The sequence below is a fragment of the Oryx dammah genome, unplaced genomic scaffold, assembly GCF_014754425.2.
Source record: "Oryx dammah isolate SB20612 unplaced genomic scaffold, SCBI_Odam_1.1 HiC_scaffold_5, whole genome shotgun sequence".
Taxonomy (NCBI): domain Eukaryota; kingdom Metazoa; phylum Chordata; class Mammalia; order Artiodactyla; family Bovidae; genus Oryx; species Oryx dammah.
The window spans coordinates 38,620,784-38,729,050 of NW_024070189.1; the positions used below are offsets into that span (position 1 = coordinate 38,620,784).

Below are 108,267 nucleotides of genomic sequence, written 5' to 3' on the forward strand. Positions count from 1 at the left end.
GTTTAAGACACTAGCTGTAAAGGAAAACTAATACAAATCTATACACAAAAAAGCACATATGTGCACAGCTTGATGAATTTTTATAAGCTGAACATTCCTTATAACTAGTGAGTAGATGAAAAACAGAAAAATATCAGAGTTGCAGGAAACTCCATTCATATTCCCTTTTAGTCACTAGATGTACTGTCCCCTTTCTCCTGCTAAGAATAACCTCTATTTTGAGTTGTAACAGCATAAGTTTGTTTTCTTTGTTTTTGTACTTTATATAAATGTGATTACACAGTACATAAAACAACTTTTTAGCGGATTCTCAGAGATCCGTTAGTACATTGAGAACCGCTGAGACACATGGAGACCCAGCAACATGTCTGTCTGTAGTTATCATCACAGTCTTGGCCTGGGAGTGGGTGATCTGATTGTAGAAGAGAAATATTGGTAACTTGGACAGAAATAGGCCTAGAACAGGAGGAGCAATTTATTCAGCCACTGTGACTTCATGACCATGTGCTGACAGTTACTTCCTTTTGTCCTGAGTCTCCAGAACCCATGCTTTTGTCTGTCTGTAATTCGATTTCCCGAGAGACCAGGCCCAGGAAACAAAAACTACTAAAACATAATTAGCCATATTTATCCATCTTCATGAACCACCACCCCAGTGTTTGGGTTTTTACTTTATCTTCCCTGGGTAGGGAAGATCCTCTGGAGGAGGGTATGGCAACCCATTCCAGTATTCTTGGCCTGGAGAGTCCCATGGACAGAAGAGCCTGGCAAACTACAGTCTGTGGGTTCACAAAGAGTTGGACACAACTGAGCGACTGAACCCATACACAAACTGTAGTACTCTGGAGAACTCAGATCAAAGTCTGTTTGAGACAGTGAGAATCCGCTTGGTTAGTCAGCTGGATTTCTTATCCCTGCCATTCATCTCTCAATCCACCCATCCTTTCAACAATTTGTCCAACAAAACAACTATTCATCTGTTATGGTCTGAATGTTTGTGTCCCTCCAAAATTCACATGTTGAAATCTCAACCACCTAGGCAATGGTATTAGGAGGTGGGACTTTGGGGAGATGATTAGGTGACTAGGCTGGACTTCCCAGGTGGCACAGTGGTAAAGAATTTACCTGCCAGTGCAGGAGATATAGGTTCAATCCCTGGGTTGGGAAGATCCCCTGGAGTAGGAAATGGCAACCCACTCCAGTATTTTGCTTGGAACATTCCATGGACAGAGGAGCCTGGTGGGCTAGACTCCAGAGGGTTGCAAAAAGTCAGATGTGACTGAGCACTAGGTCGCCAAAACAAGGCCCTCATGAAAAGAGACTAATGCCTTTATGAAAGAGGCCCCAAAAACACTCTTGCCCCCTTCTGCCAGTGAGCACACAACGAGAATTATGCAAGCTGAAGTAGGGCCCTCACTGAACTGTCCTGGCACCTTGATCTTGTATTTCTAGGCTGTAGACCTATAAGAAACAACTTTCTGTTGTTTATAAGTCACCCTGTCTGTGGCATTTTGTTCTAGCAGCATAAATGGACCAACCTTTCAACCATTCATCAAAACCTCTCTCAATTCAGCAACAAATGCCATGTGGCTATCCATTCTATAGGGGCTTCCCTCATAGCTCAGTTGGTTAAGAATCCGCCTGCAATGCAGGATACCCTGGTTCAATTCCTGGGTCGGGAAGATCCGCTGGAGAAGGGATAGGCTACCCACTCCAGTATTCTTGGGCTTCCCTTGTGGATCCGCTGGCAAAGAATCCACCTGCTATGTGGGAGACCTGGGTTCAATCCCTGGTTTGGGAGGATCCCCTAGAGAAGGGAAAGGCTACTCACTCCAGTATTCTGGCCTGGAGAATTCCATGGACTATACAGTCCATGGGGTCACAAAGAGTTGGATACGACTGAGCGACTTTCACTTTCACTTCATCCATCCTACAAATACCTCCGCTATGCTGACCTTATGCCAGGAGAAGGCTGAAGGCAGTGGAGACTAGGATATAGCAGCACATGTAAAAGCTGGATTCCCAGTAGATCTGGAAACCCCTGAGGGCAGATCCTTTGTTTTGTATTTGAAGTACATAAAATATGACTTCTATTTCCCTTTCCAGCCTTATCTCCCTAGCTTATCTTCTTGCTTATTCCTCTTCAACCACATTGAATGAGAGAGATTTCTCAATCATTAGGGTCGACTCTTGTGACTTCATGGACTGTAGACCACCAGGCTCCTCTCTCCATGGGATTCTCCAGGCAAGAATACTGGAGTGGGTTGCCATTCCCTTTTCCAGGGGATCTTCCTGACCCAGGGATTGGACTGTGGTCTCCCGCATTGCAGACAGACTCTTAACCATTTGAACCACCAAGGAAGTCACACTGGTCTCTCTGGAGTAAACCAAGCCCTCTTTTGTCACAGGACTTGAGCAATTGCTGTTCCTTTTGACCCAAATGTTCCTTCAGCAATGTCAATAGCTGGCTCCTCCTCCTTTTTAAATATATTTATTTATTTAGCTGGCTCAGAGGGTAAAGCATCTGCCTGCAATGCAGGAGACCTGGGTTCGATCCCTGGGTCAGGAAGATCCCCTGGAGAAGGAAATGGCATCCCACTCCAGTACTCTTGCCTGGAAAATCCCATGGACAGAGAAGCCTGGTAGACTATGATCCATGGAATTGCAAAGAGTTGGACACGACTGAGCGACTTCACTTTCACTTTCATTTACTTAGCTGCATTGAGCCTTAGTTGTGATATATGGGATCTAGTTTCCTGACCAGGAACTGAACTCAGGCACCCTACATTAGGAGTATGGAGTCCCAGCCACTAGATCACCAGGGAAGTCCCTGGCTCCTTCTTAATCCTTTGCATTGGTTAAAATGTCTTGTCCTCAGAGAGGTCTTTTCTGACAACCTTATCTGAAAGAGACACTCTCTGCCTCTCCCCTAGCTATACCCTATCACCTCGCCCTGTTTATTTCTTGTATGGCATTGCTCACAATTGGTAATCATGTTATTTATTCATTGCTTATTTTCTAGCTCCCTAAGTAGAAAAATAAGTCCCAGGAGGCTTACGTGTTCTTTCTGCATGCCTTTTGACTGCTAGCCCGGTAACTGACATATGGTGTGTGTGTGCTCAGTTGCTCAGTCATGTCCAACTCTTTGCGACCCCACAGACTGTAGCCTGCTATGCTCCTCTGTCCATGCGATTTTTCCAGGCAAGAATACTGGAGTGGGTTGCCATTTCCTTCTCCTGGGGATCTTTCCGACCCAGGGAACCAACCCGGGTCTCCTACATTTTAGGTGGATTCTTTACCACTGAGCCACTTGGGAATCCCCAACTGACATATAGTAGGCCTTGAATATTTATTTGTTGAATAAATGGATGAAAGATCTCCCCAGTATTAGAAATCTTGAAGAGCAAGGGAGAGCAGACCCCAAAAGATAAAGTAGGAACAGAGAGAGACTTGAAGGACAAGCAGAAGAGGCTAGGAAGCCAGTAGAGAATCTTGAGTTGCAGGCTGAAAATGGTGATTTAGAAGGGTTACTTGGTATGCCACTACCTGCTATAAATCCTTAATTTAAAGGATTTACTGCAGCATCTTGCAGTGAATTACTGCAAGAGGTAATCACATCCTAGGACCTGAACTGTATTTTTCTCCCTGTGGGATATTATGCAATACGGGAACTCAGTGTGGGTCTCCAAGTTTCACAGAACTATATGTTATGTTTAATTGATTATGTTGAAATATAGAAAAGCATTCATGGTAAAAACTCTGTAAGGTGGGATCCATGGCTGTTTCCTGCAAGAGATCTAGCCTGCAGGGGACAGATTATTTGTTCAATGAATGAGTGAAACAATCATGCTCTTGGAAGGACCTGCATTCTCTAGGATCTGTTGCTAGCCATCTGTGTGATGGATAAGAAGACCTGTAACCTGGCTAAGGATCGGTTTCCTCACCTGCAGAACAGGGAGAAGGTTTAACTCACAGGGTTTTAAATGAGAGCTTATGGCAGAAATCTCTGGTACAGAGTGGACCTTTATTTCCTTCTGTTAGTTTGGAGATGCTGAACCTGCCCTGATTGGGATTTCCTACTTGCCTTTCCTAAGAGCTCCAGGGCTTGAAATAGGGCCTATGGCGATTTTTCTTTCCCATTTTCAATCCTTTCAATGTAAAACTGCAGGGTTTTTTTTAAATTGAAATATAGTTGATTGATAATGTATTAGTTTTAGGTGTATAGTAAAGTGATTCACTCATATATATATGTATTCTTTATCAGGTTATTTTCCATTATAGGTTATTATAAACTATTGACTATAGTTTTCTGTGCTATACAGTAGGTCCTTGTTGTTTATTTTGTATATAGTAGTGTGTATTTGTTAATCCCAAACTCCTAATGTATCTACCCCCACCCCCACCCCCCAAAAAAACATACAAAACCTTGGAATTCTGACTCTGCAATTTACTATATGACCTTGGGCACCCCTTTTGTGCCTCAATTTCTTTATTTATAAAACAGGTGTAATAACAGTTGGGCTTCCCTGGTGGTTCAGTAGTAAAGAATCTGCCTGCAATGCAGGAAATGTGGCAGGAGCCATGGTCCCATCCCTGGGTTGGGAAGCTCCCCTGAAGGAAATGGCAACCCATTCCGGTATTCTTGCCTGGGAAAGCCTATGGACAGAGGAGCCTGGTGCACTTAACAGTCTATGGGGTGGAAAAAGAGTTGGATGCAACTTAGCAACTAAATAACATTACCAGTAACTGCCTTATAGAAGTATTTTAAGGATTACATGAGGTGTTATACCAAGGGCTTGTACTAGTGCCTGGCACATAGGGGATGCTTAGTAAGTATTGGCTGTGATGAGTCTTTATGATTCCCTTTTTCACTCCTAATTTTGGTAACCTTTCTTCCTTTCTTCCTGTAGGCATTCTCAGTGCCTATGATCTCTTCTGGAGAAAAGGCTCACTCTGAGGTACACTTTGAGAGAAATGGATTCAGCAGAGTCTTCCAAACAAACAAATCAAGAAACTTAAAGTGGGAATAGACAAGTCGGGGCATTAGGACACTGAAGAGAGAGGCTTTTTGCACCTGTAGCATACACGAGGCAACGATAAAGGCTGAAGCAAGAAACCAGGTGCTACCACTTCCCAGTGAATTTGGGTTGAAAAATTGCTGTTCATGTGGAAGTCCAGCAATGCCTCAAAACTGGTCTCTGAAACATTCATCAGCTTAATCCAGTGTGTGTGATGTTCTTCCTGTTTTCATTAGCATTTTCCTACTTTGAAATAAGCAGATGCACTCTTCCTAGAAAGTGGAGTGTACTCAAGGAGACACTCCTTGTGTGGGAGCTGAAGTGGCTGCCATGAGGTTATGGAGAATGTCTTTCACATCTTTCTATCCCTAGCACTAGCACAGTGCCTAGCATAGGAGGAGCTCAAAGAGTGTTTGTAGAATTATCTTCAAACTTTAGTTGTCCTTCCCAAAGAAGCTTCTCTTGCCCACACGCGGCCGCAAGCAGGTCCGCTCCTAGAAATAACATTTATTCTAAGGACCTCTGCGCAGAGATTCTTGGGAAGCGGTTCCCCTCCCTCATTACCTCGTTACTCCTCCCCTCTGTAGCCTTGAAAGAACAGGCACGCCACGTGATTCCCTCCTTTATCCCGCCTCCGAGAAAACCTGGTTGATAATGGGCAGGAGTGTAGGCCAACCATAAGACTCTACTTTCTCTTCCATCCAATAGAAAGAGGCGATAGGTACAAGGCTCAGCTTTTGTGACTTCCCCCGCCCCCTTTGAGCCCGCCCCCCCACTTCTCCTCTAAGATTCGACATTTGACAACTCGTCTGGCCAATGAGAAGTTCCTACTCTGTATGAGAAGGATGGACCGACTGAATGATAGACGTCCCCACCTGACCAATGAAATGTCACAAGTGCGGGAGGGGTGTAGGACAGGACCAATGGCGCGGTGCCAATAACGAGCATCGGGGTAAGGGCGGGACAAAACTGTTTGCTGGAGGGAGGGGAAGGCCTAGGGAACCAAACAGCGCTGCCGCCGCCGCCGCTACAGCCCGAGTTGGAGGAGGGAGAAGCCAGGAAGAAAATGGCGGCCGTGGCTGCAGAGGCGGCAGCGACTGCAGCGTCCCCCGGGGAGGGGGGCGCCGGCGAGGCCGAGCCGGAGATGGAGCCCATCCCTGGCAGCGAGGCCGGCACTGACCCCCTCCCGGTCACGGCTACTGAAGCATCTGTGCCGGACGGCGAGGCTGACGGGCAGCAGTCCTCTTCTCAGGCCGACGAACCGCCGCTCCCGCCGCCGCCGCCGCCGCCGCCGCCGGGGGAGCTCGCCCGCAGCCCGGAGGCGGCGGGGCTGGAGCTGGAGCCTGAGGAGAAGCTGCCCGCTCGAGTAGTGGAGCCGGCGGCAGCCGCGCCTCAGGAAGGGCCCAGCTTGCCACCTTCTCCTATACCGCCGCCGGAGGAGCCCCCGGCTCCCGAGGAGCGCCAGGAACCGCCGCTGCCCCAGCCAGCAGCCCCGGCTCTCGTGCCGCCGGCGGGCGGGGACTCCGCGGTGTCGCAACTGATCCCCGGCTCGGAGGTGCGGGTCACGCTGGACCACATCATTGAGGACGCGCTCGTCGTGTCGTTCCGCCTCGGGGAGAAGCTCTTCTCCGGCGTCCTCATGGATTTGTCCAAAAGGTACCGCGCCCGCCCCCAGCAGCCCCCCGGGACGCCCCGGCCCGCTTGGTCCCCGGGGAGGGAGCGAGCCCAGGCTGCCCCTTTACACCCGGCTCCCGCCTCTCAGGCGCCCCGCCGCCTGCGCCGCCCTCGGGTACCGCGCGGCGCGTGGCGCGCGCTCCGAGTGGGGCAGGCGCGCGGGGCCGCGAAAGGGCGATCCCTGCCCCAGGTGGGCTCCTGGAGGCAGGTGTGCCGCCAGGTGGGGGGCGCGAGTGCCAGAGGGGCTCCCGGGTCTCACCCTCCCCCCACCCCCAGTCCCAGCCTCCTTTCACACCTGACCCTGGCTCACCCACACTGAGTCGGGTGGGTTAATGCAAAACGCAGAAGGATTTTCGCAGAGTACGGGGTACAGGGTGGGGGAGATTGCTGTGTACCGAAATTAATCTTTAATGAGGTTGGAGAAAAGGGGTGTGTGCATTGGGGTTCCGGAAAGGTTAACTGTCACTCCTTATAAAGGGAAGAGCATTTATTCAAAATGAGCCCTTTGATTGTTATTCTTAATGTTAAAACTAATTCCCCCTATATAACTCTTCAGTACGGAAGCATATTTGGGTAATTACGATAAATTTTAAGAGAAGCTTAAAGAAGAGATGGGATTTTCGTTATTTAACTTTTAATATCAAGATGATGTGGTATAAAAGTGTTCAAATACTAACTTCTAAAACTGGATACAGTTTGAATGGTTGAGTTCACCCATAAACCTCTTTAGCACATTTTCATTTCTTACATTAAGTTGTTTTGGAGCTTTGGTTTAGACAGGTGAAGATACTGAGTTCCGAGTCTAGAATTAAGTTAACCTTTTTATTCTCTTCTTTTGCAGATATGAAGTGCAGAGACTCCCATTCACGGCTCTCCATTCTGTTTCTGCAACAGCACACACTCTGATGGTATCTCACCTGTTTAGAAATGGCTTATTTTAGTGTGTTTTACTTTTAACTGCTTGCCCTCCCATCAAGACACAAGAATCTTTCCTCTTTTGGGGAAGAAGTACGTAATAGAAGTATGGGAAAAGATGGGAGCCTTTACCATTACCACAAACACTTCTCGAAAAATTTTTTTAGTTTTTTATTTATAAAGAATTTTGGGTGAGGACTTTTGCACTTTTGTTTTCGTAAAACAGAAAGCAGAATAAGACCAGTGTGCTTTCTACTGATGTATTTATTAGCAAGAGAGAGACTGTATCATCAGTAATGTGTATGCTATTGAATCAAACAGAAGTGAAGGGCAGTGATTGTGTGAGAATCTGGATTTCAAATCTGCAAAAGGAAGGTGCAAAAAGGTAAGTTGTTTCTGGAAATGGAATCCATAGTGCTTTCCTGTTTTGAGGTGCTCATTGTCCAGGTGTTTTGTTTTTTAAAATTTTCTTTCATAGGAAATTGCAGTTCTGTTTTACCTACAGTACTTCTAGTGAACAGCAGCTTCTTTTGTAGCTTTTGTTATGAACCTTTTACATTTTAATGTTGTGAAATGAAAAGATTTATTCATTAAAGTATTTTTAAAAAAGCCATTAAGTGAACCATATTAACTTTTCATTCCACAAATATTTATTGAGCACATTTATGTAAGGCACCCTCCTAGCTATTCTGAATACTATATGTACGAGACACAATCTGACCCTCCTAGAAACTTATATGGGAGGCATACACATTATGGAAGTGGTGAGGAAATAAAATAGTTTAAAAAATTTAGCTCTTTGAGGAATTATTGGATCAGTGATTGATTAGTTGAATATCCTTTCATAATATAATATGGAAAAATAGATCTGCCAATATTTTGTAATCTGTGCTTACTTTGCATACTTTCATGCACAGTTTTGGGGTTGACTGATGATCCAGGAGAGAAATCTTTACAGATTTTATCAAGACTGTGAGTAGAATCATCAGTTGCTTTAAAAACAGTTTGTATCAGGAATTCTCTCGCTGTTCAGTGGATAGGATTCTGCACTTTTCACTGCCTGGACCCGGGTTCCATCCTTGGTCTGGGAACTAGGATTCACAAGGCCGCGTGACCAAGAGATAAATAAAAATAAGTTGTTTCCTATTTGAATTGGCCATTGAGTGAAACCTTTAGGTAGAAATAACAACAGCTTCCTCTATATGGGAAAAGAATATGAAAAAAATAGACGTGTATGTATAACTAAATCAATTTGCTGTACACCTGAAATGAACACAACACTGCAAATCAAGTGTACTCCAATATAAAAATTAAGACAAAAGCTTCCCTGTTTTTTTTTTTTTTTTTTTTTTTTTTGAGTACCTGTTAAGTAACAGGCTTTGAACCTCATGCTTTATTTCTGGGGGTATTTTTCATTTAGATGGGAGGAAATTCTGTCAAATTCGCCAGTTATTTAGATTGTAAATTGCAAAGATTCAGATGTAGTTGATCTGATTCTAAAGCCTGTGCATTTTCTAATTTCATATTCGAAAGGCAGTTGGGCTGGCAAATTTCCTGTTAAGTAGTAAGTAAAGAAGTGCATGCTTCTGAACTATATGCTTGTCCTTCTGTTAATAGGTATATGGGATAATACCGAGGTTGCACATGTGGAGCCAGGCAGGTATTTTTAGTCAGCTCATAGCCATAGAACCTGCTCTGGAGACTCCCCATTTTCTTAGCTGTACACTGGGAACGTAGTAAGCTCTGAGGCCTTGGTTCTTGCCTCTTCAGGGAGAGATCAGATTGGGAGGCTACTAGGCTCATCATTGTACGTGTACTTTTCTTCAGTCTTCCAATGGGCCACTTAATGCTTTTATTAATTTTTTTATTCTGACGTGTGGCACAGAAGTGTCTTTTAAAGTTGGAATAGTTGTTCATGTAGAAAGAGTGTCTGATCCTAGAGTACAGGATTTTATATATATATGTGGCTTGATCAAGAGTATGCTTTTTTGTAAGCATTTGTTTGACATTCTTTACCTTCCTGTCATTGAATTATTTTTTGCTTTATTTTTAGAATTATTTGATTGAAGAAGACATTTTTGAAGAGAATCTTTTTGTGGAAAAGGAGCAGGACACATATAATTAAAAAAAACCTAAAGAAAAGAAAGTGGTGCTGAGTGGTACATTGATCTGGACAGTTTCAGGGTACATGGGTGCTGACTTCCAGCTTCTGCCTCTCCAGTTAACACCTTGACTTTGGGCAAGTCTCTCTGCCTGTCTGGGATTCAGTCTCTAGTCTTTATGAGGCTAATTCATTTTGACTTAAGGCAGTTCACTTTAGACACAAATAAGCAAACAAACTTTACACCTCAGTTTATAGACCTAAATAGGGTGACCAAGTGATCTGGTTTTCCTGTACCATCCTATACAGGTACGTGGTTTCCTGTACCTGGTTTGATTGTTGATCTCCTTTCTTTATTCAAAGTAGCTTGCTTTGGCAAGTAAAAAACATGGTCACCCTAAAAATGAGGATATTTGAATATCTAGTTAAAACAGATTTTGTGTAGTGGAGTATTTATTTGAAACTGAATGGCTTTAAGTTGAGGCTTGCATTATTTAGTTTATTCTAGGCCTATCCACTATTTTATCCTCAGCCCTCTTAGGTAGTTTAAATTAACCCTGTCTACTTTAGCAAAGTCTAATGACAGTAGTCTAATGACTAGCAGATAAAGTAATCAAGTAACTCCCAGATTTAGTTTGATTTTCCTATTGTCTTTTCTTCCTTAACCTTATGCTTTTGAAATTTTGACTTTGGTATGTTTGTTTCTTCATTTAGCATTATATAGTACTATATAGTAAACATTTCCTTCAGGTTGCTAAACTGTCTTAATGCTTATTTTAGACAGAATAATCATTGGTTGTACAGTATTTGTTTAATTTTCTTATGGTAAATGAACATCCATGGTATTATGGTAAGTGGATGTTCCTTGCTCTGACATATGTCAACTGTTAGCCAGATTTGTTTTATCATATGCACACCTCCACTTGGTTATTTTGAAGCAAATCGTAAACATCATTTTACCATAAATATTTTGGTACAGATCTCTAAAAAGATAAGGACTTTAAAATTTTAACTGTACTACTGTTGTCACATCTAATACAATAGCAATTCCTTCACATCATCATATATGCAGTGTGTCTCAAAATTAACATCTAAGGGAAGTGACGTGAAGTTGCCTAGTCGTGTCAGACTCTTTGTGACCCCATGGACTGTAGCCTACCAGGCTCCTCCCTCCATGGGATTCTCCAGGCAAGAGTACCGGAGTGGGTTGCCATTCCCTTCTCCAGGGGATCTTCCTGACCCAGGGATCGAACCCTTGTCTCCCGCATTGCGGGTAGACGCTTTAACCTCTGCGCCACCAGGTAAGGTAAAGTTGCTCAGTCGTGTCCAACTCTTTGCGACCCCATGGGCTGTAGCCTACCAGGATCCTCTGTCCATGGGATTTCCAGGCAATAGTACTGGAGTGGATTGCCATTTCCTTCTCCAGGGGATCTTCCCGACCCAGGGATCGAAACCGGGTCTCCCACATTGTAGACAGACACTTAACCATCTGAGCCACCAGGGAAGCCCCCTAAAACATCTAAGTTTTGTTCAAATCAGAATTCAAGTAAAGATTATACGTTGCAATTGGTTAAGTTCCCTAAGGTTTTCATCTGTAGTTCTCCTGCCATTACTTTTATTCTCTTGCAGTTTATTTGTTAATCCATAGCCTTTTTGGTAGAATTTTCCACATTGTGAGTTTCTTCCAGTTGCATCCCCTTGGATGCATTTCCATAACATTTTAAAAATAGTTCTTTTCCCTCAGGAGTAAACAGATGGGACAACTGTATCCCCCTACAGGCCCCCAAGGGCCTTGTTTTGGGTCAGTAGAAATGATACGATATCTTTTGCCTGCCTGCAGACTTCTAGGCCTCTCCCTTAAACACACCTCCAACTTTAGTAATTCCAAACATAGAAAAGTTTAACCAGGCAAGATAACTTGCTGAGGGCAAAAGCCTTCAGCCGGAGCTTCTGAACATGTAGTTTCTCAGGCTTTTCAATCTATACTTGAAAGAAAATAAGTCTTTCTGTAAGTTGTGACTGACTCTCTGCCCCACCAGGCTTCTCTGTCCATGGGATTCTCCAGGCAAGAATACTGGAGTGGGTTGCTGGTTCCTTCCTTCTCTAGATCTTCCTGGTTCAGGGATCAAACTCAGGTCTCCTGCTTGGCAGGTAGATTCTTTACCACTGAGTCTTTTGAAGGGATATATGTATGAGACCTGTGGTTCCTTTCTATAAGAGGGATCTTTAAACTGTTTGTTACTATTTTCTTCACATCTTTAAAGTTAAAAAGCCACGTTGAAGTCCTAAAAAATCTTTCTGATCCCATATTTTGGGAACTGATAGGAATTAAGGGATCATGAAGTAAACGCTTATGCTTAAAAATCCTTGTGCATTTTAATTTTGTGGAATGTACTTAAAGATTGTAGCTAGTTGTATTTTGGAAACGATCTTTTACAAATATTGACTTTTGTTTGTGTGTGCAGGTTGCATTAATAAGAACTGAGGTGATTTCTTTAGACAACTTCAGATTTCACTAAATTCTTAAGACAATTTATAGATTTACTTGTTTTTTTAAGGAAATATAAACCAAGACAATGATTTTTTTTCTTTACAGACATCATGAAACGTATGGTGCAATAGCCCTACTTTTGGTGGGAAAAATATACAGCCATTCTGGTGAAGCAGTGAGTAGTGGTATGAGTAGCTTATATTAAGTGTCCAGGTTGAGAATTTAGGCCCTGAAGTAGTATGCTTGAATGATTGTGTTGAGTTGTGCATATTTAAAACACTTAAAAATATTTTTGATTATTCTCCTTGTATCTAAACATGTTGATAAAGAATTTCCACAGTAAAACAGCATAGAGTTGAGTGCCAATCACTTTGACCCAGGCAGCTTTAGGATAGCCAATGCTGTACTTGTATATATATTGTATTGAGAGTGAGCTCTTCATTGCTGGTTGGACTGCAGTGATTTTTTTTTGGAAGTGATTAGTTGAACATTAAAAGTCTAGTTTGAATGTAAAGAATCTTGTAATATCACAGTATTGAAAATGAATTTTGTAGACTAGATAACTAGATGTGTTAAACACAAATTATGCCAGGCATGTTTTATTGGAGTTAGGTCTCCAATAAAATGAGGTTAAATTTCAGCCTTTTATGTGTGAATAAGACCATACTTCACTGTGTACTGTCTTAAAGCAATGCTCTTGATGGAACTAAGTTTAATCTTCCTAAGATCAGCTTTTCTGTGGGGGGCCATTAAAGAATTTGTGTTCATCTTCTCTGTTATGGCTGAGTTAATTTCACATTGATTAAAAATGAAAGATATTTTTAGTAGTTAACTTGAGCCTCCGAAGTACATCCTTGTTTCTTGGTATTTATTGGTCCCATTCTGTCTTAATTCCCTCATTAGTTCAGGCACACCAGCAGAACAGAGCTTACTTTAGTGGCAGATCATGCAGGAAAGTGGAGGTTAAATTATACTCTGGATGGATTTAATAGAGAATGTTTTGGCTAAAATCTTTTGGGCAGTTTTTCTCAAAACAAATGTGCTTTAAGATTTCTGAGCTTCACTCCACCAATTTGTTTTTAACAAGCTGATTCTGATACAGGTGACTCTTAGAGCATATTTAGAGATAACTGACTTTTAGGGAGGGGTAGTTTTGCCAAGATAGTAGGACCAAAAATTTGTTAAACCTGTTCTTAAAGTTATTGGGTAATTTGATTGGAATGTAGTTACAAAGTAAGCAATACATGGGCCACTTGGGTGGCAGGTCAGATCCTTTGTGTAGAACTGGTAATTAGACTTGCAAATTGTTCCTTAAGTCTGGTTGCCCACTAGAAGTTTAAGAAGTCAATTTTTGTCTCTTTACCTTTGGACCAAGTGGCCTTAACAAAATGGTGGGGTTTTTTTAGCCTTTTTTAAAACACATAATTCCTATAATATTTGACTTCTCTTTTCTGCTTGTTCCCACCATCTAAGAAGGTTGCCAAGCTTTACTTTCTATAATTAACAATAGTTACTGTGTATTTCCCACTCCCATTCTAGGCACTGTGCCAGGTACTTTGTAGATATTATTTCATTTTACTCTAGGAAGTCCAATGAAGTTAAATTCTATTAATCCTCATTTCACAGATTAAGACACCAAGGCTCAGAGATTGAGTTAACTGCCTAAAACTATATAAGTGGTAGGAATTAGCAGGTGTATTGAAGACACCTTTTTGCTCATGGAATAAGATGAACAGCTGATAGTCACAGTGGTTTGTGAGAACTACATTTTGTGATTTGAATAGGAAAGCACTGAGGAACCATTTTTTTTTAAAGTCTTTATTGGATTTGTTACCATATTGCTTCTGTTTTAGATTTTGGTGTTTTGGCCAAGAAGCATGTGGGATCTTAACTTCCCAAGGAGAGATCGAACCTCCCTGCCCTGCATTGGAAGGTGAAATCTTAACCACTGGACCATCAGGGAAGTCCCCGAGGATGCATTTTTGAATGACATACAATTCTTTAAGATTTACAAACAGCCCTGTTCTAATTCTAATACATTTAACTATTTTTTCCCCATTACCATTTAGCTTACAGTTTTGTTGGGGAGTTAACCCTGGTAGGTAGAAATGGCAGAGCGCTCTGTTCTCAGGCCACCAAAAGTAGCTGCTTGACTTTAAAATGTGAACTGCTTTTCAGTTAGTTCGATTTAATGAACTCTTTGGGGCATTTTTGAAACTGGGGTTTCTTCTTCATATATGGTCCTAGGTCTTAAATGTTTTGCCTTGGTTGGCCTGGTCCTGGCAACAGTGGAGTCTACTTCATGGGAGGAATCACAAAGTGTGATTGGAAGCTTGTTGAGCACAAGATCACATTGATTAAGTGCTGGATGATTGAATTGGAAAAGACTTTAAAGACTAACCTATAGTAAGTTGTTGGACAACCTGTTTGGTAAAACAGAAATAGTGAAATTAAGTGAAGTAGTTGCTTTTTAAAAAGTCCATCCATTTAGAAATAACTTAGACCTCTGTGTGATAGATCCTATTGGATATAATACAGAAATATCAAAAGTACATAGAAATCATAATGGAAACATAGAGAACTTAAGACTATTTATTGGTATCTTAGAGCCAGGACCAAGGGAATTCTTTCCAAGTGTTTGAAAACTCTAATGAGAATTTATGTTGATAATTAAGATTCTTTTATTATACCAGTGTTAATTTTCAAGTATTTTTCTCTAAGTGATGTTGTACAAAAGTGAAGTCAAGATTTGTCAGCTCTTTAAATATTTTGCCACTTCATGGTCATTATCATTTTCTTGGATGGTTATTTTAAAAGAAGAATTTACTGTTAGGGAGTTAAATAATTTGAATACCATACAGATGTTCTGACCAGTTTGCTTTGAAAAAGATTGAGGTGTGTTTTCTCTATCGTTGTTTCCATATTTCCAAAATATCCAGGTAAGTAGTTGTTTTTAGAGCAGCAGTTACCAGCCTTTTGGCACCAGAGACTGGTTTCATGGAACACAGTTTTTCCACGGACTGGGGTAGGGGGGTGGTTGCAGGATGATTCAAGTGCATTACATTTCCTGTGCACTTGATTCTGTTGTTATTATATCAGCTTCACTGGAGATCATCAGGCATTAGATCCCGGAGGTTGGGGACCCCTATTTCAGAGGATTAGTTGAAGGTATATGAGTGGGAGCTTAAACTCTAAATTATTCATGATTAACCTTTTTCTTTTCCTCCAAAAACTATATTTATGAAAGGGAATTGCATAGACTTTTTGGAAGATGGAGTAGATTCTTAGGATTACAGAGATGTTCTTTTAAAACTTATGCAGCCTGTCCATGCTCCCCACCCCTAGTTAATTTTTCCTGGCATTCTTGTTCATAATATGTGGATGCTTTGTTTTTATGTTGCTAAAGTCATCTTCCCTCCCTCCTCACCCATTTGGGTAGACAGTCCCTGCAGATTGCCTTTATAATACTTGGGGCTTTTATTTTTATTTTTTTATTTTTTAAATTTATTTATTTATTTTTAATTTTTACTTTACAATTCTGTATTGGTTTTGGCATAGATTGACATGAATCCACCACAGGTGTACATGCGTTCCCAAACATGAACCCCCCTCCCACCCCCCTCCCCACAACATCTCTCTGGGTCATCCTACTTGGGGCTTTTAATTAAAAATATCCATTCACTCGGTTAACAAAATTGAATATATTTTATTTTTTAAATATTGATTTATTTATTTAGGCTAGGCTGCACTGATTCCCAACCAGGGATCTTAGTTCCCCAACCTGGGATCAAACCCATGCCCCCTTCAGTTAAATGCAGAGTCTTAACAACTAGACGACCAGGGAAGTCCCAGATATGTATTAATTTTACTATAATAATAATTACCATATATTATGACTGCTGCTGCTGCTGCTGCTGCTAAGTTGCTTCAGTCATGTCTGACTCTGTGCGACCCCACAGATGGCAGCCCACCAGGCCTAGTATACAGTAATTATGTATACTCTTAATTAATCTTGACAATTCTATCAAGTTACTTCAAGTCCAATATTGAAAAAGCTCTGAAACCAATTTTCTGTTAAATTTTTTGGTGGCAAAGCCTAACCTGACTGAAGTTATATGAAGGTATTAAATGTATTTATCCAATTTAGCGTGAAGTTGTTTCATTTTGCCCCTGAACTAGTAATATGCTTGATGAATCAGTACTTATTATCTTTAAAGCTGGGAAAACTCTGAGGCCTGTCCACCTCAATGGGGTTCAGAAAACAGTATGTGGGCCTGTTAGCTCCTCCACTCCCTTAGAGGTGCAGGAGAGGGGTTAAGTAGCTTGATGAACTGAGGGGAAGCAGTAGTAGTTGTGGTTAAGATTCTGATTTTGGGGGCAACTGCCTGGATTTGTATCTTGGCTGTATTGCTGCTCACTAGCTATGTGATCTTGGGAATGTCATTACACTCTGTGCTTTAGTTGTTCATCAGCTACAAATTGTGATGATTTGCTGTAAATAATTTAGAATAGTGCCTGGCACAAAGTATGTACTATAGAGTTGTTAACTATTCGTAGTTTTATGAAGTAGCTATTAAGTGGCAGAACTAAGATGCAGTGGCTATTAGTCATTTAAATAGGTTTGCTTGAATAGCCTCCCAGCCTAATGCATTGTGGCCTGCAGTATAATCTGCATCTTTAAAGAACTTGAAGTCTGTAAGCTTCAAGTAACACTGGTGAAGTATAACTTTCCCGTTTTAATAAGGAAGGATGATGTTTATCTTTTATGAAGGAGTGAGATAACTAGGAGTTTTCATGATGGATGGTGAGGGATGTGTCTCAATTTTTTCTTTCCAGTAACCCCTTGGAGCAGATGGATTTTGAGGGAATTATGGGCTTTGTCATGAAGAGAAAGTTACAGTGTCATTTGGGAAATTTAGTCCTGCTTCTTACTTGCTTCTAAAACATAATTGAAAGGGGCTCACTTTTGATGAAGACAAATTTCAAACTTAGGGAAAGGAAGATGTTTTGTGTTCTTTTTACTCATTAAATGGTGGGACCAGACTAAACAGCTGAACTTCTTAACAAGTGATTTGTACTTTTGGTCCCATCACTATGTAATCAGAAACCTTCACTGGCATTGTCTTTTTAGGAGACTAGTATTCTTCTTCCCTCACACTCTTAACCTGACCCTCCCTCATACACACGCTAGTCAACATGTCCTCTTTTCCCACCATATGGATTTTCTGTATTTTATCGCTTGTCTTGTAAGCCTCTGAACTGTCTCCTATGGAGGGGGTGTCAGTTTGCTGACGGGTAATTCCTGTACTGCATCTTATCACCTGTTGGCTTTTTATTTTTTGCTTTTTTATTTTTTTCTAAAAAACAAATGTGATTTTACTAAAATTTGCGAACTCCCAAGTTGTTAGCACTAGTTACAGTGAAGTTTAAAAAAAAACAACAGCACATCTTATTAAGTATTTCCCATTAAAATGCCTTGTAGCCATTTTCAGGGACCTTAATGACTTCAGTGTCTTTAAGGCTTGTAACATGGCTTTCCTACTGCCAGCATTTTCTAAATTTCTGCAGAAACACATTCAGGTAAGCAGATTCTTCGGCTGGCTTAAGTTTTTTTGCTTTTTTAAAACTAACTTTATGGAGAAGGAAATGGCAGCCCACTCCAGTACTCTTGCCTGGAAAATCCCATGGACGGAGGAGCCTGGTGGGCTGCAGTCCATGGGGTCACAAAGAGTCAGACACGGCTGAGTGACTTCATTTTCTTTCTTTCTTTCTTTCTTTCACTGAGATGACCATGTGGCTTTTATCTTTCATTTTGTTAAGATGACATGTCGTATTGATTGATTTGCCTCTCCTGTAATGGTGATATTCTGTATATTGGAGAATCCTTGCATCCCTGAGATAAAGTCTACTTTATCATGGGGAAAAAAAAAAAAACCTAACTTTAGTTGGTTACCAACATTCAAAAACAGGCAACCACTCACTCTGCCACTCCTGTTTTGCTCTTTACTTAATCTGCTTGGGCCCTTCCAGGTGTAGTCTATTGCAAGGCTCATTGCCTAGTCATTGATCCTCAGTGCTTTCTTTCCCTCTAGTCTAGAACCTTTTTTTAGCAGGGACTCTTGCATTCTGTCTCACCTACTGCAGTTGATCCTAGGGCTGGGAACTAGTTTTATACTATCTGACTAATTAGCATACTTGTATTTGAATAGATTTTGCACTTAGTGGTACTTGAGGTGAATTTATGGGCATTTATGCTTAAGCAGAACAGATCTTCTTTTTTATATACTTCCTTTGGAGGTTTTAATTTTTTTCCTCCTTGTCTTGTCTGTGCCACAGCATCCCTAGTTCTCCGACTAGGGATTGAACCTGTGTACCCTGCAGTGGATGCATGGAGTTTTAACCACTAGACTGCCAGGGAAGTCCCTGCTTGAAAGTTTTGATGGAACTGAGGTGTAAACTAAATTTAAGATTATACTTTTTAGAATAATTTTTAAACTTTGAAAAATAATTTCAAAATAGAGAATTTAAACTCTTATCTAGCTGCAGTGATCTTTAACATTTTGCCACATTTGCTTTATCATTCATTATATAAACATGTTTTTCTCTTGAACTGTTTGAGAGTAGGTTGCATGCATCATTGTCTCTTACCCCTTAATATGCGAACATTTATTTCCTAAGATCAAAGATATTTTCCTGCATAACCACAGCATAGTTTTCAAATTCAGCTCATGTTTTATTTGTCAATTTTCCCAAAAATGTCCTTTAAAACTTTTTTTCCTTGAGTAAATGCACTGCATTTAGTTGCAGTATAATGTAGAATGTATGAAATGGGGACTATTCCTCCCTTTAGTTGTCTGTTACTTACTCATCAGAGGCTCAGGATCTGCAGGCAGTGTTGTGTGCTCAGGGCACCATGGCTATGGTCATGTGGCCTCACTGGTGATGTTCCGTTTGAGTCTTCTCTCAGGTCAGGGTGTTGTCCTGTTATTCTCCACCATACTTATTATTTCCCCTGCAGTAATTTATCACCATGGAAATACACTGCTTCTCATCAAACTTGCCCCCCTTCATTAGACAATTTAAAAAAATTTAATTGTGGTAAAAACATAAAGTATACTCTTTAAGTGTATGTAGTTCAGCAGTGTTAAATACATTCATATTGTTGTGAAGCAGATCAGAACTTTTTATCTTAAAAAACTGAAGCTTTGTACCCATTAAGTAACTCTTGTGAGTCTGACTACTATAAGTGGAATCATACTGTCTTTTTGTGATAGGCTTGTTTCACTTAGCATAATGTTTTCAAGGATAATACATGTTGTAGCATGTGATAGGATTTCTTTAAGTCTGAGTAATAGTACATTGTACTTTATCCATTTGTCTGTAAATAGGCATTTGGGTTGTTTCCATCTTTCGCCTATGGTGAATGCTGCTGTGTGTGTGTGTGTGCGCAAATATCTCTTTGAGAAACCTTTTTTTTTTTTTTTTTCCAGTTATTGGCTAAATACTCAGAAGTGGATGTGTTTAATTTTTTGAGGCATATATGTACATTGTATTTTATTTTTATAAAATTTTCTATCTCACGTAGCTGACTATTGAACTAATTTCATTTGACCTAACCACCAATCTTGCAGAGATGCACTGTGAACCAAAATCAGCTTGCTTCAGTTTTCCCTCCCTCATGATTAAACCTATTGGTGATTTAAGGAGGGAGGTAGATGTTCTGAAAACATCTGCTTGAAATGAGTACATCTAGATATTTTAAAAAATGGGTTAATTGCGTATATTTTTTTCCTACTGTAGGTTTTTATAAGAGAAAAGAATTCTGAGAGAGAAAGGATTCCCTTTGTCTTTCCTTCATACACTTGATTGGAGGGAGGTTTGGTCCAAACGGAACACTGGCGTCTGTCTCAACTAACTTGCCTGAACTTCTTTTCTGAGCAATTGTTTCACATCTGCATTGGCTGAAGATTCTTTTTCATAGTGATTTTCTCTTGCTTTGACAGAATAACTATGAAGCCCCGGTATTTTCTCCCTCAGAATTTTGGTATTCATCACACCTAGATTATTAAGATGATCGCTAGTTTTAAACTAATTCTGAACTAGATTCACAGGAATCCGCAGAGGTAGGCAGGGAGGTCTCCTGTCTACTTTATATCCAAAAGCTATTTTTAATTAAGCCATAATACCTGAATAATTTTCTTTTAGAAGATTTGGGTACTAAAGATTGGAAATGGATAGGAGTTAGAATGAGTTGTTGCTAATGTGTTAATAAATACCCTCATGCTGCACAAAGAAGGGGAGGGGAAAGAGAGATGGTTTGAATCTTTCTACTCAAGGCTTGAAGTATTTGTAAAAAGTTCTTTTGGAAAAGCTTATGCAAGGGATACTAGTCTGCTTTCTCCCTCTCCACTGATCATTAAAATCTTCCTCTGCTGAGGTCACCCTTTGGTGAGCATTCACATGGGACATAAATATCTTCACCTTAGAAAAAGGTAAAGCAGATATACTTGGTAAAAATTTGGATCCTGTGTTCCACCCTAGGAGGGTCTTCACATTTAGTCTTGGGGCAGGGCTTAAGAATCTCCCTTTTCAAACACCATTGAGTGGTGGTGTGTTGTAGATTTCCCCAACTGTATTTGAGAAATTAGATTTTAGGGTTTTTAGGAGACCATAGTTTTATTGCTACTTTATATTCTTATTAAGGTTACAGTTTCATAAGTCATTGGCTTTCACACTTGAGCATAGTAACAAATATATTTTATCTGTGACCCCATATATACACAAATACATGAGACAGATGCACTGCAGTTACATATATTTACACATTAAAAAAAATTTAAATCATAGACATGACTCACAAAATTGATTTTGCAACCAGCCTTTCCACACTCAGTTTGAAAACAGCCATGGTATTGTGTTCTTCCTGGAACCATAACCAAAATGGTCACTAAGATGGAGTAGGACATTGATGCCCTTTTCCTCTTAAAGTAATTTATCGTTCTGGTTCTTTTTGGAAGTTTTGTTATCAGTTTAAAAATATTTGCCAATCCACTGGCCACAATTACTAGTTAGGCTTCTTTCATCTTTTTCTCTCTTTTTTGGCCTGCAATTTCCATTATCATTATACAATCAAGTGCCTCCCTATGTTATTAAACATATGTAATACTTGTATATGCATAAGAGGGAAAGGCAAAAGATCTAGTGGGGAAACTAATGTTCTTATTAAAAACTCGATGAAGGTGGACATACCAGATTGCACAGCTTATTTGACATAAACAGCTTTAAAGTAATTGGCCAGATGATACATAAGAGATATAGAAAGGATCTGAAACTCAGGTAAATTGTTAGTTGAAAGTAAGATTAAATTACTTGAAAAATGGTTAACATTTATTGATCTGTTAACCTCCCTGAATTCTCTAAGGTAGGAAATAGTGCTATTCTCTTTTATACAAGCAAAAACTGAATTTAGAGGGCTTTAGGACTGCCTGAGGATACAAAGTTGTTAAAAAAAGAAAACAAACTAAGATGATTGCAGTTTAGTTATCCCTAATGAAAGGAAGGAAATTTGTTCTTTTCTCAACTACGGAAATAAGTGAAAGTATAATGGGACAAAATGATGGCTTATACAAATTAGGGAATTCTGTTAATACAAATAGTGGTCTCACCTCATTAAGTTTTTTATGTAGCTCCAGAATAAAACACAGAAATACCTTTGCCTTCCTGTCATCTTGAAAAAGTGCTGAGCACTACGTATAAGGGCAAGGGCAAATACTCAAACAAAGTATGTTGCAATTAAGTAGTCAGGAAGCAAACACTTGGGTACAAAATGCTATACTGGAATAGAAAGCTACTTAAAAAAAATTTTTTTTTTTTGTATTGAAGTATACAGTTGAAAGTTAATTTTGCAGTCTGACATAGTGAGGAATTTGTCCTTCCTTTGTGGATTAGCACAGACCCAAACTTGTCCCATCCTAGGTAAAGAAGGCTTTCCTCTTCCTTTGTGGCTTATATTTGCTAAAAGTTGCTGGTTTGTGGTAGTCAAGCTAACAAAAGACTTCAGGAAGAAAACCACTCAGGCCTTGGAACCAAATATCCTGGTGTTGGCTCTTCCTGTATCCCTGCCGAAGTTTAGGTATCTGTAGCCTTAAGAACTCAATCTTAAGACTTCTTTCCAATGAAGAATTCAATACATTTTCAGGGACATAAGGATGGTTTAGAGAATGTGAGAACAAAGGCTCACCCATTCTCCAGAAAAACAGATCTATATAAAACATGTGCATCTAATAAGGTCAGGGGTTCCGCCTGACTATTTGAAGCCAGTTCTTGGGTTCTGTGCACTTTTGCTTTAGAGGATTGGCATTAGAACTGTATTGTGTTCAATACTGTTTTACTCAATTAATGCTTAAAATTAGCACGTTAACATGTACTTGATGAAACTGGTAGTGTGATTTTATTTTTATGTGCAGGATTCTGAGTATATAGCAAGTTTAGATTTAAGGGTTCTTGATGTTTAGCTCAGGCAGATTAAACCACAGTAAGTCCACCTGAGAAGCAAGGTTATTTGACCCCTGTTTTATTAGAAATTGATCATTGTAGAGATTTTTGTTCTCTACCATTGCTTCACAAACTGGGTTTGGATCTGTAAAGTTCTGAAATCCATTTAATGCATCTGACTAGCATCAAAACAAATGAAAATAGACCAGAGTAGAAAAAAATACAAGTATGTATAACATACTATACGGTTAAGTATTTAGTGATGCTTTTGCTCAGTTGTGTGCATTTACCTATGTATGCATTTATGTATACATGCATAGATACTTTATTGGATTGCAATGTGAAAATACTTCTTATTGTGTGATGTAATTTTAAAAAGCTCAAAAGCCATGGTTCTACAGCTATCTGCTTTTGAAGTTATCTGAATTTCTAATATTTCTGTGTTGTTTCCCCCCACCCCCACCCCCTTGGGGATAGGGCGGGGTGGATGAATGGGATGAGCTAGGGTAGAACAGTAGAGAAGCAAATACCTGTGAATCTTTAGGGTTTAAACAATAAAGTTGAGATAGGATTTTACTGATTCAATATTTTGGAGTAGGTAAGGCCAAATTTGCTTTGTGAAGCTTTTAAAAGCTATTATATAACCAGAGGAAGATCCATATACTACACATTTATAGTTGCATTTATTGGACATGTCTGTAGTTGAGAGAGTGTTACAGCAAATTAAATATTAAGCTATCTGACAGAACCTCCTTACTGATTCAAGACTGAAAAGATCTATTTAAAATAACAGCAGCTATCATGGCATTGCTTAGAGCAACTATTGAGTATTTCCTGTTGAGTGTATGCCAAAATGTGAGACAAAAAAAATGGAATGGTATGCTTTGGGACTTTTGTGGGGAGGTCCATCTGTAGGTTTTTAGAGTGAAATAGCTTTTTAAAGTGAAATAGCTTTCAAGAAAGGTCACATAAACAGTAGGTGGTCTTTCAAGAAATGGAATTGTAGATACTAACTTAATGGTTTCTTTTTTTCCTTCCATTTCTTTCAAAGGTTTGGGCCCCATGGGATCCCTGTGACAGTATTTCCCAAAAGGGAATATAAGGATAAACCCGAAGCCATGCAGCTCCAAAGTAATACATTCCAAGAAGGGACAGAAGTCAAGTGTGAAGTGAATGGTGCTGTTCCCAATGACCCTTCTCCTGTCCCGCCTCCTGAGCTCAGCTTGGCCGAAAGCCTGTGGACTTCCAAACCACCACCTCTCTTCCATGAAGGAGCACCTTATCCTCCCCCTTTGTTTATCAGGGACACATATAACCAATCAATACCTCAGCCGCCTCCTCGGAAAATTAAGCGACCCAAACGAAAAATGTACAGGGAAGAACCTACTTCAATAATGAATGCTATTAAACTACGACCCAGGCAAGTTTTGTGTGACAAGTGTAAAAACAGTGTTGTTGCTGAAAAAAAAGAAATTAGGAAAGGTGGTAGTGCAAGTGACTCTTCTAAATATGAAGATAAAAAACGGAGAAATGAAAGTGTAACTACTGTGAACAAGAAACTGAAAACTGACCATAAGGTGGACGGGAGAAGCCACAGTGAAAGCCAGAGAAGAAACGCCGTGGTCAGGGTTCCAAGTATCACCCACAGCAGAGGCCGAGCAGTCAAAGTGCCTACTCAGGCAAACACTTCAAAAGCTCAGCTAAGTACTAAAAAAGTGCTCCAGAATAAAAACATGGATCATGCAAAAGCTCGGGAAGTGCTGAAAATTGCCAAAGAAAAGGCACAGAAGAAGCAGAGTGAAACCTCTACATCCAGAAGTGCGCATTCAAAAGTCCATTTCACACGTCGGTATCAGAACTCTAGCTCAGGCTCCCTTCCACCCCGGGTTCGTTTAAAGCCCCAGAGGTACAGGAATGAAGAGAATGACTCTTCTCTGAAGACCGGACTGGAGAAGATGCGAAGCAGCAAGATGGCGCCCAAGCCCCAGTCCCGCTGCACCTCTACCCGCTCAGCAGGTGAGGCCCCTTCAGAAACTCAGAGTCCCTCCAGAGACCCTGGAGAGGCCGGCAGTGGGGTTCAGGACACAACTGAAGTGCTTGTGCCTGGTGAGCAGGAGGAGCCGCAGACGCTGGGCAGAAAGGGCAGCAAAAGCAGTATCTCTGTTTACATGACCCTAAATCAAAAGAAGTCTGACTCTTCCAGTGCTTCAGTGTGTAGCATTGATAGCACAGATGATTTGAAATCTTCCAACTCTGAGTGTAGTTCTTCTGAAAGTTTTGATTTTCCTCCAGGCTGTATGCATGCACCTTCCACCTCCACTTCCTCCTCTTCAAAGGAAGAGAAAAAGCTCAGTAATTCCTTGAAAATGAAAGTCTTTTCCAAAAACGTCTCTAAGTGCGTCACACCAGATGGCAGGACCATATGTGTAGGGGACATTGTCTGGGCCAAGATATATGGCTTCCCCTGGTGGCCAGCCCGTATTCTTACCATAACTGTGAGCCGGAAAGATAGCGGCATTTTAGTCCGACAGGAGGCCCGTATTTCATGGTTTGGGTCTCCAACAACATCTTTTCTGGCTCTTTCGCAACTCTCCCCCTTTTTAGAAAACTTCCAGTCACGCTTTAATAAGAAGAGAAAGGGCCTGTATCGCAAGGCTATCACAGAGGCAGCTAAGGCTGCCAAGCAGCTGACCCCTGAAGTGCGGGCTCTGCTGACACAGTTTGAAACGTGAACATGGACAGTAAGGTAGGCAAGAACCTTTGGGAGGTGCCCCAGGGTTTCTAGTCTAGTGAGGGGTAACTTCTATGAGACAGCTTGGCTATACCCGAGAGAGAAACTGCACTCAGTTGGCTGCTTTTTTATACTTAATCTTATAGCCATTTTTAGACAGAGAAGCTTAAACTGAACAAGTAATCAAATTTTGTCTTTAGGAAAGGAGATTTTAGCAGTATTTTTCAGTTTTGAAGTCTAAAACCATCCCAAGGCATAGGAGCCATAGCCTCAACTGAAAATGAATTTTTGCAGGGACTGTTAATTGCCATTTGTACCTAGTACTGTGTGTATGTGTATATGTATATACACACATGTACGTGTGTGTACATAGATGCATACATATATAAAATATCGCCTGTCACTGTGTGACACAGGTTGCATATCTGGGATCTTAAGGGCTGGTGAGCTGGGGGGGAATAGTGAGGATATTTAATGACTTTTGTTTTTTAATTATAATCAGTACTTTCTATGTGCATAATGGCACAGGAGTTTGATATTTGGATGTCTGACAAACTGAGATGCTTGCTGTTAAGTTGCAGACTGGGGAAGCAGCCCAGTCCTGAGGATTAAGACTGTCAAGGCTGGCTAGGTCTGAATCATCGCGCCCTCTCTTGTCCAGTGAGGACTTAACAAAAACTTTCAAACTTCTGGTTTGGGAGTTTAGATAGATTTGTCTTTGGATATGTAAATAGTTGATTGCTAAATTTGGTCAGATTTCTCCTGACTGACTGGCTGTTCCTAAATTCTTAGGATATGTCCTGGTAAATTACACTTTGTGAATTAATTGTCATATATGTAATTGTTGCATTCTGGATGTACCTAGTTTGATAATTTTTAAAAAAATATTTCCGTTTAAGGTTATCTGTTTGCAGGTCAGAAAATGAGAAACTGTAATTGTGTAATGCTTTGAAATGTAAAAAAAAAAAAAAAAAAAAAACAAAAAAACAAGCTGTAAATAAAATCGACTAAATCCAAATTATTTGTGTGTTTTTCTCAAAAAGCTTTGAAAAATTTCAGGATGGCAGAAAATTATTCTTTGTAATAGCATATAGAGAAGATGAAAAAAAAAATCACCTATATTTTCCTGTTTGCCCTATCAGGGAATATATAATCTGAGCATAGATAAAATTCAAATGAGGGACTAATCAATATAGTCTTAAAATGTGGTCTTGTAGTTTAGAGGTCTGATAAGCTTCTAGATTTGAGCCCATCTTCCAGCCAATTTCTCCTAAGTACATGGGTTTTAATTACTTCATATTTTAGCTTTAATATTTCATCACATGCTTCATTTTTTTTGGTTTGTTTTACATTTGGGTAATTACAAAGACTCTCTTTTCTGCTTGATCTTCTGCCTCAGGTATCATTGCTTTTGGGGCTTGTAACTTAGCTAACTATTTTCTACATGGTCCATCTGTCCCTAAGATTTGATCTCTTTATTTTCCGTTTTTAGATTTTGTATTCTTAGTGAAAAATCTGATGGCCTTTTGGAGGCAAGTTTCTCCCAATATTTGTAAGTTGGTTTCATATTGTATGCATCCAACTTAACCTTTAAGTATGATATAATGTCAATTTGACACTTCTGGAAACTTGGAACTTAGCAACTTTTTGTGGATTCCTAAGTAAACAGTTTGAAATACTGTAGTTCCTATGGAATTATGAAAAGAGTTTAATGGAGACTGAAATCAATAGTCTGTCAGCTTCCTTAAGGTAAGGTACTGATTTCTACAAGTAGAATTTCTTCTGGGGAACTCAGTCAATGCTTTTTGATTATAATAAACACACAATTTAAAAAAGATGTTTCACTTGAATAGAAACATATTCTTTCCTGCAAACAGAAATAAGTATTTTTTAAATTCTTTGATTATAATAGGCTGAAAGAAGTTCAGTGTGATTGAGGGGTTTTAAGGAAGTATCTTAAAGGTTTTCAGAGTATTTGTTTCAATTAGTGAATTTGTTCATTCAGTTATTTTCTGAAAGTTTCAAATCTAAGGTTTAGGAAGTTTTAAACATAGGCAGAGTCACCTAAGTTATGTCATTCTAACGTCTCATGAAATGATCCAGGTGAGTTTTATCCTAACAATGTTTTTGACAGTGGATATTGCTAATGTAGTCAAGTGCTTGGGCAAATGGGCTCTTGTGGGATAAACTAAATTTGTTTCAGAAGCCATGAGGAAGGAAGAAAAAATCATGATTGTTGAATATATAAAAGTAAAAATTTGATACAGTCCATACCTTTGAGGAAAAAGTGGAAGCATAATCACAATTGTGCTTGATCTCTAATCATGCAAGTAAGCCCTCAGTGTTAAACCAGCAGTCTGGTATATTTCATCTGAATTTTCAATAAGGAAACTAGTTCGAAAGAAATTCTGTTATCTTTAAGATGTACTGTATGTTCTAAACACTAATAGCTGCATACTAAACAGTGTTTTATTCAAAGAGAAATTTTTAAGCAGCTAAGGTCCAGGGTCCACTGTAGATGGAGACAGAATTGAACTGGGTAATTGTAGTCATTTTTCTCCTCAGTTTCTTTTTAATGACAAAAATGGAGACACTGACCTCTCTCTGTTGTGCATAGTCGCTCAGTTGTGTCTGACTCTTTGTGACCCCATGGACTGTAGCCTGCCAGGCTCCTCTGTTCATTGGATTTCCCAGACAGTACGTGGGTTGCCATGCCCTCCTTCAGGGGGTCTTTCCAACCCAGGGATTGAACCCAGGTCTCCCGCAGGTGGTTTCTTTACCGTCTGAACCACCAGGGGAGCAAGTCTATCTATGGAGACAACCAAGTGGGTATTTCCCCGAGCAGAGACTGCTAGGCTTAGGCCAAGTCTCTAGTGGTCCAAGAAGACTGTGAAGGCTAAAGATGTCTTTCTAGAAATCTTCAGAAATGTAAAGCATCAGAGTGTGTTTTAGTTTTCTAGAATTTATAGATCAGAAAGGGTCTGGTTTAAATTTGGAAGGAGCTCTTTATAGATGTGGATCTAAGTTATCAGTGAAACAGAGAAAGTAGAATTCACTCGTCTGAAGCCCATTTGCAGGACTTGACAGTGTCCCTACTTGGATTTTGAGTAAAGTTTATAGTAGTGAGTAGAAAAGACAGTAGGAATATACATATGAGGGTGGACTGCAGGCAAAGGAATATGAGACTTAACATCAACTAAATGAATATATACATTAACTCTGAATATCTAATGTGAAAATACTGAGTTGCACCCCCATTTGAGCCAGTGGTTATGCTGAAGAACACATTTCCATTCCTTTATATACATATACATTCTTAAGTACCTGAGTTGGGAACTGGAATACCTTAAGAAACCAATAATTTAGATCTAAAACATAAGATTTCCCCTTTTAAGTTGTGAATTTCTCTATACTTTGTGCCACATTGGTTCACATTTGTTACTACTCATAGCAGAGAAGAGACTGGTAAATGTCTAGAAAAGTAGGTAATATGTAAAGTCAGGACAGTGTTCTGATTTGTATCCAGTGGTGATCTCCAGTAGGGGATTTGCCAGAAAATTCTGAAGCCCCTATTTGTAAGTTGGGACAAATTTACTTTTTTCTTTGGGACTGTACCAAGTATGGTTGATATTAAAACAATTAAAATGCCTGATGGAATTCAGAAATAGAACAGGAGGCTGGTGCCATGCCAGTTGTCAGGAGAAATAAAACAGCTAAGCTGTCTCAATTACTTTTACCTCATTCTGACTTAGTTATAGGTTCTTTATACTCTATTTGCCTGTGTATGTTTACTGTATACCCTATTTCAACAAAGAGTGAACAGAAATGTTAACAGATGAAAGCTTTAGCAGTTAAAGTCCTGGGGATATAGATGATCTATGTATTTTTAGTTTTCCAGGATGTCTTGGTGTTTTTACCACGGAGAGTTGATGCTGAGATGAGAAGAGAAACAGCTCAGCTCTTTGTTTACTCAAGTAAGAGACTTAACCTTTATAGACTCAAACAGGGCCTTTTTCCTGTTTACTTTTTTTGTGACTGTAGGTGGAACTCATTTCTTCTCTTATATTAATAGATCATTGTAATTTGCTGGGATTTTATTTTTTTGGTATTTAAAAACTCATTTATACCTAACCCAGTTTACCATTTTAACCAGTTCTGTGGCACTAAGTGCATCCACATGGTTGACTAGTTGTCACTATTATCTATCTGTAATTTGGTTTTGGATAGAAGTCTTCTGAGTTTGGATGGTATTGTTCTGGCAGCCTGGTTTCCAGCATTTGTTCCTAACCAACCTACAGTCCTGCGCTGTGCTAGTGGTGCCCATTTTTAAGAACTATAACTACCTCTTGGTAAAATTTTTAAGTGTTAGTATGACTGTATTTACCAGAGTAGGTTTTGGGTTAAAACCATCACTTCCAAATGACAATTTTGTGAATATGAAAATAATTTAAATGATTTTAGTAATGGAATTAGTTTCCAAAACTTTGTTTACATGCCATCACACTCTTTACCATATTTTCATAATATGGGTACCGTTTTTCCACTTTTTATGTGAGTACTACTAATGAAAAAACAAATTCCTTGACATATGTAGATAATTCTGTTTGGAATTCTAAGATCATCTTGTTTATCACACTCTGGTAGGAAACACTGAATTTTATATTCTGTCTTAAAATCCATCTTGGATAGAGTCAGGTTTTAATGTATCTAATTAATCTTTGAAAAAACTAATTGCCAAACATGAATTTTTTCTTATACGATCCTATGTCATGCTAGCATAAATTAAAGACTGGTTGTGGGGATGTGTAAAGGAAATGAAACCAGACTCAGAAGTTACCAGGATTTATCAAACACAGTGAATTTAAGTCACATTCTCACTGTTCACTGAACAAATTAGATGGCTGTAGTATATGTAATCTAACTTGTGGGCCTTTTGTTTTAGACATTTTGGTTTGTGAAACAATTTCATAAAACTTTGATGTTGAAAACTGGCTAGTCCTAAAATTACTTTTCTTTAAGCTTATTAAGTTTTTGATATTTGTAAGATCTCATTAAAAAATAAGTTGAGAAAACAGCCATTATTTAAGTATGGAATTTTCCTTTTAAGAATGTGACAGTTAACTTCCTTTTATTGACTTAGAAATCTTAGAGCGCTTTTATTACCAGAACCATCATTTAAACCTCCTTATAATTTTTTTTCTATCTGGTGTAGCTATCTAGAAGTAAAGCTAGGTACCCCTAGTTATATAGCCAAAGTATTAACATCTATAATTTTTTTCATGTAAACTAAAAAACTTGTAATTTTAATGCACATCAAGTTTTAGCAAGGGCTTTTTGTTCTTTAAATATTTAAAATAATTTTGTAATCCTCAGTATCCCTCACTTAGTTGTCTGCAGCACAAAGGTTAAAAAAGCTACCAAAAAAGCTTGATAAATGTGCTGCCGAGGTGAGCACAAAAGCTATTGAAACAGCTTGGGAGGAGGACATGCCCATCCCCTGCCCCGTTGCCCAGGCACTTTACCTATTGTACTTTATAATAGGGTTCCTCCCCCCACCCCCGCAACTTGCCTGGGGAGACTTTTTTTTAAGAAATGTGACAGAATTATCCTGTTGAGTGTAAATGATAGAAATGTATACTTATGAGGCTGTAACTTGCCAGATGCAGGTGAGCTAGAGAGTTAACATTTTTGCGCTAATAGTACTCGGTATCAGTCTTTTAATTGAGCAAAGGATCGTTCTTTTTCACTTTTCAGGCACATGGTGGAAGGTACAGGCTCTTGAGCTAGACTTCCTAGGCAAAGCCTGACTTGAATCTGCCACTTCCAAGCTGTGTGATCCTAGGCAGGTTACTTCAGTGTCATGATCTGTGAAACGGGGAGAAAAATAGTACCTCTTCAAAAGGTAATTGTGAGAATTTAAATGTTCAATGCAATAAAGTGCCTGGCCATAAGACTTAACATAAATACTCGCTGTCATAACTACCACTTTCAGTATGTGGCATAGAAATTTCATTCTGGTAGCCTCAGATAGTATCTTTCTGCAACATACATGCAGTATAAACTTTTAAAAAAACCTTAATTTTCTTGTCTGAAACTGAAGTCGCTCAGTCACTGACTCTTTGCGACCCCATGGACTGTAGCCCACCAGGCTCCTCCATCCATGCAATTTTCCAGGCAAGAGTACTGGAGTGGGTTGCCATTTTTTAAATCTGAAAATCCCACTAATCATAGTATGATCAGATACCTAAAAGTGGTATGATCTGAGTAGTCTCAACAGTCACCTGTGGAGAGCAACTGGGTTGGAGGTCATGGAGGTTATAGTAAGAAGTCCATGAACATTGCAGCTCTTGAATGAGGAAGAGTAATTGTGCTTCAGACACTTGTGTACTAATGACCAGTCACCATCTCAGAAGGCCTTCAAAGGCATGAGCAGCGTGTGAGCTGGTGGGGCTCAGTCGGGCAGAGGTCCTCTTATGAAGACTTTCCAAAGGCATTAGAACCACAGAGGTATACTTGTCAGCTTTTAAGTAGCATAAATTAGCGTTTTTTGGTTTTCTTATTTTCCTGGAACCTCAGTGTTTATTATTTTAATATTTTGCCAATTGGTGGAAAAGTGGACATTAATTTGAACATTCTTTCTTAGTGCCACTGGTGTGATTGAGTAGGAGATTGTTTCCCATTTCTAGCAGGGAAATACCTCACATTCCAAGGCCTTGATCTGTGTGTGTTGTGGCTGTATTTTCCAGAGGGTAGTCATTTCTATCTGCGGCTCATTTTTGAGGTGCTGTTGTTTACCAACCTGTGATTTCCCCTCACCATTTAGTTTTTAGCAGGGAGTCCAGCTGGGAGTGGCACATCTTGGTGGGAGTCCTGGAATGCTGGGAAGAACTATGCAGTTTGTCTAAAACCCTAAAAAAGAACTGGTTAGAAAAACAGCATTGAGGCTGAAAAACCAGAATGTCTATTGTAAAATGTTTTTCCTGGTGGTTCATGTTGCATCATGCTACACTGTATTAAGAGAGGCGGCAGGATGTATGTAATCTTAGTTCGTTGGTTTTTAATTCTGGGCTTTGCTCTAAGAGTGTGACCTCCTCTACTTCATTCCTTCATGTGCTCTAAAGAAGGAAAATTCTTACCCTGTTCTCGTTTGCCCCTTTATGTCTTTGCTTGCATCCCAAGCAGTAGTTGCCATTGTTGCATGTAAGCTTTTCTCTTAAAAAGGACAAAAATAAGTAATTTCCAGTGAAATCCCTACCTTTCATGAGGTTCTCCTATTTACTACCTCACTGTCAGGGTTTCCTGGTCCTTCCTAATGAATCCTGTGTGGTCAGTTCTAAAGAAAAACCTTGAGACCGTAAAAGCTTTGAGGGGAAACTCAGCATTAGCACAAAAGACTCACAGGCCAGGCTCTGTGGACTGGGGTCTTGCATGTTAATATTTTACACAGCACTTCTGGGCACTGGTGGGGTTAATGCATAGGGTAAGATTATTCTCTGATGCAGCTTTTTGGCCCTCCTCTTGCCTAAAAGTGAAAAGGAGATTCTTTAGAATGATTGTTGAAACTTAAGTTTTACCCATGGAGGGAGAGGTTCAAAAGATAATTCTTTGTGTATTCAAATTTCATATTGTGTGATTGCTGTTGGGTTATAGCTAATAGTATATTTTCCCATAAACAAAAGGGTAAATAACCTCATTATTGAACCTCATTTAAGAAATCTGTTCTCTTGAGTTAAAATTCAGTAAGTAATCATGTTTAAAGATTAGGTGTGTAAAGTTTCTTCTTTTTCAGTATTAGAAAAGTTTTTTTTAAGGTTTTGATTAGCTACTATTTCTGATTTAGAACTTAATATTATAGGGACTGGACATTATCTGAATCAGTGATCCCAGAGTTGCCTACACTGATATGATACATGAGTTGTTTCTTACTTAAACTGTACTTAAAGTAGAGAAAAAAGGAAACAAGCAAATAGGTTAATAAAAAATAAGGCTTAACAGTAACCCTTTTGCTTAGTGTTTGGTCTCTCTTCTGAAAGCCTCAGAGAAAGCTTACCTTGTCAAACCAATTTCAAGCAGGTTTGACCTCACAGTAAGTTCAGCTGTTGTATGGTACGCAGAGGTGCCACTGGCATTACAGTGAAAGGGATTCAGGCAGTTTTGGCGATTCTTCAAAGCGGAGTCTCTGAGCTCATTAATGAAGGTAGGGATGACAGCTTTGGCCCTTGTAGAATACTGAGACAATCAGGACTGTTTCACCACTAGGGTAGTGTTAGGCTAGTACAAGATTTTTGTCAGAATTAAACCATGAGTTAGCGGTGGCAGGCAACATTTTCATGAGCCTTAAGGCATTTTGCGGCTCAACTGACTTGGGCTGGCGAGTGCCCTCTCCTGGCCACGAGTGGTGTGTACACACCTCAAGTCTACAAGCGCTTCCCATTGTGTGAAGCCAGCAAGCTATCTAGAATAAACTCATTATGAAAATTCAACTGAATTTTAGTCTATTTTTATCTTTTTTTGGTAAATGGATGAAAAAGAACTCAAATGCTCTATTTTTGTTAACTTGGTTTTTTCTACCATAGGTCTCAACAAATGGCAGCTATTACATCAGACAGTGACGAGCGCTGCTGCTCCCTTACAGTGTCTGACAGACCACTGTGGATTCAGACTGGGAGCATTGACGTTAACAGTGAAACGGGCAGGTCTGTCTGGGCTAAGCCCTGCCACAAAGTGAAGAGGGCATCATGTCATCACTTATCATTCTCTAAGCAGATTAGGCTAGACATAAAAGAATGCACTGGTTCTTTTTCCTTTGTTTTCACTGACCGTGGTAGCTGGGTATACCTCATATTGGTGATAGTTTTTGTGAGTGAAAATAGCTTTCAGTCACTATTACTTGTTATGTTAAAAAAAAAAAAAAAAGGAGAGCCGCCTCCGGAGCCCTTCACCAATGGACAGGAGTTACCTCATAGGGTGGGAGAAGTTGGGTGTCCAGTTGCAGAATTATGTCAAGTAGTGACTGAGGCTCCACAGAAAGTCAACTAGTGGGCTCGTCTTTTCTCAGTCTTTCGTCTCTTTTATATTCATTAACTATTTAGTCATTACTTAATATATATATTAAGAATATATATCTATATGAATAGACAGTGAATTAAATCAACCTCAAAACCATTGTCATTTACATAAGGCAAGTCAAAATTCAGCATGGTGGCAAAAGATAATGCTGAAGTACAGCTGTAACCTATTTCTTCACATTTAGTAAAACCTCCTTGGATAACGCACAAAAAGCTTCTTTGGGGCTTTTGTATGGCAGGAAGGGCTTAGGGATTTTTGTTGTCATGCTGCTTTTGAATTTAGGATCTTTTTTTTTTTCTTCCTTGAATTAATGCTATTTAACTCTGCTGTTTGAAGCTAGTGACGAGCTGTAACTGGGCTGTATCATTGTGTATGAGCTGAAATTTGCAAACCAGGTCAGAATGGCACATTTTGGATCAGAGATTGTGGCTGGAATATTTTGGAGTCTTAGGTACTGGTGATCCCTTGAGAAAATAGCATTTTCAGTTTTCTTCATCTCCCATAGGAGGAATAGTAAGCTTCAATCCTTGGCTTTCCTGCCGACTTGAATAGGCCTCACTAAGGTTGAAGCCAAATATTGGGAGAGTCATAAATAGAAGTGTATATTTAATTGGCTCTTTACCTTTTTTTCTTTCAGTTTATAAAATGGGGATATTTACTTCCAAATTTCCATGAGTCTAAATTTATTAGTATTATATTAGTGTAATAGTCTTAGAAAATAAAAACTTTTCTTAGCTCAATGTCAGATTTTAAAATCATGTTAATGATTCCATTGCTTTAGTAAGCGTGGACTACTGTTGTTTTGATGTGTGCAGTATTTATGGCTAGAAGTAACTTTCTATTGCTGGAGAAGAAATGTGATAGAATGCCCTGTGAAATTTATAAGCCTTGATCCAGTAAGTGAATGACGCATGGCGGCACTGGGAAGTTTACGTAAGATCAAGAGTGCTATCAAAAAATGAGAACTACACCTACTCTGAAATGTTTGGAAGTCAAATACCGGGAAGGATGGGGATGGTTTTCCTTTTTCCCTTTTTTGCTTTGTCTGTTATTCCACTGAAGATACCATATCTTTGGTTTAAAAATACATTTGACAAAAAAATCATCATTCTTTCCACAGTTCACCTCTTTGGGAACTCAAACCCTTACTGGTACTTAGGCTTCTGAGTTGGAAGGGCAACTGTAGAGGGTTTCAATGGGATTGTACCACTTCTTGGGATCAAAGTGAGGTTGTAATGTTGGGCCTTCTGGTCATGCTCCTTAGCAGTGATTTTTGATAAGCCTTGTCCTACACATATTCTGTTCAGAGTCGGGCTTTCTGTTGGAGGTACAGTGCAGAGTGGCTCTGCTGGAAACCTGGTCTGCTGGTGTAACAAGGACACTGTGGTCAATGGCCAGTTGTCTTCTGGCTGCAAAGCAATACTGCTGATGCCTTGGATGTGCTGTGTCTACCCCGGGAGGTGTCCTCCACCCCTCTCTCTCTGTTTCGCTCTTACATGTGTGTAGACAGTGTCATCTGCACCAATTTTTACCTGGTTTTGTATATAAATTTGCTTCTTAATCCTGTAGGTAGTCTGTGCTAGAGGAAGACTGCTGGTGTTTCATGGTCCACAGCAGCAAAGCTGACTTGCAAACTTTTATATTGTTACTTATGAAATGGCAGCATAAAGAACAAAGCCAAAACCCCCCTTTTATTAGGCAAACATTCACAAATAAGTGTTGAAAAATACACTCAAGTGCAGATCGACTGTGTGACGGTGACAACCATTTTCTTTGTGGTGGAATTTGGCCAGATATACTTTAGAAAGAATAAGAATGCTTCTGCTGGTTTACAGTGGCAGTAAGTTGTTTTCTCAAAAAAATGCACACTGGTCAAATTTAGTTGATTTTAAGTAAAAAATCAGGTGTGATCCCACAATCTATATAGGGCTTAAAAAAACAAGGACATCATGTTTATCATAATTACTTGTGCTTAACTACATTTTCTTCCTTTTCTTTACTATATTTCAGCACAAAGACATTAGCAGGCTGCTGGTTTCATGGACCTGTACCACAATGACAGAGAACACCAGAGCATCAGGACTGAAAGAAATTGGAGACTCAGATTTTTAAAGCTGCACTAAGAAGTAAATGTTCAGGCAGTGGTTAAAACCAACAGTCCATAAAGAGGCACTTGCATATTGTGCTATATTAAACTGAAGAAAAAGGTATTAGGGGAATATTTTATTGAAAAAAAAACTATTGCAATAAATTATGCATGAGATGAGGAGGAAAGTGATGTGAAATACGCAAAGAACTCTTGAATTCTATGTGTGAAGAATCACTGACAGTACCTTCTTTTGAACGTGAAGTTCTCAGTACAGTTTGGACACGCCTAAAAGGCACGGGATGATGACAGAAATGCTGAATTATTTTTCATATTAAAACTGCTTTCTCCAAGGTTTACTGTTAATCAGCTCAGAAAAGATTATCTAACATCCTGCTAAAAGGATGGTAAAGTGTCCCTATACCCCACCAAGAAAATTTGGATTTTCTTTAATAAAGCAGGACTATACTATCTTAAATATACATTTGCTTGTTAGAACATATTAAGATGTATTTATTTGCCACCAGTATTTAATATTTTCTGCACATTTTCATACCTACATTCTTAACTTTCAAATTCTGACTCCAAGTGGATAGGCTACTGTCAATCTTGGAGTGAAAACATACTCTCTAGGAACTAGTTCTTACTCCTGCTGAGCTGGAAAGGCTTTATTCTTCCTGTCCTTACTGATTTTACAAGTTCACAAAAGGTGATATCTGAATTTTAATATTGACCTCTCTCCACAGAGAGCCCCTCTTTCTAAGTGCAAGAATTCCTCAGAGGTGTCCGGTGGGACTTGATCCTGGGGGACAAGCAGCAGGAACCATAAAGACAGTGAAAAAGTATGAATTCTTATTCACAGAGACTATAATGTTTTATCTATAAAAATTACACATTATAAAAAACCTTACTTTTTCTTTTTATGAATGGAGAAAACATTGAGAAAACCAGATGAACTTGTTAGTACTACATTTTTAAGGCATTTTATATTTGATGGTGCCGTACCTTTTAATAATATACCTGAAGTTTTTTAGTGGCAATACTGATTTATTTTTTAAACCAGAAAGATAATCCATAGTGATTACTTAATACAAAAGGAAAAAAATGCCAAAAATAAAAATACAAAATTCATTTGAAGCAACATAAATGATAACTGAGCATTTGGCTTCAGTGCTCAAACTTTGCATAATCTTACTATATGTGTTTGGAATTACTTATTAACCCCACACTCAGGATTAACACAAAGTTCTGGGTAAGTTTTAGAACATTTACTATACCAGCTAGGATCTGTTTTACAACTCTAGAAAAGGTAGGCAGTCTTGCTTCTAGCAAGTTTAATGCCAACCCTAATCACGCTGTAACTAAAAGTCTTGATTCCATTCTAAGATTGTCTTTATGGAAAATTTTTTATCATGAAGTCATTGTACATTTGATCAAGTCTGAAAGAGTCAGCTCAGGAACTGCAGCAGCAGGGAGCTCTAAACACAAGCGGCGCCCTGCTCTGGCCCAGAGCTTAGGCTGGGGTCCCTCTTGTTCTTTCAGATCCGTAACCTAGCAGTACCACTTCAGGCTCATTTCAAGAACCTGATAACTCCCAGGTCATAGCAGATTTTGCATAATCAAAACTTCTAATTGCAGAGTGATGGAAATGATGAGGAAGTAACATAAAGGCAAAAAGAACTGGGAGAGATCAGGTTTTAAGTATCTAAATATTTTTTATGACAATTCTCAGTGGTGTTTGTTATAAACCTGACTTTCATTTTTAAAAAAATGAAACTTGGTGGTATTTAAAATCTTGACATACCATGTTTGCGATTTCACCTTCACTGCTTTAGTTGCTTAATATTTAAGCTTTGCTTCATGCTACCTTCATCTGTATTTCAAACCTTCACAAGCCTATTTCATTTTGTAGACTTGAATGACAACAGTTGTTTCTCATCTAAACTATGCTGAGACCTAAATGTTAAAGAATGTTGTGTAACATATATTCAATAAAGTCTTGATTTTTTTAAAATTTAGTTAAAAACTATTTGTTTAAACTGTTAAGATTCAACCAGTTGTTCTCTAGGAAGCTGTTTTTAAGCAGCACTGCTTCCTTAGGAGAACAACCTATAGTTTTAATCACTGGGAGATTTTATGGGATGTCTTTATGACCAAGGATAGAAGAAGGGGAACTAGCTTAATAAGGAACTTGTGCACAAACATTACTGTTTTCTGATAGAAACAATCTACCATTCAGAGCTGGATGTAACTAAACATCTACTGTTGGGTTTGTCTTAATTTCAAGTAGTTCTACTCTTATGGATAAACGGTTGCTTCTTTAAAAGCTGAGTACCTCCAATCTGAGGTCAAGTGTTTGACCAGAAACACTCAGTTGTTAGGAAAAATTAGCCTCTGGACACCTACCAGACAGCTGAGATTTTTAAAGGCTGATCGAGAAACTAAAGTCAGGTACAATTTTTTTTTTTAAGTAAAGCAATCCTTTAGAAGGCTGCCTGTTATTCCAGAGTATATACACAGAGTCTTTAACCGCAAACATTCTCCCATTTCAGTTTACCTAAATGAGTGTAAGAAGGAAGCCACTGGAGTGTCTCCCTGGGAATGCTGGCATGTCACTGCACATAAAAGTAAGCCGTTTTCTTGCTTTTATACGTGACAGCTGATTTCCACTCCTTCAAGTAATGATTCTTCCCTCAGTGCTTTGAAGAGAGTATACTGTAAGTGTTTCTTAAGCATATTTTTCTCTGGTGAATAGCACCCTGCCAAATCTTGGCTTATTCACAAAGAAGGTTCATGGCCTTTGCTTTGATATCAAAGGGTGATGACCTTGGGATGGAAGAATACAACTCAGGCATTCTGTGCCAGAGGAAGAAAGAGCTGGCTAAACCAGTGGCTAGGTCACTGTCCTAAAGAGTTAATACTGCTAGGATTAGCCCTTCATTGCACTGTGGAGCACGGTTTTAGAAGCAACCTCACAGGAGGCAAAGTGAGTGGGTGATATTAGGATGATGCTTCTGTCTGAACAGGCACTTCCCTTGTCGGTAAAGAATCTGCCTGTAGTACAGAATAACCTGCTTTACTCAGCAGAGACATGGATTTTAATCTTAGTTCTATCAGTTACCTTATTGACAGAAGAATCACTTAGTGGCCACACTGGCCAAGATGAGGTATGGAAAATAGGTGTCTCACTCAACTAGCTCGAGTTCCTATTCAGCCAAGGCCAAAACACAGGTGACATCAGGAACTCTATAGAATAGTTCACTCAGGGAATAATCCTCCTTTTCTGAATTCTGCCTGTGCCCAGTGCCTGACGCCTGTGGATACTGAGCAGACCGCCCACACCTGTAATCTAATGGAGGCAAACGGATTCAGCAATGGGCAGTGCCCTGAGGTAAAGAGGAACCTGATGTGTCCCTGCCCTAGAAATGCAGGGCCAGGGGCTTCAGTGAGACACAAAGTGACCTTACAGAACGCGCTTCCACAGAGCTGCTTTCATGCCGATAGAAAGGGAGTGGCTGGAAAAGCTGCCTCCTGGCCTCGGAGCCGACTGAGCATCCAGTCAGTCACAGGGCTCTTGGAAATAAGACTTTGTTTCCCAGCTAACTCCCTGAGGTAGCGCTGCAGATAGCGTATCTGTTCTGGGCAGCCAAACTATCCCTACACAACAGTCCTGTGTCCTTGAGACCAAGTACCAGATAGTCCTCCAAAGCCTCCATCCTTTGAAATGTAAACATGTCCCCATCTCACACTGTTCCCTCGCTTCCCAACCCTGGCCTCCTCATCTTTAGTTTGCTTGATGACGTTCATGCTTGCTGGTTTTTGACTTGGGAGGGCAGTGTGCCTGCTGTGATGGGGTGGGGTGTCAGATGTGGACCTCCGCTGGCACAGCATTCCACCTGGTACTAGGAGGATCCACTGTCTACAGATCTGGCTCCTCACACCTGGAACTAAAGGCTTCCTGAAGAGCATCTGGGTTGATTCCCTTCACAGCTGTCCATCATGACATGTTTGGAGGAGCCCCAGTGCCTGACTTGGGGTTGCATCTGGGTAGGCTGTATTTTTTTTTTGTTTGTTTAAGCAAGGTAGAACTAGCAGCTGGGACTCGATCTCAACCACAGATTAGCAGCTGTGGGCTACCCTGGCAGTGGGGTGACAGGCTTTGCCGTGCTTCAGCTAAGGCGGGAGGAAATGTGAAAGGAAGTTGTAGGGAGTCTGATTCTAGTCTGGCCCATAGAAATTCTCAAGAGTTTATTCCTAGCTTGCAGCCCTCAGAGGGTTGAGAAATTAGAAGAAAATGGAGTATTTTTTAAAATCCCAGAACATTTCAAACATCTGTAAAGGCAGACTAGTATAAGAAATAAACCCCATGTATCCATCTTTACCTTAAAAAATTACTCACAGGAAGACTGAAATTTTTGATACTCTGAAATACAAGGACATCCTCACTAATTTTCATAAACTAACCTCATTAGTTTCCTTGATTGCCCTTTGGAAGTTCTTCAGCAGTCACCCAGATGCTCTATGGGCTGGCTGGTAGCAAGTACCCCATTTCTCATTCTCAGCAGTACTAATGCACTCGGTCTAGTGTGAGGTCAAGGCTGCTCTCCAGACAGATAGTGACTGGAAACTGCCATTCTCTGCCTTAGCTGTGCAGCTTCCCTGAAGAAAGAATTTCCAGCCACTTCTGGTGGAATGTTCACGTATCAATGCTTCCTTTTCTACAGGAAATCCAGATGATAGAAGGACTAAGCTGCTTACTACTGAAGTGCAGAGAGGGGTAGGCTGCAAAGGATGAGGAATATCTCACTGAAACTGCTTCCAGGAGATTTTTCCTAGGGTGTGGGAATGTGTTATCAGGTACACAGTATACACCCATAGGATTAGAGGGAGATTTCAGTGCCTTAATAAGTAAGGCAGAGTTAAAAGTGGAAGTGATCAGAGAGCACCATGGGCTGGCAGTGACCCCTGGGCTGCAGGCCCAGCGAGACTGAGCTCTGGCAGCCAAGGGCCCTCCTTTCCCACCAGGGAGCGCACACACAGAGCTGAGGAGGAAATGAGTTTAAGCTGCTGGCAGCTCCTGTCCGGTGTGGTGTCTCAGGTTTACACTCTAGTCTTGGAAGGTTATTGGATCCTGTGCTTATTGGGTCCTGTGCTTTAAAGATCCTTCTCAACATTAAAGCAGCTATTAACTTCTTTCCATCCTCCTTGGCCTCCTATCACAGCCTTCCCCTTTGACATTCCAGGTTTTGCTAAACCAGTTCTAAGGCAATTTGCAGGTCTGCTCATTAGCTCTTGGGAACAGATAACCTTCTGAATACACCTTCTAATCAGGCTTAGATTTAACAGCAAGCGCCAGCTCCCTGTTCCACGCCAGTCCCACCTGACAGTAACATGCCTCCATTAAGGCTCTGTGCCTCTTCCTGAAGCAGTCTGGATTGAGAGCTGAGAGAAACTCAGCAGAGATCAAGGAGCACCAGAAATAATCACCAGGCCCAGCCACATTTCCTCAAGCAGTTCTCTATCTTCAACTACACAAAGTGTTGTAGGACTAAACACTCACACCTTTGACTCTACTTGAGAAGCTCTGGAGGTCCAGTGTGTGAAGTCTTGTCATCTTCCTGCAGCTCAAACACGGGCCCAGTGCTGCAGCGTTCAGGTCATAACCGAGCAGGCTCGGCCACTCCCTGCCTCAGCATCTCAGCATGTGGTAACATTCTCTAGTCCAGTAAGCATGATAAGTTACGGTATCTGGGCAGTGGGTCAGACAAGGAGCAAAAGGATAGGGAAAAAACCCAGCTGCAGTGCTTGTGATGGAAGGGAAACGTAGAAAAGGAGTTCTTAGAAAAGAGTTGGATTTTAAGAATAGGCTTTAACCATACTTCAGATCCATGATGTGTGCGCAAAATGAACTAAATCCACAGTACACTGCACAGAAAAACTACCACCCAAGTGTGACTGTAACAGAGCCAGGCTCTGGGTAAGCCTACTGCAGAGGCTCCAATGTATGAAAAAGCTGCTCACGTGAGAACCAGGAGGTGGCTGAGACTGTGGACACACAAATAGAGAACATAAGGTGACCTGGAAGATGGAGGCGAGCATGAAACCAGAGGACCAGCTGGGGGTTTCTGAAAGTCTCAAGACAAAGCCTTGTAAATATCCAAGATGCAGAAGTGAAAATATAAAAATCGGGAGGCATTATGTTTACAGGCTAGGGTGAATGATCACCATCTGAGGATATTCTACGTGGCTGCACAACATGGGCTCGACTGGCCTTAAGGGACTCTACAAATGTCTTTTTAAGCTGCAAAAACAAAACCAACCAACCAACACAGGTACTAAAGAAAGAAAGGCCACAGAACCTAGAGACGTTTGGATAGAACGATTGTTTGCACTGAGGCCACTTCTTATGGAATATCCTTTAACACCAGTTTACTAAGTTTCTAGTAAAGCAGTAGGTGCTATTAAGAAGATAAATATGGCCCTTACCTTCCAGAAGCTCACGGTCTATTCATGGAGGCAGATAAGGAATAAGTGATACTTTTAAAAATGTGTTTGAGTCTTCAAGGAAATTCTAGAAGATCCAAAATTTTTGTGATCCACTGCAATGTCACTGGCATAAAAATAAATGTCACAGCGTGGATTACCTTAGAAGTCTATTTTGGTATACCTTTTTTGTGGGGTGACAAAAGCATCACAGACTTTTAAATCATACATCTTATATCACGAGGTAAATACAGGCCACCATAATCTGACAAAACAACTTTTAAGGTGGTCCAAGGCGCACCAAGGGTTCCTGGGACCCTTTCAGGTGTCTACGAGGTCAAAACTTTTCATAGTGGTTATGAAATAACTTACTAACAAAAAATAAATTTTATTTTAAGGGAATATTTTTAAAATTTCTATTTTAACTTCTATATAAATATTGATAAATATCAAGAGATTAGTCCATATAAAGTGCTCTTTGAAAAATTTTTTTCCTTTATTTTGGTGTGGCACGTGGGATCTTAGTTTCCTGACCAGGGATTGAACCCATGCCTCTTGCAGTGGAAGCGTGGAGTCTGAACCATAGGACTGCCAGGCAGGTCCCCTGCTCACACAGTCTGAGCGTGGAGTAGTGCTGAGATCAACAGGTCGGTGGAGTGCTGGCCAGCAGGGCACTGCTGCACGGGGAGCGCATGCCGCCGCCAGCCGGACCAGGCAGCTTTCAGCCAAGGTCTCTGTGCTACGTGTGTGATTTCTCACACCCCTTCTGGGAAAAATTGGACGCCAGATTTATCATAAAGACAGCAAAGCAAAATGAACCACATTCTTTTTCTTTCTCCCCTTCCCCCTTATAAACTGCACGAAGGATGTGATCTCCATCTAGAAGACAGGGCTTCCCTGGGGGTCCAGTGCTTCCACCTCAGGGGGCATGGGTTCAACCCCTGGTTGGGGAGCTAAGGTCTCTCATGCTGCCCCTGCCAGAAAACCTGGGAGCCACAGAGTGGATATAGCAGACCATCCCACTGCCTAACAGCACATGCTAAGAGGCTTTGAGGAACTGATCAAAACAACAGCACAGTTCTTAACACTGGGAGCATGCTTACTGCATGTCACAGAATTATATGTGTACTTCACTTCTAACATGAAACCTGCATGTCACCGCTTTTAACACTTAAACCATAACAATCAAAAGCTTCTTAACAGCCCTGAGGATTAGAAAAAGACTACCGTTGAAACTTCTGGGTTCATGGAATCTAAAAGAATACGGTTTTGTTCTGGGATTCACATACCAGCATTCCTAAACGAAGTTATTTTAAGTTGAAATCACTAAGACTGGTTACTTGGTCAAAAACACTGATTTCATAAGCATCTGTACAAACCTGGAGAGGCCCGAGACAGCTTGTGAAGTGGGATTTCTGAATCTTAGTACATGGTGGACGCTCAGCTCTTCCAGATTGTCTTCAAGGTGGCAGCTAAGGCTCTGGGAGGACTGGACTCCAGAAACACTGCTCAAAATCAACACTGCCTCCTACAGCCAGGACGCCTTCTGCTCTGTTATTTTGGGGACAAAATTCACAACCCAGCTCAGACTGTCACAGAAAGCATTTATTACCAGAGGAAACCAGGAGATGCTGGAGCCCACACAGGGCAGTGTGTGCAATCGGGGTGAGGGGACAGCAGGCGGGGACCCCATCACGCATGGCCGGGGGGGTCTCTGCCCGGTAGGTTTGCTCAGCCCAGGAGACTCCAGCTGGGTTTGTGTTTATGGAGCTCAGGGAGGCGAGTCTCAATAAGCAGGCTTTCTCCTGGACAAAACAAAGGACAGCCGGAACCAGGGCAACAGCAGCACAGACACCACCGTAAAATGGAAATCAAATTAGGCTCACTGTATCAGGAAGTGCGTTTCACCCTGATCGTAAAACAAGGGGGAGAAGGGAGTGCTGGGCTCTACGAGACAGCCTGTCTCTGAGATCAGATGCTTTTAGAAGTTAAACACTGGCAGGGCCTTTCCCCTTGCTAATCCAAGCAGCACACAATTTCCAAGCCAGCTTTAAAAGCTATTGTTGTTATCTGTTGTTATTTGGATTTTGAACAAAATTGATGGAGTAGGAGCCAGTAGAGGAATCCTGTTTGATCTGGAAATTCTCTGTGGAGAGTCCAAAAGGCCGGAGAACCAAGTTCCCAAGATCTTTTAGTTTACCTGCAACGTAAAAGCAAAAAGTCCAGTAAAAACAGGGAGTCGGCAGAAGCAGGAGATTCCAACTACCTTCCTATCTGACTACAAAAATAGAGTATTCCTCTGCAGTTAAAGAAACTCTTGCTTTTAAAATTATGAAACCCTCAGCCCCCAGTGTACTAACAGCAGAGCAGTCATCTCAGTGCTATCCACCTGAGCCACTGCTAGCACAGATGAGCACAAGGGGCCCCGCTGGGACAGCAAAACTTCTTGGCCACACTGGCCAGAATCCCTAGGGGACAGGCTCTCTGGGCTGAGTGATGAGCTGCTGCCCCGGGGACTGAAGGCCATGCCTGGCAGGGAGGGCCGAGGCGCCTCCAAGTCTGTTCTCCATGAAACAGCAGAGCCACTTGCTGAATCTAATTCCACTCAGCAGATTTCTACTGAACCTGAGGTTGAAACTCAAGAGCCTCCTGCTTTTCCAAGTCAAGTCTCAGCTTCCAAACCAAACTCATCATTTCTGGGGAAACGGGAGATCTTGCCCTCCTGCACAGCTCCATCAACCTCAACAGCCTAGTTTCCCTCCCTGAGTTTTGGGCTTTCTTTGTCAATCACAAGGTGAGTTCATGTCATAAAGTCAAATGAACACACACACAGCATAACCATGGATTTTTATGTTGATTCTCCATGTAAGGGGGACATGGAGCTTATACACAAGTAGGAGTTTCCAGGACATTTGGGAGACTGGGATTTGTGGGGCAACAGGATTAGTATTTGAAACGAGGGTGTTCTGGAAAATCTTGGCTAGGATGGGTAAATACGCATTTCAATCATTTCTAAACTGTTCTAATTTTTCTTGCAGGTTTGCTTCCAGTGGAGAGGAGGAGGAGGGTAAAAGAAAAAGAAACCCCTGCTCATCAGAGGTACAGGTTCCTTCTCACGTTGGCAGCTTTGTTGCTCTGAGATCTCCCACTTTGAAATAAATCTCAGGTAAAGAACTTAAAAGATGCATGCCTTTAAATGCCAAGGCCTTTCCTGGGAACTCTTGGAAAGAACTTTTGGACTCAGTCTGAGATTTAGCCCCAGGAAAAGCTCACCATATTCACAGAAACCCAGACTGACCACTCTCCAGACAGGCTTCCCAAATCCGAACACACGTGCTCAGTGCTGCTGATGGAGGGAGAGTCATTGCATAGGACTTGTGCCTGCGCGCCGGGGGCAGCACAGAGAGGCCCCGCGTGGGGCAGGAGACGGATGCGTAAATAGGAAGCCAGGAAAGACAGGGCCTCCCCAGGAGAGCGCGAGTCAGCCAGAACGCTGGCAGTCTGTCTGTCTTGGGACTGAAGAAAGAGGACAGGGAGGGAACCAAACATTTAAAGAAGCCCAATAAAATGTCACTGCTGGCACAATCCTTGGCTCCTCTGACACAGAGTGAGTGAAGCAAGGAGGTGCCTGTCCCAAGCCTGGGGCCACCACCCGGAGGAAGGGATCACGGCATGGCCGTGTCCACGGCCAGAACAACAGTCTCCAGGACAAATGCGTGTATTATCTGGTGTCCACTACAGGAGGCACTGGGATCTAAAAAGTACGAGTTACTCTGGTGTAACTTCTGAGATGCTCAGAGTCTAGCAGGCAGACACAGATTGGGGTGAGTGCAGAGGAGCCCCCAGGCCCGTGCAGGGGTGTGAGGCAGGCGTTTCAGGAGGGCAGAGGCTCTGAAGGATGGGAGCAGGTACCGAAGGTGGTGAGGAGGCCCCTGTACCTTGGAGATGGCAGTGAAGCCAGGGCACAAGTATTCACACTGAGGACAGCGCGGAGCAGGGGCCGTGCACTGGCCCTCGCTTTGCCCATCAGGCTGAAGCGCCTGTACCACAAGGAGCTGGGGACCTCGGCCTGGCTGATTCCACTGAATGGCAGCCAGAACACATACTTCTCTGGATGCAGGGAGCCTCCACGCCAAGGTCGCAGGTCCCACGGCTGTTCAGTCAGTGACCGAGCCCTGCAGGACAGAGCAGGGGCCTCTGTGACAGGCGGTGTTGGCTCCCCAGCGGCTTTGCTGAAGCGTCCCTGGGACTAACCTGCAGGGCAGGACTTCCCTGACCCAGGTCCCTACTCCTCTCAGGGACCTGATGGGATCCCAGTCACGTCCAGTTCCCTGTTTCTGCTCACTTCCCCTTGCAGGTGCTCCCTCCAATAAACCCCTCATATTTCTAATCCAATCTTTGCTTCTGTTTCTCCAAGGTCCCAGCCTAACACACGTGGCATCACTTTTTCCTTTTATTCTCGTGTCTCTGCCCTCATAACATTCCACAACAGCTTGACTATTACCACTGGAACAGCAGAACAGAAGATGGGAAGCCTGCCTGCCAAATAGATAACGCACATAAAGTCCTTGGCAGGTACTAGACACATAATAAAGACACATGGCTGAACAGTCTCCATGTAAGAGAAGACCTGAGGTTACCTGACTTGAATTAACCACCATGTACCAAGTACGGATGTGCAGTGGGGGATGCAAAGACACATGACCTTGTCTCTATACCCAAATCAGGTTAGGCCTGATGGAAAAGCACACACACACCCAAGCCAGTGCACATGGAGTCGAGATGTAAAATGCTATGAGAGTCAGTAAGCAGATGATCCCCTCCAGCTTGGGCAGGAAGTGGGGAGACCTGGCAGAGTGGTGTATGTGAATCTGCATTTCAGTCACCAAGGACAGGCAGGACTGCAATGGTCTGAGATGGAGTAGGCAGTGCAGGCGAAAATGCGAGACAGGTGGGCACGGGAGGGCGGCGAGTCCATAGGACTGAAAGGAAGGCGGGAGGGTGCGGCCAAGGCCACTGATAGTTGGAGAACAGCTTTCAGTGTTAATAATGCTGTGCGGCAAAGTGAAGACTAAACCCAAAGGTTCTGACAGAGAGCTAGTGCAACATTACAGGAAAGAGGCCATTTATTCACTGAACAAACAGCTGATGTCTATGCTGTCGGGTAAAGAAGCTCTGAAATTAGGGATATGGAAATAAAAGACACAAACTACTATATACACAATAGATAAGCAAAAAGATACACTGGGAATTATACCCGTTATCTTGTTAAAAACTTCAAATGGTGTATAATCTGCAAAAATACCGAATCACTACGCTGTATACCTGAAACTAACACAGTGGTGCTGATGGCTTGTTTAGTTGTCGTGTCCGACTCTTTGCGACCCCATGGACTATAGCCTGCCAGGCCCTTCTGTCCGTGGAATTCTCCAGGCAAGAATACTGGAGTGAGTTGCCATTTCCTTCTCCAGGGAATCTTCCCAACCCAGGGACGGAACCTGCCTCTTCTGCACTGCAGGTTTTTTTTTTCCTTCTGCTGAGCCACCTTTGTAAATCAACTACAGTTCAATTTGACGACGCTCTAAAATCAGCATAGGACCAATGGGGACATTAGGAAAACAGCCCAACATTAAGGTAGAACCAAGTTGTGGTGTCTGCCCAATTCACCCTGTTTACGATGGTGGTAGAGAAGCACCTTCAGCGAGAGCAAGCTTTCGGCTGTGTACACGATCACATGCTCACAGACTTCCTGCTGCTGCTCAGTCAGGCTGGACTCTCAGAGACTCAAGCAGCTTCTGCAGACCCCAGACAGGACCATCTGCCATCTGGCCCATCTCCCACACTCTCCACTGGCTGCCAGATTTCACCCGCCCCTTATCTGGGCAGTAATCAATCAGGTTCCCTTCTTTCCACTTGTAGCAAACTTGGTACCACCACTCAGCCTGAACGTGTCCACATGTCCTTAACTGTAAGGGTCTCATCTCAGACCAGATCCCATGGCAAAGAGAAGAGTCCAACAGTGCTTGGGCTCAGACAAGAACACTTAGGACTAGAGATCAAGGCTTGGCACTGGATCCAGTTCTGATAAATATTAAACTTCTGTGTCTGCAAGCAACACTGTATCATAATGAACCAACTGGCTTGTTATACACCACTTCTCTTTGGAGACAGTGACTGTGCAGTAGTCAGCTTACTGTCAGGAGAGGCAGGAGACTGTTTTCACCTTCTCAAGATCACTGAGTTCTGGGCCTCGTGGAATAGATCCTCTATTAGGAGAACCAGACTGCACACAAGTGAATCCTGACACTGCATTTCCTCTTCTGAGACAGGAAACTAGGCCGAGCAGCTGACTCCTAATGTCCTCTGAGCAAAAGGCAAATTAAGAGCACAGAATACAGAAAATAAAACTTACACCCAATTCAAATGCTTATATATCCTGGGTGAAGGTGGAAGTTAGTTCCCTACTAAGAACTATCAAAGCAGAAGGAGTGATTCTCTTGAGAGGAGAAGCTATGGGAATAGCAACCAGGAAATGAGGCAAAAGGCAGGGAGGGCACTGAAACCCCAAACTGGCCCTCCCTACTGAGGGGCAACAGCAACGTGAGCTGGCTGAGACTCTGCTGGCCAGACCCACTGCATGGCAAGTGCACAGTCTGAGCTAAGGACTAGGGAGTGCAGCAGGAAGAAAAATGTGGGAAAGGAGCATGGCTGCAGCAGCTTTCAGGGACAGTAACAGGCGAGGGAGCGACCAGATTCTAGGAACCTGAATCACTTAATGCAAAGGAAGAGTCAAAAGAACCCTTACAATGACATGAACAAGTTACCTCCAGCTCCACATCTCACTTTTTAACACGGACCATACAAGGTGGTGTTCTCCATTTAGTTCACAAATGCACACTCGTTAGGATGCTAGTGGACAGGAGAGAACACCTGAGTAACTTCAGGACTCAGGGGACTGGTAACATGTTCCAAGAAGGTGGAAGGAGGGGACGGTACGAGTGGAAAGCTGGACTGGATGACGAACAAGGCCCCATGTGTGCCGAGCAGCTGGAAGCTAGTGAAAGAAAGGCAGGGTCACTGGGGCAACACCTCGCCCACAGCTCTTGACCTTTGAGGGAGTCAATGAGTTTCATGTCCAGCTCTAGGTTTTCCAGGTCAGGACAGATTCTCAGCTGAGGTGGGAAGACAGATCATCTGGAATGGGTGGAACAGAAGCTAGATGCTCTGTCCAGGGCATCTTTCCCACCTCATCAAACCACTGACTATACCCTGCAGTCCTTTTAAACGTTATGTTCCCTGGCTACAACAAGGAGGCTGTCTTCCCAGGGAAGAGAAGAGGGCAAACAAGTAAACACTCCAGTGACTGACCCCTTTCCTCTAATCTAACGTCAGCACGATCATCCTCTCTGGCAAGGACTGTGGCACTATGACCAGTGGCCACTCCTGTTCTAAGGATGACATTTACAAATGACAGGCTAAGAAGAGAGGAACAAGTATGTTCTGCCCACTCATAGTTTCAATTAGAGTTTTTTTCCCAAGGAGGGGGGTACATTTCCAACAAAAAGGAAGTCAAGTTACAGAGAGAAAAGGAAAAGAAAATCAAGAGTACTGAACAAACTAAAAATCATGCAGTCCACTGCAAAAAGCCTGCACAGGACTTCTGAGTAAGTGATGTGGCTGTGCGCATCTGGAGAGACCAGCCTCCAAGGATCTCAAAGTGCACGAATCAAAACTAGTTCATCTGTAATGAGGAAGGAACACACCAGGAAGCTCATACAATGCTGAGAGTGACTTCTCCCTTTAAGGCTCCCCTATGGTAGATGATACCAAGCAGCAGTATTTTATTCACTATCATTATATTCATGAAGAAGAAAAAGGAGTCCGGTCATTCAGACTACTGATGTGTAACAACAAACTGATGTATGATTTACCAAGCGACTTATGTCCATGTTCATGAAAGGAACAACATAAGTAACTGCCAAAACCACAAGACAAGAAACATCAGCTTATGAGAACTGAGTGACAAGGACAGATGGAACTTAATTCCATCTGGAACCGACAATGGCAGTAAGATTCAGTTTATATCTATCCATTTATTGTTTCATGGTGATTAAAAAAAAGTGGACCCAGAGATCAGTGCCTAAGTGACCAGTACAGTCACTCACCAAGTCTTCTCTTTCAGCACAAAATCCAGCTCAGCTAAATGCAAACACCTTTTTCCTTTTTGCTAAAATAAATAATCATTGTGAATAGGTGAGGAACACTCCTTTTTTCCTTCTTTGAAGAAAAAGTACCTCCAAAATAAGTTTTTGGCTCAAACATGATGTCAAATTTGATTAAAAATGTAAACTAGAGAAAAAGCCAATTTTGGAAGAACTGAGGAAGGCTCCACAGATCTGCCCACGTCTGAAGCAGCTCTCCTAGGAGTCGGAGTCTGAGTCCACCCAGCAGGGCCCACACTTGGATTTAATAGGTCAGTAGTTTCTCCTCAATCAACTCTCTGTCAGTGATCTTTTGGGAAATTTGTCTCATTCTCTGATACTGATGCCTAAAGGCCATAAATGGCCAGGCTCAATATATTTTAAGTGATCTTTCCTTTTGGCCCATGTGACTGCAATTCATGATATAGATTCTTCATAAGGAAAACACACAGGAGGTCCTGAACAGACAACTATCACACAGGTTATAAGCAGATTATGCTGGGCAGGTCTCTGTCCAGGAACCTTTACTCCTCTTGGTCAAGCAGACTGTTTACAATGAAGAGCCCTCTAATCTCAACCATAAACACGGTTTGGCCAATGTAAGAACTAACTAAAACATGGGTCAAATGAAACCATTTTCCCTGACTCCACCCACACAGTTTTTTCCCCTCTTCCCATTTACTACTCATTCTTACCCTCTCATGTCTTCTCAAATACTAAAGGGCCTCTGAATGTTATTTTCAAAACAAAAATCCCCTTGGTTTTCACAGGGTACTGGCTTGTACTGATTGCATCCTAATGAACTTAAAAACTGAAGTTGTTTCCTCAGTGAACAAACTCAACTGTTTTTATGAAACTGATGATCGGAAAGAGAGGTTGGTGGCACCCCCAGGGTTGGACGTTGATTATGTTTGCATTTTGAAGGCAGGAAAACTTACCAAAAAAATAAAAGCAAAATGGAAGTTTAGTTTTTGAAAAGCTGATATCCACTCTAGACCACATTGGTCCTTTAGAGTCAAAACTGAGTAATAACTTACCAGCCCCAAGGTGCTGGTGCCCCATGATACTGGTACTGAACCACAGAAGGGCCTCAAAGCTGTTTCCCACTGTTGAGTTCTCCTCTAATGAATAAAAGGACGGATGGCCGCATCCCCCAGCTGAGCTGTTTATGGCAAAGAGAAGGTGAGGGAGGCAGACTTACCTAACATCTCTTCCTTCAGTCTTTCATTACGTTCTTCAATTTGCTTAGGTAATCTCTGAGGGAAAAAGCACCAAAACAAGGGCTGTGAAAATCTTTTGGCTTTCTTTTGAACTTGAGAAACATTTTTACAAACCTTGTGTGAAAATGAGACCAGGTTAAAGCACACATATATGATCCCACTAACTATAGAAAAATCCCAAATATTTCTCTGTGGGGGCACTACAGAGACAGGAGTTTTGTTTGGTTCAATGCTATACACAGTTCCTGGATCACTGGAGTGGACTCAGGAGGGCCTCGATAAAAATTTGGTGAAAAATACACATACACACACACAGAACATCTGAAAGGATAAACATCAGATGTTTACAGCGGTATATTCAGGTGGTGGGATAATGGCTGATATTTATATATATTTTCTGCTCACTTGTATTTTTTAATTTGAGGTCCTTTCTTTATGTAACTTAATAGTTGAGAAAGCATCAGATCGATATGAGATATTCCGAAACGATCATCCAGCTTAGGGCTTTTCAACCTGGCACTACTGAGTCTGGACGGGGCAGTTTGCTATTGGGGCTGCCCTGTGCACAGTGCGGTGGTCAAAGCACCCCCGGCCTTCAGAGATGCCAACAAGACCCTCCCCACCATGACAAAGTGCCCCCCCATGTAGCCAAATGTCCCCGGAACCAGACTGCCTCCAGCTGAGAGCCGCAGATCTGCTCACACACACTCTGCAATTACAGTATTAACTCTGTTGCAATAAAGATAAAATAAATTCTTTACGCCTATAACAACAAGCTTTAATAAAAGGCTCCCTTTGTTTTAACACTAATTTGACAAGGATAAAGGCCACCATGAATTTAGCCAAGATTTTAAGTACTCTATTTATTCCCTTTCCTCATGTCCAATTTAAGTTAATCCTAACACCATTCAGAGATACGTTAAAAGTCAGATAAAGGATTAAAACAGCTTTCAAATTACGTATGTATTTTAATTACCCAAATGAACTTTTCTCCGATTACTCCATTTCTAGGTAAATAAAAGACCTGTTGTGACCGAAGGAACTCACCTCAAGTGGGTATAAAAACAAAGTAAAACAAAACCCAAACTACCTAGGATATTGATATGAATGCAGGGAGATGAGTCAACATTTCTCAGGTCTGCCTGGTGGAAAAACACTCCCATGAACTAAATGGGAGATCCTGTGGAGTAGGGGCTCAGATGCCCTCGGGGGACTGACAGGAAACGTCAATAAGAAATGGACCGGGTGTAAGGCAATAGCACTGGTGTGCTCAGCCATGTAATCGGAGCACTCCAGCCCCATGCCAGCATGTGCGAGTTCAAGGAGGAGCCAGCATGTCCACATTTTCCAATTTTCAAAAGGAGCCTGACTTAGATTTTTACCCATTTAATTTTATCCACTTGAAATGGATAAAAGTTTATCCATTTAAAAATTCTTTCCATTTTAAAATGTTGGTAACTAGCCTCAATTAAAAAAGCAAAACCAAAAAGTCTGGCTAAATAAAAGACGCCTGTAGCTCTCTGGCTCCCGCCATCTCTGCTACACACTGGGTTCAGGACAGACCTCCCATTCTAATGCCCTCTGAAAAGTCCAGCAATCAAGAAACCTGCTTAGTTAAAGCCAGTGTCAGTCGAACTTATTTGAACACCTATTATTTTGGGGCAGTGAGAAACACATCCAATTTTGCAGCAAATCCTTAAGAGTACACATTACTCTATGCACTGGAGATAGAGAGTGATGATAAAGGTCAAAGCACAAACATACAGTTATTTTTAAAGAGAGGAAAACAAGTACTATTTAGTTTTAATTTACTACTGACATAAAAATATGACATTTAGAAGGAAAAGGATTTTTAGTGACATGGACAAGAACCAGAGTCATTTTAAGAGGGATAAAAAGATTAGGATATTTTCAACTAGAAATGTTCTGCACATATGACAATGAGTAGAACCTTGGTGACTGAGTAAGGAAAAGAAAGCCAGAAATTTATTATCTTTAATATTAAGGCTCACTCTCGACTAAACTGTACACCTATAAGCAGACAAGGTTTCCCTAGTCCAGCAACAAAATAAAGTTCTTGTTAACCCTAGAGGTCAGACAACAGTTTTAGCATGAAGATTAAACAGTACAGGGCGCAATGCGTTGCAGCCACCACTTCAAAGCTCTATCTCCTGCATATTCCTTCCAATAAGCTTCTCAAAAGCATAGAAATGGCTTGTAGTTGTGTCTCAAAAGATTATTTAAGATTCAATGACTAGTAACACAAGGAACAGAAAATATTTTTGTAAAAAATCAAGTTTACCATGCAAGCTTCTCTTGCTTGATGTACTGATGGGTCTTTTTCTAATATGGATTTATAGTCTTCCAGGGCTTCATCCAGCTTGTCAGTCTTCTCATACAACTCTGCTCTCCTCAGTATTGCCCTGATATAGCTGGGGTTTAACTGAATTGCTGTAAAAGGGGAAGAAGTAACTGTTACCATGAGGAAAAAGGGCCTACACACCCTCAGTTATATCAAGTTTCCTCAATAATCATTCTCCATGGCTCCGTAAGAAAAGTTATTTGTTAAAGGTTATACCTAGGGTCAGCAAACTTTTTCTATAAAGGGCAGGTAGTAAAGATGTCAGGCTTTGTGGGACAGACTGTTACAACTACTGAACTCTGCTATCGCAGCATGAAAGCAAGCACAGACAATGCATCAGCAGATAAGGGTGATGGCATCACAATAAACTTTTATTGATGGGTACTGAAACCTGAATCTCACATAATTTCCATGTGTCCTGAAATATTACTTCTTTTGATTTTATTTCCAATGATTTAGAAATGTAAAAACCATTCTTAGCTTGCAGGCTGTACAAAAGCAGGTGGCATGCAGGCTGCATTTGGCTTGTGGCTGTAGTTTACCCAACCCTGGTCTATACGCCAGGTCCTGGTTTCCACCTAGTGCACAGTGAAAAAGTGAGGGGAATTTGAAGGTGCATGTTACAGAACTGAGGCAGAACAGTGGCAGACTATCATTTACTCTCTCGTTTTCTAGGCCTCAACTACGGAGGTCACACAATGACAACTAAGGTTATATTTTTAGCTAAATCCTCACTGTTCCTTCAAACTCTTGCTCTAACACCCTTAGGTCACTAGTGTGTAATATCCTTTCTTGGATCTAACAACAAATGCCTTATAATAATCTGGTGCCCATATTTTGGTTCAAGTACACTACATTCTTCTATTCTTGTGTTTTTCCTTTTTCTGTTAAAAAGCAGTATCATGGCTCTAAAACTTTTTTCTTTTCAAATGATGTCCTCATTTTTAAATTCATTCATGCTTTCAGTAACTGTCTGTTTATACCTAATATATGCACTAGGGTAGTGACCCTCCAGAGTACAGTGGTGGCCAGGTCCAAGTCCTCATGAGGCTTTAAGCTATTCTAGGAGGCAACAGAAGATGGCATACAAATAATTTCAGAGAGCTATAGAGCTACAGAGAAAAATAAAACAAGGTGATGTAAATTCAAGAGAAGAGGGGAATAAGTGACTTTATAAAGAGTGGAAACAATATGAAAAGGGATTATTTGAGGGAAGCCAGCTATTTGAAAAGCTGAGGGAGACAGTATAGGAAAAAGAACTAAAAAGAGTAAAGGATCTAAAAGCAAGAATAACTTCGGCATCTTGGTGACAGGTAGAGGTGCAGAAGAGATGAGGTTGAACGTACACAACAAGCAGGTCATGGAGGCCTTGCTGGCCAGAGAAAGGAGCTTGGACTTTTTTCTATTTTGTATTTTTTAAAAAGCTTTTATATTGGAGTAATGTAGTTGATTCACAATGCTGTGTTAGTTTCAGGTGTAGAGCAAAGTGATTTAGTTATACACACACACACACATCTATTCTTTTTCAGATTCTTTGCCCATTTAGGTTAATACAGAGTACTGAGTAGAGTTTCCTGTGCTACAGAGTAAGTAGGTCCTTGCTGACTGTCTATTTTAGTTATTTATTATAATTTTTATTGGAATATAGTTCATTTACTAGACCTTTTAAGTGTGATGAGAAGCCACTGGAATCGTTTCAAGCAGATTAAGACATAATCTGATTTACAGTTTTAAAAGCTCACTTTGGCTACAGTGTGAAGGGTTATGGGGTGGAAGCGGTGAGACAGCTGGGAGGTCACTGCAATAGTCCAGATGACAGCCGGATGCTCACTAAGCTGCTAAACGTGGAGATGGAAAGGAGAGGCCAGATTAAGGAAATGTCTCTGAATCAGAGCCCAGTGGACTTGCTAATTAATTAAGCCATGTGGAATGAGAGAATAACTCAGGGATGACTCCAAAGGTTTTAGAGTTTCAGCAAGTGAATAGATAATAATGCCATTCACTAGTATGCCATTTACTAGTATGAAAAAAACTAACTGCAAGTTGTTTTCATGCATTCATGTATGCGTGGGACTGGGAGGCACCAGAATCTGTTCTGGGCACGTTCCATCTGCCACGCCATGGGACCAGACATCCCAGGGAGATGTCAAGTTTGCAGTGGGATACAGGGCTCCAGACTACAGGGCAGGGCCGAAGATATAAACTACACGGTATGGATGGGCTACTTAATGTGCAGACAGTCTTTCAATGAAGCGGATGACAGAAATGGTGCAGTGGCTGGAAGGGGATATTGGTTCAGAAGAAGGTTTTCTGAAAGAACCTAAACTGCAGGATTTCAACTTTACACACTGTCAACCTCCCCTTAGTCTAGCACACCATATTCTCTTAAAATACTCCAGTGACCTCTACTACATCATCTTTTAAAAAACTGAACCCCCTAGTTTACACTTTAACGCCTATACTGCCCCCTTCTCAACTAGTGGATAACTTGTAACAGTGCAAATACTGACTGAAGAGATGGAATCCTTCCAGGATTACTCTTCTTATTGGCTGCACAGCTGACAGGATCTTAGTTTCCCAACCAAGGACTGAACTCAGGCCCTGGCAGTGAAAGCACTGAGTCCCAACCACTGTACTAGGTAACTCCCTATGACTACTTTATAAAAACCTCTAACACCAACTTACCACTCTAACTTGTGACTTGCTTTCTCAATCCATATAGAGAATTAACTTAAACTTTATTTACATGCTAAGCTAAAAGCATAAAGGTGACTGGCATTAAATACTGTTCCACAGTTTTCATACAGTTTCTTATATAGTATTTCATAGTAAAGAGATCCAAATGAGTTAAGTCCTTTGCCAAAGTTTGTACACAGAGTGGGCATGTGTTTATTTGGGGGGCAGAGGAATGAAAGGTCCTGTATATCCAAATAATCTGTACTACTTAATCCAAATAAACTGTACTGCTGTTAATGTATTTTGTGCATGGATTCAATAAACCATACGTAGTCATAACAACTAAGTATAAGCACATGTATTTTGGTTTAACCAAAACCAAAAACAAATCTGGAAAACAAACACTTCCCCCCACTTCCTCTCATTCTCTTGGTTCCTAGACTGAGGGCGACAGCTAGAGATGTACTGTTTTCTAGTGTATTCCCCGCTAATCAGCTTACAAGCCATTTTCTCTCCATTTGGTTACCAAGGAAAGAACTCTGAAAACTGCAGCTTGTTCCTAACTTAAACTCGTCAAACCCACACATCTCACAAAGATTAAGGTTAAATATCTTCTTCCAAACAAAACAGTACATTTAGAATTAGTTCCAGTCCAAGATAGTAATAGATCAGAATAAGTTTGCTAGATCCTAATATGTTAAGTTTCATTCAGAGACTCTAATGAATTGCCAAGTATAAAGAAGAGAAGGTGACTAATTAATGTTATTAAAAAATCTCAAGAAATAAAACAGATGAGGGAATTCATGCTTGGTCTGAGAGTAGGATTCGATAACATATAAGGTTCTTCTTTTTTTAAAAATAAAGTTCTTTTAAACTCTGATTCTTTCAGAGAAAATATTATCCAAAGGAGAAAATATTATCCAAAATGGAGAAAATACAAATTTAAAAAACAATATTAGCTTGAAAGAACTCATGCGAGTAGCAAGATGCAAGGAACAAGATTATGTGTGTTCCCCACACCAAGCAGGTTATAAAGACAAGACAACCATCTGGCCTGTCAGGAAATTTTTCAGGAAAAAACCAAAAACAATAATGACCCCATGTCTGGAGCTGTCTCTATGAGGTGGTAGAATGAAAAGATCATTATGGAACTCAGACATCAGATGACAAAGACTGGATTCACTGTGTTGAACTTGATAAAAAAGGATGGCACTTGATAAAAAAGGATGGCAAGGAGATTTGGATTAAGTACAACATGTGAACGGAGTACCATTTCCCTAAGAGAAACCACCACTGCTATCCAAGTACACGGATTCAGAAGCCCCCAACAGCAGCTAAGATCTTCAATTTCAAAGGCAAGCACACAAGAAGTATATACTGTTTCTGTGGCCAAGGTAGGTTTGAATTTTCTCCACATATTTACCAATACAGTATAAACTGACTGAACTGTCCATTCAAAAAATGCTTTCACTAAGATGACTACTGTGCAGGACACCTCTGAGAAAGACCCAAAGCTTCTCATTTAGCAGCCCCAGAAGGGTGCATGTGTACAAGTACACATCTGACTGAGAGCCTCTGTATTTGTTGTCTAGCTGAAGTAACAGGCTTCCCAGGTGACTCAGTGGTAAAGAATCCACCTGCCAAAGCAGGAGACAAAGGTTTAATCCCTGGGTCAGGAAGAGTCCCTGGAGAATGAAATGGCAACCCACTTCAGTATTCTTTGCCTGGGAACCCCATGGTCGAAGGAGTCTGGTGGGCTACAGTCCATGGGGTCACAAAAGAGTTGGTCACAGCTCAGCAACTAAACAACTGCTGAGGTAATGCTCTTGTATGTTACCATGTACAAGACCAAAAAGCTGTACCTTTGCTGCAGTCACTGATGGCCATCTCTTTCTTGTCCTAAAAGGAAATAGATCATTAATATGTGTCACCCTAATTCTGTCTCAACAGCTCAAAGGCTCAATGACATAAACTGATCATTAATAATTGCTTACACAGATAGATGCATGCTTTTCAAGGAAATCACACCAAAACATGCATGCCACTTTCAAGCTAAAATTCAAACTATGCTGACAGCTGACTTGAAAGCCTCCTGGCAACAAATTATTCAAGGAGCTTCCTCCTGAAGTATCTTTATTTAAAGATTGCTGCCATTGGCCTGCGACATTTTACATTAGAATGTTGATAGTGAGAAAACTCTGTGATCAATAAACAGGACAAATGACTGACACGTGAATAACTGAATGAGTAACCTTCCTCGTTGGTGAACTGTTACATATCACACCCAAAGTGGTATTTTCCAGAAAGTACAGAGGTGGTCTACATACAGACAGGGCATGGCTTGTCATGTAGTCTCAGTTATGAACCTTAATTGATTCACTGACCAAACAAAAATACAAAAGAACCGGCCAAAAATCTAATTTAATTTGCTGAATTGAGAAGCACAGCACAGTGAAAAGAACACAGGATTTCAAAAGAACTAGATTCTAGCTCTGATATTCATCTGCTATTAATACTTCCATAATGGCTACTATGGCAAATGCCAAATACTTTGTAGAATATTTTAGAGCACTGTCTACCAAACTGAGTTTCAGGATTCAATCAAAGACAGTTCCAGGATGGGGAGAGACTACTTAATGGGTTTTTCTTAGGGTCATAAAAAATTTCTGGAACCGGACATGATGATCATTGCCTAATACTATGAATGTATCTAAAAATGGTTAAAATGGTCAATTTTATAGTATGTGTACTTTACCCACAATAAGCAAAAACAGGTTCCAGAGTCGTCTGGGAAACACTAACTACATTATCTCTTCCAATGTCCAAAATAGCAATTCACATACTAAAAACTCTAACAAGAAGTCCTGTAGTACAGAAAATTGGAAGTCAGTATTTCCCTAACTTTTAGATAACTGTTAAGTCTGAGACACACAATGTCATTTCTAAAGTTTCTGATACAGGAGTAAATCTCTATAACGTGTGTGTGCAGCTGATGTGGTGGTATTCTTTGTGCCCCCAAGTAACTATTCTTAGAGCCTATTTTTTGTGGGACTTTGTTTACTGTCGCGTAGCCAGGCCTAGAGCTGAAACCTGCCCTAACTCCAAGTTTGCCTTTTCCCCCTCCAGACGTGAAACATGAAGCTTGGCCAGGCATACCCCATCAGGGATGCTGAGCCTGCAAACTTGTCTTTCAGAAATTCTTCTTAAAATAGTTAACCCATCACTTCCTTAAACTCAGAATAGGCTCCTTAAATCACTTCAGTGCATTCCTATAAGTCTCTAAGTCTGTAATTTTAGAATCTTCTTAAAAATATTAAGAATGAAAGTTGAAAGAATAAAACAAAAAGAGCCCACCAGCAAACTTATCCCTTATAGAGGTCAGAGTTACAGAGCAAGTTTCTTCTGAGTTCCCCTTGGCTGTGACAGAAGACTAGCAAGGCCATCCATTTTCCTAACTCAGGAACGAGTTGCTCATACTGGCCTAATGCTAGCAATGTCACTAATTTTGGCAATTATGAGAACAAAGAATCCCAAATTCCAGGAGCCAAATGGGTATGGTGAGTTTTCTCTGACACTGAAGGTGGCCTCGATCTCAATTCACAATGACAATTTCCAGTCTATGAATGTGGCTTGATGTCTCCCAGAGGCAAAAGTGAAATCAGAATTTTCCAGCTAAGTGGAAAGACTGTTAGTTGTGAATTCTGATCGACGGTAGAATGTATTAATGAATGTTGTTTTAAATAAATCTAAAAATTGTTTTATTTCCCCTAATACAAAATGTCTGTTTGTACACTCTGTATGCTCTAGAATTATTCCCTCTCTTATGTCACATGAATCACTCTGAAAATATTAAAACTTCACCCTGGACACTGAATCCAGTAACAAAACACACAAGCCTGGATTAAAATAAAACTTTTTGAATGCCCAAACATTCAAGTGCAGCCCCCACTCTCCCCTTTAAACACCCTCATCAGTCAACATCAAAAAGAAAATGACATAGATACCTGATCAAAACAAACAGAAAACCACTTCACCCAATCTTACGCCTGCTTTGTGGTTGCTTAAAGGTAAAAAAAAAAAACCTCTACCCTTGTGCTCTGAATATAAGTAGTCTTTAACAAGTGGTACTGTTTGTTTTTTTCAAGCTCTCACCATTTCAATCCAGCAAGATTTACTATGCTGTCTAAACAGGAATATCAACAAATCACCAATCTAACTTTTAATACTGACATGATACCAAACAAATATCACGACACTCTCCTCTACTCTACATTCACCCTGCAACACCAGGTTCTCAATCCTTTGGAAACACAAAAATGCTTTTGAATTTCCCCTGACACCTATTTTGCATTTAAGGGTACTTTTCACCCCAACTCTTGGACGCTTCTCCCTATGTCCATACTTTCAACAGAAAATCAGAATCTCAGGGATAAGCACCTTGAAGTCCAGTTTCAAGCATGGCTTCCTGTCCCTTTGAGTCTTATCTAAAGTTCCAGAGGCCTGAAGTAAGCAGCTGGAGCTATTCTAGGACATGTCCTACTTGGCTGTTTGATTCATTAACCTACCCTGATTTGGTAGAAACTGTGTCAGGCTTCCTTCTGTGAAAATATTCACTCAGCCACTTTAATAAGGAATACGAACAGTAATCTGACTTAAGTTTTTCAAAATTATGTTTCTATCCTTCTCATGCCCTTTAAATCAGCGAAATACAAGCGTAGGAAAAGAGAGGCAGCAACTTTAAAGCCCCTATGCTTGTTTCCGGAGAGAAGCTATCCTACAAAAACAGTGCAAATTCATGTGCTTCTGAAAAAGACAGGGTCCAAGACATACCTGTTTCATCCTTGCTGCAGCTCTGTTGGAAAACAGAACAGACCGGTCTTTCTGGAAGCAGGAGGGACACATCTGCAGGGCGCGAGTATAAGAACTTTCGGCTTCTATGTAATCTGAGAATAAGGAAAAATATAAGAAGTTGTTATGATTTTATTTCTGATATTACTGTATTCCAAATGACCTCAGGATGTATAGCTTTCCATTCTATACATTCACCTTTCACTTGGCTTATCAATTTAGTAAAGAGTTTTGAAAGGGGATTAGGAAACTGGACAGATGAAAGAGACTAAAATCTGGAATTAACAGCCCAGGATGAAGAAAAAAACTCTATATTTTTCATTAAAGATATTCTGCTTTCATGGAGTCAACCAGGCTAAAAATGCTTCCATCAAGTGTCTGGAGAGACATTTTATAGAGCTAAAAGAAACTATGTTAAAAACCACTAGTTGACTAAACACCTTAGAGAGAAAATGGTGATAAACTCATACATTCATTGCCATATACAGAATTATAGTTAGGATACTAAAAGATAATTGCCTAGTCACTCCTTTCTCAGGTTTGAAATATTTAATACTAAAATATAAAGAGATAAAATTTTCAGAGAATCTTTAGTTCTCTTAAAAAAAAAGAAGTGATAAATCAGGATATATGAAAAAAAATTTTTTTTAACCTAAAAATAACAAAGGGAAGATGTTACTACTCCTAGATATCCAAAGCATACATACTTTGAGATGTGACAAATTTGATAATAAGATCAAATAGTTCTCCCAAATTATGAAAATGAACCTCAATTATCCCTAAGCAAATACAAGAAATGCATTAGGACCATCTCTCTAGTTAAGGCATCGACAGAAAAAGGAACTTGAAAGAGCAACTGAAGTGTAAGCAAAACCCTTCTCGAGGCAGCACAGGATGCACGGGGCCAGTATTCACAGCACTGTCACTAAGCGAGGAACTGAGTCCCTCTTTTTACAGCAATGCGGCAAACAGCCTTTTAACACTCTGGATTAGAGTTTCCCAAAGCAAAAACTCAGAGAGCTTTGTTCTTCAGTACTGTTAGCAGTTCAGATCTGCTAGCTGTTTCCAAACATTCTTCAGTGTTTCTTCACAGACTCTACAAAACAATGAGGAGTCAAGACAGCCAGCATCAGTGCTGAAAAACACATCTTACCTCCCTTCTTAAACTGCTCATTTCCCTCCTCCTTTAGTCTAGAGCTCTCTTCTCTCCTTCTCTGAAAAAGATCAGAGAATGACATAAATACAGTATTATGATAAGTGAACACAAAGGCCAGCTTTCATTACACATTAGGCTATTCAACGGCCAGCAGTTTGACTTTTGAGAACTAGGTCAGTTTTATCTAAATCTCAAACACACAGAAAAAAAACACATGACCATCTGGCTAAACATCAAGTGAATTCTTGACACTAAAAAGACAAAACCCAGGTTTTCTTTGTTTCTGGCTTTTGCATGGAACAGTAATTTCCATTTACTAAAAATGAAACTAACAGACCCACTGGTATGCTTACCTTTATAAATTAAAATTCTAGATCTGCTACTTATTAATTGCAGATGATCTTGGACAAGTTTCAGATCTTTCTGGGCATTAATTTCTTCATATAAAAATTAAAGCTAATAGATTTATGGGTTAACATGATATGTATGCAAAGCTTCCAATACACTGGTGAATAAGGGTTCAAAAATTAGCTATTATTTTTCTGTAAAATAAATAATGTAATACTTATTTAGCTACAACTGCACTCTGTGTCATAAGCAGGCATACAGAGGCTGGCAGAGTGCACTATGGGGGATGAGTCTTGTTTGCAGGGTCAGGCGGTATGCTGTTAGCAGGCTAACACAGGGAAATTTGAGGAAACCCAGAGAAATCTCTTTTCCTAGCCCATTCTATCAACAGAAATTCATGCAGATGGTAGGGCACTCATGGGACTCAAAGGCAGAGTGAATGTTAGTCTGTGGGGCAAAAAAGACATGTGCTGAGCCCCTATGTGCTCTCAGCCCTGAACACCTCGGCAAGTTGGCTGGCATAAGCAGAGCTAGCATGCCACCTTTGACAGCATTTTAAAAAAAAGATAATCTCCAAAAATCTCTTTCTTCATTCTTGAAGTTTCTGACTCAATAAAAACTCCAATGGGAGAACACAAAATTAGCAGACTTTTTCATCGACAGTACAAGCGACATTCTGAACCAAATTTTAAAAATATAATGCTTCTGGAGAAGATCTGTAAATGAGCTGCTGAGATCTGGGTGCTTTGCAAGTACCTTATTACTATACTCTGAAAGAAACAGAACACTTGATGAATCTCAATAAAGAAACTAAGAAGTAGATATAAACAGAATCTAATTTTTATGATATCTATTATAGGCCAGATGTTCAGCAGACAATAATAATTCATTTTAGGATATAACATATCTGAAGAAGGCCTATTCCAAGGGAATACAGGAAAAAATAAGATGGGTAGTGGTGATGACAATCAAAGTACAAAAATGTGGCCACATTTACCTACTGCCGCCCAGAGGAAGGTGCCTGAGCTGTAATATCCTCTATTGAACTGCTGAGGATTTTTGGTTGTTTAGTCACTAAGTCACATCTGACTCTTTTGTGAACCCAAGGACAGTAGCCCGCCAGGCTCCTCTGTCCGTGGTATTGCCCAGGCAAGGATACTGGGGTGAGTTGCCACTTTCTCCTCCAGGAAATCTTCCCGACCCAGGGATCAAATTCACGTCTCCCTGTACTGGCAGGCAGATTCTTTACCATTGAGCCATTTGGGAAGCCCGGTTAGGATTTCTGGAGGCAAGCAAAAGGACTGTCTATCTCAGGCAAAAAAGAAAAAAAAAAAATTTTTTTAAGGGCGTAAGTTTACTGGAAAGCTACCGTGGGGCTCACATGATCATGGGGAGGCCTAAAATATGGGTTTATAAAACAGACAGGACTCAAGGCAACTCTGAAATCAAAAAGCTAAAAAATATTGATGTGTCTTCTAGGAGAAGAGTTTCGCCAAGATAGGGCTGTAAAAACAGCCAATAGACCCTAACCATTCCCCTTTTTTTGTCCTAATTTATATTTAAAGTTTTGGTAAGAAGCATCCAATGAGCCAAGCATAGTCACATGCCTTGGCTGTCAAGAGAACAGAGTGAACAGGGGGACTGACCAGCACTCAACAAGGGGAATTTCCTCCACATAAGGGAATTCTACGCTGGAAGCAAAGAAAACCCCATAACGAATCCAGTTAAAAGTTATTTCAACCCCAAATAGACAAAGTGACCTGGAGAGACAAAGTTGGGAGCATCACGCTCCCTGATTTCAACCTATACTTACAAAGCTATAGTAATAAAAATGGTATGGTATTGGCATAAAAACAGACACATTGATCAGGGAAACAGAATAGAGAGCCCAGGAATAAACCCACACACATACGGTCAATTAATTTATGATAAAGGAGCCACTAATATATAATGGGGAAAGGACAGTCTCTTCAGTAAGTGGTGCTGGGAAAACTGGACAGCCACATGCAAAAGAATGAAAACAAACACTGTGTTACACCACATACAAAAGGTAACTCAAAATGGATTAGAGACTTGAATGTAAGACCTGAAACCATAATACTCCTAGAAGAAAACAGAGGTGGTAAGCCCCTTGAAGTAAGTCTTGGTGATGATTTTCTGAATCTGACACCAAAAGCAAAAATAACCAAGTGGGACCACATCAGACTGAAGAGCTTCTGCACAGTAAAGGAAACCATCAACAAAATGAATGGAAGATAATAGTTATAAATCATATACTTGATAAAGGGGTAATATCTAAAATACATAAAGAACTCACATAACTTAAAAGCAAAAACTCCCCAACCTTATTAAAAAGTGGGTCAAGATCTGAATGGACATTTTTCCAAAGATGACATACATGGTGAACAGGAAAAGATGTTCAACATCATTAATCAGCAGGGAAATGCAAATCAAAACTACAATGAGATATCATTCCACACCTGTTAGCATAACTATTATCAAAAGACAAGAAATAACCGGTGTTGGCAAGAATGTGGAGAAAAGAAAACCCTTGTGCACTGCTGGTAGGATTGTGAAGCCACTATGGAAAGCAGTATGGACATTTTTTAAAAACTTAAAAATAGAACTACCATATGATTCTGCAAGTCCACTTTTGGGTGTTTATCTGAAGAAAATAAAAGCACTAACTCAAAAAGATAGTGCATCCCCATGTTCAACTGCAATATTACATACAATAGCCAAGATATGGAAACAACTGAAATGGCCATCAGTGAACAAATGGATAGGGAATTCCCTGGCTTTCCAGTGGTTAAGAATCCGCCAGCCAATCCAGGGAACACAGGTTCAATCCCTGGTCCAGGAAGATCCCATACACCATAGAGCAACTAAGCCCACGTGCTGCAACTACAGCGGGTGGGCCTACGTGCCTAGATCCTGTGCTCTGCATCAAGGGACGCCACTGCAATGAGAAGCCCGCCCACCACAACAAAGAGCAGCCCCTGCTCACCACAATGAGAGAAAGCCTGCACACGGCAAAGACCCAACACAGCCAAAAACAGAAGAGTCATATCTCAAAAAAAAAAAAAAAGGACGAATGAATAAAAAAACTGTGGTTATACACACACAAAGGAATATTATTTAGCCATAAAAAGAATGACATCTTAGAAAAAAAAGACAAAAAGGAATGACATCTTGCTATCTGCCACAACATGGATAGACCTCGAGGGCATTATGCTAAGTGAAATAAATCAGCGAAAGACAAGCACCATACGGTCTCTCTTATATGCAGAATCTAAACAAATTATGAAACAAAAAACACCAAGCTCAAAGGTTGGGGCAGGAGGGTATGTGGAGAAATGGGTGGGGAAAAAAAAAAAACACTTAAAAATTCTAAAATAATTTTAATTAGGGTAAAATGAAAACCCTATAAATAGCAGTGAGTTTATTCAATCAATCTTAAATTCACACAAACACAAACAACCATGTATCACTGGCTAATAAAGTTCTAACAGTGAAATGAAAAAATGGTTTCACATTAGAAAATATATTAATGCAGGGTGGCATGTTAATGAGTTAAGAGAAAATTACAGGATCACATGAATAAATGCATCATAGGTCTGTAATATATATATTTTAAAACAGTACTATCAAAAATAAAAATTCTTCAGGGAAAGGTGGCTCATCAAGTTATTAAGAATTCAATGCCCATCCATTAACAATTTCAATCTCTCTAATTTTAAGCTACTTTCTGATATATAATCTGTTCTCCAATGCCAACTTACCAGGAATGTTCTATGAACACAGATAGATCATTCAGACTGCCAGATCAGGCTCTTGTGAAGAGTGTGTTTTAAGAGTCTAATCATTATTTGGTAAATTTAGAACATTAATATTCCAATGAGAAAAGCCTAGATCCAAAGTATACCCAGAAGGAATTACTGACAGGGGCCAGCCTGAGCAGGCAGCCTGAGGGAAGTTCACAGTGTTGTTACAACTAGGCCTAAAAGTTGAACTGGCCAAGAGGCTCTGGAACATACTACAGAGGCCAATTATTCTAAGGAAGGCATTTTATTTTTTTGGTCTGATAAATCACAACTCAGTGACCCATTAAGTAATAAACACTGGAAAATAGCTGTTGCTTTCACAGACTGTGTTAAATTGCGGATTAATGCAATTATCAATATCATGCTGAATATCTCCTTGGCAACAGCTAAAAATAGCACTTTGAAAAGAAAGCTGCACTGTCTCCCAGCTGTGCCAGGAGACTAACTTGATCCTAGTACAAAGACTAGGATTTATTCTGCCGCCGGAACACATGCTTTAACCAAAGGATGGCACGCACGCTGTGTAATGCTATGGGATCCAAGGACAGACTCCATAGCGCGTAAGTCTTACTCAGACTGCTAAGTGCCAAGAGCATCACACGTAAGGGAACTGGTAGGGCTGGTATCCTGTGGCATTACTGGGTGCAAATCTTCCAGGTTCTGGTCTAATGTGGTTAGGGGCCCTCTCACATGCCTCCAGATTCTGGGGAGGCCTCATAGGATAACATCTGTTCTAGAATTTTATTTCCTTAAGAATAGGAACCAAAGAAATTTTACAGGACTCTAAACTCAGTAGACGTCCCCATTACTGAAAGCTCAGGGGGAAACAGAGAGGTTATTTTGCATTGTGAATCATCACAGGAGCTGCCACGGAAAACCTCAAAAATACAATGCCCTTGATGAAGGGAGTTTATTTCAAGTGTTATCACTACAACTGCCAACTTTTCAGCCTGTTACTCAGTTCACTATAAATTCTACCAGTATAGTTTATAGTTTATATCTATACCACTATAGATTTCACTGCTTGACATCTGCTGTCATACACATTAGAGCTCTACTCATCTGCTTCCCACGACAATTCTGAGAGATGGGCATGGAGGTATCTACCTATTTTACAGGTTAAAAAAAAAAATTCAAGATTCAGAAATCTTTTATTTTTTGCAACAAACTTCTATTCCAACCTACTCAGTCTTATCTCCCATTACTACACAAGTCCTCTCTTCTACATAGTTGGATCTCTTATTCTTCATTCCATTCTTTTCTTATGCACCCACTTTGGAAATGCCATTGTTTTTCTTCCAGATTTTCAACTGCCCAAACCAAATTTTGCTGTTTTCCAAGTCTAACACAAATCAGACCTCTTCCCCAGGACTACCTTCACTTCCTTCCCCAACTGATATTCCTCTGAATGTAAACTGCACAAAACACCTCTAACTGGGCAATTCAACTCTACCTCAGGTTATTTTTAAAAAATTATAAGAGAACTTTTTTAAAAAGCACTGCAGAAAGTCTAGATGGTTACAAAATGCTTAGATGGTTTCATGAGTTGAAGAACACTGCACATTCCTTAGGCCTGGGCAAAACAGGCCAGTCAAGCTCCTCCTCTGACTGCACTCTTCCTCCTATGGGGCCCCTTTAGGCCATACTCCAGATTTTTTATCCAAGACTTCTTAGCCCACTCTCAGGATCTGCATGAATCGTTGCCTGGATCTACCCCCTAAGGGTAAGCTTTGCTGCAGGCATACAGTATAGTCCAAATGCAATAGTTTGTACTCTGCCTTCCCTGTACCTGGAATCAGTCATTTTTTCAAAACCAAGATCTAGGTGTTGTTATGAGGGAGTCATTGCTTTTAGGTCCTCTCAGTGAAGAGACTCATGAAAATACATCTTAAATAAAACAGAAATCCCAGGAGTAAATAAAGAAATAAAACAGAAATCCCAGTAACAGCAAAATACTTAACTCATTTTGCTCTATCCAACAATAAACAAAAGTTTCAAATACTATGTGACTATCACTACTTATAATCTACTACATAAAGTTCAAGATCTCATTTTTTTCCAACTTTAGAACATATTCTACTAAGGATATAGAGCCAAATTTATTGGAATTACCTTCTCTATGTAATTAACTTGAAATAGTTATGCTAACATGTAATCAATTTGATATAGTTACAGCAATTTGTTTCTGTTTATAATCCATTTTAAGGGTTAACTTTCCTTATGCTGTCTGATTTAGTTTTAACATTTGAAAGTGTAAAATACTTAGTTCAAAACAATACCAAGTGAGACTTCTGATGTGGCCAAATGAGGTTTCCAAACCCTCTAAGAGCAACTACAAAACTGGACAAAAAGATCAAACACAACCATTTCAGTGTCCTGGAAATGGATTACAGGCTTACAACAATGTGAATAATGCTTATTTATGACAAACTATTGAACTTCAGGAAATCACCACGAAAATCCCTGGCATACTTCCTAGGGATGCTCCCTTTCTTCCTCCCATCATTCGGTGTGGTAATTTTCACACCACAAGGTAGGCTACGAATAACCAGCAGTTTTACTGCTGGAGGACTGACTTGATTTCAAGAAGGTGAAATAATCCATGCCTCATGGTGCTGTAATCTGAGAGCCAAGCAAATGGGGAAAGCCAGGGGTTCTACTGATCTGTGGTTGCAGTCCTGGTTGGGCAAAGACAAACGTAAAAGAGCCATGGGACAGACAACTGTTTTGGGAAGATAAAAAGAGAGAGAGTCATAGAGGCACTTGACAAGCGTTTCACATATCCTGGCTGACTGGAGTTGGTGTGCATGCTCGAGAAGGATGAAACTATTCACGCATCCTTGTTTTATCAGAAGCCTGTGCACGTGTACTAAGGAAACACAAGAGGTGTAGACCTGAAAACTATCTCAACTTGGAATATACTTCAAAATTCACATATAGATCCACTGATAGTAAGTGGAAGCCATACTGGTTTGATATGTTTGAGTATATACCAGTACTGGATGGCCGCTACACTGTGTGGAAACAGACACAACCTCAAGAAAGCCAGAATTAAAATTAAAACAACAACAACAAAGAAAACAAGAACCAAAACAAAAACCAACTAAACAGAGCCATCAGTGGCCACATATCCCAGAGGAAATTAATCACACAGCTAAGTCCAGGTAAGTCCAGATAAATTACTACACATATAAGCAGACAGGCAAAATAGCAACAAATATACTTGGGGCACAGGGGAGGGTCAGACTTTACAGTTGCAACAATATTACTTAAAATACCCAGATTCATCAACAACAACAAAAAATATAAGACAGGCAAAGAGAAAGTTTGACCACAATCAGGAAAAAGCAGCAGTTGACAGAAACATCTGATTATACAGGGATACTAGATCTAACCCACAAAAAGCGGCTATAGAAGGGAGGAATCAAGATGGCCGAGTAGGAGAACACGGAGTTCATCTCTCCCCACAAATGCATCAAGAATACTACTACGAATGGAACAATTCTCACAGAGTACCTGCAGAAAGCCAGCAGAGGACCTTGGACACCTGGAAGGACAAACAAGATCCCCACAGGGGGGGCAGGACAGAAGAAAGAGACAGAGAAGAGAGCAAGCAGGAAAGGACCTGCACTCCTGGGGAGGGGTGAGGAGCTGAAGGAAAATAAAAAGTCCTGCACCTAGGGAAGCCCCTTCACCAGCAGGGAGATCAGCAGGGTCAAAAAGGAGCTCTGGGGGCTTGAAGCAGACTGCAGCAACTGGTCAGCGGCAGGCAGGACAGAGTGAGACCTACCTGGATGGTGTGTGCCACAGCCCCGCGCACCCCAGCCTAAAGTGTGGGTCTGCTAGTGTGGATGGGGGCTGGGGGCTGGAACGTGGGGTTTGGAGAACAGACCGGGGTAGAGGACTGCTGTTGGCTATGAAGAAACAGCCTGTAGGGATGGGAGCGAGGAAGTCCACAACCAGGCACCGGGAATGCTTGTGGAAGAAGCCTGGGCCTCCACAGAAATGAAGCTCCATGGTTGAGTGGCGCATGATGGGCGCGGCCGCCACTGCAGCCTCTCCCCCTCACACTGGCCCCTGCCACCACGGGCACTAGGAGGGGTGGCTTGCCCATCACATGTGGGCAGACTCACAAACCCAGGTTTTCATGTGTTGGCCCCATTCTGCCTGGGTAGGCTCATGTGCCCTGGGGCAGCCTCAGGAGAAGAAACCGGCTGGGGAGCCCACATGGAGAAGGGGGCTGCCCCCCCAGCTGCGTCCCAGGAGCCATGCGACTGAGAGAGAAGAGATGATACCTCTGCTCACGGCTGTGCGAACTGTGGATTTACATCCATGCTGCTGATTCTGTAAATTCAGCACCTACAGAACAGCCCAATAAACAATGAGTGCTCTCAAAGCTGAGACGGGTCCAGATTTAGAGCTGTGGGCTTTGTGGGCAGATACACATGGGGGCTGGGCCAGGCCAGAGGCTGAGCTGCTTCCATAGCCACCACAGCAGGTCCAGGGGCATGGCTACTGCAGTGCTGAGACCCACCTTCAGTGAATCTGTGCTGGTGGCCTGGTGAAAATAAGGCCTGAGAGACACCAGGGCCAACCACAGGCCTACCCAGGGTTACGACAGGGCTGGGAGCAGTGCCGACAACAGTGTAACCCGTGAGCCCGCGCATCGGTGAAAGGTGACACGACAGAGCACACGCACAGGTGAGCAGCTCCAAGGAGGCCATCAGGGAGGGCCTATCCTGCACCACAGCTCAGAATCGTACCTCTGAAACACCTCTGGGGGCTCCTACTCCAATAGCAAGGGAGCAGATCCCGCCCTTGACAGGGCGGTGACAAGCACAGAGCAAAGGGGAGGTCCCACTCAATATCCAGTGCAAGCCCTGGTCACCACATCAGTCTGCCTAAAGCTGTACTGAGTTTACAGCCACCTCAAAACATACCCCTTGATACGGCCCTACCCACCAGACAGACAAGACCCACCAAGGGGTAGTCACTAGGAGCGGGAGGAACTACTCTCCTGCTCCCTGTGGAAAGCAGACAACAAACACAGAAAGCTACACAAGATGACATGGCAAGAGAAGTATGTTTCAGAAAGAGGAGCAAGATAAAATCCCACAAGAACAACTAAATAAAGAAGAGACAGGCAGTCCACCTGAAAAGGAATTCAGAGTAACGATAGTAAAGATGATATGAAATCTCGGAAAAAGAATGGAGGAAGAGACCAAGAAGATACGAGAAACTGTTAACAAAGAGCTGTAAGATTTAAAATACAAATGGAGATGAACAGTATAGTAACTGAAATGAAAACTAAATTAGAAGGAATCAATGGCAGAAAAACTGAGGCAGAACCAGTAAGTGAGCTGGAAGAGTGGTGGAAATCATCACCACAGAACAGAACAAAGAAAAAAGAATGAAAAGAAATGAGGACAATCTCAGAGATCTCCGGGAGAACATTGAATGTGCCAACATTCACATTTTAGGGGTCCCAGAAGAAGAGAAAGGCCTGAAAATATATTTGAAGAGATTACAGCTGAAAACTTCCCTAATACCAGAAAGGAAACAATCAAGTCAAGGAAGCACGGGTATTACTATATAGGATGAACCCAAGAACACGTCAAGACACATATTAATCAAACTAACAAAAATTAGACACAAAGAAAAACATTAACAGTAACAAATAACTTTAACATACAAGGGAATCCCCATAGTTATCAGCTGATTTTTCAGCAGAAACTCTGCTGAAAAGAATGGTATGACATATTAAAAGTGATGAAAGGGAAAAATCTACAACCAAGAATACGCTACTCAGCAAGGCTCTCATTCATATTTGACAGAGAAATCAAAAGCTTTACAGACAAGCAGAGGCTAAGAGAATTTAGCATCACCAAATTGGCTTTACAACAAATGATAAAAAGGAACTTTTCTAGGCAGGGGTTGGGGGGAGGTGAGGGGAGAAAGGAAGGAAAAAGAAAAAGACCATAACTAGAAACAAGACAATCACAAGTGGGAAAGCTCACCAATAAAGGCAAATAAACAGTAAATGTAAAAACTCATCCATACCAATAAGATATTAAAACCAGCAACTGTGAAATGAGACTACAATTGCAGGAAGTGGGAAATGCATTTGAAAATAAAAGTCCAGTAACTTAAAAACAACCTTGTATAGTTGGTTTAAAACTCAACATTCAGAAAATTAAGATCATGGCATCTGGTCCCATCACTTCATGGCAAATAGACAAGGAAACAGTGGAAACAGTTTGGGGGGCTCCAAAATCACTGCAGATGGTGACTGTAGCCATGAAATTAAAAGACACTTACTCCTTGGAAGAAAAGTTATGACCAATCTAGATAGTATATTAAAAAGCAGAGACATTACTTTGCCAACAAAGGTCCATTTAGTCAAAACTATGGTTTTTCCAGTAGTCATGTATGGATGTGAGAGTTGGACTATAAAGAAAGCTAAGTACTGAAGAATTGATGCGTATGAACTGTGGTGTTGGAGAAGACACTTGAAAGTCCCTTGGACTGCAAGGAAACCCAACCAGTCCATCCTAAAGGAAATCAGTCCTGAATATTCACTGGAAGGACTGATGCTGAAGCTGAAACTCCAATACTTTGGCCACCTGATACGAAAAACTGACTCATCTGAAAAGACTGATGCTGGGGAAGACCCAAGGTGGGAGGAGAAGGGTACGACAGAGGACGAGATGGTTGGATGGCATCACCGACTCAATGGACATGAGTCTGAGTAATCTCCGGGAGCTGGTGATGGACAGGGAGGCCTGGGTGCTGTAGTCCATGGGGTTGCAGAGAGTCAGATATGACTGAGCGATTGAACTGAACTGATCTGATATAGACTGCTATATCATAACCTCAGGGGAACTACAAACCAAAAAACTACAACACACAGAAAAAAGGAAACGCAACACTAAATAAAGATAATCCTCAAGTCACAAAAGAACAAAAGGGGAAGGGGAAAAAAAAAGACCTAACAAAATCAAGTTGAAAATGATTCACAAAATGGTAGTTAAGAATTCAGATAGATAATTACCATAAATGTAAATAGATTAAATGCTCCAACCCAAAGATTTACAACAGCTGAGTATATACAAAAATGAGACTTGCGTACAGGCTGCCTATAAGAGACCCACTTCAGATCCAGGGACACATACAGACTGAAAGTGAGGCGATGGAAAAATGTATTCTGTGCAAATAGAACCAAAAGAAAGCTGAAGTAGCAATACTCACATCAGATAAAACAGGCTTTTTTAAAAAAGACTGTTACAAGAGACAAGGAAGGACACTATGTAACGATCAAGGGGTCAATCCAAGAAGATGATGTAACTATAAATATATATACACCAAACCTAGATGCACCTCAATATGTAAGGCAAATGCTAACAGTCATAAAAGGAGAAACTGACAGTAATAGTGGGGGACTTTAACATCCCACTAACACTAATGGACAGATCATCCGGACAGAAAGTCAATAAGGAAACACAGGCCTTAAATGACACATTAAGCGAGATAGACAATTGATATTCATAGAAAAATTCATCCAAAAGTAGAATATACTTTCTTCTCAAGTGCACATGGAACATTCTCCAGGATATGTTACATCTTGGGCCATAAATCAAGCTTCAGTAAATTTAAGAAAATTGAAATCATATCAAGCATCTTTTCTGACCACAACACTATGAGATTAAAAATAAATTACAGAAAAAAAAAACTTAAAAAAAAAAAAAAAGCAAACGTGGCCACTAAACAATTTGACACTGAACTACCAGTAGATCACTGAAGAAATCAGAGAGGAAATTAAAAAATACCTACACAAACCTATGATATGCAGCAAAAGCAGTTCTAAGAGAGAAGTTTATGGCAATGAAATCTTACCTTAGGAAACACAAAAAATATCAAACATAGCTTTACGCCTAAAGAAAGAAGAACAAACAAAATCCAAAGTTAGTAGAAGGAAAGATATAAAGATCAGAGCAGGCAACTGAAATAGAGATGAAGAAAACAAAGGAAAATATCAACAAAACTAAAAGCTGGTTCTCTGAAAAGTTGTAATTGATAAATCTTCAGCTAGACTTACCAATACAAGAAGGCAGAAGGCTCAAAACAATAAAGTTAGAGATGACAAAGGAGTTACAATAGATAGCACAGAAATACAAAAGATCATAAATTCTTAGACAGGTACAATCTTCCAAGACTGAACAACAAACAGAAAATATGACCATATCAATCCTAAGTATTGATACTGAAACTGTGATCAAAACACTTGCAACAAATGTTGACAGGCAAATTCTATCAAACATTGAGAGAAGAGTTAACACCTATCCTTCTGAAATGTTTCCAAAAAACTGCAGAGGAAGGAACACCCCTAAGCTCATTCTAGGAGTCCACCATTATCCTAATACCAAATCCAGACAAAGACAACACAAAAAGGAGAAAATTACTGGCCAATATCACTGATGAACACAGATGCAAAAATCCTTAACAAAACATTAGCAAATCAAATCCAACAATACATTAGAAGGATCATACACCATGATCAAATGGGATTTACCCCAGGGATGCAAGGGTTCTTCAACATATGCTAACCAATCAGTGTTATACACCACATTAACAAACTGAAGAAAAAAACCATACGGTCATCTCAACAGATGCAGAAAGAGAATCTGACAAAATTAAAAAACTCATTTATCATTAAAAAAAAAAAAAAAAGAATCTCCAGAAAGTGGGTACAAGAGAGAAACCATCTCAGCAAAATGAAGGCCATATATGAGAAACCCACAGCTAACATCACTCTCAATGGTGAAAAATTTAGATCATTCAGATGACACAAGTGGTAATGAATCTGCCTGTCAATGCAGGAGACGCAGGTTCGATCTCTAGGTCATGAAGAGCCCCTGGAGAAGGAAATGGCAAACCACTCTTATTTCTTGCCTGGAAAATCCCATGGAGAGAGGAGCATGACGGGGACAGCCCATGGGAGGGCAAAGAGTTAGACAGGATAGCACACACACGCCATGCCTTCTAAGATCAGGGACAAGCACGTCTACTCTTCCCACTTCTACACAACACAGTTTTGGATGTCCTAGCCATGGCAATCAGAGAAGAAAAAGAAATAAAAGAAATTCAAACTGGATAAGAAGTAAAATTGTCATTGTACATGACATGATACTATCCACAGCAAATCCTAAAGATGCCATCAGAAAACTATTAGAGCTCATCAAGGAATCTGGTAAAGTCACAGGATACAAAATTAATATACAGAAATCTCTAGCATTTCTATAAACAACAAAAGATCAGAAAGAGAATTAAGGAAACAATCCCATTTACCATCACATCAAGAATAAAATACCTAGTAATAAACCTACCACCTGAGGAGGCAAAAAGACCTGTACTCAGAAAACTACAAGATGCTGATGAAAGAAATCAAAGATGCACAGATGGAAAAATATATAGTGTTCTTGGATTGGAAGAGTCAATACTGTCAAAATGATTATACTATCCAAAGCAATCTACAGATTCAATGCAATCCCTATCAAACTACTGATGACATTTTTCACAGAATTAGAACAAAAATTTTAGGAATTTGTATGGAAACACAAATGACCCTGAATAGCCAAAGCAATCATGAGAAAGAAAAATGGGAGTTAGAGGAATCAGGCTCCCTGACTGCAGACTATACTACAAAACTACAGTCATCAAACAATGTAGTACGGGCACAAAAACAGAAATAAAGATCAGTGCAATAGGACAGAAAATCCAGACATAAACCCACGCACCTATTTTCAACTAATCTGTGATAAAGGAGGCAAGACTATACAATGCAGGAAACATGGTCTCTTCAATAAGTGTGCTAGGAAAACTGGACAGCTATATGCAAAAAAGTGGAAATTAGAACCCTCCCTAACACCATAGACAAAAATGAAAAGGATTAATGACTAAAAGTAAGGCTGGAAACTATAAAACTCTTAGAGGAAAACATAGGCTCAACATAAGTCACAGCAGTATCTTTTTTGATCCACTTCCTACAGTAAAGAAAATAAAAACAAAAATAAACAAATGAGACCTAATTAAACTTTGAGTTTTCCACAGCAAAGGAAATCATAAACAAAATGCAAAGACAACTCACAGAATGAGAATATTTTTAATCAATGCAATTGACAAGGGGTTAATCTCCAAAACATACAAACAATTCATGCCGTTCAAAAAAAGAAAACAAACCCAAACAACCCCATCAAAAATGGGTGAAATATATAAACAGACATTTTTCTAAAGAAGATATACAGATAGCCAAAAAGCACATGAAAAGATGCTCAACATCACTAATTACTAGAGAAATGCAAATCAAAACCACATGAGATATCACTTCACACTGGTCAGAATGGCCATCATCAAAAGATTATATTAAGTGAAGTTAAGTCAGACAAATATCATATGAAATCACTGATGTGTGAAATCTAATAAAAAAATGATACAAATGAACCTACTTACAAAATAGAACAGACCCACCAATCTCAAAATCAAACTATGGTTACCAAAGAAAGAACACTAGGAGGCAAGTGATAAATTGGGAGATTAGGATTAACATACATACACCACTAAATACAAAATAGATAACTAATAAAGACTGACTGTAGCACAGGGAACTCTACTCAATATTCTGTGGTGACATATATGAGAAAAGAATTTGAAAATGAATGGAGATACACACACACACACACACATATAACTGATTCACTTTGCTGTATATACGCACTAACCAAATTATAAATCAACTGCACTCCAATATAAATTTGTAAAATTTTAAGATAAAAAATAAAAAACATTTATAAATAATTTGTTGAAAAAATTAAAAGGAGTATGTTTAAAAACTTAAATGAGCATGATTTAAAAAAACAGAACCATGAAAAAGGACAGACATTATTTACAAAGAGAAACAAAATGAAAACAAAGATGGAAGAGTCAATAACTGAAATAAAATATTCACAGATGGGCTCGCAGACTTGCATTGGCATAAGGATTAAGTAAACTTGAAGTTAGAAAAATAGACATCCAATCTGAAGAACTAAGGGTGGGAAAAAAAGATGAAAAAAAAAAAAGGACCTGTCACAATACATGTGATTAGAGTTCCAGAAATGAGGAGAGAACAGGTATTTGAAAAAGTGACTAAAAATCTCAAAACTGTGATGAAAAGAGTTAATCTAAAGATCCGAGAAGCTCAGTGAACCCCAAGTACACAGATCCATCTCTTAGACACACCAGAGTCAAATCTGCTCAAAGACAAAATCTGAAAGCAACAAGATAAAAACAACTTATCAAGTATAGGGGAACAACAAAACTGTCAATACCTAATTTCTCACCAGAAACAATGAAGGGCAGAGGCAGTACAATGACACATTCAAAATGGTGAAAGAAAAAAGACTGTCAATCAAGAATTAGATACTTAAGAGAACCATACCTCAAAACAAAGGCTAAATAAAGACATTCACAGATAAAGGCAGAGAATTTGCTGCTATCATACCTGCCTTACAAGACATACTAAAGGAAGTCCTTTGGACAGAAAGATGACACCGGACAGTAAAAATTCTTGAAGAAATGAAGGGCATTATAAATGGGAAATACACCAAATGCTCTATAAATACGTTATTTTCTCTTTTAGGGCTTCCCTTGTGGCTCAGCTGGTAAAGAACTGCCTGCAATGTGGGAGACCTGGGTTCGATCCCTGGGTTGGGAGGATCCCCCGGAGGAGGGAAAGGCTACCCACACTCCAGTATTCTGGCCTGGACATTTCCATGGACTATAGCTATAGGGTTGCAAAGAGTTGGACACGACTGAGCGACTTTCACTTTCAAGAAAATTTAGCTAAGAAACAGATGGCTAAAAAAATCAGAAATATTAAAATGGTACAGTAAAAAAAATTAACACAAAAGACTGCAGTAAAAGAAAAAGGAATAAAAAAGACATGAGATGTATAGAAGACAAAATGTCTGATATAAATTTAACCATGTCAATAAGCATTATGTGCATGGACTAAACATTAATGAAATGGCAGAGACTGTCAGACTGAAATTAAGAAGATCCAATCACATGCTGTCTCTAAGACACACTTCAGATTCAAACATGCAAAACGGATGAAAGTTTAAGGATATCAAAAATATATGAATCAGTAACCATAAAAGAGAGTGGATATCTTAGTTTGGGCTGCTATCACATAAGTATCAAAGACTGGGTGGCTTATAACCAACAAGCCCATTCTGGAGGCTGGAAGTCTAAGATTGAGGGGCTGGCAGATTCACTATCTGGGGAGTGCCTGCTCTCTGGATCCTAAGGGTCTTCTCACTACAGCCTCATGTGGCAGAATGGTCAAGGGCTCTTAGACCTCTTACTAGGGCACAAATCTCATTCATGAGTACTCCACCCTCATGACCTAATCATTTCCCAAAGGCTCCATCTCTTAATTCCGTCACACTGGGAGTAAGCTTCTAAGATATAAATTTTGGGAGGATGAAAATATTGTCTATAGTAGTGCCTATAGAAGTATCAGACTAAATAGTTTAAAAAGAAAGAAATATTGCTAGAGACAAAGAAGGAACATTTCATGATGATAAGAGAGTCATGAGAGTTAGGAAAATATAACAGCTATAAAAATGGATATGCACCTAACAGTAGAGTTACAAAATACACAAAGAGGACAAACTGCCAGAACCTCAGAAGCTTCCCAGGTGTCCCTTCCAAATTTGTAATACCTTCTTTCTCACCCCAGTCCCATATCCCCAGCAAACACTCAATTTGCTCTTCATAAATTAACTTGAAGAATAATTTCTGTATTATTAACTGAGGTTAACATAATTCTAAAAATTTGAAATACTCACTTATGCTTGCCACCTTGTGAGAAACGTGTCCAAAAAGGACTTGAGAGATCTTAGAGGTTGCTCCAGACCCCTAAGTATTTTGCAGTCTACACTCACATTGAATTTTATCTACAACTTAGCTAACAACTTACACTTCCTGATTGCTTTCATGTGCTAGTCATTTAATCCTTACAACAACTTTGTGAGAAAGGTAGTATTATTATCACCTTATACCAAGTTAAATGAGGGAACTAGGACAGATCTGTCTAACCCTTCATGCTTTTAACTACAAGAGTATATTGTCTTTCACTGTATGGAAATAACAAATTGTTTGCAGGAAGAAATAACTGAGCCAGACACAGAAACTGCTGCAGAAAGGTAATAAGCACAGAGCTTACACATTTCACTGTCCGGAAGAACAAGTGACTTTAAATTCCCTTACTACCAAGAATTAGGGCACGTGAAAGGAAGATGACACTACTTCAGAACATGTCATCAAGTGACAGAGATCTGATCTATAAAGATTCTGAGACCTGTGTTAAAAATAAACCTCTACCTCACTGTGAACCAGGGACTTGTACCACTGGTCTTGGGTTTTTCTTCTATAGTTAATCCAAGTTCATTTTCCAGTAAGTTAGCAAAATGGATTCCTTGAAGATGGATGAATTCAATCTGCAAGTACTTATTCTTTGAAAGTGAAAGTCAGTCAGTCATGTCCAACTCTTTGCGACTCCACGGACTACACAGTCCATGGAATTCTCCAGGCCAGAATACTGGAGTGAGCAGCATTTCGCTTGTCTAGGAAATCTTCCCAACCCAGGGATTGAACCCAGGTCTCCCTTATTCTTTGCCCTTACAAATATACAGATGCATGGGATCTTTTATTCTGTTTTCTAGGAAGTTGTTTTCTTGGGTCATAGGGTAAAATAATTTCACATGACATGGGGCACAGTCCTTTATGAACGAACTGAAAGCTATCTCCACAGCATGCTTTTATACTTTTATAATAATTCTCCAGTTATTTTTAAATTTTATTACTACTCAAACCTCTGGTAATCCAATCTGAGTCTAAATGAGGTTCTAATGCCACTATAACCTAAATTTAAATGATAATCTGACAAACAGGAAGAAGGTAAGCATTTGCGAAAGGAAACAAACTCAGTTGACACTAAAATATAAAGAGATCGTCGAGGCAAAGATGGACATTTTGAAACAGTCCTGGGACAAGCTGGTAGTTATTTGGAAAGCGAAAAATTTGGATTTCTATGTCACACCACACACAAGAATAAACTCCAACTGGACTTCATAAAAATCTATAACTACTGGGAAAAAACAGGTGAATTCCTCTTTAAGCTCAGCATAGGGAATGGCTTTCTGTAACTCAGAATCCGACAGAATTTCAACTGACACAACTTTAGATATTGGTGTAACCTGGAAAAATTATCAGAAGGTGTTCAACCATTCCCTTATTAATCACAAAACAACCACTTCTCCACCAGAGACCCTCTTGATGCAGTGGCTGGCTAGGGATATTTCTTATACCTCAGGTCAGTGAACAAAACATAAATACAATACGCTTGACTTGGAACTTACAAGTGTATATCGCTTCTATCATTATTAAATGATAAAAACTTGCATTAAGTACGTTAAAAAAAACTTCTCATAATTAAATAATTCTGTAGTGAATATGTGTTTATAGACAACAGGGAGAAAAACAAGAGGTTCACTATCCACACATTAATTTCCATATTGTAAATCTATCAGCAGCTCTCTGCTTCCCCCTGCAGCTTTGTAAAGTAATTGCTACAAAATAAAAAAGTACAAACTTTTAAAGCACAGTAAGCAGAGATCAATCTTATCTGGCTAAAAAAGAGGAATAAAAAAAATTAGATACTTGCTGAAGGGCTGGAAAGTGGAAGCACAGACAACAAAACTTTCTGCTTCAGCCCTATTTAGACGGGAAGAGGAAATCCTACACTGAAAGGGCTAATACACTGACCTACAAATTATCCCGAAGGGAATGGCTTATCATTAAGAAGGAAACAGAAGCTTCAGTTTTGTTTTCTTTGAAATAAGACATCATTTGCTTCACACATTTGCTCTTTCCACAAGTCACTTTTATTAGTCTACTAGGAGCTTGGAGGGAGAATCTCTAGATTGAAGCTGTAGTTAGAACCTCTCACTAAGCCTTGTCCTTCTGAGGAAAGACAACTGATCTTGGAAACAGTTTCCTGTTTCTTAACTCAGAAAATCCCATCTCCCAAAACTCAATTCAACAGAAATAAATGTTCTTATTTTGGTACTGCTTAAATTCTGTCCAACTCTTTTAATCTTTTAGAACCCTGAGCACAAGATCAGGGTTAAAAAAAAAAAAAATATATATATATATATATATCCTATTAGTAAGCTCTTCTGATGTTAGATGGAGTCAGTATACTGGTTAGTCAATACTTCTCGTTTTGGAAGCTTAGTCATCTCCATCCATCTAGCTCTCTGTCTCCCAAAGTGCAGTCACAGTTCTACCTGAACCAAAATGACATGGAAAATAAGCCACAAGGATTTATCGTATAGCACAGGGAACTACATTCAATATCTCGTAATAACCTATAAAGAAATATAATTGAGAAAAAGTACAACTGAATCGAATTGATGTTTTTGAACTGTGGTGTTGGAGAAGACTCTTGAGAGTCCCCTGGACAGCAAGGAAATCCAACCAGTCCATCCTAAAGGAGATCAGTCCTGGGTGTTCATTGGAGGGACTGATGCTGAAGCTGAAACTCCAATACTTTGGCCACTTGATGTGAAGAACTGACTTATCTGAAAAGACCTGATGCTGGGAAAGATTGAGGGCAGGAGGAGAAGGGGACGACAGAGGATGAGATGGTTGGATGGCATCACAGACTCGATGGACATGGGTTTGGGTGGACTCTGGGAGTTGATGATGGACAGGGAGGCCTGGCGTGCTGCAGTTCATGGGGTCACAAAGAGTCGGACAGGACTGAGCGACTGAACTGAACAACCGAATCACTATGCTGTACACCTGAAATGAACACAACGCTGTGAATCAACCAACTTCAATTGTTAACAAAGGAGATTCCTGGCTGCTACCTCACAATTTTGTGGTAGCAGACACTTCTCCGAGCTTTGCATGGTTAGTAAGTTTCCTGTGATTCTCAGACACAATGCAGTTTGAGAACCACTGATCTACACAATGAGATCTTCCTTAGTAAACGAAACACTGAACGCCATTTTAACTCTTTCATCAGCAAATAACTTCCAAATGTTTTAGAGTAAATGACCCTTACTTCCCCTGTTTTAAAATCAGGATCAGAAATCTAAGGTCCCTTCCAGTTCTTAAATTCTAGGATTTTATTTAGTCACTTGTCAATAGTATTCATTAAACTTAATACTGGTAAATACTATGAAATTAATAAATATGGCAACCTTAGTTCAAAAGAATGCACATTAGAAATGAAATAAAAGGGAAAGAACAAATCAGAAGGGGTTTTCTCATGAGGTTAACAGAATATGCAGGGCACTAAGTTACTAAAAGCTTTCTGGAAGCAACCAAGAGAACTGTTGGCTGGTAACCATGCCCACGGTTACAACAACACTGATAAGATTATGAAAGCAACGCAATGGGGACTTCCCTGGTGGTCCAATGGATAAGACTCGGTGCTCCCGATGCAGGGGGCCTGAGTTCAATCCCAAGTCAAGGAACTAGATCCGACATGCAGAAACTAAGATCAGCCACAGACAAATAAATAAATAATATTCAAAAAAAAATAATGCAATGAGGCAGCAGATACATGGAAATCAAAAGGATAAAGTGCGATTTAAGAAATATGGGAGTGACCGGGGAAAGACTAATAAAGAACTTCAGCACTAAACCAATAACTATTCCTGGTTAAAAACAATCCTTTACAATTTCAGAACCTAAGGAAAATGTTTTAAAATCACAGAAACAACATGCTCTGACTCTGAGTCCATGCTCACCAACAAAAGACTTTTTGTAAATGAATTCGATGCGCAAACAACTGGCAACAGGGAGCAAATCCATTAAAAGGATGCACTCTGCACTCGGGCTTAAAATAAAAAAGCTTTTTCATTTGCACACAAAAATGAAGTCACCAGAGACCTGACAAACTCAAAAAGCCCTCCACCATCTGCCTATTTCTAATGGGCATCACTAGCTACCCAGTAGCCAAAGCCAAGGAATCATGCTTATTCCTCTGTCCAGCCCTCCCAATGGAATCCAGTATGTGTCATCAACTCCTCCTCCAAAATGTATCCTGAAGTATTCACTTATCTGCACTCAGTTCACAGTTCAAGCTACCATCATCTTTCACAGGCTACAGATTGGGCCCTAACTGGTCTCAGTGTTCTGCCTCATCCCTGTCCCCATGACCAACAGAATACTCTCAATAAAATGTAAATAACTTTCATCTTTCCTCTGGCTTAAAATTTCCCATCTGTTTTTCATCTGTGCACTCGGAAAAAAAATTCAAATTCCTTACTCACGGCTCCCAAGGTGTTCCATCATCAGACTCTCTTACTTCATCACCCCATTCTCTTACTTAATCACTTTGCTCCAGCTCCTGGGCCTTGCACTCCTTGCACGCTCATAAACTGTAGCCCGCCAGGCTCCTCTGTTCATGAGATTCTCCAAGCAAGAATACTAGAGGGGGTGGCCATTCCTTTCTCCAGGGGACTTTCCTGACCCAGGGATAGAACCCAGGTCTCCCGCATTGCAGGCAGATTCCTTATCATCTGAGCCACCAGGGAAGCCCATGCCAAAAATACATCAAGTTTACAGCTACCGTACAACCTTCACACTAAGTGCTCCCTTTATATGGAATATTTTCCCATCAGATCCTCACATACTTGACTCCTTTTTCCCCCCGCAGTCTTTCCTAAAATGGCACGTCCCCAGAGAGGTCTTCCGTGACCAACCAATTTAAAGTAGTCCTGCCTACATGAAGCAACCTAGATAGATGTCCACCGACAGATGAACGTATAAAAGAAATGTGGTACAGGCACATAACAGAATATTACTCAGCTATAAAAAGGAGTGAAATTGAGTCAGCTGTAGTGATGTGGTTGGACCTAGCATCTGTAACAGAGAGTGAAGTACATCAGAGAGAGAGAAACACCATATATTAACATACATATATGCAATCTATAAAAATGGTGCAGATGAACCTACCTGCAGGGCAGGAACAGAGATGCAGACATACAGAACGGACTTATGGACACAGAGGGGAAAGGAGAGGGCGGGCTGAATGGGGAGAGCAGCAGGGACATGCATGCATCACCATGTGTCAGACAGACCGCTAGTGGGAAGCGGCTGGTGGGAACCTGCTGCACGGCACAGGGAGCTCAGCTTGGTGCTCTGTTGTGGGGCCCTAAATGGGGAACCTTTAGAAGGGCTAGCTCTGCGGTTTAGAACTAAGATGGCGCCTGGCGGAAGAGATGAGGGTGCGGCGGAAGTTGTTTGTCAAAGTTTTTGATTGGCTCTCTTGATTTCCGTGCACGTGGACAGCACGTGATCACCATAGACTCCTGTTATAATGATAGCACATGACGATTTGACCTTTAATGTGATTGGTGCAACTATGGAAAGTCCCTTGCAAACCGCCCCCTGCTTGCCTTTATAAACCAAGAGTTTGCGGCAATAAAGCAGAACTGCTTAGATGGAACCCCTGTCGCATCTGATTGTCTCTCGATTGCCGAGGGGCTGGGTTGGCGGACAGCAGGCTCACCTCTGGGACCCCTGGGCTTTGCTGAGGGAAGTTCCACTGCCTCTCTTTTTCTGCGGAGCGCCCCCGCACTCTGTGATGACTAGAGAGGCGAGGCGAGGCGGGGCGAGGCGAGGCGGGGCGGGGCGGGGCGGGGCGGGGCGGGGCGGGGCGGGGCGGGGGTGGGAGGGAGGGTCTAGAGAGAGGGGATGCATATATACATATGGCTGATTCACGTTGTTGTATTGCAGAAACGAATACAATATTGTAAAGCAATTATATTCCAATTAAAAAAAATAAAGTCCCGCCCACCCCTCCAGGCCCCAGCATTTTTCATCACTCCCCTCACCTCCACTCATACCTCCCAACTAGAATATGAGAGATCAGTGTTTTATTCACCACTGTATTCCTGAATGTCTCAAACAATGTGTCGCATGTGGAAGAAATGCAAATATTTCTTGAATAAATGAATGATAAAATCTCTGATATCTGTAAGACCAATTACTGACCTGACCTTCACAGGAGAGAGAAAACCTCACTTACTCAGCTACTTAATGAAGGAAGACAGTGTGCAAGGTTCTAAGACAGTGGTCTTTGAATTTTAGTGTGTGCATAAGAACACCCAGAGAACTCCACTTTGATAAGCAGCCCACAAAAATGATTCTCTTACATCAATACCACCACAAAGAAATATATTCTATAGTTTCCCAAACTATAAGCATCTTTGTATCATAATATTATTATAGTAATAATTCTCATCTGCTACCAGGTAAGTCCACCTCAGTCAAGCCTTTAAAAATCATTTACTTGCTTTGCAAATCTAGTACATCTCAAATGTGAGTTAAAAACCCCATCCCTCTGGGTAGTCATGTCTACATTTAAGTTTTCACAAATACTCAAGACAGCTGCTGAAACACACACAGACACAGAGCTTTCTTGAAGAGATTCTGCCGGTTTTAACCAAACCTTAACTGCCTCCCTCCTCCATTACTCCTAATCTACGAGTTCTGCTGGGAACTGGCACTCACTTGAGCCTGGATCTTCTCCTCAGCCACAGGGCAAGTCAAGTCAGCTTGAATAACAGACTTCAGCTATTGATACCTGATACGTTTGGCAATACATAGATCCTGTGAGAAAAAATCTTTCCCAAATCCCCAAAGCTCAGCTTTATGTATTTATTTTAGTAAAAAGTCTGCCCTGGTTATAAAGAATAGAAATTTTATTTATTTATATACTCAAATTGGAGTTACTTTTTTTTTTGATGTTGGTCATAAATGTAACATATGCTTACCATAAAAAAAATCCTGCAAACATTATAAAATTGTATTAAAATGGAAATTCTCCAATAATGACACCCTTCAGAGCTACTCACTTTTTATAATTTGGTGTATATCCTTCCAAGCATTCCTGTATAAACATATTTTTATGTATAAGCTATTTTCACACAGGTTAACTTAAATGGAATCACTGACTGTTCTATGCTGCTGCTGCTAAGTCGCTTCAGTGCGACTGAACTGGCGAACCCACCAGGTTCCGCCGTCCCTGGGATTCTCCAGGCAAGAACACTGGAGTGGGTTGCCATTTCCTTCTCCAATGCATGAAAGTGAAAGGTGAAAGTGAAGTCGCTCAGTCACGACCCCATGGACTGCAGTCCACCAGGCTCCTCCATCCATGGGATTTTCCAGGCAAGAGTACTAGAGTGGGGTGCCATTGCCTTCTCCGGACTGTTCTCTTAACCTCTGATAAAGAAAACACCTGCATGTCTCTTCTACTCTCAATGCTCACGTAGAACATGTGTAGAAGTTTCTCCCACACCAGGCAACTCCAGGTCTACAGTGGACACCAGCCAGTGTCCTACATTTTAACTTAATTATGTCACTATCTACTTGGAGACAGTCAGACCCAAAGCTTATAGGCTGAGTTCCACAAGACTGGCTCCATCCCCACTTCAGACGCCAACTGCAAGTCCAGGTTGTCAACTGCTGGGTTTTTTTTTTTTTGGGGGGGGTCCTGTTTATATGTGTATATATATATTTTAAACTATAGTTGATGCACAATATTATGTTATACATAAAGGTGTACACCACAGTGATCCATGATCATAAAGGTTATACTCCATTTCTAATTATTATAAAATATTAGCCATATCCCCATAGCTTATTTTATACACAGGAGTTTGTGCCTCTTACTCCTCTACCCCTATACTGCCCCTCCGTTCTTCCCTCTCCCTACTGGTAACCACTGGTTTGTTTCCTGTATCTGCAAGTCTGTTTCTTTTTTGCCATATCACCAGTTGCTTTATCTTTTAGACTCCGCACACAAGTGGTATCATACAGTATTTGTCTTTCTCTGCTTCTTTGACTCAGGTCCATCCACGCTGTTGCTGCCAGGTCTGCTTTTGACCCACCGGCTATAAATGGACAGCTTCCATGACAACCTCCTCAGGTTCAACTAATTTGCTAGAGGGGCTCAGAGAACTCAGAAAAAGTGTTCACTTATTAGATTATCACTTTATTATACAGGATATAACTCAGGAACAGTCAGATGGAAGAGATGCGTAAGGCAAGGTTTGTGTGAAGGGGCACTGAGCTTCCAGGCTCTATGGATGTGCAACCTCTCAGCATCTACAGGTGCTCACTAACTCTGAAGCTCTCTGAACCCCATCCTTTAGGGGTTTTATGGAGCTTTCATTAAGTAAGCATGATTGATTAATCACTGATCATTAGTGATTAATTCAACCTTCAGCATCTCTTCCCTCCCCAGAGGTGGGAAGCTGAGAGCCCCAAACTGACAACCAGACCTCATCCTTAGGGGTTTTCCCAAAGTCATCTCATTAACTCAGATGTGGTTGAAAGAGCCTTGCTATGAATAACAAACCTTCATCTCTTTTCACTTAAGACCTTTGACATTTCCTAGGAACTCTGTGTCAGGAACGGGATAAATACCAAATACATATTTATTATACATCATATTATAACACCTGCTTAATTCATTTAACATTCAGGCACTAATCCATGTCAATACAAGATTTATCTCTTTTTAATGACTACGTTGTACACCACACATAAATATGCCAAAACTGTTTAAAGTAATACCCTCTGTTCAACATTAGTTCTAGTTTTCTGAAATTATGAATGATCCTGCAATGTGTCTTTATGGGGGTCACCAGCCATGTGCGACCATTTAAATTAACTAAAATTTAAAAAATAGTTTTCAAATTCATTTTGTCAGCTGCACTAGCCACATTTTAACTGCTTAATGGCCAGATGACTGTTAAAATGTAGTAGCCAGTGGCTACCATATTGGACAGTGGAGATATAGAACATCCCCATCACTGCAGAAGGTTCCATGGTAGCCCTGATCTAAAGAAATGCTCATATAAAAATTTGCTATCTGTACACTATAGAAATGATGTAGCAATTAAAATTCTCACTGTTAGTACATCAGTTCCTACTTCCTTTTCTTGTCAACATCCAAACAATGCTCTGATCTGAGAAATAATATATGTTTTAATTTGCATTTAAAAGTTATTACTGAGACTGAAAGTCTTCCCATGTGGCCCTTTGTGTTTATTTTTGTTGTTGAATTATCTGAACTGCGTCTACTTTAAAAGAATCAAGTTTAAACATAGCCTTTTCCCAATGACCTATAAAACTAAACTTATGTGCAACAAAGAGACATTTCTTCATCTGTTTAGCTGATTTCCTAATACTAATTTCACAAAGATATTTATCAAAGCATCATAAAAGAAAGCTAATACTACAACTGTTGTGAGTTACACAGGTATACACAGTTGTCAAAACTCAGTGTGAGTCGTACACAGTATAACTTAAAGTTTCACATGTAAATTATATCTTAATTTTTTAAAGGAAAAAAGTTTAAAAAGTATTCTGCTATTTAGAATATTTGATTTATAAGCAATAAAAAGAATTATTTCTAATATTTATAGAACTTAAAATTTTCTGGCCAGGAGACAAAAAATGTTTTGCTGTAATGAGAATGGGAAGTATAGTATGTAACAAACCACGCAATTGCCAAACCAATGGCATTGGAGAAAATTCACTATAGCAGGGCAAACTACGTTATCAGAAAAGCATTGCTAATATTTTAACATAGTCATTTCATATCTACACCAGTGTTACGAAAATTGAGCCAAACACTTTCTGGAAAATAATTTCTCTAATGTTACTGAATAGTACTTGATTTAATTTTCTGAGCCGTTTCTGCCGGAGGTAAGTTTATGAACTTGGCTCATTTTTGCCCTTTATCGTTCTCCTCTAGTGGCACACATTAGCACAAAAGCTAACACATGCATGTTAAAACCAAAAGATCTGATAATGAAAAGTGCCTAAGATGCTTCTCCTCACTTCCTGCTACATCCCCGCTCCCATTATTACACTGCATGTTTACCATCTCAGCCCATCACCAATGCATCATAATCTGTTCAGTGAGTGAGTGCTTCAGAGGAATAAGCTACAAATCTCACTTAGATTCTCTGCAGACAAACTCAGATGTTACAGTACCTCTTTAAGCCACCTTGCTTATGAGATCAGAAGAAAGAATATATAGAAGACACCAAGCCTCTGTCTCCCAAAATAAATGCTTGCTCAGTCACTAGCCCAGGGGCATAGTAGCAGGACAGTATACATTTTATTAGTGCATCTGCTTTGTAGGAAGACAGTTGTTTTTATTATTAAATTCTGCATTATATTTTACCTTTGGAATCAAAAATATCTGGGTTTGAGAAACAGTTCTGCTACTTAATGATACGTGATTTCAGGCAAGTTACTGTACTATCCTAAGCTGCTGTCTTATGGAGATACTAACAGTTTCTGCTGAAGGTAGTTGTAGGCATGTTGTAAAGATTAAATGAAAACACAAGCAACATTTTAACCTTAGTGGTTGGCATATTACTGGTGCTTAACAAATGAGCTACTATCACACACAATTCTGTTCCTCAAGAACAAAATGTAAATGACACAGGTCCCAGTCACTGCCCTCTGTAAGCGAATCAACACCAAGATATTCAGGCAGTCATTTTCTGCTAACAAAGGATTAACAAACAGGCAGCATACCAAATTCTAAAGTCTGACCAAAAAATATGCACGACAGGAATCTCAGCAGCCAACCATCAATAAGGTCATTTAGAAAAGCTAAAAGGTATATATATAAGAAATAATTACACAAGATGAACATAAGAACCCAAAGTTCACAGAAAAAAGTGGAAACTTCTTTGCTAAGCAGACACACTCAATGCAGCCCCACCACGTCACTGATTTATCTCAGATCCATCATTACTAAAGCAATAAGGACACAGATGGGCAAGTCACTCTTTACCACAAATGATGCAATATGATAGTAGTATCAATCAAATTTAGCACTTTAAAAAAGTTTACGTGGCAAATCACGCACACCAAATAAAATATTTACCTTTTTCTCTTCATCTGGCATTTTCTTCTCCAGTTCCATTAGATACTCTTCATCTAGTTCAGAGGAATTCATATCATCCCCAGGTTTGTTCTCAATCTTCTCCGCTCCCGGCTCCTCCGTCTCAAATGAGGCACTGGCGTCATGAAAGCACTCCTCCTCCCCCTGGTCTTCCTGGGGCTGGGCGTCGACATCCTTGAGCAGTTCGCTCTGGGAATGATGCTCTTTGCCACTGGATACTGGAGGGTTAACACACTCTGCTTCCTGGGGATCTGTAACTTTCAAACCAGTGAACAGATCCTCTGGAACCCTACAGTTCTCCGACTTTTCCCCCATGCTGAATCAGTGAGGGAGGTGAAGCTGAAACTGCGAAAGAGAAAATAGGTTAGGTAATGCTATCTACCTGCCTATCCAATCTTAACTATCACATTTCAACAAACTTCTGCATCAAAATTCAAATCACATCCGAACTTTTCATTGATTCAACTATATATTCATATATAAAGGCTTTCATAAGCCCACAAATAATGCCAACTGTAATTCTAACTGCTACCCTTTTCAGAACTTCTTACAAGCCAATAGGAGACACCGCTTTTAATGTGATTCTTCCATCTTCTACTGCTCCTAGTTTTTCAGGGTTGCAAAAAATTGGCAGAAGCGAAAACAATGGCAAGAAAAACGATGCGTTTCTAATTTTTATTCAGACTGAATAACCAGGTCGCAAATAATTTCCAGCACCACCGCAGGAAGCTCAAAAATAAGTTTCTGGTAGAGTTCAAAATATAATCCTGTCAACAGAGCAATCATCAACTTCACCCACTTGCATGTGATACAGCCCACGCAGGTTACAGTGGAAGGGAGGCCTTGGCTCAGGTAGCCCTAATCAGGATTCCCTAAGGGGTCGGAATTAGCCATGAAAAGCGTGGTTCTTAACCCTGGATGCACAACGTTAATACTCAAAACGCTTTAGCAAGTCTTGCTGACCAGATTGTATACTCCGCAGATTCTGATTTACTGGTCTGGCGTGGAGCCAGGGCATCTGTAGTTTTAAAACGGCATCCCAGGTGACTTTCAGGGGCAGCCAATTGAGAACTAGTACTGTAGAAGCTGAGTCAGACCGTCAGCAGCTCTACTCTTCCGGTCGCAGTAAAATCACGCCGACCCTTGGGTTGCGACAGAACCCGAATTCGCCCCTATCTCGTACCAAGAAAACTTAAAAAGCACGATTTTAATACGGAGACTTTGCCTCCACAGCAACGTTTTGTTTTTCCCCGCTCCCAGGCCTAGTATAAGAACACAGGAGTCTGAGGCTCCTAAGTTAAGAAGGGCCACCCCCACACTTCCCAAACGTTCCTCCGCTAGCTGTGTCCCTCAGCGCCAAGACTAGAGACCCATGTGGCTACTCACGGCTTCACCGTTCCTCTTGTCCTCACCCTCCTCGCCTCTGAGATCTCTACTTCCGCTCAGTCAGGTGCCCTTCCGTCGGCGCCGGCCAATAGCGTCGTCGTTGGCAAAGCATCCTGGGAAATGTAGTAAAACCTCAGGGAGAGGGTGCGGCACTGTCGCTCTATCACGTCACTATACGGACTGAAAAATGTGCGATAGTGGCCATCTTGGGTTACGGCGAGATTCCGCGATACCGGGCTCTGGAGAAAAAAAGGAAAAGAGAAAGGCTGTTTTTATAGTGTTCCTTTCACGTCTCAGCTCTGACCTCTCAGATGCCAGCTGTGCTGTGTACAGGAGAGTCCTAAAGCATGAATCTTGTTCAGAAAGAGTTTTCCCTCTAATGTTTCTCAAAGTGTTTTTTTTTTTTTGTCGAAAGGTGTCTACAGCTAGATCAAAACAGCGTTGATAAGTTATTAAAAGGCAACCCACTCCAGTACTCATGCCTGGAAAATTCCATGGACGGAGAAGCCTGGTGGGCTACAGTCCATGGGATCGCAAAGAGTCGGACACGACTGAGCGATTTCACTTTCACTTTTCACTTTATACTCCTCTCATGAATGTACAATGGATTTTTCCAGAGGATATGTGTCCTGTGATAGCGCAAATGGATTGAACGCAGGAGCAACGAGAATCCAGGTGTCTTTTATTAAGCTAGAGATTTGCAAAAATGTAAGACAATGCCACTCTTCACTATATGTACACTTTTTGTTTTGGAAAACTTAGTTATCTATTGAAAGATTGTTTATGTTAGCATATAATGGGCGTATTGTTATTTTAAGTGAATTAATAAACTGATATTACAATATTTTCAGTTATAGGTAGAACCCACGTAAACAAAAGTTTTTTGTGGTCCTCAATAATATTTGAGAGTGTTAAGCAGTCCTGGAACCAAAAGCGAACTGTTGGCCTATACATTCATTCAAGAGATGTTTACTGAATGTTAATTAGACCCCAAGCATTGCCCACTAGGAATACAAAATCCCTTTAAGGTAGCCAGATACATAACCAAGGATAACAGCAGAATATTCGTTTTCTATAATTCACAGAACCTACTGCAGAGAAAGCTGGAAGTGACTTTTTCAAGAAGGGTATAACATTTGCTTTTTGAATTTGTTTCTGAATGAGGTTATACATACAGTTATATTTTTGTGTAAATCAAAAGTTTTAATATGCCAAAAGTAAATATTAAAAATATATCAGAATTTTAGAAACCTTTTTATATTTTTTATTTTTTTAAATACAGTAAGACCTTCAAAAAGTTAAGTGATTAGGTCTTATGATCTTTAAGAAGTCCTGTTAAATTCTGGTGTGATAGGCTGTAAATTTCAGAGCAAAACTAAGAAAGTAAATTCAACAGACACATTACAATGTCAAGTTTTTTAGCTGTCCAACTTTGGATGATAGTTCTAGTAGCTAGCCTTTATTGATTGCATGCTTATTAGGTGCTATATGCTGTGAGAAATGTTCTAGGTGGATGATTTGATTATTTGAATCCTAATTCTAGCTCTGCCATTTGACTAGCTGTGTGACATTGGGACAAATTACTTAATGCTTCTAAGCTTAATATATAAATGTACCTCATATGTAAAAATTGGGATGGAGCCAAGGGAACATTTCATTCAAAGATGGGAACAATAAAGGACAGAAATGGTATGGACCTAACAGAAGCAGAAGATATTAAGAAGAGGTGGCAAGAATACACAGAAGAACTATACAAGAAAGATCTTCATGACCCAGATAATCACAATGGTGTGATCACTCACCTAGAGCCAGACATCCTGGAATATGAAGTGGGCCTTAGAAAGCATCACTACAAACAAAGCTAGTGGAGGTGATGGAATTCCAGTTGAGCTATTTCAAATCCTAAAAGATGATGCTGTGAAAGTGCTGTACTCAATATGCCAGTAAATTTGGAAAACTCAGCAGTGGCCACAGGACTGGAAAAGTTCAGTTTTCATTCCAATCCCAAATAAAGGCAACACCAAAGAATGCTCAAACTCCCGCACAATTGCATTCATCTCACACACTAGCCAAGTAATGCTCAAAATTCTACAAGCCAGGCTTCAATAGTATGTGAACCATGAACTTAGAGATGTTCAAAGCTGGATTTAGAAAAGGTAGAGGAACCAGAGATCAAATTGCCAACATCCGTTGGGTCATAGAAAAAGCAAGAGACTTCCAGAAAAACATCTACTTCTGCTTTATTGACAACACCAAAGCCTCTGACTGTGTGGATCATAACAAACTGTGGAAAATTCTTAAAGAGGTGGGAATAACAGACCACCTGACCTGTCTCCTGAGAAACCTGTATGCAGGTCAAGAAGCAACAGTTAGAACTGGACATGGAACAACAGACTGGTTCCAAATAGGAAAAGGAGACCGTCAAGGCTGTATATTGTCACCCTGCTTATTTAACTTATATGCAGAGTACATCATGAGAAATGCTGGGCTGGATGAAGCACAAGCTGGAATCAAGATTGCCGGGAGAAATATCAATAACCTCAGATATGCACATGACACCACCCTTATGGCAGAAAGTGAAAAAGAACTAAAGAGCCTCTTAATAAAAGTGAAAGAGGAGAGTGAAAAGTTGGCTTAAAACTCAACATTCAGAAAACTAAGATCATAGCATCTGGTCCCATCACTTCATGGCAAATAGATGGGGAAACAATGGAAACAGTGACGGATTTTATTTTGGGGGCTCCAAAATCACTGCAGATGGTGACTGCAGTCATTAAATTAAAAGACGCTTGCTCCTTCAAAGAAAAGCTATGACCAACTTAGACAGCATATTAAAAAGCGAGACATTACTTTGTCAACAAAGGTCTGTCTAGTCAAAACTATGGTTTTTTCAGTAGTCATGTGTGGATGTGAGAGTTGGACTATAAAGAAAGCTGAGTGCCGAAGAATTGATGCTTTTGAACTGTGGTGTTGGAGAAGACTTGAGACTCCCTTGGACTGCAAGGAGATTCAACCAGTCTAACCTAAAGGAAATCAGTCCTGAATATTCATTGGAAGGACTGATACTGAAGCTGAAACTCCAGTACTTTGGCCACCTCATGCAAAGAACTGACTCACTAGAAAAGACCCTGATGCTGGGAAAGATTGAAGGTGAGAGGAGAAGGGGACGATAGAGAATGAGATGGTTGGATGGCATTACTGACTCGATGGACATGAGTTTGAGTAAGCTCCGGGAGTTGGTGATGGACAGGGAAGCCCAGCGTGCTGTAGTCTATGGGGTCACAAAGAGTCGGACATGACTGAGCAACTGAACTGAACTGGATGAATCACAAGGTGGAATCAAGATTGCTGGAAGAAATATCAACAACCTCAGATATGCAGATGATACCACTGTAATAGCAGAAAATGAAGAACTAAAGAGCCTCTTGATGAAGGTGAAAGAGGAGAGTGAAGAAAGCTGGCTTGAAACTCAACATTAAAAAAATTATGATCATGACATCTGGTCTCATCACTTCATGGCAAATAGATGGGGAAGAAGTGGAAGTAAAGACCGATTTTATTTTTGGGGGCTCCCAAATCACTGTGGCTGGTGACTGCAACCACAAAATTAAAAGACACTTTCTCCTTGGAAGGAAAGCTATGACAAACCTAGACAGAGTATTAAAAAGCAGAGACATTACTTTGCCAACAAAGGTCCATTTAGTCAAAGCTATGGTTTTCCCAGTAGTCATGATGGATGTTAAGAGTTGGACTATAAAGAAAGCTAAGTGCTGAAGAATTGATGCATTTGAACTGTGGTGTTGAAGACTCTTTAGAGTCCCTTGGACTGCAAGGAGATCAAACCAGTCAGTCCTAAAGGAAATCAACCGTGAATATTCATTGGAAGGACTGATGATGAAACTAAAGCTCCAATACTTTGGTCACCTGATATGAAGAGTGAATTCATGGGAAAAGACCTTGATGCTGGGAAAGACTGAAGGAAAAGGAGAAGGGGGTGACAGAGGATGAGATGGTTGGATAACATCACTGCCTCAATGGACATGAATTTGAGCAAGCTCCGGGAGATAGTGAAGGATAGAGAAACCTGGCATGTTGTAGTCAATAAGACTGCAAAGAGTCAGACACAACTTAGCAACTGAACAACAACAAAACAGTGGTTACTCCCTCTTCAGTTTTTTGGCAGAAAATGATATAAACTAGAAGACAAGGACCCACAGGGTTGGCACATAATATTTAATGCCCATTAGAGACAACAATAATATGTGACAGGCCTTGTGACAGTAGCTGGGTACAGGACACCTAATAAGAAACAGTCCCTGCCTTCCTCCATCCTCATGAGCTCACAGGCTAGAGGCGAAGGCTGGGAGACTGGGGATGAAGGAAGGCACTACTGAGCCGAAAGGAAGAAGCACTCCATTCTTTTCTTTTTATATCAAGAACAAACAAGCAGTTGGACCTGTTTGGTAGATCTTCACTAAGAAGATATCTGAGTTAGTCAGTTGGAGGAGAAATAATTCATTAAGAGGATAAAAAGGACAAAAAGAGAGGTTGGAGGACATCAGGAAAACCTTTGGAGCATTTTGGGGAATGAGGAGGAGTTGGGTGTTGCAGAGGTATAGAGCATGAGACAAAACATTTTTAGAGATGCAAGCCCACCAATCAGTTCTGGAAACTAGAGATTTTGTCTCTTCGTTCTTGCAACCCTGCTCTGTAAAAGGAAAAGAAATGTTTTCCATCCAGGGGTGGTTCTGTTGTGATTTTCCCAGTGCAGAGACCATGTCTGCTTTGTTTACAGTTGTGAGGGGTCAGTGAACATCCTGCTATCACATGGGTGAATGACCCTCTTTCAGGAATTTATAGCCGAAACACTGAATAACCCAGTGCTCTCATGGGTTGTGTAGTATTTTGAGGCTTCTGGAATTTCCTTACACCATTGTTGTGAGAATTAAACACAGAAAATTAAGTGCTCAAGATAGAAAAAAAAGTTACTAAGTGCTAACTAATTAAGTGATATTAATATTAATAGTACTTAGTATGGCAAGTGCTCCACAAATATTATTAATGAAGGTGTTACAGTATTACCACTATTAACCAATTACTAATAGTAATATAACTTGATTATTAGTGTTACTAATGATGACCAGTAATATTACTAATAGTGATAGTATTTGTGAAGTTTTCATTCACATCTCACAAGACAGGGAACTGATCACCTAAGTCTGCTGAAAGAATGAAAGCTGAACATGAATGAATAAATAGTGAATGAATGCTAGGCAGCATACTAGACCCTGTGGTGGGTACAGTGATACATCTGGAGAATAGCAAAATAATCGTTTATTCTTTATTTTTCTTTCTGGAGGGAGCAACTGGGTGATTTCTCAGTGGCACACACCCATCTCTCAATCATAAGGAGTTGCTCAGTCGTGGCCTGCTAGCTCAGGGCTGGGAGCAGAGGAGGGACTAGCAAGGGGTAAGCAAGTCTCAGCAATGGCTAGAAGTGATGGAAGTAGAGAAGTCTTATCTTCAAGGGTGGTCCCTTGGGTCACTGGCATGTCAACAGGATTGCTGCCTGTCTAGGGACTAAGAGTGTAGGTTCTGGTGTCAGGCTGCCTGGGTTTGAATCCTTGCTCTGCCTCTTAGCAGCTGTGTGATATGATTGATCTTGGACAAGTCACTAAACCTTAACACCTACCTCAGAAAGTTTCATGAAGTTTAAAAGGGGTAACGAACCTAAGGCACTACATACAGACCCCGGTACAAACTTTACCTATACTTTACGTTAAAGCAATTTATTTAATTGCTTTGTGGAGAATCTGCAGGCAGAGATGGAAATCACTCCTACCTCTCCCAGTGATTTACTATGAATACACTGTCCTAAACCGTTAGGAGGCTCTGTGCATCTATGCTCTCTGGAGCTGGAGATTTCAATCTATGCTAGACTTACTCGATCCTTTTCTTGCTCAAAGTGGATATAATAATACCACAAGGTTACTAAGCCTGGCTTTGGGGATTCAGCTTTACACCTGCAGGTTCTTTAAGTCCTGGCTCCTCCCAGAGTTGGAGTGCTTGAATTTGCTAAAGTAAGGTCCAATATCCAGGAATAGTCAGGGATGCCAAAAGAATTCCCTGAGGTTAAGATACACATCAAATATATAATTAACATGCAGATCCTGTATTCTTAGTGTTTCCAAAAGATGCTATTGCTTTTTATTTTTTGCCAGTTCTAATCTTCAAATTGAGATTTCTAGATAGGAGACATAATCAAGAGTTAACATCCTGTGCATTTAAATTTCTAGATTTCTGTCTCTGACCAGCATGTCCAATAGTAATACACGTGAGACACTTATGTGTAACACACAAGAACAAACCTGACTCCATATTGGATCTATTTCTTTAGCTCTAACCCATGTGCTCTGTGGCCCATGCTTAGTCATGCTGGCTTTGCACCTTTGTAAAAGAATGTTGCCTATAGCCTGCATACAGGAGAACCCATTCTCAAGGCTCTGACCTTTAAAGATATAACACTTTTCCTCTAAAGACCACAGAACAAAGAATGACATTTGTCTTGTTGGAAGTTTACAGGAACATTGTTACCAAACAGACCTACAGGGAAGGCAGGAACAAAGGATTCTGGCACCAAGGTTTGCAACATCGAGCCATACCCCCTTTCCTTTTATCATAAAAGAAGCCTGAATTCTAATTTAGGGAAGATAGTTCTTTGGGACGCTAGTCTGCCATCTTCTCAGTTGGCTGGATTGCTGAATAAAGTCTCTATTCCTTGTCCCAACATCTCATTTCTTAATTTATTAGCTTGTTGTATGGCAAGAAGTAGTAATCTTGGACTCAGTAACATATGTTAATTTAAATTTTTTTTAAAGCTTTAAAAACAGTAAAATAAGTGAAATTAATTTATTTAAATAATATTTAATTTAACCTAGTATGTCCTAAATTTGAACATGTAATCAATATGAAAATTATTAATAATTTTACATTTTCTTTTTCATACTAAATCTTTGAAATCATGTGTGCATTTTACTGTTATAGAACATCTCAATTTGGACATTAAATTTTCATCAAAAATAGTTGAATCTGTACTCAGATTTCATAAAATTTACAGCTAAAAAATAGACTCATATATCCAAGGTTTTCAAAAGTACTTCCCAAGTGACTGAGTCAAATACTAGTTTTTAAATTTAATTAATATGAAATAAAATACATTTGCATGATTGCACTAGTCACATTTCAAATGCTCAACAGCCACATGAAGCCACTGTCTACTGTATTAGATAAGACAGGCTTCGATTTTTCAGAAAAACAGCTAACTAGCATTCATAGAAAAATTCTCTGTGTCAGGAGGTATGCTCATTATTTTACCTTTGTAATTTTAGGTGATCCTTACAACCTTGGCCTCCCTGTTTTTACCCTTTTTCCCTATGATCCCTTCAATATGCAGTAACCAGACCGATGTTTTAAACATGCGAACCCTATACGTATCTCAATCACTTTCATTGGCTTCTCAGGCTAATTAAAATAAAACCTAAAACTCCTTGTCATGACCCATAAGGCCCATGTGAGCTGGTCTCTATCCACCTCTCTGACCTTGTCTTGTACCACTGCCCCTCTTGGATACTGACTACTCTGTCTTCCTAAAACACATTTTCCCTGCCTCCAGACCTTTCTCCCTCTGCCTGATGTCATTTACAGCTCTTCCCATGGTTTGCTCATTCTTATTCTACAGGTCTTGCCTCAGTATCACTTAAGTAGCTCATTCTATTACATCACCCTGTCTCCTCCATATCACTGATCACATCTGTAACAATCTTAAGCATTTATTTACTTGATTATAGTAACTCCCTCTACTAGACTGTAAGAGCCATAAGAATTGAGATCCTTGTTTGCTGTGAAATCCAAAGAGCCCAGCATGGTGCCTGGCACATATGAAACACTCAAATATTGTATAAATGGATGACAGTAATAGATATTATTATTACAAATGACAAGACTGAGGATCAGAGAAGTTAAAAGTTTTCCCCAAGGTCACACAGCTAGTTGAACAGAACAAGGACATAAAGCCAGGTCTAACCACAAAGTCTGTGTTTTTCTAAAGAACCAAAGGGGTGGGCAGATATAGTAACCTTAACTGTTAAGAGGAGAAGTGGCCTTGAAGGCAATTTATATCTATAAAAAATATATGGATATATACTTGGCAGGAAAACTCAGCAGTTTTTCACTGTCAAGCAAATGGCCCAGAGCCCGGTTAAAGATGAGGCCTTTAATGTTGGTAATGGATGGATGAAGGTACCATATAAAATGGAGACTGACAGTCTTGGAGGGACTCATGCAGAAGACTGACAAGGCAAGCATCCTGCACCCACTTGCCCAACCCCCCCTCTGCCCTCAGCCTTGGTCATTTGGATCAAGAAAGGGAATCTGTGCCCCAACCACAAATGGAATGACTTAGCTAGCACATTTTTTCCCCTTGGGACTCATCCACTGGACCAAACAATTTATTCTGAGTATAGGACACATACTTCCAACCCTCACTTTACTATATTAAATGTCAATGCCCATTTTAAAGCATAAAGCATTGTGTTCTTGATGTATAAACCTTTGCAAGTTTAGGCAGCAGACCAATTTTGGTTCAGCTGGTGGCAAGGATAGGAGACAGAAGGAAGAAGGGCTGTTTGGGAAGTGCCAGCTGGGTGTCAAGTACCATGCTGAACATTTTCATCTGTCATTCCCCTCACTGAATCCTCCCAGGCTCCCATTTAAAGGGAGAGGCAATCTTTTAACTCCAGAAAAGAGACTGGCTTCTTTGTCATCCTTTGCAGATGTAGTGGATATAGGGGGAGCTAAATAAACTACAAGTTCTTCAGCGAGAAGCTCTGTCCCAGGTTTCAGATCTCAGCTTGGAGGTCCCCTCTCTGGGGACTCACATTTTAAAGAGCTCATGCCCCACCACTCCAGTGATTCTCTTTCACAGGGTTCCATTTCATGAATCATGGTACGTTAAAAAATTATTTTCAATTATTTTACATACCTCTTGTCATTTCTGTGGGAGAGGAAGCAGCGGGAGTTGGAATTTTAGAGCAGTCTCTTTCCTGTAAAGGGACAGGTAAATATTTTAGGCTCTATGGGCCATGTGGTCTCTGCTGCAACCACTGGACTAATACTGTTACATGGAAGCTGCCAAAGGCATCATGTAAATGAATGGGAACTTGTCTGTTTCAATAAAACTTTATTTACAAAAGCAGACATTGGGCTGGATTTGGCTAGTGGGCTGTAGTTTGCCAACCCCTGTTTCAGAGCACAGATTGTGGCATCAGATTGGCCAAGACTGAATCTCAGCTCAGTCCCTGACTAGCCCTGTAAACCTGAACAAGCTCCTTAAACTTGTGATTCCTTACCTGTAATGTAACGTGGGGTAACAGTATTTTCCTTCTAGGGTGACTGGGAAGCATTAATGAATTCACATAAGTAAAATACTTAGCACAGAACCTGTCTCTCAAAATTTTTAATGTTATTAACATTAGTCTTAAGTGTCAGGAGGGCATGGGCCACATCTGTTGTGCTTGGCATAGTGCCTTGCTAAAGGTGGGCAATCAAGGAACACTTGCAAATGAATGAATGAATGACCTCTTATTAATATCAAGATAAGAAAACCAGAGTTTTATCTTTTTTTTTTTGAATATAGAAGTAGGCTTTTCTTTTTCTATTTTAGTAGAATAAAAATTTTCCTCAATTCTAACTTTTAGCCGAGTTCTTCTCTATCTGGCTAAGACAGCAGAATCAGACTTCCATTCTCTCAAAGCCAGAAAAAAAAAGGGCAGCTTCCATTGTGCAAACCAGACATCCTCTTCAACAAAAACATCCCAGGGTATTTCCAAAAGTCCTTGGGGAAACCGATCAAAATATCACCTTGTTTAGGAACCATCTTTCTTGGCCAAGCTGACTACCTCCCAGTACACTGTGTCTTTAAGACTATGAAAGCATGAAATTAACACCCCAAACATAATTTGAGCTCATTTCTAAAATATTGTTGAACAAATAAGATGTTTGTAGATATTTACTTTGCTACTTAAAACATTAATTATAGTCACCTCAGCAGATTTCTTGGATGAATAAATATTTGGTAAATACTCACAGATATTTTAAAGGCACAGACTATGAAAGAAACAAACCAACTTTCTCAACTTTCTAGTCATTTGTCCAATTATCCCTGTATTTAAAGATTACAGAGGAAATGACTGATTGATATGTGATTTTTTTCTTTTAACCATGGTTTATTAACTGAAGTTTTTCCGAAGTGAAGTGAAGTCACTCAGTGTGTCTGACTCTTTGTGAGTCCGTGGACAGAGGAGCCTGGTAGGTAGGATTTTCCAGGCAAGAGTACTGGAGTGAGTTGCCATTTTCTTCTCCAGAGGACCTTCCCAACCCAGGAATCAAACCCGGGTCTCCCGCATTGTAGGCAGACGCTGTACCATCTGAGCCACCAGGGAAGTCCAAAATACTGGAGTGGGTTGCCTTTCCCTTCTCCAGGGGATCATCCCAACCCAGGCGGATTCTTTACCAACTGCTTCCCTGGTAGCTCAGACAGTAAAAGCATCTGCTTGCAATGTGGGAGACCTGGGTTCAATCCCTGGGTCGGGAAGATCCCCTGGAGAAGGAAATGGCAACCTACTCCAGTACTCTTGCCTGGAAAATTCCATGGCTCCTAGGCTCCTAGTTTCTCAGAGCCTAGGATAATTGGAGTTATATGATCCATTGGGAAAAATCTCATTTTATCTCCTGTGTTCTTAAGTAGTTCTATCCAAGTGCATCTAAGGTGCAATTTCCCCTTTATTATTGAGTTTTTTCCTAGTCCCAATCTATATGACTATCTCAGGACACTTATCTAGAAGTGATTGAAAAAATCAGCATCTCTTGGAAATAGGTCTAAAGTTGAACAACTTAATGACCCTCATTTATTACCACTTCAGAAGCTGACTCTGCACAGCTGAACAGGCATAAGCTCTGCATCTGTGTGTACTCACATGCAGATTTCTCTGGTTCTCTTAGTAGCTCTTAGCTAAATAAGGCTAGTATTATTCCCATTTTACAGAATAGAAAACTGAGGAAATAGAGCACTGAAGGAAGTTGTTCAGGATGACCATGATAGTTAGTGGCATAGTCTCATTTACAGCCAGAGAGGCAGAGTTCTCATATTTCAGGAGCTTTGTCTTATTTGTTCCATGGGCTCTTTGGCAGTCCAATGAAGCCTATGGATCCCTTCTCAGAAAATGTTTTCAAAGGCATAAAGCAAAATACACATGATTATGAAGAAAATAAATTACTTTGAAATATGCATGCTCAGTACTTCAGTGATGTCTGACTCTCTGCAACCCTATGGACCTCAGCCCGCAAGGCTTGTCTGTCCATGGGATTTCCCAGGCAAGAATAACTAGGGTGGGTTGTCACGCCCTCCTCCAGGGGATCTTCCCAATCCAGGGATCAAATGTGAGTATCTTGTGTCTTCTGCATTATAGGCAGGAGAATCTTTATCACTGAGCCACCAGGGAAGCCCCATTTTTTTAAGTTACTAAAATATTAAAAACAAAATTTGTAAGGTAGATCTATATAGATGTATGCCTCTTAATTAACATATTAAATATGGCAGGTCTAATAATGACCACAATTTTAGGTAGTGATGAACATAAATGACATCTTAACATATCTGAAACAACTATAATAGGCTGTAAAATATCTGTGATTTCCTTCGGTAAAAAAAAGTCACAGAATCTGCTACTATTATTGTGGTCTGTTGCCTACAGTTATAATAGAAGGAAATGCTAAATTTCAACTAGAGGTTAGAGAAAATAAGAATGAAATGGTTTTCCCCATCCAAATTCACAACCCTTCTTCCTGGGTTTTATCCATGGTCCCTGTAAGGGTCTGGAGACTTTAAAAACTCCTTCTCTAGTCTGGTCCTTCATAAAACAGATGAGAAAACTGGGGGTCAGAGACAGAAAATGATTACTTTGGATTGCTTAGCTATATAATAGCAAGGATAAAACCAGAGCCCAGGGGTTGTAAAGAGCTCTCATACAGGGCTGTTATAAAGAATAAATACAATACATGTGAATGTCTGGCACAGTATCAAGCACACAATAGCCATCTTGCAAAAAAAAGGCCAGGTGATACAGTAGAAGCACATAGAGATAGAACTTTCTAGAAATCTCCTTAAATAAAAGGGGGACAGAGTCAGCAGTATGTGCCTTTTGTTCTTGTCCCTTTCCTTTTCCTGTCCAGAAGAGAGACTTGGTGTCCACATTAGAAGGACAACGCAGCCAAATGCTAGTAGGGACACTGGACCTCCATCCTCAATGGTAAGGAGCAACCACACAAGCCCTGGATTAACTATTCCCAAACTTCTCACATGAGAAAAAACATCTTCTGAGTTGTTCAAGCCACTGCTACTTGTGTTCTGTTATGTGTAGCCAGCTCACTGACTGACACACACCTCTTGCTGGTTGGTGGCTGACTCTCTCTGAGCTTTGCATCTGTAAGAGCAACATCAAGGTTCTCTGGTGAGGATCAGAGGGTACAGAGGACTCAACACAATGCCTGGTTCAATTTCAAGTTAACTGCACAGTTAAAGGCAGTTGTTGTTGCTCATACAACTCAACAAAATAAACCAAACAACCCAATCAAAAAAATGGGCAGAAGATCTAAATAGACATTTCTTCAAGAAAAAAATGCAAATGGCCAATGAGCACATAAAAAGATACTCAACATTGCTAATTATCAGAGAAATGCAAATCAAAACTACGGTAAGGTACCACCTTACACTGGTCAGATGGCCATCATTAAAAAGTCTACAAATAACAAATGCTGAAGAAGATGTAAAGAAAAGAACCTTCCCACACTGTTGGCAAGAATGTGAGTGGGTGCAGCCACTATGGAAAACTGTATGGAGGGTCCTCAGAAAACTAAAATCAAAATTACCGTATGATCCAGCAATCCTACTCCGGGGCATACATCCAGACAAAACTCTAATCCAAAAAGATACATGCACCCCTATATTCCTAGCAGCACTATTCACACTAACCAAGACGTGGAAACAACAGATGGATGGATGAAGAGGTGGTTCATATATACAATGGAATACTACTCAACCATAAAAAAGAACAACAACAACAAAACAAACAGTGCCATTTGCAGCAACACAGATGGACCCAGAGTTATCATACTAAGTCAGTCAGAAAGAGAAAGACCAATACCATATGTTATCACATATGTGGAATCTAAAATATGACATAAATGAGCTTATAGAGAAACAGACTCACAGACATCGAGAACAGACTTGTGATTGCCAAGTGGGGAGGAGGCTGGGGGAGGGATGGCGTAAGAGGCTAGTGTTAGCAGAGGCAAACTATTATATAGAAGGGATAAAAAACGAGGTCCCACTGTATACCACAGAGAACTAGATTCAATATCCTATGATAAACCATAATAGAAATGAATATAAACAAGAATATATACATATATATAACTAAATCACTCTGTTGTACAGCAGAAATTAACACAACATTGTAAATCATTGTAAATCAACTACATTTCAACTTTTTTTTGGAAAAAGGCAGCTGCTGTTACTATTATTGTTTCAGTGCCTTGCGGTTCGTATTAGTGTCTTGCGGTTCAGTGCTCTTTCTTCCATATTGGCTCACAGCTGCAAAACCACATACACAGCCTCACCATTCCTATCCACCCTCCCACACCCTCCAACCCCTCTCCCCCTCCCTCTGGTACACATGCCTCTAACTCAACCTTGATTAAGTGCTTATCATGTCTTACAGAAAGGAATAGTTTGTGAAAATGCTGACAGAGGCAAAACACCTAATAATTAGTGGCTAACAACCACAGACATGGAAGCAATTAGGAGGTTTATACAAATTCAGGGAATGAAAGCAACTTCTCATTTATTCCTCAGATTTCTTGCATAAGCCCTGGAGATGTTATTTCCAACCAGCAATGCTGACTTCACAGGAAGACTGTGGGATAAATGAGTGGAGAGGTTGGAGGGTGTTGTGACGAAACTTCAGACCCCAAATGCCCCTTCCACCCTGCTCCCTTGGCTACTCTGCTGGACCTTTACCACCCAAGCTGGGGTCCTATGGATGGTACTCTTGCCTATGGGTCTTGACAACAGGATGGTGATATTTCCCCACTCGGTCCTTTCTTTCCTTAGACATCACTTGCCCCAGCAGTGATGGACTGGGGACCAATTGGGATGCTAATGCCTTCCAAGTAGCCTTCCTTAGCCATGGAGCACTTCTATGCACTCAGGGCTGGTTGGGGCTCTGTATGTGTAACGGGCAGGCTAAAATTTGGCACCTCTTCCAATTAATGTCCTTTTATCATCATCACCAACTATTAAAATAGTGTCATTTAAAAAATTCCTGTAGAAGAAATAGGACTAACTTGGAACCCCAGCACCATTCCCCAGAAGTCATATTAACAACAATTTGCTGCGTATCCTTCCAGAAAATTTCCATACACTGTAATGGACTGCATTGTGTCCCCTCACCCCACCCACTACCACCCCAGTTCATAGGTTAGAACTCTAACTCCCAATGTGACTGTATTGGGAGATAGAGCCTATGAGGAGGTGATAAAGGTTAAATGAAATCATAGGGTAGAGCCCTACTTCAGTAAGACTGATGACCTTATATAGGGCAGAGACACCAGGGATGTGCAGGCCAGAGAAAAGGCCATGTCAGGCCATGGTGAGAAGGCGTTGGAGAAACCAACATTACCAACACTTTGATCTTAGACTTCCGGCCTCCAGAACTATGAGAAAATAAATTTCTGTTGTTTAAGCCACCCAGTCTGTGGTTTGGCCACCTGGGCTAATACTTCATTATGTAAGTCCATGAGCCGGACAGTGTATCAAAAAATATTTCACTGTGCTCAACCTCTCTATTCCTTTCTCCTTTTACCAAGGAGAAAGTCAGCATTTGTTATTCCTTAGCTTAGGGGTGGCTGAAGTGCCCTCCCCCTTAAGAGATTTTCTTCACTTCCATTCCTAGGAGCACTACATGATAACATTTGCCCACATTATCTCAAGTATATTGTCAAACTTTCCCCTTTAGA

The 108,267-nt window shown here is 40.5% G+C and overlaps 2 protein-coding genes, 2 long non-coding RNA genes and 1 other non-coding gene across 13 annotated transcripts; 2 read left to right on the forward strand and 3 right to left on the reverse strand.

The window, feature by feature from the left end:
- The first annotated feature begins 6,016 nt into the window (after positions 1-6,016).
- On the forward strand, positions 6,017-38,597 carry PWWP2A (PWWP domain containing 2A). 8 transcript variants are annotated; one of them, XM_040239482.1, is made up of 5 exons: positions 6,018-6,674; positions 23,745-24,709; positions 29,315-29,398; positions 34,001-34,120; positions 36,504-38,597. In XM_040239482.1, the coding sequence occupies exons 1-5, from the start codon at positions 6,085-6,087 to the stop codon at positions 36,515-36,517; spliced, it is 1,773 nt and encodes a 590-aa protein (XP_040095416.1). In that variant the 5' UTR covers positions 6,018-6,084; the 3' UTR covers positions 36,518-38,597. The 8 variants fall into 8 exon arrangements, with proteins under 8 accessions (XP_040095415.1, XP_040095416.1, XP_040095419.1 ...); XM_040239485.1 differs by lacking the exon at positions 29,315-29,398 and having other exon boundaries at positions 6,020-6,674; XM_040239489.1 differs by lacking the exons at positions 6,018-6,674; positions 29,315-29,398; positions 34,001-34,120 and adding exons at positions 11,184-14,132; positions 14,447-14,605.
- Positions 17,201-19,513, reverse strand: LOC120863357. Its single transcript, XR_005720978.1, has 2 exons — positions 18,135-19,513; positions 17,201-17,825 (listed from the first exon to the last, which is right to left on the reverse strand). It is a non-coding gene; the product is annotated as an uncharacterized LOC120863357 (long non-coding RNA).
- On the reverse strand, positions 17,674-17,803 carry LOC120864938. Its single transcript, XR_005721279.1, has one exon. It is a non-coding gene; the product is annotated as a small nucleolar RNA SNORA33 (small nucleolar RNA).
- A 6,052-nt stretch (positions 38,598-44,649) lies between the features above and the next one.
- On the reverse strand, positions 44,650-93,263 carry TTC1 (tetratricopeptide repeat domain 1). Of its 2 annotated transcripts, none has more exons than XM_040239491.1 (8): positions 93,162-93,263; positions 91,732-92,094; positions 63,523-63,583; positions 62,352-62,464; positions 59,384-59,420; positions 54,786-54,934; positions 52,465-52,519; positions 44,650-45,262 (listed from the first exon to the last, which is right to left on the reverse strand). In XM_040239491.1, the coding sequence occupies exons 2-8, from the start codon at positions 92,062-92,064 to the stop codon at positions 45,129-45,131; spliced, it is 882 nt and encodes a 293-aa protein (XP_040095425.1). In that variant the 5' UTR covers positions 92,065-92,094; positions 93,162-93,263; the 3' UTR covers positions 44,650-45,128. The 2 variants fall into 2 exon arrangements, with proteins under 2 accessions (XP_040095425.1, XP_040095424.1); XM_040239490.1 differs by having other exon boundaries at positions 93,136-93,223.
- LOC120863356 lies at positions 45,258-49,177 on the forward strand. The gene is made up of 2 exons (XR_005720977.1): positions 45,258-45,856; positions 46,101-49,177. It is a non-coding gene; the product is annotated as an uncharacterized LOC120863356 (long non-coding RNA).
- Positions 93,264-108,267: the final 15,004 nt, after the last annotated feature.

What these genes read in the sequence shown, in the direction of transcription:
- PWWP2A (XM_040239481.1), top strand. Translation starts at nt 6,085, where the DNA reads ATGGCGGCCGTGGCTGCAGAGGCGGCAGCGACTGCAGCGTCCCCCGGG. An exon ending in CTCATGGATTTGTCCAAAAG is followed by an intron (nt 6,675 to 23,744) that starts GTACCGCGCCCG and finishes TTTCTTTCAAAG; the next exon opens with GTTTGGGCCCCATGGGATCC.
- TTC1 (XM_040239491.1), bottom strand. Translation starts at nt 92,064, where the DNA reads ATGGGGGAAAAGTCGGAGAACTGTAGGGTTCCAGAGGATCTGTTCACT. An exon ending in CTGCAGCAAGGATGAAACAG is followed by an intron (nt 59,421 to 62,351) that starts GTATGTCTTGGA and finishes ATTTCCTTTTAG; the next exon opens with GACAAGAAAGAGATGGCCAT. An exon ending in CATCAGTGACTGCAGCAAAG is followed by an intron (nt 54,935 to 59,383) that starts GTACAGCTTTTT and finishes CCCCTTTTACAG; the next exon opens with CAATTCAGTTAAACCCCAGC.